This window comes from Tamandua tetradactyla, chromosome 2 (genome assembly GCF_023851605.1).
Source record: "Tamandua tetradactyla isolate mTamTet1 chromosome 2, mTamTet1.pri, whole genome shotgun sequence".
Lineage (NCBI taxonomy): Eukaryota > Metazoa > Chordata > Mammalia > Pilosa > Myrmecophagidae > Tamandua > Tamandua tetradactyla.
In genome coordinates, this window is record NC_135328.1 from 131083857 (window position 1) to 131205752 (window position 121896).

The 121896-nt window shown below is 46.8% G+C and overlaps 3 protein-coding genes and 1 long non-coding RNA gene across 11 annotated transcripts; 2 read left to right on the forward strand and 2 right to left on the reverse strand.

The window, feature by feature from the left end:
• Positions 1–34445: 34445 nt before the first annotated feature.
• C8G (complement C8 gamma chain) lies at positions 34446–37607 on the reverse strand. Of its 2 annotated transcripts, none has more exons than XM_077148991.1 (8): positions 37206–37607; positions 35934–36132; positions 35714–35850; positions 35511–35581; positions 35320–35427; positions 35023–35124; positions 34833–34871; positions 34446–34655 (listed from the first exon to the last, which is right to left on the reverse strand). In XM_077148991.1, the coding sequence occupies exons 2-8, from the start codon at positions 36069–36071 to the stop codon at positions 34642–34644; spliced, it is 609 nt and encodes a 202-aa protein (XP_077005106.1). In that variant the 5' UTR covers positions 36072–36132; positions 37206–37607; the 3' UTR covers positions 34446–34641. The 2 variants fall into 2 exon arrangements, with proteins under 2 accessions (XP_077005106.1, XP_077005105.1); XM_077148990.1 differs by lacking the exon at positions 37206–37607 and adding an exon at positions 36512–36609.
• Positions 34837–44216, forward strand: FBXW5 (F-box and WD repeat domain containing 5). 5 transcript variants are annotated; one of them, XM_077148988.1, is made up of 9 exons: positions 34837–34899; positions 37636–37850; positions 37999–38156; positions 38464–38638; positions 38721–38869; positions 38948–39368; positions 39710–39857; positions 39932–40144; positions 40225–44216. In XM_077148988.1, the coding sequence occupies exons 2-9, from the start codon at positions 37658–37660 to the stop codon at positions 40466–40468; spliced, it is 1701 nt and encodes a 566-aa protein (XP_077005103.1). In that variant the 5' UTR covers positions 34837–34899; positions 37636–37657; the 3' UTR covers positions 40469–44216. The 5 variants fall into 5 exon arrangements, with proteins under 5 accessions (XP_077005103.1, XP_077005099.1, XP_077005100.1 ...); XM_077148984.1 differs by lacking the exon at positions 34837–34899 and adding an exon at positions 36760–36859; XM_077148985.1 differs by lacking the exon at positions 34837–34899 and adding an exon at positions 36760–36859 and having other exon boundaries at positions 39950–40144.
• Positions 44217–75169: 30953 nt separating this feature from the next.
• TRAF2 (TNF receptor associated factor 2) lies at positions 75170–106226 on the reverse strand. Of its 3 annotated transcripts, none has more exons than XM_077148993.1 (11): positions 106171–106226; positions 99360–99562; positions 97980–98058; positions 97576–97674; positions 91682–91843; positions 89564–89638; positions 81310–81384; positions 79135–79548; positions 78394–78571; positions 76578–76726; positions 75170–75843 (listed from the first exon to the last, which is right to left on the reverse strand). In XM_077148993.1, the coding sequence occupies exons 2-11, from the start codon at positions 99545–99547 to the stop codon at positions 75625–75627; spliced, it is 1638 nt and encodes a 545-aa protein (XP_077005108.1). In that variant the 5' UTR covers positions 99548–99562; positions 106171–106226; the 3' UTR covers positions 75170–75624. The 3 variants fall into 3 exon arrangements, with proteins under 3 accessions (XP_077005108.1, XP_077005107.1, XP_077005109.1); XM_077148992.1 differs by lacking the exon at positions 106171–106226 and adding an exon at positions 105454–105606; XM_077148994.1 differs by lacking the exon at positions 106171–106226 and adding an exon at positions 105454–105604 and having other exon boundaries at positions 79225–79548.
• A 221-nt stretch (positions 106227–106447) lies between these two features.
• On the forward strand, positions 106448–111335 carry LOC143662181 (uncharacterized). Its single transcript, XR_013165211.1, has 3 exons — positions 106448–106915; positions 110625–110814; positions 111234–111335. It is a non-coding gene; the product is annotated as an uncharacterized LOC143662181 (long non-coding RNA).
• Positions 111336–121896: the final 10561 nt, after the last annotated feature.

A 121896-nucleotide genomic window follows, 5' to 3' on the forward strand; every position in this document is an offset into this window, starting at 1 on the left:
GTTTGAATCTTGTACAAAGAATGAATAATTGAGGGGTTAACAGCACCACAGAATCTTATACAAAGAATGAATAATTGAGGGGTAACAGCACCACAGCATTACCAGGGGTAAATAGTTGGTGGGGGTTGTGGGGGAAGAAGAGTTAAGAAGAGTTTTGGAGTTCCTCTTTGGTGAGGGTGTTTATCTGTTGTTTTTCTCTTTGGACCAGTGAAAAGTGTCTAAAATTGAGAGTGATGATGATTATACAACTCAATGAGGATACTGGGATACATGGATTGTTTATTTTGGACATTATCCATGATGACCACTGGATGGAGGTGGCCGAAGGGTACAACAACTGAGAATCATAAAGGTGAACTGTGGTGTGCACATCCAATTGTGTGGCCATAGAAAGGAACGAAGTTGTGAGGCCGGCAATGAAGTGAATGAATCTTGAGGACATTATGTTGTGCAAAATAAGTCAGAAACAAAAGGACAAATATTGTATGGTTTGTTTTGGGAATACTTATACAAAAATTGTAAGCTCTAAAAGCAGTCAAATTTATTCCTGAGCTTTAACTGTTATTTCTAGATTCTGGGATGCTGTGCTATTCTGTATAACCTGATATTTCCCTAGAACTTTGGGTATGTGTGTCTTGGTCAGGTTCATGTGTCAACTTGGCCAGCTGATGGTGCCCAGTCATCTGGTTTGGCAAGTGCTGGCCTGTCTGTTGCTATGAGGACATTTCATGGACTTTAATCATGATTACGTCAGCTGCATCCACTACTGATTGCATTTGAGATCAGCTAAAGGGAGTATCTTCTGCAATGAGTGACACTTAATCTAATCACCAAAAGACTTTTAAGGAAGATTCAGAAGAGACAGTCCTTCCTTCCTTCTTCAGCCAGCAAGCCTCTTCAGTGGAGTTCGTCCAGACCCTTTGTAAGGGTCCAATGACCCTTACATTCCTATGGTTGCCCAGCCAGTCTCTCCTGAAAGTTTGTTGAGGACTTTCATCAGTTGCCAGCTTGCAGCCAGTCCTACAGACCTACAGATGGTTATGTGAGATTCTTTTATAAATTTTGTGTCTATGGATATCTCCTACTGACTCTGTTTCTCTAGAGAACCCTAAATAATACAGCTTGATACCAGGAGTGGTTATTAGAAACAGAATCTTAAAAATGGGTTTTTATGAATGGTTTTCTACTATGACTGGACTCAAAGGCACTAAGGACTCTGTTTCCCATAATCAGAATGACACTGCCAATCCATGGGGTGAACTGGCAAAAGAGATTGTCAAAATATCGGCATTGGATTCTTCTAATGCTTTGCTTGCATGAAGCCAGGCTCTGGGGGATAATGTTTTTTTATTGCTTTATGGAGATTTATGGAAATAGGAGGTATAGAGATGTTGGCTGGTTGTTGTTAGATACACTATATATGTTAATGAGGGAAACAAATGAGCTGAAAGCTTCAGATGAGAAGCTTATGTGCCTTATGACAGATGCAAATGTTTCTATGAGTGTCCTAAGGAAGATCTTATTTCCTGCAGACTTGAGATCTGTGAAAATCAGACTCAGAATCTCATTGTTAGAGTAGCAACTTTGCAATGTAAACTGAAATCTCAATCTTACATGGTGCCTGCTGTTAAAGTGAGGACATTGATTGGAAAGGAGTGGGACCCTGAAAAATGAGATGGCAACATATGGATTGATAATGATGTCAGGGGTAAGGTTGAAACCCTGGTCAAGCTGTCTTTTCTAGATAACCCTGTAATAGTCCACCCCAAGGATATATCTGCCCCACCTCCAGCCTGTCTGGGGGACTTGGCCATCCAACCTCCACCTGAAGGGATTAACCCTAGAGTGATTAATTGTGTTTCACCAGAGAAACTGAATGAATGCCCTGAAGCAATGACTTGGAAGATCCTTCTAATTCTTTTCATGGCCCATCTCCACCACCCCTCATTTCTTCCAGACCTATAACTGGACTAAAGGCCCCAAAAAGTGAGGTACAAAGTGTCATCCATGAGGAGGTATGTTATACTCCCAAAGAACTGCATGGGTTTTCCAATTTATATAGACAGAAATTAGGGGAATATGTGTGGCAATGGATTTTAAGGGTGTGGGGGTAATGGTGGGAGGACAATAAAGCTGGATCTGGCTAGATTTATTGATATAGGCCAACTAAGCAGAGATTCTGCATTCAATGTTATAGCTCAAGGGGTTGGAAAAGGCATTAACAGAATGTTTGGATGGGTTGGCTGAAACATGGATCAAAAGGTGGTTGACATTACTTGAGGTTGAAATGCCAGAACTGCCCTGGTATAATGTAGATGAGGGATCCAGAGGCTTGGAGAGATTGGAATGTTAGAGTGGATTTATCAGGCAAAGCCTGCTCTACACCCCAGGAATGTCGGGAGGATGCAACTTTTACCAGAACAGCGAGAAAAAATTTTTTGTGAGACTAGCACAATCATCCCTGAAGAGCTCTGTAGTTGCCCCTTCTCTATAGGTCAGATATTACTGTGGGAACTGCTGTCACTGAGCTGGAATCCTTAAACACAATGGGGATGATTAGATCCGGAGTTGGCAGAAGCCAGGTGGCAGCATTTAATTGCCAAAGACAAGATGGATGTGGCTATCATAATGAACAGCAGACTCAAAGCAGTAGTCAAATAATCTGACTTTCAGAGACTTGTGGTATTGGCTAGTAGATCAGGAGGAACCTAGAAGGTCAATAGAAGGGCAGTCTACTACATTCTTGTTGGAGCTGTATAAGCAAAAGAGTTCTAAGTCAAGTGGACAGAAGTCTAACATGAATTACAAAAACAGAAAGTCAAGAGTAGTTCAAGACTAGCTCTGCTGCATGGAAAAGTTAGAGAAAGGACAGGAGGGCATGTGAGGTGTGGCTGACCTGGGAGAGCCTTCTGCACCACATGTGGCAACCCTGGTTGCAGAGGCCGAGGAGCTGATTGGCAGAAATCTGGACCCTGGTGCGGAGGCATGGAGCCATGGAGCCCATGAGAGTACATGGATGGGAACATGGGACTAGGAAGTAAGCCAGGTCACATTCCTTAGGCACACTACCCTCACCAGCATAGCCCGGTGACTAGGGACTCATCCCACATCTCACACACCTGAACCCCATCACCCACTCCAATTCCCCAAGCTCCAGGCACCTCCACCCCACCAGCCCCCAGTGCAAGTGCCTGCCCCACACCCCCACCCCAAGTGCAGCCCAGCCTACCTCTCCTGCAACCCTCCCAAGCACTACCTCCCCCTCCCTGTTCCCTGCAGGCTGTTACCATCGCGTAAAGATTGCAGGCACTAACCTCCATACCAAGGCTACCCCCGCCCCCTGCCCATACTGTCGCACAGCCTCACCACATCCTCCCTGAGCTCAGCGCATCTGTTTATGGCACTCCCAGGCCCGTGCATGGGCCCCCAATCATGTCACTCAACTCTGGGAACCTCACTGTACATTAGTCCTAGAACCGTGCATGCACACAGCCCTCAGCCTCACTTCCCAGCTCTGAGGAAGTGCCAACATGCGCAGCCCAGTTACTTCTGCCCCCAATCCACAAAGTCATAATGCCGACCTGCTGTCACAGCTCTACACAGGCGCACAAAGGGCCCCATGCCTTAGACCAGCACACACCAGGGTTATGTCCTCCAGACCAGTGCACCTGCTCAGCTACATCCTCCCTGGCCACTGGGTGCCACATTCACAAGCATCAGCATAACATCCCCAACCTGCACCCATACCTGACCTGAAACAAACCACCATACTGAGTGATCCACCTGGTGCCCTGCTCCCTGCTGTGCAATCATCCCACAAACACAAGGCCTTGGACTATTGAAAGAAATCAGCTCCCAAAGTAAATCAATCAAGATATCTACATGCCACAAAGACAGCAGAAGATCACTAAGCATATCACGATGAAGACAGATATAGCCCTGCCTAATGACCAAATTAAAACACGTGAGGAGACACAGACATTGGAACAACTAATCAAAGATGTTCATACAACTCCACTTAATAAAATAAGTGGGATGGCAAATGACTTGAAGGATATCAAGAAGACAGTAGAAGAGCACAAAGAGGAATTTGAAAGAATAAATAGAAAAATAATGGATATCACAGTGATTGAAGACTCTGATCAATTAAAAAACATATGAGAGGCACACAACACCAAATTTGAAGAGACAGAAGAAAGAATAATTGATATAGAGGACAGGGTAATTGACTTTGAAGACTCAAAACAGCAAATGGCAAAAAAGATGGAAAAAAATGAATGGGAACTCAGGGAAAAGACTGACAAAATAAAGTGCACAAATATAAGAATCATTGGTGTCCCAGAAGGAGAAGAGAGGAGTAAAGGCTACAAAGAGTAGTTGAGGATATAATGGGAGAAAACTTTCCAACCCTCATAAAGGACATAAATATACAAGTCAAAGAAGCCCAAAGAACTTCAAACAGAATAAATCCAAATAGGCCTTCCCAAAGGCACATACTAATCAGTCTGTCAAATGTTGATAAGAAGCAGAGAATCCTGAAAGCAGGAAGAGAAAAACAATCTACTACATACATGGGAAATCAAATAAGACTGAGTTCAGACTACTCAACTAGCACCCTGGAGGTGACAAGACAGTGATAAGATATATTCAAGATCCTGTAAGAGAAAGACTTCCAATCAAGAATTCTGTATGCAGCCAAATTGTTCTTCAAAACTGATGGAGAAGATATATACATATAGGTTCTGGGCCAAGATAGCAGCTTAGCAATGTGCGCATTTTAGTTCATCCTCCAGAACAACTAGTAAATAACCAGAAACAATACAGAACAGCTCCTGGGGCCACATCAGTGACTGGACACACAGAGTACCCCAGTCTGGACCAGCTGGACCAGCTGCAAGCCCCCCAGAACCGTGAGTTCCCTAAGCTGCGGTGGCCGGCGCCCCTCCCCCACGGCTGCTTCCCAGAGGGAAAAGGAAAGAGACTTTACCAGCAGCAGGGGCTGAGCCCAACCAAATGCCAATTGTGGAATTAATTAACAAATTCTGACTACTAAAAATAGGCCCCCAGCTCAGGTGAACCTGGTAAAAGTGGAGGTCTCTCATTTTTGCCCTGGTGCCAAGGGGGCAGGGCTGACAGAAAAAGGAAAAAAAAAAGAAGGAAACAGAGGGTTTTGTGGCTGTGTTTCTACAAAGGCTTGACTGCCTTTGGATACAGCGGCAGGGCTCCTCAGCAACTGCCCCAGCCATAGGCAGAAACAAACTCGTTTTGAGGGCTTGTCTGGAACCTGTGCCTTCCCCAGGGAGGGGTGAAGCCCAACTCAGGTGGAATCCCTCTCTCAAGGAATTCAGACCCCAGGGTTTGGTAATTTGAAGCCATTAAAACCAGCCTACAACCTCTCCTCTGTCTCCACCACACCCCCAGCCAAAGTTAAAAGTACTGTATCATCTTATGCTGGTGGGACCTGCAGGCAGACAAGTACCACATACTGGGCAGGATAAAACAAACAGAGCCCAGAGACTTCACAGGAAAGTCTGTCAATCTGCTGGGTCTAACCCTCAGGGAAAACTGACACAGGTGACTCTTTCCTTCTGATAGGAGGCCAGTTTGGTCTGGGAAAATCCAGCTGGGGTCTATAATACCTACGTAGACCGTCCTGGGGGGGGAGGGAAGGCACCATACAAGCAGGGCAAGAAACAAAACAAGAACGGAAAAATTCTCCTCTGTTAAACAAAACCTAAGCTAAAGGTCCAGAAAAAGCTGAACTGAATGTCAAAGAACAGAGAGACAACAAATCCATCCAGCAAGAAAACCCTAGGTAAAAGAAGTGAAAGCAATCTACAGAATAAACTAATTAAGGTAATTAAATGCCTAGAGGCCAGCAAAAAAAATAACAAATCACACGAGGAATTTTGAAGATATGGCCCAAAGGAACAAACCAACAATTCAAATGAGATATAGGAACTGAAACAATTAATTCAGAATATACGAAGAGACATGGAAAACCTCATCAAAAACCAAATCAACTGATTATATATATTGTTTTATTTTGTTTCTTATTTTTTAAATTAATAAATAATTAAAAAACAAATCAATGAATTGAGGGAGGATATAAAGAAGGCAAGGAATGAGCAAAAAGAAGAAATCGAAAGTCTGAAAAAACAAATCAGAACTTATGGGAATGAAAGTCATGGTAGAAGAGATGAAAAAAACAATGGAAACCTACAGGGTACATTTCGAGAAGCAGAACATAGGATTAATGAACTGGAGGACGGAATATCTGAAATCCGACAAGAAAAAGAAAATATAGGGAAAAAATGGAAAAATACGAGCAGGGACTCAGGGAATTGAAGGACAATATGAAGCCTACAGATACATGTGTTGTGGGTTTCCCAGAAGGAGAAGAGAAGGGGAAAGGAGGAGAAAAACTAATGGAGGAAATTATCACTGAAAATTTCCCAACTCTTATGAAGGACTTAAAATTGCAGATCCAAGAAGTGCAGCATACCCCAAAGAGAATAGATCCAAATAGACATACTCCAAGACATTTACTAATCAAAATGTCAGAGGTCAAAGAGAAAGAGAGAATCTTGAAAGCAGGAAGAGAAAAGCAATCCATCACATACAAGGGAAACCCAATAAGACTATGCATATAGTCTTATTGCATATAGTCTTTGGATTAGTGCATTTCCTAATATAACTTACGTAGATAGCTTGGTTGAACAATATAAGTACATGGAAACTTGGGTAGGACATGAGATTTTGTTGGTTTGTCCAGAGTGATGCCCCAATGAATCCCGGAGTGATTTGATCAGTGAGCAGAAAAGTATTTGCAAATCATGAAGGCAAGAAGACAGTGAGATGATATATTTAAATTATTAAAAGAGAAAAACTTCCAACCAAGAATTCTATATCCAGCAAAATTGTCCTTCAAAAATGAGGGAGAAATTAAAACATTTTCAGACAAAAAATCACTGAGAGAATTCGTGACCAGGAGACCAGCTCTGCAAGAAATACTAAAGGGAGCACTAGAGACAGATACAAAAAAATAGAAGAGAGAGGTGTGGAGAAGAGTGTAGAAAGGAAGGCCATGAGTAAAGGTAAAAGAAGAAAAATTAGAAGGACATATAAAAGGCAAAATGGTAGAGGAGGGTACTGCCTGGGCAGTAATAACACTGATGTTGATTGATTAAGCTTCCCAATCAGGGAACATGGACTGGCAGAATGGATTAGGGAATGGGACCCATCTATATGCTGTCTCTACTCAAAGGACATGAGGGCAAAGACACAAATGGGCATTTGCACAGCAATGTTTATAGCAGCATTATTTACAATTACCAAGTCCAATTAATTACCAATTAACAGTTAACATGTCCATCAACAGATGGGTGGCTAAACAAACTGTGGTATATACATACGATGGAATATTATGCAGCTGTAAGACAGCATAAAGTTACAAAGTATGTAACAACATGAATGGACCTTAAGGACATTATGCTGAGTGAGATTAGCCAGAAACAAAAGGACAAATACTGTATGGTCTCACTGATATGAACTGACATTAATGAATAAACTTGGAGAATTTCTTTGGTAACAGAGACCATCAGGAGATAGAAATAGGGGAAGATATTGGGTAATTGGAGGTGAAGGGATACAAATTGTGCAACAGGACTGAATATGAAAACTCAGAAATGCATAGCACAATACTACCTAACTGTAATACAATTATGTTAAAACACTGAATGAAGCTGAATGTGAGAATGATAGAGGGAGAAGGGCTGGGGGCACAAATGAAATAAGAAAAATTGATGATAAAGATTGAGATGGTATAATCTAGGATTGCCTAGAGTGTATAATGACAGTGACTAAATGTACAAATTTAAAAAATGTTTTTGCATGAGGAAGAACAAAGGATTCTTCCTTTGTTACTGCAGGGTGCTGAAAATAGATGGTAATTAATATTTTAAAATTTCAACTTATGTGTGAGACTAAAGCAAAAAATGTTTATTTGGTACAAAACTTATATTTGGATTAGTACATTTCCTAATATAACTTACGTAGATAGCTTGGTTGAACAATATAAGTACATGGAAACTTGGGTAGGACATGAGATTTTGTTGGTTTGTCCAGAGTGATGCCCCAATGAATCCCGGAGTGATTTGATCAGCGAGCAGAAAAGTATTTGCAAAGTCCTCTTTGGGGGATGGTGAGAACGGGGGAAAATTCAACCTCCCCAAGCTGAATTCTTGATATTCTCACAAGCAGTGTGGACAATCAAAGCTATAGGCTGAGCCCCCAGTCTTAGGTTTGTTCATACGAAACTTAACCCTACAAGGGATAGGTCAAGCCTACTTAAAATTAGACCTAAGAGTCACCCCCAAGAGAACCTCTTTTGTTGCTCAGATGTGGCCCCTCTCTCCAGCCAACACAACAAGCAAACTCACCACCCTCCCCCTGTCTACGTGGGACATGAGTCCCAGGGGTGTGGACCTTCCTGGAAACGTGGGACAAAAATCCGAGAATGAACTGGGACTCAGCATCAAGGGATTGAGAAAAACCCTAGAATGAGCTGAGACCCAGCATCAAGGGATTGAGAAAATCCTCTCGACCAAAAGGGGGAAGAGTGTGAGACAAAGTGTCAATGGCTGGGAGATTCCAAAAAGATTGGAGAGGTTATCCTGGAGGTTATTCTTATGCATTAAGTAGATATCACCTTGTTATCCAAGATGTAGTGGAGAGGCTGGAGGGAACTGCCTGAAAATGTAGAGCTGTGTTCCAGTAACCATGTTTCTTGATGATGATTGTATAATGGTGTAGGGTGTAGCTTTCACAGTGAGATTGTGTGATTGTGAAAACCTTGTGTCTTATGCTCCTTTTATCTAACTTGTCAACAGATGAGTAAAACATATGGAATAAATATAAATAATGGGGGAACAAATGTTAAAATAAATTTAGTTTGAAATGCTAGTGATCAATGAAAGGGAGGAGTTAGGGATATGGTGTGTATGGTTTTTTTTTCTGTTTTTGTTTTATTTTTCTGTTGTCTTTTTTCTTTTTCTGAATTGATGCAAATGTTCTAAGAAATTATGATGATGAATATGCAACTATGTGATGATATTGTGAATTACTGATTATATATGTAGAATGGAATGATCACATATTAAGAATGTTTGTATTTCCTTTCTGTAATTTTTTTTAATTAATAAAAAAAAATTTTTAAAATTGATGGAGAGACTAAAGTTTTCACGGACAAAGAAGTCCTGAAAGAATTTGTCAACAAGAGATCAACTCCACAAGAAATACTAAAAGGAGTTCTGCCAGTTGAGAAAAAGACAGGAGAAAGAGGTCTGGAGGAGGGCACAGAATTGAAGAGTATCACTAAGGGTAAATTAAAGAATACAAAGAGAAAGAGGGAAAAGAATATATAGATCTGACAGATAAAATAAAAAAGATAAGATCGTGGAATCAAGAAATGCATTTTCAGTAATAATTTTGAATATTAATGGACTAAATTTACCAATTAAAAGATACAGATTGGGGCGGGCCACAGTGGCTCAGCAGGTAAGAGTGCTTGCCTGCCATGCCTGAGGACCCAGGTTCGATTCCCAGTGCCTGCCCATGTTAAAAAAAAATAAAAAAGATACAGATTGGCAGAATGGGTTAAGAAACATAATCCAGCTATATGCTGCTTACAAGAGACTCATTTAGACACAAGGATACAAATAGATTGAAAGTGAAAGGATGAAAAAAAGATTTTCCAAGCAAGTTGTAACCAAAAGAAAGCAGGAGTAGCTATACTAATATTAGACAAAATAGATTTTAAATGTAAAGAGACATAAGAGACAAAGAAGGACACTATATACTAATTAAGGTTTAATTCACCAAGAATATATAACAATCATAAATGTTTATGCTCACAATCAAGGAGCTCCAAAGTACATGAGACAGACATTGGAAGAACTGAAGGGAATGATAGATGCTTCAATATTAAGAGCAGGAGACTTCAATACACCACTCTCCTCTATAGCTAGAACAACCAGAAATAAGACCAACAAGGAAATAGAGAAGTTAAATAACTTGATAAATGAATTGGACCTAACAGACATATACAGGTCATTGCACCCCAAAGCACAAGGTTATACATTTTTCTCTTGCGCTCATGGAACATTCTCCAGGATAGATCATATACTAGGGCACAAAACAGGTCTTTACAAATTTAAAAACATTGAAATTATTCAGAGCACTTTCTCTGATCGCAATGGGATGAAGGTGGATCTCAATAACCACCAAAGAATGAGAACATTCACAAATATATGGAGTATAAATAACACACTCTTAAACAACCAGTGGTTCAAAGAAGAAATTGCTAGAGAAATCAGCAACTATATGGAGATGAATGAAAATGAGAATACAACTTACCAGAACTTATGGGATGTGTCAAAGGCTGTGCTGAGAGGGAAATTTATTGCCTTAAATGCCTGTATTAAAAAACAAGAAAGAGGCATTCCTGCTTTGGCTGGTGAGCCTCTCCTGTGGAGTTCATCCAGGCCATCCATAGGAGTCATCGGCTTCGCAGCCTGCCCTGTGGATTTTGGACTCTGCATTCCTACAGTCACAACAGCTACTGGGGGAGTGGAGATAATACAGAGCAGCTCCCGGAGCCACGAGGGAGATCAAAGGGACGGTGTACCCCATCCTGGAACGGCTGACTATCTGGGAAAACCAGCTCCGGTGAGATCACCAAGGGGCACGGGCTTTCCTGGGTGGGACGGCAAGCGACCGGAGTCCCTCCCTTCCACCTTCCCAGGCCAGCTGGTAGAATTGGACAGGCGGTCCCCTTAGGCCGCGGCGGCTGGTGCCCCCACCACGTGAGGCCCCCCGGGCCAACTGAGAGAGTTGGGTCGGAAATCCCCAGACTGTGGAGAACAGTGACCGGGGGATCCCTTCCAAACACGTGACTCCCCCGTCCGGCTGGGAACAGTGCACTCTCCCGGGCTGCGACAGCTGGCGCCCTCCCGCCACGCTTGGCGCCCCGGGCCGACTAGCTAATTCGGCCGGATGCTATCCCGTGCTGCGGCGGCCAGCGACCCTCCCCGCATTCGGAACCCCAGGACGGCTGGCACTCTTCCAAGACACTTCGGCTGCCGAACCTCCTCTACGGTGAGAATTTTCCAGAGTTAAAGGACCCACAGCAACTTTCACTGGTGGAACCCGTAGACAAACGTGTGCCACGAACGCCACCTACTGGGCAGGATAAGAAAAACAGAACCCAGAGATTGCACAGAAAAATCTTTCAACCTGTGGGGTCGAACACCCAGGGAAATCTGACTAAATGCCCAGACGCCAGCAGAAGATAACGGATCATGCTCAGAAAATTGAACATATGGCCCAGTCAAACGAACAAACCAATAGTTCAAATGAGATACAGGAGATGAAACAACTAATGCTGAATATACGAACAGAAATGGAAAACCTCTTCAAAAACGAAATCGATAAATTGAGGGAGGACATGAAGAAGACATGGGCTGAACATAAAGAAGAAATAGAAAAACTGAAAAAACAAATCACAGAACTTATGGAAGTGAAAGATAAAGTAGAAAAGATGGAAAAAACAATGGATACCTACAATGACAGATTTAAAGAGACAGAAGATAGAATTAGTGATTTGGAGGATGAAACATCTGAATTCCAAAAAGAAACAGAAACTATCCGGAAAAGAATGGAAAAATTTGAACAAGGTATCAGGGAACTCAAAGACAATGTGAACCGTACAAATATACGTGTAGTGGGTGTCCCAGAAGGAGAAGAGAAGGGAAAAGGAGGAGAAAAACTAATGGAAGGAATTATCACTGAAAATTTCCCAACTCTTATGAAAGACCTAAAATTACAGATCCAAGAAGTGCAGCGCACCCCAAAGAGATTAGACACAAATAGGCGTTCCCCAACGTTCCCCATAGTTAGAATGTCAGAGGTCAAAGAGAAAGAGAGGATCTTGAAAGCAGCAAGAGAGAAGCAATCCATCACATACAAGGGAAACCCAATAAGACTATGTGTAGATTTCTCAGCAGAAACCATGGAAGCTAGAAGACAGTGGGATGATATATTTAAGTTACTAAAAGAGAAAAACTGCCAGCCAAGACTCCTATATCCAGCAAAATTGTCCTTCAAAATTGAGGGAGAAATTAAAACATTCTCAGACAAAAAGTCACTGAGAGAATTTGTGACCAAGAGACCAGCTCTGCAAGAAATACTAAAGGAAGCACTAGAGTCAGATACAAAAAGACAGAAGAGAGAGGCATGGAGAAAACTGTAGAAAGAAGGAAAGTCAGATATGATATATATAATACAAAAGGCAAAATGGTAGAGGAAAATATTATCCAAACAGTAATAACTCTAAATGTTAATGGACTGAATTCCCCAATCAAAAGACATAGACTGGCAGAATGGATTAAAAAACAGGATCCTTCTATATGCTGTCTACAGGAAACACATCTTAGACCCAAAGATAAATATAGGTTGAAAGTGAAAGGTTGGGAAAAGATATTTCATGCAAATAACAACCAGAAAAGAGCAGGAGTGACTATACTAATATCCAACAAATTAGACTTCAAATGTAAAACAGTTAAAAGAGACAAAGAAGGACACTATATACTATTAAAAGGAACAATTAAGCAAGAAGACATAACAATCATAAATATTTACGCACCGAACCAGAATGCCCCAAAATACGTGAGGAATACACTGCAAACACTGAAAAGGGAAATAGACACATATACCATAATAGTTGGAGACTTCAATTCACCACTCTCATCAATGGACAGAACATCTAGACAGAGGATCAATAAAGAAATAGAGAATCTGAATATTACTATAAATGAGCTTGACTTAACAGACATTTATAGGACATTACATCCCACAACAGCAGGATACACCTTTTTTTCAAGTGCTCATGGATCATTCTCAAAGATAGACCATATGCTGGGTCACAAAGCAAGTCTTAACAAATTTAAAAAGATTGAAATCATACACAACACTTTCTCGAATCATAAAGGAATGAAGTTGGAAATCAATAATAGGCGGAGTGCCAGAAAATTCATAAATACATGGAGGCTCAACAACACACTCTTAAACAACAAGTGGGTCAAAGAAGAAATTGCAAGAGAAATTAGTAAATACCTAGAGGCAAATGAAAATGAAGACACAACATATCAAAACTTATGGGATGCAGCAAAGGCAGTGCTAAGAGGGAAATTTATTGCCCTAAATGCCTTTATCAGAAAAGAAGAAAAGGCAAAAATGCAGGAATTAACTGTCCACTTGGAAGAACTGGAGAAAGAACAGCAAACTAATCCCAAAGCAAGCAAAAGGAAAGAAATAACAAAGATTAGAGCAGAAATAAATGAAATTGAAAACATGAACACAATAGAGAAAATCAATAAGACCAGAAGTTGGTTCTATGAGAAAATCAACAAGATTGATGGGCCCTTAGCAAGACTGACAAAAAGAAGAAGAGAGAGGATGCAAATAAATAAGATTAGAAATGGAAGAGGAGACATAACTACTGACCTCACAGAAATAAAGGAGGTAATAACAGGATACTATGAACAACTTTACGCTAATAAATACAACAATTTAGATGAAATGGACGGGTTCCTGGAAAGACATGAACAACCAACTTTGACTCAAGAAGAAATAGACGACCTCAACAAACCAATCACAAGTAAAGAGATTGAATTAGTTATTCAAAAGCTCCCTAAAAAGAAAAGTCCAGGACCAGACAGCTTCACATGTGAATTCTATCAAACATTCCAGAAAGAATTAGTACCTACTCTCCTCAAACTCTTCAACATAATCGAAGTGGAGGGAAAACTACCTAATTCATTCTATGAAGCCAACATCACCCTCATACCAAAACCAGGCAAAGATATTACAAAAAAAGAAAACTAAAGACCAATCTCTCTAATGAATACAGATGCAAAAATCCTCAATAAAATTCTAGCAAATCGTATCCAACAACACATTAAAAGAATTATACATCATGACCAAGTAGGATTCATCCCAGGTATGCAAGGATGGTTCAACATAAGAAAATCAATTAATGTAATACACCATATCAACAAATCAAAGCAGAAAAATCACATGATCATCTCAATTGATGCAGAGAAGGCATTCGACAAGATTCAACATCCTTTCCTGTTGAAAACACTTCAAAAGATAGGAATACAAGGGAACTTCCTTAAAATGATAGAGGGAATATATGAAAAACCCACAGCTAATATCATCCTCAATGGGGAAAAATTGAAAACTTTCCCCCTAAGATCAGGAACAAGACAAGGATGTCCACTATCACCACTATTATTCAACATTGTGTTGGAGGTTCTAGCCAGAGCAATTAGACAAGAAAAAGAAATACAAGGCATCAAAATTGGAAAGGAAGAAGTAAAACTATCACTGTTTGCAGACGATATGATACTATACGTCAAAAACCCGGAAAAATCCACAACAAAACTACTAGAGCTAATAAATGAGTACAGCAAAGTAGCAGGTTACAAGATCAACATTCAAAAATCTGTAGCTTTTCTATACACTAGTAATGAACAAGCTGAGGGGGAAATCAAGAAACGAATTCCATTTACAATTGCAACTAAAAGAATAAAATACCTAGGAATAAATTTAACTAAAGAGACAAAAAACCTATATAAAGAAAACTACAAAAAACTGCTAAAAGAAATCACAGAAGACCTAAATAGATGAAAGGGCATACCGTGTTCATGGATTGGAAGACTAAATATAATTAAGATGTCAATCCTACCTAAATTGATTTACAGATTCAATGCAATACCAATCAAAATCCCAACAACTTATTTTTCAGAAATAGAAAAACCAATAAGCAAATTTATCTGGAAGGGCAGGGTGCCCCGAATTGCTAAAAAACATCTTGAGGAAAAAAAACGAAGCTGGAGGTCTCGCGCTGCCTGACTTTAAGGCATATTATGAAGCCACAGTGGTCAAAACAGCATGGTATTGTCATAAAGATAGATATATCGACCAATGGAATCGAATAGAGTGCTCAGATATAGACCCTCTCATCTATGGACATTTGATCTTTGATAAGGCAGTCAAGCCAACTCACCTGGGACAGAACAGTCTCTTCAATAAATGGTGCCTAGAGAACTGGATATCCATATGCAAAAGAATGAAAGAAGACCCATCTCTCACACCCTATACAAAAGTTAACTCAAAATGGATCAAAGATCTAAACATTAGGTCTAAGACCATAAAACAGTTAGAGGAAAATGTAGGGAGATATCTTACGAATCTTACAACTGGAGGCGGTTTTATGGACCTTAAACCTAAAGCAAGAGCACTGAAGAAGGAAATAAATAAATGGGAACTCCTCAAAATTAAACACTTTTGTGCATCAAAGAACTTCATCAAGACAGTAGAAAGACAGCCTTCACAATGGGAGACAATATTTGGAAACGACATATCAGATAAAGGTCTAGTATCCAGAATTTATAAAGAGATTGTTCATCTCAACAACAAAAAGACAGCCAACCCAATTACAAAATGGGAAAAAGACTTGAACAGACACCTCTCAGAAGAAGAAATACGGATGGCCAAGAGGCACATGAAGAGATGCTCAATGTCCCTGGCCATTAGAGAAATGCAAATCAAAACCACAATGAGATATCATCTCACACCCACCAGAATGGCCATTATCAACAAAACAGAAAATGACAAGTGCTGGAGAGGATGCGGAGAAAGAGGCACACTTATCCACTGTTGGTGGGATTGTCAAAGGGTGCAACCACTGTGGAAGGCAGTTTGGCGGTTCCTCAAAAAGCTGAATATAGAATTGCCATACGACCCAGCAATACCATTGCTAGGTATCTACTCAAAGGACTTAAGGGCAAAGACACAAACGGACATTTGCACACCAATGTTTATAGCAGCATTATTTACAATTGCAAAGAGATGGAAACAGCCAAAATGTCCATCAACAGAAGAGTGGCTAAACAAACTGTGGTATATACATACGATGGAATATTATGCAGCTTTAAGACAAGATAAACTTATGAACCATGTAATAACATGGATGGACCTGGAGAATATTATGCTGAGTGAATCCAGCCAAAAACTAAAGGACAAATACTGTATGGTCCCACTGATGTGAACGGACATTCGAGAATAAACTTGAAATATGTCATTGGTAACAGAGTTTAGCAGGAGTTAGAAACAGGGTAAGACAATGGGTAATTGAAGCTGAAGGGATACAGACTGTGCAACAGGACTAGATACAAAAACTCAAAAATGGACAGCACAATAATACCTAATTGTAAAGTAATCATGTTAAAACACTGAATGAAGCTGCATCTGAGCTATAGGTTTTTGTTTTGTTTTGTTTTGTTTTGTTTTGATTTTACTATTATTACTTTTATTTTTTTCTCTATATTGACATTCTATATCTTTTTCGGTTATGTTGCTAGTTCTTCTAAACCAATGCAAATGTACTAAGAAATGATGATCATGCATCTATGTGATGATGTTAAGAATTAATGATTGCATGTGTAGAATGGTATGATCTCTAAATGTTGGGTTAATTTCTTTTTTTCCGTTAATTAAAAAAAAAAAAAAAGAATTATACATCATGACCAAGTAGGATTCATCCCAGGTATGCAAGGATGGTTCAACATAAGAAAATCAATTAATGTAATACACCATATCAACAAATCAAAGCAGAAAAATCACATGATCATCTCAATTGATGCAGAGAAGGCATTTGACAAGATTCAACATCCTTTCCTGCTGAAAACACTTCAAAAGATAGGAATACAAGGGAACTTCCTTAAAATGATAGAGGGAATATATGAAAAACCCACAGCTAATATCATCCTCAATGGGGAAAAATTGAAAACTTTCCCCCTAAGATCAGGAACAAGACAAGGATGTCCACTATCACCACTATTATTCAACATTGTGTTGGAAGTTCTAGCCAGAGCAATTAGGCAAGAAAAAGAAATACAAGGCATCAAAATTGGAAAGGAAGAAGTAAAACTATCACTGTTTGCAGACGATATGATACTATACATAGAAAACCCAGAAAAATCCACAACAAAATTACTAGAGCTAATAAATGAGTACAGCAAAGTAGCAGGCTACAAGATCAACATTCAAAAATCTGTAGCTTTTCTATACACTAGTAATGAACAAGCTGAGGCGGAAATCAAGAAACGAATCCCATTTACAATTGCAACTAAAAGAATAAAATACCTAGGAATAAATTTAACCAAAGAGACAAAAAACCTATATAAAGAAAACTACAAAAAACTGCTAAAAGAAATCACAGAAGACCTAAATAGATGGAAGGGCATACCGTGTTCATGGATTGGAAGACTAAATATAATTAAGATGTCAATCCTACCTAAACTGATTTACAGATTCAATGCAATACCAATCAAAATCCCAACAACTTATTTTTCAGAATTAGAAAAACCAATAAGCAAATTTATCTGGAAGGGCAGGGTGCCCTGAATTGCTAAAAACATCTTGAGGAAAAGAAACGAAGCTGGAGGTCTAGCGATGCCGGACTTTAAGGCATATTATGAAGCCACAGTGGTCAAAACAGCATGGTATTGGCATAAAGATAGATATATCGACCAATGGAATCGAATAGAGTGCTCAGATATAGACCCTCTCATCTATGGACATTTGATCTTTGATAAGGCAGTCAAGCCAACTCACCTGGGACAGAACAGTCTCTTCAATAAATGGTGCCTAGAGAACTGGATATCCATATGTAAAAGAATGAAAGAAGACCCATATCTCACACCTTATACAAAAATTAACTCAAAATGGATCAAAGATCTAAACATTAGGTCTAAGACCATAAAACAGTTAGAGGAAAATGTAGGGAGATATCTTACGAATCTTACAACTGGAGGCGGTTTTATGGACCTTAAACCTAAAGCAAGAGCACTGAAGAAAGAAATAAATAAATGGGAGCTCCTCAAAATTAAACACTTTTGTGCATCAAAGAACTTCATCAAGAAAGTAGAAAGACAGCCTACACAATGGGAGACAATATTTGGAAACGACATATCAGATAAAGGTCTAGTATCCAGAATGTATAAAGAGATTGTTCAACTCAACAACAAAAAGACAGCCAACCCAATTACAAAATGGGGAAAAGACTTGAACAGACATCTACCAGAAGAAGAAATACGGATGGCCAAGAGGCACATGAAGAGATGCTCAATGTCCCTGGCCATTAGAGAAATGCAAATCAAAACCACAATGAGATATCATCTCACACCCACCAGAATGGCCATTATCAACAAAACAGAAAATGACAAGTGCTGGAGAGGAGGCGGAGAAAGAGGCACACTTATCCACTGTTGGTGGGAATGTCAAAGGGTGCAACCACTGTGGAAGGCAGTTTGGCGGTTCCTCAAAAAGCTGAATATAGAATTGCCATACGACCCAGCAATACCATTGCTAGGTATCTACTCAAAGGACTTAAGGGCAAAGACACAAACGGACATTTGCACAGCAATGTTTATAGCAGCGTTATTTATAATTGCAAAGAGATGGAAACAGCCAAAATGTCCATCAACAGAAGAATGGCTAAACAAACTGTGGTATATACATATGATGGAATATTATGCCGCTTTAAGACAAGATAAACTTATGAACCATGTAATAACATGGATGGACCTGGAGAATATTATGCTGAGTGAATCCAGCCAAAAACTAAAGGACAAATACTGTATGGTCCCACTGATGTGAATGGACATTCGAGAATAAACTTGAAATATGTCATTGGTAACAGAGTCCAGCAGGAGTTAGAAACAGGGTAAGACAATGGGTAATTGAAGCTGAAGGGATACAGACTGTGCAACAGGACTAGATACAAAAACTCAAAAATGGACAGCACAATAATACCTAATTGTAAAGTAATCATGTTAAAACACTGAATGAAGCTGCATCTGAGCTATAGGGTTTTTTTTGTTTTTGTTTGCTTGTTTGTTTGTTTGTTGTTGTTTTTTACTATTATTACTACTTTTATTTCTTTTCTTTATATTAACATTTTATATCTTTTTCTGTTGTGTTGCTAGTTCCTCTAAACCAATGCAAATGTACTAAGAAACGATGATCATGCATCTATGTGATGATGTTAAGAATTACTGAGTGCATATGTAGAACGGTATGATTTCTAAATGTTGTGTTAATTTCTTTTTTTTTCTTTCCGTTAATAAAAAAATAAAAAAAATTAAAAAATAAAAAAAAAAACAAGAAAGAGCAAAAATCGTGGACTTAACAGCAAACCTGGAGGAACTTGAAAAAGAACAGCAAACTAACCCCAAAGCAAATAGGAGAAGAGAAATAACAAAGATTAAAGAGAGATAAATGAATGGGAGAACAAAAGAACAATAGAAAGAATCAATAAAACCAAAAGTTGGTTCTTTGAGAAAATCAATAAAATTGATGGGCCACTAGCAAGACAGACAAAGAAAAAAAAAGAGAGGATGCAAATAAATAAAATCAGAAATGAAAAGGGGTGCGTTACCACAGACCCTGAAGATATAAAATAAATCATAAGAGGAGACTATGAACAGCTATACACCAACAGACTAGACAACTTAGATGAAATGGACAAATTCCTGGAGATGCACAAACAAGCTACACTGTCTCAGGAAGAAACAGAAGATCTCAAAAAACCGATCGCAAGTAAAGAGATTCAATCAGCCATCAAAAATCTTCCTACAAAGAAAAGACCAGGGCCAGGTGGCTTCACAGGGAAGTTTTATCAAACATTCCATAAAGAACTAACACCAATCCCGGTCAAACTTTTCCAAAAAAGTGAGGAAAAAGAACTCTACCTAACTCATTTTTGAAGCTAATATCATTTTAATACCCAAACCAGGTAAAGGTGTTCTAAGAAAGGAAAACTATAGGCCAATCTCCCTGATGAAAATAGATGCAAAAATTCTCAATAAAATATTAGCAAATCGAATCCAACAAAATATTAAAAGAATTATACATCATGACCAAGTGGGGTTTATACCATGAATGCAAGGATGGTTCAATGCAAGAAAATCAATTAATGTAATACAGCACAAAAACAAATAAAAAATGAAAAATCACATGATTATTTCGATTGATGCTGCAAAAGCATTTAACAAAACTCATCATCCTTTTCTGATAAAAACAGTCCAAAAGATAGGAATCAAAGGTATCTATCTCAACCTGATAAAGGGAATATATGAAAAACCAATTGCCAACATTATATTAAATGGAGAGAGAAATCTTTCCCCCTAAGATCAGTACAGGACAAGGATGCCCACTGTCACTACTATTATTCAACATTGTGCTAGAAGTTCTAGCTAGAGCAATTGAGCAGGACAAAGAAATAAAAGACATCCAAATTGGAAAGGAAGAAGTAAAACTCTCATTATTTGCAGATGATATGATATTACACTTGGAAGATCCTGAGAAATCTACAGCAAAGTTACTTGAGCCAATGAACAAATTCAGCAATGTGGCAGGATATAAAATTAATGTGCAAAAATCAGTAAGATTTCTATACATAAGCAATGACCTAACTGATGAGTCAGTTAAGGAAAAATTCCATTCAAAATAGCAACTAAAACAACCAAGTACTTGGGAATGAACTTTAGCAACTAAAACAACCAAGTACTTGGGAATGAACTTAGCTAGGGACGTAAAGGACTTGTACACAGAAAACTATATAACATTGCTAAAAAAAGAATCAAAGGAGATTTAAATAGGTGGAAAGACATTCCCTGCTCATGGATAGGAAGGCTAAATATAGTTAAGATGTCAATTCTCCCCAAATTGATCTACAGATTCAACACAGTACCAATCAAAATTCCAACAACCTACTTTGAAGATTTGGGAAAGCTAACTACCAAATTCATCTGGAAAGGAAAAAGAGACCTTTCCTTTCCTAGCTAAAAGCATCCTAAAAAAGAAAAACAAAGAGGGAGGATTAGCACTCCCTATGTTAAAACCTCTTATAAAGTCACAGTTGTCAAAACAACAGGGTACTGGTACAAAGACAGAAGTTTTGACCAACGGAATCAAATCAAGAGTGCAGAAATAGACCACCAAATCTATGGTCAACTGATTTTTGACAAGCCCCCCAAATCCTCTGAACTGGGAGAAAGTAGTCTTTTCAATAACTGGGCATGGAAGAACTGAACATCAATAGCCAAGAGAATGAAAGAGGACCTTACACAAAGATTAACTCAAAGTGGATCAAACACCTAAATATAAGAACTAGCACCATAAAGCTCCTAGAAGAAAATGTAGGGAAACATTTTCAACACCTAGTAATAGGAGGTAGCTTCCTAAACTTTACACCCAAAGCAAAAGCAACAAAGGAAAAAATAGATAAATGGGAATGCCTCAAAATCAAATGCTTCTGCACCTCAAAAGACTTTGTCAAAAAGAGAAAAAAGTTTTCTCCCAACTCAATGGGAGAAAATATTTGGAATTCGCATATCAGACAAAGGTTTGATTTCCTATATATACAAAGAAATTACACAACTCAACAACAAAAGAACAAACAATCCAATTATAAAATGTTCTAAAGATATGAATAAGCATTTTTCTGAAGAGTATATACAGATGGCTCAAAAGCACATGAAGATATGCTCATTTTCATTGGCTATAAGGGAAATGCAGATCAAGACTACAATGAGATACCACCTCACACCTACCTATAAGAATGGCTGCTAATAAACAAACAGGAAACTATAAATGTTAGAAAGGATGTGGAGAAACTGGGACACTTAGGCACTGCTTGTGGGAATGTATAATGGTGCAGCCACTATGGAAGACTGTTTGGCGGCTCATTAAGAAACTAAATATCGAGTTGCCCTATGACCCAGAAATACCACTACTTGGTATATACCCAGAAGAGATGAAAGCAATGACACAAACAGACATTTGCACATCAATGTTCATAACAGCATTATTCACAATTGCCAAAAGATGGAAACAAACCAAATGCCCATCAACAGACGAGTGGATCAGCAAAATGTGGTATATACATACGATGAAATATTATGCAACAGTAAGACAAAATGACTTCCTGAAGCACATGACAAGATGGATAAGCCTTGATGACATAATGCTGAGCAAAATTAGCCGGACACAAAAGGACAAATACTGTATGATTCCACTTTTATGACCAGTTTAAAGGTATAATCAGAGGCTTATAATACAGAATATAGGGGACATAGAGACACATAGAAGCTAGAGATGGGTGAACCATTAGCTAATGAGGTTGGACTCCAATGTAAGGGAATGGATAGGCATGAAAATGATTCTCTAGTGGGTCTAGAAGTAATATTACCCTATTGAAGATGAACAAGATTGAAAGGGGTTGTATAGACATCTGTGTCCCAATGAGTCACACTAGAAATATGAATGAGTTCTCGTAAGAATTACTTCAAAGACATGATTCTTGTATAAAGAGTGTTTAAGTCCAGAGTCAGGGAGAAAACTGCTATTGCATGCTATGAGCTATGTTCAAAAGTAAACCATCAGCACTACCACAGCAACAGCAGAGTTAAATAATGGGGTGAGGGCAGGAGTTAAGAGAAGGTTTAGATTTCCTATTTGCTGAGAGTGTGTTTACTGGTTTTCTTTTTCTTGGGAACAATGAAATTACCTAAAATTGAGAATGCTGATGGACTATGGACTTTGGGCTCTCTACATGATACCAGATGAATGCAGGTGGCTGAGGGATGCACTGATGGAGAAGTAGATTGGCGAATAATGGTATATACTTATGACCGAAGGTTGTGCTGCTACAAAAAGAAGCAATGTCATGAGGCATGCAATGATGTGAATGAACATTTGGAACATTTGGCAAGGCAAAATAAGCCAGAAACAAACAAACAAAAAACAATGGTAGGGTCACCTTTAGAAAATGCTTATAAGAAAATGAGGACCTAGATTGTAAGCTTTTAGAGGAGAAACAATAAGTTCGGAGTGGTGATTATTATGTCTGGATTTTGAGAGGCTGTTTTATATATATAACCTGATATTTAGAGATCAGAATGAAGCCGAACAGGTTGGGGTTAAAGTAATTCAGAACATAGGGGTAAGGAAGACAGTGTCTATATTTTAGAACCACACATATTCTTTGAGATCAATGGAAGAAAGGTTTATTTGATCTGGAACTGAAATTTTCTGTAGTGCATAATCTAATTCAACCTATCTGTATAGCTCATTTGAACAACTGAAACACAGGAAGCACAGAATAAGAAAGGTCTTTTAATGCTGTATAGATTATTGTAATACCTGGAAACATTCTGCAGTATATTAAGCAGATAATCAAAAAGTATTGGCAAAGTCCCCTGAGGGAGGGGAGAAAGACTATGGAACTATTAAACCTTACCACCAGGGAATCCCCTGATGTTGTGTCAAACCTTAGTGATACCCAAATCCATAGGCCATGCCCTCAATCATGAGACTTACTCTTGTGAAGTTTATGTAGGTAGCAGAGAAGTTTAGCCTACCTATAGGCATGGCTAAGAGTTACTTCTGGAGGACCTCTTTTGTTGCTCAGATGTGGCCTCAGTCTCTCTAAGCCCTACTCTGCAAGTGAAATCATTGCCCTCTTCCCTACATGGGACATGACATCCAGGGGAGAAAGTCTCCCTGGTGACATGGGAGAGGACTCCCAGGGATGAATCCAGACCTGGCACTGTGGATCAACAATTCCATCCTGACCAAAAGGGGGAAAAGAAGTATAATTAATAAACTATCAGTGGCAGAGAGAGTTCAAATAGAGTCAAGAGGCTACTCTGGAGGTGCTCTTATGCAAGCTTCATGTAGACCTTGCTACCTATCATAACCTGCCAACCCCCAACCAGGACCATTCCAGCCAATTCTAAAGAACACCTAGGGTAATATATAAGATTCCACAAGGGTTCCATGCATGAGAGTAACTTTCCAGAAATCTACAACCTCCAGATGGGTCCCTGGTCCAGATAAGTCCTGAAACCTAGCCCAGCCTCTCCAGAACATCAGATAGTTCCATCTCCCTACCCCATATTAGTGACAGACCCTTCCAATATCATATATTTAGAATTTCCATAGCCCAAACAACCCCGAAGAGAAATTTGGAAAGATCAAAAATGATGATGGAATTATACATAGAAGAGAGGACTTAACAAATGAATATGAATGTTGAATCATTAAATTGATACCTCTTTGAGTCCCCAGTGTTTTAGAGCAGTAGCAAAAACCTAAAATTTTGAAATTGTAACCCATGTCAAAGTCTGAAATATGTTCTACAACTAATTATGATGTTGTGCTTTGAAATTTATTGCTTTTATATATATATACGTTATTGTTCACAAAAAAATAAGAAGGAAAAAAATAGTGATGATAAAAAAGTACTTAAGCCCTCTAGCCCCCTATATTCTGGAGCAGCTAGAAGGAATAATATGAGAGGATTGTATGGTAGCCCATGACAAACTCTGGAATCTATCCTGTAATCACTTTTTGAAGAATACTTTGAAAACTTTTGCTTTTTTATTTCTTTGCTTTATATATATGTTATACTATAAAATAAATAAAGTTACAGTTGAAAAAAAGAGAGAGAGAGTCATGGCCCCTTAAGCAATTTTCAGACTTGAGACAGCTTACAGACCCAGAGCCCTTGAATGAAGGGGAGGCCAGGTCCCTTTGGGGGAGGACCCTGTTACACTGCCACAAATTTATACCGTTAATCTTCCTCCAAGCCTTCCCCAAGGAGACTGACGGCCTTTTACAAGGATAACTATGCATTGAGGAAAAGGAAATGATCAGATATTTCTGGGCTTATTAGACACTGGTTCAGAAGTGACATTAATTCCAGGGGACCCAAATGTCACTCTGATCCACCAGTCTTAGGGATGTCAGGTGATCGATGGAGTTTTAGCTCAGGTCCATCTCATAGTGGGTCCAGTAGGCCCCTGGACTCATTCTGTAGTTACTTCCCCAGTTCCAGAATGCATAATTGAAGAAGACCTACTGAGCAACTGGCAGAATCCCCACATTGGCTCTCTGACTCATGGAGTGAGGTCTATTATGGTAGGAAAGGCCAAGTGGAAGCCACTGGAAATGCCCCAACCTAGCAAAACTGTAAATAAGAAGCAATACTGGATTCCTGGAGGGATTGCTGAGATTACTGCCACTTTTAAGGACTTGAAGGATGCAGGGGTGGTGATTCCCACCACATCCCTATTCAACTCTCCTATTTGGCCTGTGCAGAAAGCAGATGGGTCTTGGAGGATGACAGTGGATTATCATAAGCTCAACTAGGTGATAACTCCAATTGCAGCTTCTGTTCCAGATATGGTATCTTTGTTTGAGCAATCAGCACATTGCCTGGTACCTGGTATGCAGCTATTGATATAGCAAACTCTTTTTTCTCAGTAGCTGTTAGTAAGGACCACCAGAAACAGTTTGCTTTCATCTGGCAAGGCCAGCAATATACTTTCACTGTCCTACCTCAGGGTATATGTCATAATCTTGTCCACAGGGACCTTGATCATTTCTCCCCACCCACCCACAGGACATCACACTGATCCATTATATTGATATCATGTTGGTTGGACCTAAGAGCAAGAAGTAGCAACTACTCTAGTCTTATTGGTAAGGCATTTGTGTGTCAGAGGATGGGAGATAAATCCAACAAAAATACAGGGCCTTCCACCTCAGTGGAATTTTTGTGTCCAATGGTGTGGGGCATGTCAAGATATCTGTTCTAAGGTGAAGGATAAGTTGCTGCATCTGACCCCTCCTATGACCAAAAAAGAGGCACAATACCTAGTTGGTCTCTTTGGACAATATATTCCTCATTTGGGTGTACTACTCTGGCTGATTTATTGAGTGACCAGAAAAGCAGCCAATTTTGAGTGGGGACCCAAACAAGAGGAGGCTTTTAGCTGCTGTACATTCTGCTCTGCCCCTTGGGCCGTATGATCCAGCAGATCCAATGGTGCTAGAAGTGTCCGTGGCAAATAAAGATGCTTTCTGGAGGCTTTAGCAGGTCCCTATAGGGGAATCACAATGTAGACCCTTAGGATTTTGGAGCAACGCCTTACCATGTGCTGCAGATAACTACTCTCCTTTTGAGAAACAGCTTTTGGCCTGCTACTGGGCTTTAGTTGAAACTGAACGCTTAACCATGGGCCACCAAGTTACCATGAGACCTGAGTTTCTTATCATGAGCTGGGTGTTGTCTGACCCACCAAGCCATAAAGTTGGGCATGCACAGCAGCACTCCATCATAAAATGGAAATGGTATATACGAGATAGGGTCAGAGCAGGTCCTGAAGGCACAAGTAAGTTACATGAGGAAGTGGCCCAAATGCCCATGGCCTGCATTCCTTCCATATTCCCTTTTCTTTCTCATACCAAAGCTATGGCCTCTTGGGGAGTCCCTTACAGTGAAATGATTGAGGAAGAGAAAACTTGGGCCTGGTTTACAGATAGTTCTGCACAGCATGTACATACCACCCGAAAGTGGACAGTGCAGCACTACAACCCCCTTCTGGGATGTCCCTGAAGGACAGTGGTGAGGGGAAATTCTCCCAGAGGGCAGAACTTTGAGCAGTGCACCTGGTTGTTCATTTTTCTTGGAAGGAGACCTGGCCAAGGGTGCATTTGTATACTGACTCATGGGCTGTTGCTAATGGTTTGGCTGGATGATCAGAGACTTGGAAAGGGCATGATTGGAAAATTGGTGACAAAGAAGTCTGGGGAAGAGGTATGTGGATAGACCTTTTTGAGTGGGCTAAAAACATGAAGATATTTGTGTCCCATGTGAATGTGCACTAGAGGGTGACTTCAGCAGAAGGTTTTAATAACCAAGTGGATAAGATGACCTGTTCTATGGATACTAGTCAGCCCCTTTCCCCAGCAACTCCTATCATTGCCCAATGGGAATAATGAACAAAGTGGTAGGGATGGAGGTTATGCATGGACTCAGCAACCTGGACTTCATGTTGGTCAAGGCTGACCTGGCTACAGCCACTGCTGAGTGCCCAATCTGCCAGTAGCAGAGACCCACACTCAGCCCCCGATATGGCACCATTCCCTGAGGTGATCAGCCGGTGACATGGTAGCAAGTTGATTATATTGGACCACTCCCATCATAGAAGAGGCAGTGATTTGTTCTAACTGGAATAGACACACAATCTGGATATGGGTTTGCTTTCCCTGCACACGATACTTTTTGTCAAAACTACCATCCATGGACTTAAAGGAATGCCTTATCCATCATCATGGTTTTCCACACAGTATTGCTTCTGATCAAGGAACCCACTTCACAGCAAATGAAGTGTGGGAATGGGCACATGCTCATGGAATTCTCTGATCTTACCATGTTCCCCATAATCCAGAAGCAGCTGGATTGATAGAATGGTGGAATAGCCTTTTGAAAACTCAATTATGGTGCCAACTAGGTGGCACTACATTGCAGGGATGGAGTGATGTTCTCCAGGAGGCTGTGTGTGCTCTGAATCAGCGCCCACTATGTGGTGCTGTTTCTCTCATAGCCAGGATCCATGGGTCCAGGAACAAAGGGGTGGAAATGGGAGTGGCACCACTCACTATTACCCCTAGTGATACAATAGGAAACTTTTTGCTTCCTGTCCCAAGAGGTTGAACACTGCTGGTCTGCAGGTTTTAGTTCCAGAAGGGGAAGTGCTTCCACCAGGAGAAACAACAATGATTCCATTGAACTAGAATCTAAGACTGCTACCTGGTCACTTTGGGCTACTCATGCTCCTGGATCAACAAGCCAAGAAGGGGGCTACATTACCAGTTGGGGTGACTGACACTGACTATGAGGGAGAAATAGGACTGCAACTATGCAATGGAGATAAAGAAGAGTTTTCCTGGAATATGGGAGATCCTCTAGGGCATCTATTAGTACTACCATGCGCTGTGATTAAAATCAATGAAAAACTGCAACAACTCAATCCCGGCAGGACTACTCATGACTCTCAAACTTCAGGAATGAAGGTTTGGGTCACCCCACCAGGCAAAGAACCACAGCCACCTGAAGTGCTTACTAAAGGAAATGGGAACATGGAATGGATAGTGGAAGCAGGTAGTGATAAATATGAACTTCGACTACACGTTCAGTTACAGAAATGAGGACTATAATGCTGTTTTGTTCATGTTATGGTATTTAAGTTGTAAGATATCAAGTTTAAGAGTGAATATTACCCAAAGACTTGTACCCTATTCTGGGGAGATTTAATGCATTTCCAGTTTTACGCAAGAGAGTTGAGTGTTGTTAGGTGAGGACATGTCTGTTATTGTTTTCTATTTAGAGATTAAGTATGGTTTAAGGTGATGTGTATAGCTGCCAAGTTGATAAGGGGTGGACTGTCATGGTCAGGTTCATGTGTCTACTTGGCCAGGTGGTGGCGCACGGTCATCTGGTCGGGCAAGCAATGGCCTGTCTGTTGCTATGAGGACATTTCATGGACTTAAATCATGATTATGTCAGCTGCATCCACAGCTGATTGTGTGTAATCAGGTAAGGGGAATGTCTTCTGCAATGAGTGATATTTAATCTAATCACCAAAAAGCTTTTAAGGAAGATTCAGAAGAAACAGTCCTTCCTTCCTGCTTCAGCTGGTGAGCCTGTCCTGTGGAGCTCGTCCAGACCCACAGCTTCACAGCCTGCCCTACAGACCTTGGACCCTTACATTCCCACGGTTGCCCAGCCAGCCTCTCCTGGCCTTCGTTGAGGACCTTCATCAGTTGCCAGCTTGCAGCCTGCTCTACAGAGACCCTGGGATCTGCATTCCCATGGTTACATGAGACATTTTTATAAATTTTGCATCTACAGATCTCTCCTGTTGATTCTGTTTCTCTAGAGAACCCTATCTAATATACTGTGTGACAGCTAAAGCTCAGAGTAGTTGGCATTGCTACATGCAATAACTGTCAAAGAAACCAAAAAAGAGATAAGGTGTCATTTAGAGATAAGAATTAAGCTGATCTGGAAGGGACTAAGGTAAATCAAAATACTGGGGTAAGGAGGACATTGTATTTTCAAACTTCATCTGCTCTATGAGACCAAAGGAAGGGAGGTTTATTTTGTCCAAAACTTAAATGTTCTGTCACACATAATCTAACTCAACCTGTCCCATAGATCTTTTAAACAAAACTAAATACAGGGAGGCCAGAACGGGAATGAGGCCTGGTAATTCTGTATAGTTTCACGGATGCCTGGGTACATCCCAGAATATTTTGGGCAGATAATTTAAAAGTACTTTGGGGAAAATACATGAAACTATTAAACTTTACCACCAGGGAAACCCTGACACTGTTTCAAAAATTAGGGACTCCTGTGTCAGTAGGCCAAGCCCTTGATCTTGAGGCTTGCTCTTACGAAGCTTATGTATGTAGCAGAGAAGCTTAGACTACCCATAGGTGTGCCTAAGCGTTACTTCTGGAGGACCTCTCTTATTTCTCAGATGTGGCCTCTCTCTCTCTCTAAGCCCAATTTTGCAAGGAAAATCATTATATTCCCCACTACATGGGACAGGGCATCCAGGTGTGATAGTCTCCCTGGTGACGTGGGACATGACTCCCAGGGATGAAACTGGCCCTGGCACCATGGGATCAACAATGCCTTCCTGATCAAAAGGATGGAAAGAATTATAACAAAATAAGGTATTAGTGGCTAAGAGAGTTCAAGTAAGTCAAGAGGCTACTCTGGAGGCTACTCTTATGCTAACTTTACTTATATATTGCTATTTACCATGGTTTTCCAAACCCCAACCAAAACCATTCCTGCCAACCCTAAAGAACACCTAGGGTTTTATCTGAGAATCTACAAACGTTTCATGCAATAAGTTTATTTTACAGAAACCTACAACTAGGCCAGATAAGTCCTGAAACCCAGAGGAGCCAGCCTCTCTAGAACATCAACTATTTCCAACCCCCATCCCCTATCGATAGCCTTTTCCAACATGAAAAATGTTAGAATGGGCATAGCCCCCAAACCCCTTAAGAGTAGGAGAGAGATCAAAGGTGATTGTGGAGTTATACAGAGAAGGTCAGGTTTAACAAATGAGTATGAGTGCTGAATCATTATATTGATATTTCCTCCAGTCTCCAGTGTCTTGGAGCAGCTAGAAGGAAAAAACTAAAATTGTGGGATTGTAACCAATACCAAAGTCTGAAATCTGTTCTATAACTAATTGTTAAAATATATTTTGAAATTTATCGCTTTTTTGTACATATATTTCACAATTAAAAAAAACCCTAAAATAGCCATCCTAGTGGGTGTGAGGTGACATCTCGTTGTGGTTTTAATTTGCATTTCTCTAACAGTTAATGATGTGAAGTATCCTTTTGCATCCTTATAGGCCATTTAAATTTTTTCTTTGGAGAAATGTCTTTTCAAATCCTGTGCCCATTTTTAATTGGGTTGTTAGTGTTTTTGTCTTTGAGTTGTAGGAATTCTTTTTAAATTTTCTGCATCTTAAACTCTTATGAGACTGAAATTTTCTGTAGTGCATAATCTAACTCAACCTATGTGTATAGCTCATTTGAACAATTGAAACACTGGGAGCACAGAATAAGAAAGAGGTCCTTTAATCCTGTATAGAGTATTGTAATGCCTGAATACATCCTAGAATATATTAAGCAGATAATCAAAAAGTATTGGCAAAGTCCCTTAAGAGATGGGGAAAAGAATATGGAACTATTAAACTTTACCATCAGGGAATCCCTTGACACTGTGTCAAACTTTAGGGACACCCAAATAGGCCATGCCCTCGATCATGAGGTTTACTCTTGTGAAGTTAAATAGGTAGTGGAGAAGCTTAGACTACTTAAATGTATGCCTAAGAGTTACTCCTGGAGGACCTCTTTTGTTACTCAGATGTGGCCTCAGTCTTTCTAAGCCCAACTCTGTAGTGAAATCATTGCCCTCCCTGCTACATGGGACATGACATCCAGGTGTGAAAGTCTCCCTGGTGATGTGGGAGATGACTCCCAGGGATGAATCTGGCCCTGGCACTATGGGATCAACAATGCCATCCTGACCCAAAGGGGGGAAAAAGTGTAACTAATATAAGTATCAGTGGCAGAAAGAGTTCAAATAGAGTCGAGAGGCTACTCTGGAGGTGCTCTTATGCAAGCTTCAGTTAGACCTTGCTACCTATAACCTGCCAAACCCCAACCAGGACCATTCCAGCCAATTCTAAAGAACACCGAGGGCAATATATAAGATTCCACGCATGAGAGTAACTTTCCAGAAACCTACAACCTCCAGATGGGTCCCTGGTCCAGATAAGTTCTGAAACCTAGAGGGCCCAGCCTCTCTAGAACATCAGCTAGTTCCATCTCCCTACCCAATATTACTAACAGCCCCTTCCAACATGAAAAAGTTAGAATGGCCATAGCCCAAACACCCCTAAAGAGAGGGATGGACAGATAAAAGGTGATGGTAGAGTTATACAGTGAAGATAGGATTTAACAAATGAATATGAATGCTGAATCATTAAATTGATCTCTTTTAGTCTCCAGTATCTTAGGGCAGCTAGAAGTAAAAACCTAAAATTGTGGAATAGTAACCCATGTTAAACTCTGAAATCTGTTTTACAACTAATTGTGGTGCTGTGCTTTGAAATTTATTGCTTTTTTGTATATATGTCATTTTTCACAAAAAGTAAAAAGTTGATTGTGATGTCAAAAACATATTAAACCTTCTAGATTCCTATATTCTGGAGCAGCTAGAAGGAAAAATCTGAGAGCATTGTATGGAAGCCCTTGACAAACTGCAGGCACTGTCCTGTAACTACTTGTTGAAGAGTGCTTTAAAAACAATTGCTTTTTTATTTCTTTGTTTCGTATATATGTTATACTGTACAATAAAAAAGTTAAAAAAACACAAAAACCTCTTATCAGATATGTGCTTTCCAAATTATTTTCTCCTATTTTGTAGTTTTCACTTTCTTGAATATTATTTTTAAATACAACTATTCAAGTAGAACTAGATTGTTTTATCTAATTTTTGAATGTTTAAGTAGAGATTATTAAATATTTTTATAAAAATCAAACACATTGCAGTCCCAGCACTATCTCACCTGGTCCGGGTGAGAATAGCTGACTGATGGCCTGACTCACCCGCATTTCTCCAGAGTAATGCGTCAGAATCTGGCTTATTCCTGCAGCTGCACCTCGGAATTTTCCCTAGGCCCCGCCCTCCCCCAGCCCTGCCACGCACCTCCCCACAGCACTTTCCTCCCACTTCCCACTCCCAAACTCAGGGATCTCGGGGCTCTCTCCTACAGACCACGCCCCGCCTCCTGTCCTTGGGGACATCGGAACTTTCTTTGAGGTCTCAGGTCCCACATGAAGAAGGGCTTCTCCTGGGGACAGGGGTGCTGGCCACAAAGACTGCCTTGGTCTGGGTTGGCCTGTTCCAGCTCCGAGTGCCAAGCCCCCCGCCTTGAACCCAGGGGCCTGCGGGGTGCCATCGACGGTATTTTGCGGGTCCGAGGTTGCAGACCCCAGGGAAGGCTGCTCTTGCCTGGCTGAGGTTTCCAGCCCCACTTCTCCCCCCAGCCCAGCTGCTGGTCCCTCCTGGCAACTGCTCACCCCCAGTAGGTGAGCCCCTCCTGTTCCCTTTGCGGGAGAGGTGGGTGGGGCGGTGGCACAGGGAGTGGTCAGGACCGAGCCAGCTTGGCCTGCGGCTCCTCGGACTTTCTATGTCCTCCCTGCAGTCCAAGAAGGACCCACCAGAGGGGAAGAAATGGAGGCGGGGAAGGGGAGCTGCTTCTAGGGAAGCTCCCAGCCTCAACTTTGGCCCCCAGCAGTGCTTCCTGCCTCCACCCCACGGCCACAGGGCCCCACCCATCCATCCATCAGTGGCTGGGGCCTGGACGCTGAGCTTCAGGGGCTGGCACCTATCCACCATTTCTGCAGGACTCAGTAGGTGGTCGGCATTTGAGTAGCGCTTACCCTATGCGCGTGCACAGAACCGCAGCGGAGCCCAGGATAGGGGGCAGCTGCCTCCACCCCCAACCTGTCCCTGACCCCAAGTCCTCCTGCGGGGTCCACCCTCCTCTGGCTCCCGTGAGCCCGGGCAACTCCCCGGGCAGGACAGTGCCACCTGCAGCACCCTTGGGCCAGCGGCGCGTCTCAGGCTCACACCAGGCGGGGCCCCGCACAGCCTCGGAGAGGGACAACTCCTGGGAAGATGGGGAGGCGGCGCTGCAGCCCTATTGGGGGACTGGGGGGGCTCCGAGAGGTGCCAGACCCTCCTCACTTTGGCTGCGCCCCCACCCCCCTGTCCCGGGGGTGTCTGTCAGTCGGTCAGGCCTCTGTGAGAGACCCCGGCCCTCGGAAGGGGACTGAGTCCCAGATCAGTTTTCACGACATCACTTTCGTGTTTTCCTCTCTGTGCTTTTAAGCTCCCTTCTTTGGTCCCTGAACTGCTGCTAGCGGCTCCATTTGCCCAAGGAACCCCAGGGTCCCGGACTTGGGGCCGGGAGTGGGAGTTGGGGGGAAGGCAGGCAGTGAAAGGACCGGGCCCGGAAGAGTGCTGGGGAGGGGTGTGCTGGGTCGCAGTGAACCCGGGTCTCCATCCCCACGCTCCGGCTCGCGCCCCCGTTTCCTATTCCTTCCCTGCTCTTCGCCACGGCCTGCCCTCACCGGACACCTGAGGGGCGGCCCAGACGGGTCAGGGGTCCCTGCTGTGGGTGCCCGGCAGCCCGGAGCTCACCCCAGTCTTGGCACCTGGCACCTACTCCTTTTGTTCTAACTACTTAACACATCCCCATCATCCACCCGGGCCAAGGGCCCAATGCCGGCGGCCAGGAGCGGGCTCACCCTGCACCTCAGTTCTGCATGCAGGCCTGGATCGCACCCCGAAAGCCCCCATGGGCAGCACGTTCTCCTGGGGTGGACACCGGGACAGGACCCCACTCCACTCTAGGGACCCAGAAGGCGGGCCGTCCACTCCCACCCCCTCCCCCACCTTCCCTGGGACCGCCTGTCCCTGGGCAGTGGCCCATACTGCCTCAGGCCCCAGGAGTAGCTAGGGTGTGGGGTCCCTGTCAGCTGCCCCAGGGCAGGTCCGAGGCCATGTGTGACCTGATGGGGAAGGAGAGCTGTCCCCCGGGGCAGGTAAGCCCAGCGAGGCCACCAGGGAGAGCTTAGAGACAGAGTGCTGCGGGAGCAAGGAGAGGAGAAACTGAGGCCCAGGGAGAGCAGGGCGCCCCACTCTTCACACCCCCTCGCTGGGGAGCGGGACACACATGACCAGGGGACACGCGCGTCCCCTCCTGTCTCGGTGGCCCAGCAGCTCTGCCCCAAGCGTCCGCAGAGTGACCAGGGCTCCCTGGGAGGGCGCGGTCCCGGCGGCCAGGAGGAAAAGGCAAGAGTCCAGACTCCTGAATGAGTTTTAATGCAAGGCGCCGCTTCCTGGAAACTCCTTGGAAGACGGACAGCTGGGGGGCCGCGGGCGGGGCAGAGCGCTCCCCACTGGAAGAGGGGGCAGGGCCCGGGATGACGGGACTCACGGAGGGTCTTCTCTCCAGGTGACGCCCGCACAGCCGCCTCCTTCCCCCCGCAGGGGCCTCATTGCTTCACCTCTGCAGCACAGAGACCCCCACTCACCAGACCCGCTGGGCCGGCCCCGCCCCCGAAGGCCCCGCCCCGAAGGCCCCGCCCTCACCAGGCTCCGCTCGCAGGTCCCGCCCCGCAAGCTCCGCCCCGCTGGCCTCGCCTTCCCGCCCCTCGCGCCCGCCCCACACGCCCCGTCCACTCGCCGTCCAGGACGTGGAACTGGTCCGCGGATTCGCAGAAGCCTGCAGGCGCAAGGCAGGGGTCAGGAAGGTGGGGGCGTCGGCCCTGCGTGAGAGCCACAGCCCAGGGAGGGGCCGGGACACTGGGGGCGCGGTGGGGAGAGGAGGGGGCCCGGCTGGAGCTCCAGGAATGCCAAACCTGGGGCGCACTTACCGTACTTGGGGAAGAACAAGATGTGCTCTGCGGTCAGGTTGGCGCCCTGTACCCGTCGCTCAAAGGCGCTCAGGGCCGCGTCCGGCACCGGGAGCGCGCGGACTGCAGGAGGCAAGCAGGCGTGGTAGGCGGGAGCCGGCTGCCTGCCCTGCACCCGCCCCGACGCGGATCCGGGAACGGAGGGGCGAGTGCGGCTGCCCACCTGAGACCGCCGGGCCGCCAGGCGCGTGGACAACGCGGCCTTCCTGCCCCCACCCGGTCCCCTGGGCACGCAGGCTCGGCCCCGCGTGGACTCACCATACAGCTTCAGCGACAACTGCCGCGCTCTCTCCAAGTACAGGATGGCGAAGCCCTGGTAGTCCGTCTCGCCCACCACCATGTCCACGGCCCCTTGGACCCCGCGGGCTGGGAGTGGGTGGGGTGGGAGAGCCGTGTCAGCACCGCCTGCCGCTGGGCCTTAGACCCCTGCCCTGCCGACCTCACCTCACCCTGGAGCAGGAACCGGCCAGGGACCCTGGTGTCTTTGTAGAGTTGCCGCACCTGCCAACAGATCCCATCCCTGCAGGGGCTGGGAGTGAGGGAGGGCAAGCAAGCCGGACCCCAGCCCCTGCGGGTGGGGGTCGGGAGGATGGGGAGAGGGCCAGGAGGTAAGGGAGGAGGGCGGGAGGTTGGGGAGGGGGTCGGAGCTCACAGCTTCCTGAAGGTGCTGACAGTCATGGCCGTGCCCTTGGGGACCACATGCAGCGTGGTGGCCTCTGCCCTGTGGCCCTGCTCGTGCAGGAAGCGGCACTTGGAGGCCACGGCCACGAGGAGCCACGTCCCTGCAAACTAATGGCCACCCCGTGAGGGACTGTGGGGGTCCCCGAGGCAGATGAGGCAGACGTGGGCCCAAGCCCAGCTGTCCCTGCTACCTGCTCAGCGTCGAAGTTGGCCTTGGGGTGGATGGTGCTGATGGGGGACGGCGGCCGAGGCAGCTTCCGTGCCCTCTGGCCCAGCGAGCTAGGGACCAGGAGCAGCGTCAGGAGGAGGGCAGTCTGGGGTGGCAGCATGGTGGCGGCAGCAGCAGCTGTGACCCGACCGAGGGAGACCGAGGGCCAGGATGGCCCAGACCTAGGTCAGAGTCCATTGTCCAGCACTGCCCCAGAGCCCGGTCTGGTGGCGGGCGGGGACAGACACCCTGGAAGTCCAGATCCGCCCTCCCACTGCCCAATGTCTGTCCTGGCCTTGCCCTGGACATCTGATCTCAACCCTGCACTTCCAGGCAGGGCCAGGCACCCATTTTCTGTGTACAAAGTCCAAGGTGACCTCTGGCCCTTTGTCCGTGCCTGGCCTCCTCCACTTTGCACCTGGGGCCAGTGCTCAGCCCTTTGCACATTTGTTTCCCATAAACTCCAAACAGCTCCGTAAGGTAGGAAATGCTCTTTCCCCCACCGCCACACTGGGCTAGTGAAGCTCCGGTGCCCAGGGCCCGACAGCGGTTTGTGCACACCAGAGCCAAGTCTCGAACTCGATAGCAGCGCCCACGCCACGCTCACAACCCGGCTCAAGCCACCCCACCTCCTGGCCGCAAGGGGCCGCTGTTCAAAAGAGGCCTGGCCACGCGCAGGCGCACAAAAAAGCACGGCCCGGGGCTTGAGGCGCAGGCGCATAAACAGCAGGTGCGACAGCGAGGCGCTCGGCCTTTCGCGGCCATCGATGCCTCGGGACTCGTGGCATCGCGTCTGGCGGGCTCACCCGGCCTCTGGGCGGAAATGGGTCGCGGGACGGAAGTGGGTCGGCAGGGCGGAAGTGTGTCCGCGGGGCAGCGGGGGCAGCGCAAAGGGCGGAGGCGGCCTCGGTGAGTGAGTGTGAATCGCCCCTTGTTCCGCCCCGCTGCCTCTCTAACCCCAGCCTTCGTCTGCGGGGGCTACGGCCCTGGAGGAGATGCCGGGTCGGGGCCGCACACGGGCCGAGGCCGCTACACAATGAGCGGCCTGTGCCCCCCTGGCCCCGAGGCCCACCGCACTCGCTTCGTCAAAGGGACCCTGCCCCATCTTGACTCTGTCTGAAGGATAGTAGCGCTGTGTCACAGCGCTCCATTCTCTGCCCCGGAGCGGCCAGCTTTGACTGGACTCATCAACCTTGGCACTCAGATCTCCCTGGGCCCGCGTAGGGTAGGGCAAGTCAGAGAGCTGCGGCCGCACCTGCAAAGGGTGTCCTGGAGGCCGAGATCTTTCGGGGTGAGGAAGGGTCGCGGTCTCCCTCAGGCAGCTGTCTGTACTTGGGTGGCAGTATCGTGAGGGCTGTGCCCTATGGGGAACTCCCTGCATTGCCAGTCCTTGCTGAGTCACTGGGACCGTGCAAGGAGAGTCCTCTGGACAGCGGGTCAGAAGAGGTGGGCCGACCATCAGTGGGTTTATGAAGCCAGAGACCCTTGGCCAGTGACTGCCAGGCTCTTCCCATACTCAGTCCGTTGGAATCCGAAGCAGGAGCAGTTGGTGGTGCTGGAGGGATGGCCAGGCTGCCCTGGCTGCCCTGGCTTGGAGCCCCAGGCCTCTCACCCCTGCATTGCAGGCTTGGGGGCAGGTGGGGGTGACATGCTCTCTGGCTGAGAGGGATATGTATGTGTTCCAGGGCCGCCTGGGACAATGTCACAATGGACGAGGGGGGCATGCTCCTGCTCCCGGACAGCCTCATCTACCAGATCTTCCTGAGCCTGGGCCCAGCGGACGTGCTGGCTGCTGGGCTGGTGTGCCGCCAGTGGCAGGCTGTGTCCCGAGATGAGTTTCTATGGAAGGAGCAGTTCTACCGCTACTACCAGGTGGCCCGCGACGTGCCCCGGCACCCAGGTCAGCACAGCCTGGGGCCAGCCTCGTGGGTGGGTGTCTGTCCTACACATTGACTGCAGACCTGCCAGTGGGGGGGCTTCACAGAGGGGTTCTGGGCCACGGGGGCTCTGCAGGCCCTGTGGTGACACTGCTCCTTCCCACCCTGAAGCTGCCACCTCGTGGTATGAGGAGTTCCGGCGGCTCTACGACTCAGTGCCCTGTGTGGAGGTGCAGACTCTGAGGGAACACACAGACCAAGTCCTGCACCTCAGTTTTGCCCACTCAGGCTACCAGTTTGCTTCCTGCTCAAAGGACTGCACAGTGAAGGTGAGTACAGGCTGGCCCTGCCCAGGATGAGGCCTGTGACCAGTGCCGCCCAGAGGCAAGAGATGGCCCTGTGGGGAGAGTCCCAGTCAGGGAAGGGGCAGTCTAGCCTGCACAGAACTGGGGGTGGGGGCCTGGGGGTGTGGGGACCCCGACAACAAGGAGAACAGAGGTCCCTGTACAAAGCCACTTACACTGTGAAGTGAGACCCCACCCCATGATGGGTTCTGGGGTCTGGCCTCAGCAGAGGAAGCCAGGAGAGGGCCAGGCCTTCCCGCTATAGCCCTGGTGACCCAGCCCGGTCACACAGATCTGGAACAATGACTTGGCTGTGTCGCTGCTGCACAGTGCTGACATGCGGCCCTACAACTGGAGTTACACCCAGTTCTCCCAGTTCAACCCCGACGACTCCCTGCTGCTGGTGTCAGGGGTCTTCCTGGGACCCCACAACTCCTCATCAGGCGAGATTGCCGTCATCAACCTAGGTGAGCATGGGCTGCTCACCCCCACCCACTGGCAGCCTGCCCAGATCCCTCTAGTAGCGGTCCCAGCCCCCCTTTTCCCTAGACAACTTCGTGCTCCTCTCTCGTGTGCGGAACAAGCCCTACGACGTGTTTGGCTGCTGGCTCACTGAAACCAGTCTGATCTCAGGGAACTTGCACCGCATCGGGGACATCACCTCCTGCTCCGTGCTCTGGCTCAACAACGCCTTCCAGGTGGGGCGGGGGGCGCCCACGTCTGTCCTGCCCCCTGGTCTGGGGCTGGGTGCCCACCACATTCCCTGCCCTCCCCAGGACGTGGAGTCCGAGAATGTAAACGTGGTGAAGCGGCTCTTCAAGATCCAGAACCTCAACGCTAGCACCATTCGCACAGTGATGGTGGCTGACTGCAGCCGCTTTGACAGCCCAGATCTCGTGCTGGACACCGGTGGCCCCGTCCCACCCCCCTGCCGTGTCTTTGACCTGGGCAGTAACCGAGAGGATGATGAGGCTAGCCCGGCACCAGTCCGGGCCAAAGAGGGCCTGCGACACTTCCTGGACAGCATCCTGGAGGGGCGGGTGCCAGGCCAGCTGTCTGAGAATGTGCTGGAGACCAAAGTGGCTGAGCTGCTGGCCCAGGGCCACACGCGGCCCCCCGAGCGCAGCGAGGCGGGTGCCAGGAAGAAGTACCTCATCTTCACCACGGGCTGCCTCACCTACTCGCCCCACCAGATCGGTAATGGGAGGCCTGGGGGCTCCTGCTGCTGCCACGTGGCCTGGGAGCCTGGCAGGCGCACCAACGCTCCCCAACCCCTCTGCGGCCCCCACAACCTCAGGCATTCCTGGGGGGTAGTGGTGGGGGGGCCCTGGCAGCGAGTCCCAGAGCAGTGCCTTGGATCACCTGTTTGTTCCTGGGGCAAGTGTTGAGGGTAAACAGCAAGCTGACGAACAGGATGTGTTGAGGGCACTCGCCCAGACAGGAGGCTGAGCGGGTCTGGGTGGGCCTTTTGGGGTGGGAACTGTGGAGGTGAGGGCAACTGGCTGTCCTCGCTGCCCTCAGTACCCTCACTCTTTCAGGCATCAAGCAGGTCCTGCCACACCAGATGACCACAGCAGGCCCCGTGCTGGGTGAGGAGCGGGGCTCGGATGAGTTCTTCGACTCACTGGACCACGTCATCGACATTCATGGCCACATCATTGGGATGGGCCTGTCACCAGACAACAGGTGAGCCCCTCAGGCAGCACCCGCAAGCTTGGTCCCCCGGCAGCGGCCCTGCTAGCCAGTGCTCCCTGGGGCAGGTACCTGTATGTCAACAGCCGTGCATGGCCCAGTGGCTCGGTGGTGGCCGACCCGATGCAGCCGCCGCCCATCGCCGAGGAGATTGACCTGCATGTGTTCGACCTTAAGACCATGCGGGAGGTGAAGCGGGCCCTGCGTGCCCACCGTGCCTACACGCCCAACGATGAGTGCTTCTTCATCTTCCTGGACGTCAGCAGGGACTTCGTGGCCAGGTACGGCTCGGGAGGGGCTGGGAACAGCTGGCTGGGACAAGGGGGCCAGTGGGGGCCTCACTTCATACCGCACCCCGCAGCGGAGCTGAGGACCGCCACGGCTACATCTGGGACCGCCACTACAACATCTGCCTGGCTAAGCTGCGGCACGAGGATGTAGTCAACTCCGTGGTCTTCAGCCCCCTGGAGCAGGAGCTGCTCCTGACGGCCAGCGATGACGCCACCATCAAAGCCTGGCGCTCGCCCCGCACAGCGCGTATCCACCAGGCCCCACACCCATGCTCGCGCCCCTTCTTCTCCTGGTTTACAGGACAGAGGCGCTGAGGAGTGCTTTTGGTCTTGGTCTCAGTCCCTCCAGACTGGGGCAGCGTGCACTTTCAGGGTCCTTGAGCCACGTGGATTACACGGAGGACACCACAGGCCTGGGCTATTCCCTCGGGCTGTGTCTCTGCCCAGGTCCCCGGCATGGAGACAACCTGTAGCAGCCAGATCTTAGAGGGGCAGTCTCTACAGGGGCTGCAGGGGGGGCACAGTATGACCCCTACCACACTTGCACCCATGCACAGTGCCTCACCGCCACAATACTCAGCATGGGGGGTTGATGTGGACTGGGCAGGAGCCCCTACATCACCAATGCCCCTTCTGGCCCTAGATGCACAGCTACTGGAGGCCCCACTCCCACCCACCCACCCACCCACCCCCTGCCCAGTCCCTCCTCCTGGGCCCAGGTCTTGGAGGGGCCACAGGTTTCACAGCCCTAAACAGGTGTGCCCTTGGCCTAGGGCTCAAGACTGCTCCACGCCATGATTTGTGCACCAGCACAGCCTGTAGGAGTGGCACAGGCTCCTCCGCACACTAGGCTCCACTGCGTGTCGCTGTCATCTGTGCAGGGCTCTGAATAAACAGTTGACAGCAGCCCTGTCCCGTTTCTAGAGTCTGTAGGGAGTGGGAGAGGTATCTAGGATAGCCTGTGTCGGGCCCACCCTGGCCCTCAGTCACCCACAGGTGAAGGGGTAGCCTGAGGCTATGGTGGGAGCTGTGTGTGGCCCAAGCAGCCCGGTGGGGTTTGTGTGCCTAAGGTCTGCACACACTGCCCATCCAGTGCCCTGGGAGGCACTGGTCCTGGACACATCTGCCACCCTGCAGCACAGGTCCACCCTCAGGGCAGCATGGGGGAGTGGACCAGACCAGGCAGTGTTGGGGCCTGTGTGGAGTACAGAGCTTCATGGCTGCAGGGGTCCCGCCAGGACCGCCAGCATGGAAGGAGCTCCTGCTGTGGGGGCGAGTCCAGGGCCCAGGAAAGCCTACCACCATGGGCTGTGCAGCCCAGAGGGCTGGTGCCCCACACCCTGGTGCGTACCTGGGGAGCCCTGGGGCCAGCTGGAGTTCATGAAACTAGCAGATGTGGGTGAGAGCAAGTAGAAAGAGAGCAGCAAAAACCCTGAAAAGGCCAGGTGAGCCTGCAGAGGCCTGGGCCCAAAACTGGCAGCTGACGAACTAAGCGGAGGGGAACATGCTCTTGAGAATCCCCCCACTGAGTGATTTTCTCAAGATTTCACAAGCATGGGAATAGGACTCAAGAGCACGTAAGAAGGTAAAGTAAGGAAGCCAATTAGAAGGTAAAAAATAACACACAGGTGGTTGACATTAAAAACCCAATGCATGAAAAAATGTTGGGCCAGGCACAGCTGATGTGAGAATTAGGAAACAACAGACAGAATGGAAGCGACAAACCTGGGTGTAATGCAGGAAAAAACTCAGTGAAGAAAGAAGAGGTGACGGTAAGATGAGATGCTCCATCTTTAGGGTTCCAGGCGAGAACAAGGATGGTGGTGGGAACTGTGTGTAGAAAGACAATGGCTGAATTGAAGAATGAAGTTCTAAGAAAATACATGCTGATGTCTGACCGAGAAAGATAAATCCAAACCTGGCTGCATCGTCATGAAACCACAGACTACCAGGGATACAAAAAAACATGGATGCTGGCAGCCACAGTTCTGGGTCTGGGTAGAGGGCCCCGGCCTCCCACTGATGCAGCTGTAAATTGGACAGGGCGTGGAGCTGCTATGGGAGAACTCTGAAGAGCCTTAGCTGAATCCAGGTATTGTGGGATCAGTGGCATCTCTGCTCTACCCCGCTAGGGCCCCCAGGCTGACCTCAGTGCAACTGTCAACCAGGAAATGAGCTGTGCTGGTGGCTGTCGGAACCCATAGGAGCCAGAACTGAGGGAGGGAACCTTGGTCATTGTTCAAAGCTGTGGTATCAAGAGGTGAGACCGAGTCTCGTGCCTTCCAACCATGTGGGACCAGATGTTGGCTAATCAATGAAGGACATTCTGGAGTAAGGTAACCAGAAGGAAGCCTGAAGGAACAAGAAGGAATGCCCAGGAGATCACGGAGAGAGAGGAGATAGTTTCTGAACTCTAGGGCTCATCCTCAGACTGCCTGGATTAAACCCAAAACAGGACTGACGGGGACCCAAATCCCACTGATGATGCAGAGCCAACCAAGAGCCTGAGCTGTGAAAACTGAACTGATGCAGGCATCGTGGTCCACAAAGGGCAGGCAGGTGGGGGTGCTGAACATGGCGAGACCAAGTGCTTGCTTTAAGAAAAATAACATTATCCATAGGATTTGAACAGCACCAAAGTCTCATAAAGTAATATTCAAAATATCTAGGAAATAATTTAAAATTATACGGAACATGAAAACTTTAACTTCCAAGAAGAAAGACAATTAACAGACACCAAGGATAAGAAAACACATGTCGAAATCCCCAAGGGCTTTGAAGTAGCTATTATAATAATACTTGAACTAGCTATCACAAAATTTTGCAATGGAGGCAAAATATGAAAGACTCAGCAAAGAAACAGAAGCTATAAAAAGAATCATAGAAATATTAGAACTGAAAAGTACAACACCTGAAATGTTAACACTCATGGGATGGACCAAATAGCAGAATGAAGGTCAGTGGACAGGGAGAATGGACTTGATTGAAAATAGATCAACTGAAATTATTGAATCTGAATAACCAGATAGAGAAAAAATGGAAAAATAAAAACAAAATCTCAGGGATCTGTGGGATAACATCAAGAGGTCTTTTACTGGTGTCATTTGAACCTCCAAAGGAAAAGCGTGATTTGAAGGAATAATGGCTAAGAACTTCCCAAATACAGTGGGAGAGAGATTCAAAAGGAAACCCAAACCAAAGGGTACCCTCAGAGAAATTCACACCCCAACACACTGTAATCAACCTGCTAGAAATGAAAGAATGTCTTGAAGGAACTGTTGGGAAATTACTACCTACAAGGGAGCAGTGACCAGCACACTTGCAAGATTCCTGCTCAGAGCAATAGGAAATGGCACAGAATCAACCCAGAATTCTATGTCAAATGAAAACCTTCATTAATGAAGGTGAAATGAATTACCAGACGAAGGAAAAGTAAGAGAATGTACAGTCAGCCCACCTGCTCTAAAAAAACTGCTAAAGGAGTTTCATCAGACAAAAAGAAAATGCCAGAAAGAAACTTGGAGCATAAGGAGTGAAGGGAGAGCAATGGAAACAGGAATACATCCTGAGTTCTTTGAAATATATCTGACTGTTGAAGGAAAAAGTATAACGTTACCTGATAGGGTTTTCAGTTTATAAAGATGTAATAAGGGAGCATGATGAGGCATGTAAGGTGGTGAGGTTTCTATATGCCAACTAAAGTACAAAATATTGATTCTAATAAGATGGTGTTCTAGTTTGCTGGCTGCCGGAATGCAACCACCAGCAATGGACTGACTTTTTTATTTTTATTTTTTATTAACGGAAAGAAAGACAAAAAGAAAAAAAAAAAAAGAAATTAACACAACATTTAGAAATCATACCGTTCTACATATGCACTCAGTAATTCTTAACATCATCACATAGATGCATGATCATCGTTTCTTAGTACATTTGCATCGGTTTAGAGGAACTAGCAACACAACAGAAAAAGATATAAAATGTTAATGTAGAGAAAAGAAATAAAAGTAGTAATAATAGTAAAAAACAACAACAAAAAAACCCTATAGCTCAGATGCAGCTTCACTCAGTGTTTTTTTTTTTTTTTTTTTTTTTCTAAGAGAGAGGGAGGAAGGGAAGGAAAGACAGAGAGAAGGAAGGAAGGATAGAAGGAAGGAAAGGAAACATCTTTAAACATTTTCTTGTTTTATTGTATTTTGTTTGTTTGTTTGTTTTTTACATGGGCTGGGGCCGGGAATCGAACCGAGGTCCTCCGGCATGGCAGGCAAGCACTTTGCCCGCTGAGCCACCGCGGCCCGCCATTCACTCAGTGTTTTAACATGATTACTTTACAATTAGGTATTATTGTGAGGTCCATTTTTGAGTTTTTGTATCTAGTCCTGTTGCACAGTCTGTATCCCTTCCGCTCCAATTACCCATTATCTTACCCTGTTTCTAACTCCTGCTGGACTCTGTTACCAATGACATATTTCAAGTTTATTCTCGAATGTCCGTTCACATCAGTGGGACCATACAGTATTTGTCCTTTAGTTTTTGGCTGGACTCACTCAGCATAATATTCTCTAGGTCCATCCATGTTATTACATGCTTCATAAGTTTATCTTGTCTTAAAGCTGCATAATATTCCATCGTATGTATATACCACAGTTTATTTAGCCATTCTTCTGTTGATGGACATTTTGGCTGTTTCCATCTCTTTGCAATTGTAAATAACGCTGCTATAAACATTGGTGTGCAAATGTCCGTTTGTGTCTTTGCCCTTAAGTCCTTTGAGTAGATACCTAGCAATGGTATTGCTGGGTCGTATGGCAATTCTATATTCAGCTTTTTGAGGAACCGCCAAACTGCCTTCCACAGTGGTTGCACCATTTGACATTCCCACCAACAGTGGATAAGTGTGCAAATCTTTCCCCGCATCCTCTCCAGCACTTGTCATTTTCTGTTTTGTTGATAGTGACCATTCTGGTGGGTGTGAGATGATATCTCATTGTGGTTTTGATTTGCATTTCTCTAATGGCCAGGGACATTGAGCATTTCTTCATGTGCCTCTTGGCCATCCGTATTTCCTCTTCTGAGAGGTGTCTGTTCAAGTCTTTTTCCCATTTTGTAATTGGGTTGGCTGTCTTTTTGTTGTTGAGTTGAACAATCTCTTTATATATTCTGGATACTAGACCTTTATCTGATATGTCATTTTCAAATATTATCTCCCATTGTGTAGGCTGTCTTTCTACTTTCTTGATGAAGTTCTTTGATGCACAAAAGTGTTTAATTTTGAGGAGCTCCCATTTATTTATTTCTTTCTTCAGTGCTCTTGCTTTAGGTTTTAGGTCCATAAAACCACCTCCAGTTGTAAGATTCATAAGATATCTCCCTACATTTTCCTTTAACTGTTTTATGGTCTTAGACCTAATGTTTAGATCTTTGATCCATTTTGAGTTAACTTTTGTATAAGGTGTGAGATGCGGGTCTTCTTTCATTCTTTTACATATGGATATCCAGTTCTCTAGGCACCATTTATTGAAGAGACTGTTCTGTCCCAGGTGAGTTGGCTTGACTGCCTTATCAAAGATCAAATGTCCATAGATGAGAGGGTCTATATCTGAGCACTCTATTCAATTCCATTGGTCGATATATCTATCTTTATGCCAATACCGTGCTGTTTTGACCACTGTGGCTTCATAATATGCCTTAAAGTCCGGCATCGTGAGACCTCCAGCTTCGTTTTTTTCCCTCAAGATGTTTTTAGCAATTCGGGGCAACCTGCCCTTCCAGATAAATTTGCTTATTGGTTTTTCTAATTCTGAAAAATAAGTTGTTGGGATTTTGATTGGTATTGTATTGAATCTGTAGATCAGTTTAGGTAGGATTGACATCTTAATTATATTTAGTCTTCCAATCCATGAACACGGTATGCCCTTCCATCTATTTAGGTCTTTGACAAGATTTGACAAGATTTGACAAGATTTGACAAGATTCAACATCCTTTCCTGTTGAAAACACTTCAAAAGATAGGAATACAAGGGAACTTCCTTAAAATGATAGAGGAAATATATGAAAAACCCACAGCTAATATCATCCTCAATGGGGAAAAATTGAAAACTTTCCCCCTAAGATCAGGAACAAGACAAGGATGTCCACTATCACCACTATTATTCAACATTGTGTTAGAAGTTCTAGCCAAAGCAATTAGACAAGAAAAAGAAATACAAGGCATCAAAATTGGAAAGGAAGAAGTCTGTGATTTCTTTTAACAGTTTTTTGTAGTTTTCTTTATATAGGTTTTTTGTCTCTTTAGTTAAATTTATTCCTAGGTATTTTATTCTTTTAGTTGCGATTGTAAATGGGATTCGTTTCTTGATTTCCCCCTCAGCTTGTTCATTACTAGTGTATAGAAAAGCTACAGATTTTTGAATGTTGATCTTGTAGCCTGCTACTTTGCTGTACTCATTTATTAGCTCTAGTAGTTTTGTTGTGGATTTTTCCGGGTTTTCGACATATAGTATCATATCGTCTGCAAACAGTGATAGTTTTACTTCTTCCTTTCCAATTTTGATGCCTTGTATTTCTTTTTCTTGTCTAATTGCTCTGGCTAGAACCTCCAACACAATGTTGAATAATAGTGGTGATAGTGGACATCCTTGTCTTGTTCCTGATCTTAGGGGGAAAGTTTTCAATTTTTCCCCATTGAGGATGATATTAGCTGTGGGTTTTTCATATATTCCCTCTATCATTTTAAGGAAGTTCCCTTGTATTCCTATCTTTTGAAGTGTTTTCAACAGGAAAGGATGTTGAATCTTGTCAAATGCCTTCTCTGCATCAATTGAGATGATCATGTGATTTTTCTGCTTTGATTTGTTGATGTGGTGTATTACATTAATTGATTTTCTTATGTTGAACCATCCTTGCATACCTGGGATGAATCCTACTTGGTCATGATGTATAATTCTTTTAATGTGTTGTTGGATACGATTTGCTAGAATTTTATTGAGGATTTTTGCATCTATATTCATTAGAGAGATTGGTCTGTAGTTTTCTTTTTTTGTAATATCTTTGCCTGGTTTTGGTATGAGGGTGATGTTGGCTTCATAGAATGAATTAGGTAGTTTTCCCTCCACTTTGATTATTTTGAAGAGTTTGAGGAGAGTAGGTACTAATTCTTTCTGGAATGTTTGATAGAATTCACATGTGAAGCCGTCTGGTCCTGGAGTTTTCTTTTTAGGGAGCTTTTGAATGACTAATTCAATCTCTTTACTTGTAATTGGTTTGTTGAGGTCATCTATTTCTTCTTGAGTCAAAGTTGGTTGTTCATGTCTTTCCAGGAACCCGTCCATTTCATCTAAATTGTTGTATTTATTAGCATAAAGTTGTTCATAGTATCCTGTTATTACCTCCTTTATTTCTGTGAGGTCAGTAGTTATGTCTCCTCTTCCATTTCTGATCTTATTTATTTGCATCCTCTCTCTTCTTCTTTTTGTCAATCTTGCTAAGGGCCCATCAATCTTATTGATTTTCTCATACAACCAACTTCTGGTCTTATTGATTTTCTCTATTGTTTTCATGTTTTCAATTTCATTTATTTGTGCTCTAATCTTTGTTATTTCTTTCCTTTTGCTTGCTTTGGGATTAGTTTGCTGTTCTTTCTCCAGTTCTTCCAAGTAGACAGTTAATTCCTGCATTTTTGCCTTTTCTTCTTTTCTGATAAAGGCATTTAGGGCAATAAATTTCCCTCTTAGCACTGCCTTTGCTGCATCCCATAAGTTTTGATATGTTGTGTCTTCATTTTCATTCGCCTCTAGGTATTTACTAATTTCTCTTGCAATTTCTTCTTTGACCCACTTGTTGTTTAAGAGTGTGTTGTTGAGCCTCCATGTATTTGTGAATTTTCTGGCACTCCGCCTATTATTGATTTCCAACTTCATTCCTTTATGATCCGAGAAAGTGTTGTGTATGATTTCAATCTTTTTAAATTTGTTAAGACTTGCTTTGTGACCCAGCATATGGTCTATCTTTGAGAATGATCCATGAGCACTTGAAAAAAAGGTGTATCCTGTTGTTGTGGGATGTAATGTCCTATAGATGTCTGTTAAGTCTAGCTCATTTATAGTAATATTCAGATTCTCTATTTCTTTATTGATCCTCTGTCTAGATGTTCTGTCCATTGATGAGAGTGGTGAATTGAAGTCTCCAACTATTATGGTATATGTGTCTATTTCCCTTTTCAGTGTTTGCAGTGTATTCCTCACGTATTTTGGGGCATTCTGGTTCGGTGCATAAATATTTATGATTGTTATGTCTTCTTGTTTAATTGTTCCTTTTATTAGTATATAGTGTCCTTCTTTGTCTCTTTTAACTGTTTTACATTTGAAGTCTAATTTGTTGGATATTAGTATAGCCACTCCTGCTCTTTTCTGGTTGTTATTTGCATGAAATATCTTTTCTCAACCTCTCACTTTCAACCTATATTTATCTTTGGGTCTAAGATGCGTTTCCTGTAGACAGCATATAGAAGGATCCTGTTTTTTAATCCATTCTGCCAGTCTATGTCTTTTGATTGGGGGATTCAGTCCATTAACATTTAGAGTTATTACTGTTTGGGTAATTGTCATGGTTAGGGACAGGTGTCAACTTGGCCAAGTTGTGGTACCTGTTCATCTGATTGGGCAAGCGCTGTCCTGTCTGTTGCAATGAGGACATTTCATAGGATTAGGTCATGATCACGTCAGCTACATCCACAGCTGATTCCATTTGTAACCAGCCAAAGGGGAGTGTCCTCTGCAATTAGTGATGCTAAATCCAGTCATGGGAAGCCTTTTAAGGAGGACTCAGAGGAGACAGGTTCCATTCCTGCTTTGGCTGGTGAGCCTCTCCTGTGGAGTTCATCCAGGCCATCCATTGGAGTCATCAGCTTTGCATCCTGCCCTGTGGATTTTGGACTCTGCATTCCTACGGTCACGTGAGACACTTTCATAAATTTTATATTTGCAAGTGTTCCCTTTTGATTCTGTTTCTCTAGAGAACCCTAATACATCTTGGTACCAGGAGTGGTTCTTAAGGAACAGAATCTTAAAAATGGATTTTTATGAATGGTTTTCTACTCTGACTGGGCTCAGAGACACTAAGGACTCTGATTCCCATAATCAGAATGACACTCCCAATCCATGGACTGAGTTGGCAAAGGAGATAGTCAAAATATCATCATTCGATTCTCCTAATGCTTCTCCTAATGCTTGTACGAAGCCAGACTCTGGGGGATAATTTTACTCTACCATTTTGTCTTTTGTATTATATATATCATATCTGACTTTCCTTCTTTCTACACTCTTCTCCATATCTCTCTCTTCTGTCTTTTTGTATCTGACTCTAGTGCTCCCTTTAGTATTTCTTGCAGAGCTGGTCTCTTGGTCACAAATTCTCTCAGTGACTTTTTGTCTATAAATGTTTTAATTTCTCCCTCATTTTTGAAGGACGATTTTGCTGGATATAGGAGTCTTGGCTGGCAGTTTTTCTCTTTTAGTAACTTAAATATATCATCCCACTGTCTTCTAGCTTCCATGGTTTCTGCTGAGAAATCTACACATAGTCTTATTGGGTTTCCCTTGTATGTGATGGATTGCTTCTCTCTCACTGATTTCAAGATCCTCTCTTTCTCTTTGACCTCTGACATTCTAACTAGTAAGTGTCTTGGGGAATGCCTATTTGGGTCTAATCTCTTTGGGGTGTGCTGCACTTCTTGGATCTGTAATTTTAGGTCTTTCATAAGAGTTGGGAAATTTTTAGTGATAATTTCTTCCATTAGTTTTTCTCCTCCTTTTCCCTTCTCTTCTCCTTCTGGGACACCCACAACACGTATATTTGTGCACTTCATATTGTCCTTGAGTTCCCTGATACCCTGTTCGAATTTTTCCATTCTTTTCCGGATAGTTTCTGTTTCTTTTTGGAATTCAGATGTTGTATCCTCCAAATCACTAATTCTATCTTCTGTCTCTTTAAATCTATCATTGTAGGTATCCATTGTTTTTTCCATCTTTTCTACTTTATCCTTCACTTCCATAAGCTCTGTGATTTGTTTTTTCAGTTTTTCTATTTCTTCTTTATGTTCAGCCCATGTCTTCTTCATGTCCTCCCTCAATTTATCAATTTCGTTTTTGAAGAGGTTTTCCATTTCTGTTCGTATATTCAGCATTAGTTGTTTCAGCTCCTGTATCTCATTTGAACTATTGGTTTGTTCCTTTGACTGGGCCATATTTTCAATTTTCTGAGCGTGATCCGTTATCTTCTGCTGGCGTCTGGGCATTTAGTCAGATTTCCCTGAGTGTTGGACCCCAGAGGTTGTAACATTTTTCTGTGAAATCTCTGGGTTCTGTTTTTCTTATCCTGCCCAGTAGGTGGCGCTCGTGGCACACGCTTGTCTACGGGATCCACCAGTAAAAGTTCCTGTGGGTCCTTTAACTCTGAAAAACTCTCGCCGTAGGGGAGGTTTCTCAGCCAAAGCATCTTGGAAGAGTGCCAGCCTGCCCGGGGGTCCGAACGCGGGGAGGGTTGCCAGCCGCCGCAGCACGTGAGAGCGCCCGACCAAATTTCCTAGTCGGCCCAGGGCGCCAAGCGTGGTGGAAGGGCGCCAGCTGTCGCAGCCCGGGAGAGTCCAGGCGGACCGGGGAGCCACGTATTTGGAAGGGACCCCCTGGTCACCGTTCTCCGCAGTCTGGGGATTTCTGACCCAACTCTTTCAGTTGGTCCGGGGGGCCTCGCGTGGTGGAGACGCCAGCCGCCACGGCCTGAGGGGACCATCTGCCCAATTCTGCCAGCTGGCCTGGGAAGGAGGAAGGGAGGGACTCCGGCCACTTGCCGTCCCGCCCAGGAAAGCCCGCGTCCCTCGGTGTTCTCACCGGAGCTGTTTCTCCCAGACAGTCAGCCGTTCCAGGATGGGGTACGCTGTCCCTTTGATCTCCGTTGTGGCTCCGGGAGCTGCTCTGTATTGTCTCCACTCCCCCAGTAGCTGTTCTGGAGGAGGAAAGGTGAAGGTGGCAAGGCTGTCGAGGCTGGTGGCGGAGGAGCCGGTGAAGGCGGAAGAGGGCACCGTGGTGGTTGGAGAGCCACCGGAGCACGAGGGGGAAGAGGGGAGAAGGAGGGCGGGCGGGTCGGCTGCTGCGGGGTGTGGGCGCCTCGTGGCAGGCCGGTGGAGAAAGAGAGGGGAGAAGGAGGGTGGGCGGGTTGGCTGCTGCGGGACGTGGGCGCCGCACGGTGGGCCGGCGGAGAAAGAGAGGGGAGAAGGAGGGCAGGCGGGTCGGCTGCTGATGGACTGACTTTTAATAAAAGGGGATTTATTTCGTTAGTTCTTCAGAGGAAAGGCAGCTAACTTTCATCTGAGGTTCTTTCTTACGTGGAAAGGCTCAGGGTGATCTCTGTTGGCCTTCTCTCCAAGGCCTCTGGGTTCCCACAACTTTCCCCGGGGTGATTCCTTTGCATCTCCAAAGGCCTGGGCAGAGCTGTGACTGCTGAGATGAGGTCTGCTGAGCTGCTTGGGCTTGGGCTGTGCTACGTTGTGCTCTCTCATTTAAGCACCAGCCAGTTAAATCAAACATCATTCATTGCAGCAGGCATGCCTCCCAGGCCAACTGCAGATTTAATCAGCAACAGATGAGGTTCACAGGCCATTGGCTCATGTCCACAGCAATAGAACTAGGCACCTTCACCTGGCCAAGTTGACACCTGAATCTAACTACCACAGATGGTGAAAAGTTAAATATGTAATTTGTAATACTTAAAACAACCACTAAAAACACTATACAAAGAGACAGTCAAAATCACATGAGAGAAACTAAAATGGAATCCTAAACTATGTTCAAATAACTTTATTTCATTAAAGATTGGAGACAGGAAACCAAGGAACAAAAAACAGTTCTAACAGAAAACAAGATGGTGAACATAAACCTAAACATATCACCAAAATTGTGCTATTTTCAGAATGGATTTTTAAAAACAACCCAACCGTATGCCATCTATAAGAAACTACAAATATAACATAGATAGGTTAAAATTATAAGGAGGGGGAAAGATATAAACACACTGATCAAAACAAAACAGGAATGGCTATATTAATATCAAAATATAGTAGACTTCAGGACAAAAATATTACTGTTCTAGTTTGCTAGCTACTGGAATGCAATACACCAGAAATGGAATGGCTTTTTAAAATGGGAATTTAATAAGTTAGAAGTTTACACTTCTAAGGCCGAGGAAATATCCCAATTAAAACAAGTCTATAGAAATGTCCGATCAAAAGCATCCAGGGAAAGATAACCTTGGTTCAAGAAGGCTGATGACATTCAGGGCTTCTCTCTCAAGTGAGAAGGCACATGGTGAACACAGTCAGGGTTTCTCTCAGCTGTAAGGACAAATGGTGAGCATGGCATCATCAGCTAGCTTTCTCTACTGGCTTCCTGCTTCATGAAGCTCCCCGGGAGGCATTTTCCTTCTTCATCTCCAAAGGTCGCTGGCTGGCAGACTCTGCTTCTTGTGGCCATGCCATTCTCTGCTCTCTCAGAGATCGCTCATTCTCCAAAATGTTTCTCTTTTATAGGACTTCAGAAACTAATAAAGACCCATCTAATGGGTGGAGATACGTCTCCTCTAATCCAGTTTAACAACCACTTCTTGATTAAACCACATCTCCAGGGAGATGACCTAATTACAGTTTCAAGCATACAATGCTGAATAGGAATGAAAAGAAATGGCTGCCTTCACAAAAAGGGATTAGGATTAAAACATGGCTTTTGTAGGGTCCATACATCATTTCAAACCAGCACAATTACCATGGATAAAGAGGGGCCTTTCATAGTGGTAAAAGGATAAACTCACCAGTAAGACACAGCCATCCTAAATGTATGCATCTTACAATGAAGCCAAAAAATAGAGGAGGCAAAAAGTAGCTGGACTGAGAAGGGAAACAGACAAATCCACAATTATAATTGGAGACTTTTGGTAACAGACAAATGTGGTCGGCAAGATGTCAGCAAGGACTTAGAGCACAGCAACAGCAATAAACTGCATCCAACTGATAGGTATAGGAAATTCCACCCAATGATAGTAAAATGCACTTTCTTTTCAAGTGCACATTGAACATCCGCCAACAGAGGCCACATCCTGGGCCATAAACTTGAACAAATTTAAAATAACTGAAATGTTTTGCAGAGGCCAAGGAACTGAGAAGCAGAGACCTGGAGCCTGGTGCAGAGGCATGGAGCTGTGGAGCTCCTGGGGAGTGCACAGACAGGAGCCCAGGATGAGGAAGTAAGCCAGGTTGCATTCCTTGAGTGCGCTACCCTCACCAGTGCAGCCCCATGACTTACCCCACACACCACACACCCAAACCCCATCGCCAGCTTGCATTCCCCACGCTCCAGGTGCCACCACCCCACCAGCCCTCACCACACATACCTGCCCTCAGCCCCACCCCAAGTGCAGCCCAACCCAACTCTCCTGCCACACCTCTCAAGGACTACCTCCCCCTCGCTGTTCCCTGCAGGCTGTTGCAAGCGCATAAAGGCTGCAGGCACTAACCTCCATATCTAGCCTACCACTGCCCCCTACCCCCAATACTGTAGCCCAGCCTCACTTTGCCCTGCCTGAGCTCTGCGGCATTCCCAGGCTCACGCATGCCCACCGGCCCCCAATCACAGCATTCAGCTCTGGGAACCACACTTTTCAGCAGTCCCAGAACCTCACATGTGCACGGCCCTCAGCCACACATCCCAGCTCTGAGAAAGTGCTGACCTGCAAAGCCAGGTCACATCTGCCCCAAATCTGTGAAGGCATAACTCTGATGTGCTGCGACACCTCTATGCATGTGCACAAACGGCCCCATGCCTGAGACAAGCACACACCAGGGTTATGCCCCCCAGATCAGCACACCTGCACACCTACATCCTCTCTGGCCGCTGGGCACCCATGTTCACAAGCATCAGTGTAACATCCCCAACCTGTATCAATACCAGCCCTGAAACATCACTGCACTAACTGCCCCACCTGGTGCCCTGCTCCCTGCTGTGCAACCATCCCACAAACACAAGGCCTTAGACTATTGAAAGAAATCAGCTCCTAAAGTAAATCAATCAAGATATCTACATGCCACAAAGACAGCAGGAGATCACTAAGCATATCACAATGCAGACAGATATAGCCCTGCCTAATGACCAGATTTAAAACACCTGAGGAGACAGACATTGGAACAACTAATCAAAGACGTTCAGACAACTCTACTTAATAAAATAAGTGGGATAGCAAATGACTTGAAGGAGATCAATAAGACAGTAGAAGAGCATAAACAGGAATTTGAAAGAATAAATAGAAAAATAACGGATATCACAGAGATTAAAGACTCTGTTGATCAAATAAAAAACATACGACAGGCACACAGAAGAAGAGACAGAAGAAAGAATAACTGATATAGAGGACAGGATAATTGACTTCGAAGACTCAAAACAGCAAATGGCAAAAAAGATGGAAAAAATTGAATGGGAACTCAGGGAAATGATAGACAAAACAAAGCATGCAAATATAAGAATCACGGGTGTTCCAGAAGGAGAGAAGGGGAGTAAAGGCTAGGAAGAGTAGTTGAGGATATAATGGGCGAAAACTTTCCAACCCTCATAAAGGACATAAATATACAAGTCAAAGAAGCCCAAAGAACTTCAAACAGAATAAATCCAAATAGGCCTTCCCCAAGGCACATACTAATCAGTCTGTCAAATATTGAAGAGAAAGCAGCAAGAGAAAAACAATCTACTACATACACGGGAAATCAAATAAGACTGAGTTCAGACTACTCAACTAGCACCCTGGAGGCAGAAGGCAGTGGTATGATATACTCAAGATCCTGAAAGAGAAAGACTTCCAGCCAAGAATCCTGTACCCAGCCAAATTGTTCTTCAAAACTGATGGAGAGACTAAAGTTTCCACAGACAAAGAAGTCCTAAAATAATTTGTCAACAAGAGACCAGCCCTGCAAGAAATACTAAAGGAGTTCTTCTGGCTGAAAAAAAAAAAAAAAGACAGGAGAGGGAGGTCTGGAGGAGGGCAGAGAATTGAAGAGTACCACTAAGGGTAATTTAAAGAATACAAAGAGAAAGAAGGAAAATAATATATATATAAAAAGGATAAGATGGTGGAATCAAGAAATGCCTTTTCAGTATTAACTTGGGATGTTAACAGACTAAACTTACTGTCATGGTCAGGTTCATGTGTCAACTTAGGCAGGTGGTGGCACCTGTTTGTCTGGTTGGGCAAGTGCTGGTCTGTTTGTTGCTATGAAGACATTTCATAAAGTTAAATCATGATCATGTCAGCTCCATTCACAGCTGATTCCATTTGTAACCAGCCAAGGGAAGTGTCTTCTTTAATGAATGATGCTTAATCTCATCACTGGAAGCCTTTTAAGGAGGGTTCAGAAGAGACAGGCTCTTCCTGCATCAGCCGGCAAGCCTCTCCTGTGGAGTTCGTCCAGACCCTCCATTGAAATTGTCGGCTTCACAGCCTGCCCTACAGATTTTAGACTCTGTGTCCCACGGTTACTTGAGACACTTATAAATTTTACATTTATGAATATTTCCTGTTGATTTTGTTTCTCTAGAGAACCCTAATACAACTTGGTACCAGGAGTGTTTCTTAAGAAACAGAATCTTAAAAATGGGTTTTTACGAATGGTGTTCTACTCTGACTGGACTCAGAGGCACTAAGGACTCTGATTCCCATGATCAGAATGACACTGCCAATCCATGAGTGAGCTGGCAAAAGAGATAGTCAAAATATCACCATTCAATTCTCCTAATGCTTCGCTTGTGCAAAGCCAGGCTTAGGGGGGTAATATTTTTGACACATTTAAGGAGTTTTTTGGAAATAGGAGGTATACAAATGTTGGCTAGTTGTTGTTAGAGTGAAAAGGATGGGTTTAAGGCTTCAAACCAGAAGCTTAAGCGCCATCTGACAGATGAAGAAGTTTCTGAGTATCCTGAAGTAAAATCTTATTTCCTATAGCCATAGATTTGAGATCTCTGAAAATCAGTACTCAGAATCTCATTGTTAGAGTAGCAACTTTACAACATAAACTGAAATCTCAATGTTTGCATGGTGGCTGCCATTAAAGTGAGGGCATTGATTGGAAAGTAGTGGGACCCTGAAAAATGGGATGGTGACATATTGATTGACAGTGATATTGGGGGCAAGCTTGAAACCCTGGGTCATGCTGAGTCTTTTCTAGATAACCCTGTAATAGTCTGCCCTGAGGACATAGCCGCCCCACCTCCAGCCTGCCTTGAGGAGTTGGCCACCCAACCTCTTCCTGAAGGGACTAGCCTAGACTGATTAACCCTCTTTCACCAGATAAAACTGCAAATGAATGGCCTGAAGCAAATAGCTTGAAAGATATTTCTAATTCTTTTCATGACCCACCCCCACCACCCCTCATTCTTCCAGGTCTATAACTAGACTAAAATCCCAAAAGGCCCCTAAAGGTGAGGTACAAAGTATCACACATAAGGAGGTACGTTATACTCCAAATGAACCGTATGAGTTTTCCAAGTTATATAGACAGAAATCAGAATATGTGTGGCAATGGATTTTAAGGGTGTGGGATAATGGTGGGAGGAATATAAGGCTGGATCAGGCTGAATTTATTAATGGGCTCACTAAGCAGAGATTCTGCATTCAATGTGATAGCTCGAGGGATTAGAAAAGGCATTAACAGTTTGTTTGGATGATTGGTTGAAACATGGATTAAAAGGTGGCTGACGTTACCTCAGGTTGAAATGCCAGAACTGCCCTGGAATAATGTAGATAAGGGGATCCAGAGGCTTAGAGAGATTGGAATGTTAGAGTGGATTTAACAGGAAAAGCCTGCTCTTCTACCTCAGGAATGTCCGGAGGATGCACCTTTTACCAGAACAGTAAGAAATAAATTTGTGAGACTAGCACCATCATCCCTGAAGAGCTCTGTAGTTGTACTTCTCTGTGGGTCAGCTATTACTGTGGGAACTGCTGTCACTGAGCTGGAATCCTTAAACACAATGGGGATGATGGGATCCCGAGTTGGCAGAAGCCAGGTGGCAACACTTAATCACCAAAGGCAGGGTGGATGTGTCTATTATAATAGACAGCAAACTCAAGCAGGAGTAAAAATAATCTGACTCAGAAAGATTTGTGACATTGGCTAACAAATCATGGGATACCTAGAAATATAATAGATGGACAGTCAAATTCTTGTTTGAGCTGTAGAAACAAAAGAGTTCTAGGCCAAGTGAATAGAAGTCTAACCTGAATTACAAAAACACAGAGTCACGGCCCCTTAATCAATTTCCAGACTTGAGACAGTTTACAGACCCAGAGCCCCTTGAATGAAGGGGAGACCAGGTCCGTTTGGGGGAGGTTCCTGTTACACTGACACAAATTTACACTGTTAATCTTCCTCAAAGCCTTCACCAAGGAGACTGATGGCCTTTTACCAGGATAACTGTGCACTGGAGAAAAGGAAATGATCAGATATTTGGGGGATTATTAGACACTGGTTCAGAAGTGACACTAATTCCAGGGGACCCAACCCATCACTCTGGTCCACTAGTCAGAGTGGGGGCTTATGGAGGCCAGATGATCAATGGAGTCTTACCTCAGGTCCATCTCACAGTGGGTCCAGTGGGCCCCTGACCCCATTCTGCAGTTATTTCCCCAGTTCCAGAATGTATAATTGGTATAGACACACTGAGCAACTGACAGAATCTCCACATTGGCTAACTCATGCAGTGAGGGCTATTATGGTGGGAAAGGCCAAGTGGAAGCCACTAGAACTGCCTCTACTGAGCAAAACAGTAAATCAGAAGCAATACCAGATTCCTGGAGGGATTGCAGAGATTACTGCCACTCTTAAGGACTTGAAGGATGCAGGGGTGGTGATTCCCACCACATCCCCATTCAACTCTCCTATTTGGCCTGTGCAGAAAACAGATGGGTCTTGGAGGATGACAGTGGATTATCATAAGCTCAACCAGGTGGTAACTCCAATTGCAGCTGCTGCTCATTGCTTGAGCAAATCAATACATCCACTGGTACCTGGTATGAAGCTATTGACCTGGCAAATGCTTTTTTCTCAATAGCTGTTAGTAATGACCACCAGAAACAGTTTGCTTTCAGCTGGCAAGGTCAGCAATATACTTTTACTGTCCTACCTCAGGAGTATAACAGCTCTCCAGCCCTATGTCATAATCTTGTCTGCAGGGACCGTGATCGTTTCTCCCTCCCACAAGACATCACACTGGTCCAGTATATTGATGATATCTTGTTGATTGGACCTGGTGAGCAAGAAGTAGCAACTACTCTAGACTTACTGGTAAGACATTTGCATGTCAGAGGATGGGAGGGGCCTTCCACCTCAGTGAAATTTCTATATCTCCAGTGGTGTGGGGTATGTCAAGATATCCCCTCTAAGGGGAAGGGTACGTTGCTGCATCTGGCCCCTCCTACAACCAAAAAAGAAGCACAATGCCTAGTTGGTCTCTTTGGATTTTGGCGACAACATATTCCTCATTTGGGTGCGCTACTCTGGCCCATTTATTGAGTGAATAGAAAAGCTGCTAATTTTGAGTGGGGACCTGAACTAGAGGAGGCTCTGTGACAGGTCCAGGCTGCTGTACAAGCTGCTCTTCCATTTGGACTGTATGATCTAGCAGATCCAATGGTGCTGGAAGTGTCAGTGGCAAATAGAGACTCTGTCTGGAGCCTATGGCAGGCCCCTATAGGAGAATCACAATGCAGACCCTTAGCATTTTGGAGCAAATCCTTACCAGCTGTTGCAGATAACTACTCTTCTTTTGAGAAACAGCTCTTGGCCTGCTACTGGGCCTTAGTAGAGACTGAACCCTTAACCTTGAGCCACCAAGTGACCATAAGACCTGAGTGGCCTATCATGAGTTAAGTGTTACCTGAGTCACCAAGCCATAAAGTTGGGCGTGGGCAGCAGCACTCTATCGTAAAATGGAAATGGTACATACGAGATAGGGTCAGAGCAGGTCCTGAAGGCACAAGTAAGTTACATGAAGAAGTGGTGCCAATGCCCATGATCTGCACTCCTTCCACATTACCTTTTCTTTCCAAGACCAGAGTTATGGCCTCTTGGGGAGTTCCTTACAGTGAACTGATGGAGGAAGAGAAAACTCGGGCCTGGTTTACAGATGGTTCTGCACAACATGCAGGTACCACCCAAAAAATGGACAGCTGCAGCACTACAACCCTCTTCTGGGATGTCTCTGAAGGACAGTGGTGAGGGGAAGTCCTCCCAGAGGGCAGAACTTAGAGCAGTGCACCTGGTTGTTTATTTTGCTTGGGAGAACTGGCCAGAGGTGCATTTGTATACTGATTCATGGGCTGTTGCTAATGGTTTGGCTTGATGATCAGGGACTTGGAAAGAGCATGATTGGAAAATTGGTGACAAAGAGGTCTGGGGAAGAGGTACGTGGATAGACCTTTCGGAGTGGGCTAAAAACATGAAGATATTTGTGTCCCATGTGAATGTGCACCAGAGGGTGACTTCAGCAGAGGAATATTTTAATAATCAAGTGGATAAGATGACCTGTTCTGTGGATATCAATCAGCCCCTTTCCCCCAGCAACTCCTGTCATTGTCCAATGGGCTCATGAACAAAGTGGTCATAGTGGTAGGGATGGAGGTTATGCATGGGATCAGCAATATGGACTTCCAATCATCAAGGCTGACCTGGATACAGCCACAGTTGAGTGCCAAATTTGCCAGCAGCAGAGAGCCACACCCAGCCCCCGCTATGGCACCATTCTCTGAGGTGACCAGCCGGCTACACAGTGGCAGGTTGATTACATTGGATCACTCCCTTCATGGAAAGGGCAGCAATTTGTTCTAACTGGAATAGACACATACTCTGGATATGGGTTTGCTTTCCCTGCACACAATGCTTCTGCAAAACTACCATCCGTGGGCTTACAGAATGCCTTACCCATCATCATGGTATTCCACATAGCATTACTTCTGATCAAGGAACACTTCACAGGAAATGAAGGGTAGGAATGGGCATATGGTCATGGAATTCTCTGGTCTTACCATATTCCCCATCATCCATAAGCCACTGGATTGACAGAATGGTGGAATGGCCTTTTGAAAACTCAATTACAGTGCCAACTAGGTGGCAATACCTTGAAAGGCCGGGGTAATGTTCTCCATGAAGTTGTGTATGCTCTGAATCAGCATCCACTGTATGGTGCGGTTTCTCCAATAGCCAGGATCCATGGGTCCAGGAACCAAGGGGTGGAAATGGGAGTGGCACCACTCACTATTACCCCTAGTGATCCAATAGGAAATTTTTTTGCTTCCTGTCCCTGGAACCTTGAGCTCTGCTGGTCTACAGGTCTTAGTTCCAAAACGGGGAGTGCCTCCACCAGAAGAAACAAAAATGATTCCATTGAACTGAAATCCAAGACTGCCACCTGGTCACTTTGGGCTACTCATGCCCTTGTATCAGCAAGCCAAGAAGAGGATTACATTACTGGCTGGGGTGACTGGCCCTGACTATCAGGGGAAATAGGACTGCAACTACACAATGGAAGTAAAGAAGAGTTTTCCTGGAATATAGGCGATTCCCTAGGGCATCTTTTAGTACTACCATGCCCTGTTATTAAAACCAATGGAAAACTACAGCAACCCAATCCAGGCAGGACTACCAATGGCTCTGAAACTTCAGGAATGACGGTTTGGGTCACCCCAGCAGGCAAAGAACCATGGCCAGCTGTAGTGCTTGCTGAGGGTAAAGGGAAAACATGGAATGGGTAGTGGAAGAAGGTAGTGATAAATATGACCTATGACCACGTTATCAGTTACAGAAACGAGGGCTATAATGCTGTTTTGTTCATCTTATGATATTTAAGTTGTAAATACCATAAGTATTTACATTAAGAGTGAATATTACCCAAGGACATGCACCCTATCCTGGAAAGATTTAATGTGTTTCTGGTTATATGCAGTACAGTTGAGTATTGTTAGGAGAAAAACAAATATGCCTTTTATTGTTTTCTATTTAGAAATTAGGTATGGTTTAAGGTGATGAATATAGTTGCCTAGTTGACAAGGGGTGGACTGTCATGGTCAGGTTCATGTGACAACTTGGCCAGGTGGTGGTACCTGTTTGTCTGGTTGAACATGTGCTGGCCTGTCTGTTGCTATGAGGACATTTCTTAAAATTAAATCATGATCACACTAGCTACATCCACAGCTGATTTCATTTGTAACCAGCCAAGAGGAGTGTCTTCTTAAATGAGTGATGCTTAATCTAATCACTGGAGACCTTTTAAGGAAGATTCAGAAGAGACAGGCTCTCTTCCTGCTTCAGCCAGCAAGCCTCTTCTGTGGAGTTCATCTAGACCCTCCATCAGAATCGTCAGCTTCACAGCCTGACCTACAGATTTTGGACTCTGCATTCCCATAGTTACATGAGACACTATTATGAATTTTATATTTATGAATATTTCCAGTTGATGCTGTTTCTCTAGAGAACCCTAATACACTTACCAATTAAAAGATATAGATTGGCAGAATGGATTAAGAAACATAATTCAGCTATATGCTGCTTACAAGAGAGTCATCTTAAACACAATACAAGTAGATTGAAAGTGAAAGGATGAAATAAGATTTTCCACATAAGTTATAACTAAAAGAAAGCAAGGGTAGTTATACTAATATTAGACAAAATAGACTTCAAATGTAAAGACATCATAAGAGACAAAGAAGGACACTATATACTAATTAAGGTTTAATTCACCAAGAATATATAACAATCATAAATGTTTATGCTCACAGTTGGAGCTCCAAGGTACATGAGACAGGCACTGGCAAAACTGAAGGGAGTGATAGATGTTTCAACAATAATAGTAGGAGACTTCAATACACCACTCTCCTCTATAGCTAGAACAACCAAACAGAAGATCAACAAAGAAATAGATAAGGTAAATAACTTGATAAATGAATGAGACCTAACAGACATATATATGTCACTGCATCCCAAAGCACAATGTTATACATTCTTCTCTAGTGCTCATGGAACATTCTCCAGGATAGATCATTTGCTGGGGCACAAAACAGGTCTTTATAAATTTTAAAACACTGAAATTATTCAAAGCACTTTATCTGATCACAATAGGATGAAACTGATCTCAATAACCACCAAAGAAAAGAACATTCACAAATATAAGGAGATTAAATAACACACTCTTAATCAACCAGTGGGTCAAAGAAGAAATTGCTAGAGAAATCAGTAGCTCCCTGGAGATGAATGAAAATGAGAATACAACTTATCAGAACTTATGGGATGTGGCAAAGACTGTGCCAAGAGGGAAATTTATTGCCCTAAATGTATTAAAAAATAAGGAAGAGCAAAAATCAAGGACTTAACAGCACACCTGCAGGAACTTGCGAAAGAATAGCAAACTAACCCCAAAGCATAGAGGAGAAGAGAAATAACAAAGATTAAAGGAGAAATAAATGAATGGGAGAACAAAAGAAGAACAGAAACAATCAATAAAACCAAAGTTGGTTCTTTGAGAAAATCAATAAAATTGATGGGCCACTAGCAAGACTGACTAAGAGAAAAAGAGAGATGCAGATAAACAAAATCAGAAGTGAGAAGGGATGTGTTACCACAGACCCTGGAGAAATAAAAGAAATCATAAGAGGAGACAATGAATAACTATATACTAACAAACCAGACAACTTAGATGAAATGGACAAATTCCTGGAGATGCACAAACAAGCTACACTGACTCAGGAAGAAATAGAAGATCCCAACAAACCAATCACAAGTAAAGAGATTCAATCAGCCATCAATAATCTTCCTACAAAGAAAAGCCCAGGATCAGGTGGCTTCACAGGAAAATTTTATCAAACATTCTGGAAAGAACTAACACCAATCCTGCTCAAACTTTTCCAAAAAATTGAGGAAAAGGAACTCAACTTAACTCGTTTTATGAAGCTAATATCATTTTAATACCAAAACCGGTTAAAGATGCTGTAAGAAATGAAAACTATAGGCTAATCTCACTAATGAACATAGACACAAAAATTCTCAATAAAATATTAGCAAACCGAATGCAACAGCACATTAAAAAAATTATACATCATGACCAGATGAATGCAAGGATGGTCCAACGCAAGAAAATCAATTAATGTAATACAGCACATTATCAAATCAAAAACGAAAAATCACATGATCATTTTGATTGATGCTGAAAAAAACATTTGACAAAATTCAGCATCCTTTTCCGATAAAAACACTCCAAAAGATAGGAATCAAAGGTAACTACCTCAACATGATAAAGGGAATATATGAAAAACTGATAGCCAGCATCGTACTCAATGAAGAGTGACTAAAAGCTTTTCCCCTAAGATCAGGCACAAGGCAAGGATGCCCACTGTCACCACTATTATTCAACATTGTGCTAGAAGTTCTAGCTAGAGCAATCAGGCAGGACAAAGAAATAAAATGCATCCTAATTGGAAAGGAAGAAGTAAATCTCTCATTATTTACAGATGATATGATACTATACTTGGAAGATCCTAAGAAACAGCAAAATTACTTGAGCTAATAAATTCAGCAAGCTGTGGGATATAAAATTAATGTGCAAAAATCAGTAGCATTTCTATACACAAGCAATGACCTAGCTGAGGAATCAGTAAAGAAAAAAATTCCATTCAAAATAGCAACTGAGAGAATCAAATACTTAGGAATGAACTTCACTAGAGACGTAAAGGATATGTACACAGAAAACTACATAACATTACTAAAAGAAATCAAAGGAGATCTAAATAGGTGGAAAGACTTTCCCTGCTCATGATAGGGAGGCTAAATATAGTTAAGATGTCAGTTCTCCCCAAACTGATCTACAGATTCAACACAGTACCAATCAAAATTCCAACAACCTACTTTGAAGATTTGAAAAAGCTAAACTACCAAATTCATCTAGACAGAAGGAGACCCCAAATAGCTAAAAGCAACCTAAAAAAGAAAAATGAAGTGGTAGGATTAACACTCCCTGACTTTAAAGCCTATTCTAAAGCCACAGTGGTCAAAACATCATGGTACTGGTACAAAGATAGAAGTATTGACCAATGGAATAAAATTCAGAAATAGACCACCAAATCTACAGTCAACTGATTTTTGACAGGGCCCCCAAACCCTCTGAACTGGGACAAAATAGTCTTTTCAATAATTGGGCATGGAAGTACTGGATAATCAATAAGAATGAAAGAGGACCCCTCTCTTACACCCTACACAAAAATTAACTCAAAGTGGGTCAAACACCTAGATATAAGAACTAGCAGTATAAAGTTTCTAGAAGAAAAGGTAGAGAAACATCTTCAAGACCTAGTAATAGGAGGTAACTTCTTAAACTTTACACCCAAAGCAAAAGCAACAGCAGAAAAGGTAGATAAATGGGAACTCCTCAAAATCAAATCCTTCTGCACCTCAAAAGACTGTCAAAAGGTGAAGAGGCAGCCAACTCAATGGGAGAAGATATTTGGAAATCACATGTTGAACAAAGGTTTAATTTCCTGTATATACAAAGAAATCATGCAACTCACCAACAAAAGAACAAACAATCCAATTATAAAATGGGATAATATGAACAGGCATTTTCTGAAGAGCAAATACAGATGGTTCAAAAGCACATGAAGAGATGCTCATTTTCATTGGCTGTAAGGGAAATGCAGATCAAGACTACAGTGAGAGAATGCCAAGATGGCGGCCCAGCAAGGTGTGAAATTTAGTTCGTCCTCCAGAATAGCTACTAAATAGCCAGGAATAGTACAGAACAACTGTTGGGACCACATCAGTGACTAGACACACAGCATATCCCAGTCTAGACCAGCTGGATGAGCTGGGAGCCCCCCCAGAACTGTGAGTGCCCCAAGCTGCGGTGGCCAGCCCTGCTCTCCTATAGGCTGTTTCCCAGAGGGGAAAGGAAAGGGATTTCACCAGCAGCAGAGGCTGAGCACAACTAAGCTTCAAGTGTGGGATTAATTCACAAATTCTGAGTACTAAAAAATAGGCCCCCAGCTCAGGTGAACCCGGTCAAAACAGAGGTTGCTGATTTTTGCCCCAGCACCCAGGGGCCAAGGCTGATGGAAAAAGAAAAAAAAAAAGAAACAGAGGTTTTTTGGATCAGATAGCACATAATAGTTGAAAGGCCCTGAAGGAAAGGAGGGGGCACATGGGATCTGAAGGTACACAAAACAACACACCAACTTACACTCTTGATTGGCAAACCAGAGGAATGGGGATCCTGCTCTGAGAAGGATTTTTCTCTTTCTTTTTTATGGCTGTGTCTCTACAAAAGGCTTGACTGCCTTTGGATACAGTGGCAGGGCTTCTCAGGCTGCAACTGCCGCAAGCATAGGCAGAAACAAGCTTGTCCGAGAGCTTGTCTGGAGCCTGTGACTTCCCCAGGGAAGAGGTGGGGCCCAGCTCAGGTGGATTCCTTCCCTCAAGGAATTCAGACTCCAGGGCTTGGTAATTTGAAGCCATTAAAACCAGCCTACAAACCTCATCAAAAATCAAAATAATGAATTGAGGGAGGAAAAGGCAAGGAAGAAACAAAAAGAAGAAACTGAAAGTCTGAAAAAACAAATCACAGAACTTATGGGAATGAAAGACACAGTAGAAGAGATGAAAAAAACAATGGAAACCTACAGTGGTAGATTTTAAGAGGCAGAAGATAGGCTTAGTGAACTGGAGGATGGAACATCTGAAATCCGACAAGCAAAAGAAAATATAGGGAAAAGAATGAAAAATATGAACAGGGACTCAAGGAACTGAATGACAATATGAAGCCTACAGATACACGTGTTGTGGGTTTCCCAGAAGGAGAAGAGAAGGGAAAAGGAGGAGAAAAACTAACGGAGGAAATTATCACTGAAAACTTCCCAACTCTTATGAAAGACTTAAAATTACAGATTCAAGAAGTGCAGTGCACCCCAAAGAGAATAGATCCAAATAGAACTACTCCAAGACACTTACTAATCAGAATGTCAGAGGTCAAAGAGTAAGAGAGAATCTTGAAAGCAGTAAGAGAAAAGCAATCCATCACGTACAAGGGAAACCCAATAAAACTATGCGTAGGTTTCTCAACAGAAACCATGGAGGCGAGAAGACAGTGGGATGATATATGTAAATTACTAAAAGAGAAAAACTGCCAAGAATTCTATATCCAGAAAAATTGTCCTTCAAAAATGAGGGAGAAATTAAAACATTTTCAGACAAAACATCACTGAGAGAATTTGTGACCAAGAGACCAGCTCTGCAAGAAATACTAAAAGGAGAACTAGAGGCAGATATGAAAAGATAGGAGAGAGAGGTGTGGAAAAGGGTATAGAAATGAAGACTATCAGTAAAGGCAAAAAGAAGAAAAATTAGATATGACATACAAAATCCAAAAGGCAAAATGTTAGAAGAAAGTACTACCCATACAGTAATAACACTAAATGTTAATGGATTGAACTCCCCAATCAAAAGACATAGACTGGCAGAATGGATTAAAAAACAGGACCCAACCCTATGCTGTCTACAGGAAACACATCTTAGACAAATGGATACACATAGGTTGAAAGTGAAAGGTTGGGAAAAGATATTTCATGCAAATAACAATCAGAAAAGAGCAGGAGTAGGTATACTAATATCCAACAAATTAGACTTCAAATGTAAAACAGTTAAAAGAGACAAAGAAGGACACTATGTATTAATAAAAGCAATAATTCCACAAGATGTAACAATCATAAATATTTATGGACCAAGCCGGAATGCTCTAAATTACATGAGGCAAACACTGAAAACACTGAAAAGAGAAATATACACATCTACCATAATAGTTGGAGACTCCAATTCCACACTCTCATTAATGCACAGAACATCTAGACAGAGGATCAATAAAGAAACGGAGAATTTGATTAATAGAATAAATGAGCTAGACTTAACAGACATTTATAGAACCTTACACCCCACAGCAGCAGGATACACCTTTTTCTCAAGTGCTCATGGATCATTCTCAAGGATAGACCATACACTGGGTCACAAAGCAAGTTTCAATAAATTTGTATGATTTAAACTGAAATCATACAAAACACTTTCTCAGATCATAAAGGAATGAAGTTGGAAATCAATAATAGGCAGAGTGCCAGAAAATTCACAAACATGTGGAGGCTCAACAACACACTCGTAAACAACCAGTGGGTCAAGGGAGAAATTACAAGAGAAATCGTAAATATCTCGAGGTAAATGAAAATGAAAACACAACATATCAAAATTTACGGGATGCAGCAGCAAAGGCAGAGCTAAGTGGGAAATTTATTGCCCTAAATGCCTACATTAAAAAAGAAGAAAGAGTGAAAATCAAGGAATTAACTGTCCACTTGGAAGAAGTAGAGAAAGAACAGCAGACTAACCCCAAAGCAAGCAAAAGGGAGAAAGTAATGAAGATTAGAGCAGAAATAAATGAAATTGAGAACATGAAAACACTTGAGAAAATCAACAAAATCAGAAGTTTGTTCTATGAGAAAATCAATAACATTGATGGAACCTTAGCGAGGTTGATGAAAAGAAGAAGAGAGAGGCTGCAAATAAATAAAATCAGAAATGGGAGAGGAGACATAACTACTGACACCACAGAAATAAAGGAAGTAATGAGAGGATACTATGAACAATTTCATGCTAATAAATACAACAATGTAGAGGAAATGAACAACTTTCTAGAAAGGCATGAACAACCAACATTGACTCGAGAAGAAATAGACAACCTCAACAAACAAATCACAACTAGAGAAATTGAATCAGTCATTGAGAAGCTCCCCAAAAAGAAAAGTCCAGGACCAGATGGCTTCACATGTGAATTCTACCTAATAGTCAACAAAGAATTAGTACCAATCTTGCTCAAACTATTCCAAAAAATTGAAGAGAAGGGAAAGCTACCTAACTCATTCTACAAAGCCAAAATCACCCTCATATGAAAGCCAGACAAAGATATTACAAAAAAAAGAAAACTACAGACCAATCTCTCTAAGAAATATAGACGCAAAAATCAGCAACAAAATTCTAGTAAATCGAATCCAGCAGCACATTAAAAGAATTATACAACATGACCAAGGAGAATTTATCCCAGGTATGCAAGGATGGTTCAACATAAGAAAATGAATTAATGTAATACACCATATCAACAAATCAAAGCAGAAAAACCACATGATCATCTCGATTGAGGCAGAAAAGGCATTTGACAAAATTTAACATCCTTTCCTGTTGAAAACACTTCAAAGGATAGGAATACAAGGGAACTTCCTCAACATGATAAAGGGAATATATGAAAAACCCACAGCTAACATCATTTTCAATGGGGAAAAACTGAAAACTTTCTCCCTAAGATCAAGAACAAGACAAGGATGTCCACTATCACCACTGTTATGCAACATTGTGTTGGAAGTTCTAGCCAGGGCAATTACTCAAGAAAAAGAAATACAAGGCACCAAAATTGGAAAGGAAGAAGAAAACTCTCACTGTTTGCAGATGACACGATACTATAAGTTGAAAACTCTGAAAAATCCACAACAAAACTACTAGAGCTAATAAATGAGTACAACAAAGTGGCAGGTTATAAGATCAACACTCAAAAATCTGTAGTGTTTCTATACACTAGTAATGAACAATCTGAAGGGGGAATCAAGAAAAAAATTCCATTTGCAATTGCAACCAAAAGGATAAAATGTTTAGGAATAAAATTAACTAAAGAGACAAAAGATCTATATAAAGAAAACTACAAGAAATTGTTAAAAGAAATCACAGAAGACCTAAATAGGTTGAAGGGCATACTGTGTTCATGGACTGGAAGACTAAATATAGTTAAGATGTCAATTCTACGTTAACTGATTTACAATTCAATGCAATACCAATTAAAATCCAAAAAACTTACTTTTCAGAAATAGAAAAACCAATAAGCAAATTTATCTGGAAGGGCAGGGTGCCCCAAAAAGCTAAACGTATCCTGAGGAAAAAAAATGAAGTCGGAGGTCTCATGCTACCTGACTTTAAGGCATATTATGAAGCTACAGTGGTCAAAACAGCATGGTACTGGCATAAAGACAAATATACCGACCAATGGAATAGAACAGCGTGTTCAGATATAGACCTGCTCATCAATGGACAACTGATCTTGATAAGGCAGTCAAGCCAACTCACCTGGGGACAGAACAGTCTCTTCAATAAATGGTGCCTGGAGAACTGGATATCCACATGCAAAAGAATGAAAGAGGATCCATACCTCACACCCTATACATACAAAAATGAATTCAAAATGGATCAAAGATCTAAACATTAGATCTAAGACCATAACACTGTTAGAAGAAAATGTAGGGAAATATCTTATAAAGCTTATACAAGCAGGAGGTTTCCTAGACCTTACACCCAAAGCAAGAGCACTGAAGAAATAAAGAAATAAATGGGAACTCCTCAAAATTAAACACTTTTGTCCATCAAAGAACTTCATCAAGAAAGTAGAAAGACAGCCTACACAATGGGAGACAATATTTGGAAATGATATATCAGATAAAGGTCTAGTATCCAGAATATTTAAAGAGATTGTTCAACTCAACAACAAAAAGACAAACAACCCAATTACAAAATGGGCAAAAGACTTGGACGCTTATCAGAAGAGGAAATACAAATGGCCAAAACGCACATGAAAAGATGCTCAACTTCCCTGGCTATTAGGGAAATGCAAATCCAAACCACAATGAGATATCATCTCACATCCACAAGAACGGCCATTATCAATAAAACAGAAAATGACAAGTACTGGAGAGAATGTGTAGCAAGAGGCACACTTATCCACTGTTGGTGGGAATGTCAACTGGTACAACCACTCTGGAAGGCAGTTTGGCGGTTCCTCAGAAAGCTAAGTATAGACTTACCATATGACCCGGCAATACTATTGTTAGGTATCTACTCAGAGGACATGAGGGCAAGGACACAAACGGACATTTGTACACCAATGTTTATAGCAGCTTTATAACTGTGAAGAGATGGAAACAGCCAAAACGTCCATCAACAGACGAGTGGCTAAACAAACTGTGGTATATACATATGATGGAATATTATGCAGCTGTAAGACAGAATAAAGTTATGAAGTATTTAACAGCATGAATGGACCTTAAGGACATTATGCTGAGTGAAATTAGACAGAAACAAAAGGACAAATACTGTTATGATCTCACTGATATGTACTGACACTAGTGAATAAACTTGGAGAATTTCATCGGTAACAGAGACCATCAGGGGATAGAAATAGGGTAAGATATTAGGTAATTGGAGCTGAAGGGATACAGATTGTGCAACAGGACTGATTGTAAAAACTCAGAAGTGGATAGCACAATACTACCTAGCTGTAACACAATTATGTTAAATTGAACATAATACAATTATGTTAAATGAATGAAGATGAATGTGAGAATGATAAAGGGAAGAGGGCTGGGGGCACAAATGAAATCAGAAACAAAGACGATAAAGACTGAGATGGTATAATCTAGGAATGCCTTGAGTGTATACTGATATTGACTAAATTTAGAAATTTTAAAAATGTTTTTGCATAAGGAAGAACAAAGGAATCACATTACTGCAGGGTGCTGAAAATACATGGTAATTAATATTTTAAAATTTCAACTTATGCATGAGACTAAAGCAAAAAATATTTATTTGGTAAATATGTATATTTTGACTTGTGCACTTCCTAATATAACTTTTGGAGACAGCTTAATTGAACACCATAAGTACATGGAACCTTAAGTAGGACATTACATTTTGTTGGTTTGTCCAGAGTGATGCCCCGGTGGATCCCAGAGTGATTTGAACTGTGAATAGAAAAGCATTTGCAAAGTCCCCTTCGGGGAATGGTGAGAACAGGGGAAAATTCAACTTCCCCAAGTTGAATTCTTGATATTCTCACAAGCAATGTGGACAACCAAAGCAATAAGCTGAGCCCCCGATCTTGGGGTTTGTTCATATGAATCTTAACCCCACAAAGGATAGGCCAAGCCTACTTAAAATTTGGCCTAAGAGTCACCTCCAAGAGAACCTCTTTTGTTGCTCAGATGTGGCCTCTCTCTCCTGCCAACACAACAAGCAAACCCACTGCCCTCCCCCTGTCTACGTGGGACATGACTCCCAGGGGTGTGGACCTTCCTGGCAACGTGGGACAGAAATCCTAGAATGAGCTGAGACTCAGCACCAAGGGATTGAAAAAACCTTCTCGTCCAAAATGGGGAAGAGTGAAAAGACACATAATAAAGTGTCAATGGCTGAGAGATTCCAGAGTTGAGAGGTTATCCTGGAGGTTATTCCTACGCATTAAATAGATATCACCTTGTTAGTCCAGGTGTAATGGACAGGCTGGAGGGAATTGCCTGAAAATGTAGAGCTGTGTTCCAGTAGCCATGTTTCTTGACGATGATTGTATAATGACATAGCTTTCACAATGTGACTGTAATTGTGAAAACCTTGTGTTTGATGCTCCTTTTATCTACCTTATCAATAGATGAGTAAAACATGGAATAAAAATAAATAATAGGGGGAACAAATGTTAAAATAAATTTAGATTGAAATGCTAGTGATCAATGAAAGGGAGGGGTAAGGGGTATGGTATGTATGAATTTTTTTTGTTTTCTTTTTATTTTTTTCTGAATAGATGCAAATGTTCCAAGAAATGATCATTATGATGAATATGCAACTATGTGATGTTATTGTGAATTACTGACTATATGTGTAGAACAGAATGATCAAAAGTTAAGAATGTTTGTGTTTGGTGTTTTTAAAAAAAATTAAAAAATTAATTTAAAAAAAGAAAATGTGGAATATTATTTAGCTGTGAAAAGGAATATTGGATCTCCTAGACTTTTCTCATCTACATCCCATTTTTTCATGTTTGTGCTTCATTTTCATAGTGCTTTCTTCAACTTGCATTTAACTCTTCAACTTTTTTTTTTCCTGCCACCATACTTGCTAAGAGCCCCCACCAGCCTCTCGATGCTCCACCCTCATTTACTGCATTCTGTTGTTATTTTCGGGGTGTAGTGACTGATTGCTCTGAAGATAAGGATTCTTGACCATTGTCTTTTTTCTCAAGTTGACGACTTTAGCTAAACGTCAGGGTTGGTTGCTCTTGGCGGTCTGGGTTTTGATACTCTCAAGTAGTAACTTGGACATAGGGGTGCATACAGAGGGCTTCCCCAGGGCCTCCTGGGGGGTGGCAAGGGGGCCATGCAGGACTGCTCCTGGGGTTCTTCTCTAGAGTACTTGGTTTCTGAAGAGGAACTTGGCACCTCTCTGGTGTCTCTTCACCTGACTGTGGTCCCAAACACAGCCTTCTCCCCACTCCTTCAGCTGGGAGTCCTGTCCTTCGCTGCTTCTGCCCAGTGTCTGCAGGTCAACGGCCTCTGGCCCTGCAAGGGTGAGGGAGGGAGGAGGGTCCTTGCTGGGCTAACAACTTTCATCTTAATGTTTTCGTTTGAGGGGAAAGGAAGTAAAACTCAAGGATCTACCTGGTTTCACCTGAACTCACCTACTCTGGGAGGGGATACACACACATATCCCATATATAAACAAATTCTAAATGTAGAAACCTATGTTAAAAACAAAACTTTAAAAAATTAAAGTATCTTTCGACTTTGCGGAAAATGAGAATTTCTTGAATAAGTGATAAAACAGCACAGTCCACAAAGGAAAAGACTGTTCAGCCCACTGTAAAAAAAAACTTTAAAATTCTATACAAGATGCCACATAAACAGAGTTCAAAGAGAAGCAGCAGGGCAGAGGTGCAGCAGCAGAGGCGCACAGCATGTGGGCAGGACACCCACTACCCATCAATTCCCTGTGACTACCACAGCAAAGTCCCACCAAACCGGGTGGCATAAATCCCTGCAACATGACCCCTCAGGTTCCAGAAGTGGGCCAGGGGGCCATTTCTCTTGAAGGCTCCACCTGCTTCCTGCCCTCCCAGCAGCCCTGGAGCTCCTCGAGGTGGGATGCTTCCGTGTGCCAGTGCCTGTGTGTCTCTTCTTGTAAGGACCCCAAGTACTGGGTCAGGGGCCCACCCCAGCCCAGGAAAGCTCCAAATTAACTAGCTCCACTCATAGTGACCCTATTTCCAAATAAGGCCACTCTCATAGCACTGGGGATTAGGGCTGGAATATGTCCTCTGGGAACACAGCTGTATTAGTTAGGGTTCTCTAGAGAAACAGAATCAACAGGGAACACCAGTAAATATAAAATTTGTTAAAGTGTCTCACATGATTGTGGGAATGCAGAGTCCAAAATCCACAGGGCAGGCTGTGAAGCCAACGATTCCGATGGAAGGTCTGGATGAACAACACAGGAGAGGCTCACCAGCCAAAGCAGGAATGGAATCTGTCTCTTCTGAATCCTCCTTAAAAGCTTCCCGTGATTAGATTAAGCATCCCTCCCTTTAGAAGAGGCTCCCCTTGGCTGATTACAAATGGAATCAGCTGTGGATGCAGCTGATGTGATCATGATCTAATTCTATGAAATGTTCTCATTGCAACAGACCAGCACCTGCCCAACCAGACAAATAGGCACCACAACTTGGCCAAGTTGACACATGTCCCTAACCATGACAACAGCTCAATTTGGAGCACCCCAACTTAGAGGGTCTCTGAATGGGCCACAGGGGTAGCCACAATGCACTTGGAATGAAAGCCATCTTGTATATGGCCCCATGGCCGAGGCAGGCAAGTCTCAAAGTCTGGGCTGAAAGCGTGGACAGAGATCCAGGGCAGTGGGGCCCAGGCCCCCAGCTGTCAAGGGGGCATCCTGACCCGCTGATTCTCCTTCTGTCAACCACAGGCAAATGCAAGGGAACTGCTGCACTGTTATAAGTGCCCACATGGGAGACACGGAGATCGGGGGAGACTGCTGGTTTACCTCTGCAGCCTGAGGACCAGATGGGTGGGCAGGATGCCACCCAGAAGGCCAGCCTGTGGCTTGGAACCTGACTTGTGTAAGTCTTTCAAAGGCTACGCCCTTGGTTGTGGATCCGGAACTATACACAGATTCTAGAACAATGCAGGTAGGCAAAGACATCACTGGTGGCAGCTGCTTTGGAGAGGAAGAGAGGAGGTGATGGGGCTGGGAAAGAGAACAAAAGGGGACTCTGACTTTTCTGCCATGTTTTATCTTTTTAATTAAAAAAATATATAAATAATATAAAATGTGAACACGTGAACTCTGGGGGGACACACAGGGTCTGCTTCACTGTGTTTTGTGCAATGCATAGATTTTTCAAAACACTGGACAGACAACTGGGCATGGGAAAGGCAAAAACTCACCCCAGGAGTGGGGCTGCCAATGTCCAAGCCCTGAGACTGGGGCCTCCTCCCCATGACCTGCACTGCTTCACCACCCTGGCCTGCTGGAGCCACCTGGTACATCACAAGCCCAAGAGGAGTCAGCCAGACACGCGGCTTGCATCCCTGTGTGGCCCACAGGTCTGACGAGGATTAGACCGGGCAAAGCACTACTCCCTCTGCATCAGGATGACTGGAGCAGCCACAGAGGGACCCTGGGGCAAGGAGCAGCCCAACTGTTGGGGAAACACATCACCTGTTAGAGCCTCAAAGTCAGATGAAACAGTTTCCCGCTCTCCTGTGCTGTGCTGCCTGTATCCCCTTGAATGCCTGCAGGGAGCATGGGCTGAGCGGGGGCTCTCTGCTCACTCCACAGATACGAGCTGCATCACGTAAACCAGGCCAGGACACTCTGGGCCCTGCTCTCAAGGAGGCCTGCAGGTTGAGGGCGAGAAGCCTGCAGGGGACACAGTGCGGGGGCACAGGGAGGGGGAGCAGGGGGCCCTCCAGAGGTCACCACTGCCAAGGCAGAAAGCCACTCAGAGCCAAATGCACACCACTCACCACAAAGGTTCCCAAGGTTTAATAAGTTTCTCCTTAGCCTGCTGGTGCAGCCGACTGCCCTTTCCTATCTGCCCCCTTTCTGAGGGACGCAGCACATACGAGTCCTACAAGCTGCCTCCACCCTGCCAGCCAGCAGGCAAAGGCTCCACCCGTGGGTTGAGCAGGACCCTTCTCTGCCCTGAACCACCGAGGCACCTGTGTTTGACCAGAGGCCACTCAGCTCAGGGGCTGGGCAGCTACTTTTCCAGACCTAAAGGCCTGTGCCCGAGAATGGGGAGCACAGTGTGGAGCTACCCTTTCCCCAGACCCCGCGGCGAGAGGGCCCCATGACTACTGACAGCCATGGCCTGCAACCTCTGTTGGAAGGGGTGGCCTGCCCCCTACTCTGGCTGCCCTCGCGGCTGGGTGCCCTCAAAGTCACCTCTGGCCCGTCCGGACCCAATGGCCCAGGGGCAGCCTTAAAGCCCAGTCAGGTCCACAATGGCTTTGATGAAGATGGCATCATCACGTACATAAGAGTTCTTTGCCTCCATTTTGGAGACAGGGCAGAAGAGGGGGCAGCCGCTGGCGATGTTCATTTCACTGACAGGCCTCTGGAAGGAGGATGAGGTCACATCGGGCCTAAAGGCGTCGATGACATGCTCCCGGTTGTTCTGGTCCAGCAGCATCAGTGTGACCTGGGAGGGCAGCCCGGGGGTGGGTAAGTCAGTCCCGCCCGACAGGCAAGCTCCACAGTGAGCCTATCCACCTGCTGTGGACAGGCTCAGCCGACCTATCCACCACCTCCCGGAGCCTTGTGCTACAGCCCAGTGCCAGGGAACCCCTAGAAGCTCCTGTCGTTTCTACACAACATCCACCTGATAAGGACAGTTTCTCACCAAAGAAAGCACAGCGCACTCACTAATGGGCCCTGTGGAAAGGCACTTCTCGAGCCCATCAAGACAGCCTTCCCCAGCCGCAGAGAGGGCTGACTGGGCCCCTGAGCCACCCTGGACAGCACCAGGCCCTCCCTCCTCCTCCCTGTGAGAGGCACTAGACAGCTGGGCAGCAGAAGCACAGGGCACCTGGGCACTGGGCAGGTGGGACCGTCCTCTCACCCAGCTGCTCCCTGGGCCGTTGATTCCTCACCCAAAGCTGATTCTGGTTTTTAAAATATTCAATAGTGCCCTGAACCAGAAGGGCTCGCAGGCACTAAGTGCTGGACTTTGCAGCAGAGTGGCCTGTGCAGTTGGAAACAGCAACTGATGAGAGCCCACTGCAGAGTGCCGCCAAGCCACCCGGGGCACGCCACAGCCTGCAGATGCATGACCCGCGGGGTAACCTCCTTGAGTGGCAGCAGGGGCCCAAGGTGCTGCCCTGCTGCCTTCAGGAGCTCCCAGGCACCCCCAGAAGCCCTGTGGTAGAGTCCCACCTTCTGGTTGAAGGGCCAGCGCAGCAAGGCATCGTTGGGACCTCTCATCACCACGAAGAAGAGGGACAGGTGGGTGCCCCGCCCAGTGCCATCACCATTCAGGTAAATGCGCAGACACATCTTGTAGCCGTACCTGCTCGTGTAGAAGGCTGGAGAGGAGGAGAGACCTACAGTGAGGGCCTGGCCAGCCCTGGGGCACAGGTGGCCCCCATGATGTCGAGGGCAGGGGCTTCCCTTTCCCCAGACCCAAGCCTGGCCCGTGAAGAAAAGGGGGTGGGGGGCGCGGGCGCAGGGGGGCGGGAAGGGGACCTACAACAATCGAGAACTGACTTCTCTTAAATCCAACAAGATTCACAGGTGGTAATGTGATCTAGTGACGTCTGCTCTGAAAACCTGGCATGAAAGCTCTCTCACTCTGGGCTGTGGCCTAGCGTCTGGAGGAGGGGCTCAGGTTTGCACCCCCAACCTCTCTGGCTCCAACTGGCAAACCTGCTTGAGCACTGCAGCTACTCTGCTGCTTCACCTAAAGCGCCTGACCACACAGAAGCCCTCACCAGAGCACAAGCTCTAGCCAAGTACTCGGGCTGCATGCAGCAGTTTGGGCTGGGGCAGCCAGGGGATCTGAGACCCATGAAGGCCAAGGCACCAGACTTCATTGAACCACAGCTTCCCCTCAGATGCCCACAACAGGGGCAGGCACCAACGGCCTCTTTAGGCCAATTTCTTTCCAGGTGGGTCAGAGCCAGACTACAGGGCTCATGAGCAATCTGAGCCCTGGCAGACACTGCTCAGGTGTGCTAGCCTCTCCTACAGAAGTCAGCAGAACCACCCTGCTCTTTCTGGAGCCAACCCCTCCCCGAGATAACCCTCCTGTGCTAACCTCTCCTTCCCTCCCAGAGTTTGGAGAAAATGCAGTGACCACCTCTTTGAGGCAGTGCTGAGCATGCAGCACGGTCAGCCCTGTGTGCTGGGAAGTCCCTGAGGGTGCACACGTGGGTGGCATTGCCAAGCAGACGCAGCAGCTCTCCCACCATGACGGACCGGGGCTTGGCCACAGCCTGGAAGGGGAGCCTAGGGTCATGCTGACTAGCTGCGCCACATTAATCCATCCCAACAGAAAAGAACTTGCATGTGTGGACTCAAGCAGACAGCACTCTGCAGCAGTCAGCTGGGGCTCACTGGACAGAGGGTGGGGCTACCCTGGAAAGGGGGTACCACTTGTCTGCGGCCCAGTCAAGGCCTGGAGGAGCAAGAGAGCCATCACAAGATGAAGAAGATTGAGGCTGTGACCCCACCCTTGCCCACTCACGCCTCCCGAGGAGAGTCTACTGTCAACACCCTTAGAAAGAGCCAGTGGTTGCAGTGACTCCAGGGGAAGCTTAGAATCTACCACAGGTGCTCCTGGTTTGCAAGAGACGCCAGGAACTGCCTGTGCTGGTCAGGCCTGGCCTCACCCAGCACCCAAAGAATAAAGGCTCACAGATGGGAGTACAGAACTCTGCCTTCACCAACTGAGAGCCTCCCTGGGCCCTGCCCTACCCTCTGGCCATTTCCCAGTACTCCTGCCCTGAGCAGTAGTGGCTCCCTCACAAGTCTTGGGTGTCCATTGCAAAAGCTGCCGGCCTCCAGCTGGGCAACCAGATGCAGGTGGCCCCTTCTCCAAGGCCAAGTCTGCAGGAGGGGCTGCACAGCGACTGGTTCTGCCCATGCGCCTTTGGATCGAAAGTTGACCCTCCAGCCCCACCCTTGGCCACCCCTCAAGTTGCTCAGAGCACCCAGGAGCAGTGGCTCCTGAAGAACAGTGCTAGCGCAACACCTGGGGAGAAGATGGCAGGGGCGCGGCCAGCCACGGCTTCCTGGCGCTTGCGGGCAAAGTCCGTGATCTTCCAGATGAAGATGCCGTCATAGGTGGATGCCTCCATGTCACGCATTTTCTGCTCTAGGTCAGCCATTGCCAGGTCTTTGAGCCCGAGGCCCCGCTCCAGCTGCTGCACCTGTGGGCACATGCAGTCCTGTCACAGCTCCCACTAGCCTGCAGCACCAGGGGTCCCAGCACCCAGCTGACTCTGCTGGGGCGCCGTCCATCAAGCCTGTACAATCTGAGCACCCTCAGAGCCCCCCCACTCTTCTGAAGGGCAGTGTTTCTGGGGTGCTGCTGAAGCTTCACAGGTCTGTTTCTCGGCTCCGCTTCTAGGAGCCTCCCCCTTCCCCAGGCCTGAGCCCTAAAGCTCCAAAGCCACGTGGAAGAGCACTGTGCCAGAGAGAATGGGCACTGGCCTGGCAACACAGCTCAAAGAGTGCTAGGCATGTTCTTGGGACGGACCCTGAAGGCAGGATGGAAATGACTCTGGCCTCGAAATTGCTGGAGCCTAGACTTTCAGCGGATGAGACAGTAGGACAGGCTTTTGTTCAGAGATGCAGGGACACCACCAGAAAGGGGCCATGTGCTGGACCAACACCTGATGTCTGAGTTTCCAGGCTGGCAGGGCCCACTGGTACACTTGTGGAAAGCCAAGGGGCTACCTCAGAGACTGACTCTAAAACTCCCACGACCCACCTGAAACCCAGACAAGTCCCAGGAGCTGAGTAGGAGTGCACACCCACGCCCACGCCATCCATGTGCCGGCCTGCCTGCCAGGCCACACACCTTGCTGCCCAGGGCTTCGATCTTCTCCTGGTCGAGCCGGTGCTGCCGGCCGCAGGCCTCTGCAGTCATGGCCACCCTCTCCACCTCACGGTTCAGGACACAAACAATGTTCTCAAATGTGGCGATCTTCCTCTCTAGGCTCTCGCACCTGTCTAGGAGCTCGGCGGTGCGTAAGGACCCTGGCCCCGAGGCCAGCACACGGGTCCCCAAGTCTCCGGCCTCGCCCAGGCAGTGGCCACCGTCCTCTTGAAGGAAGCCGAGCAGCATGCACAAGTGCTCCCGCAGGTGCTGGGCCTCGTGCTCCTGCTGCCGTTCGCTCTCCACCTGTAGGGATGAGGTGGGAGGCCACAAACACGCATGTGCACATGAACACACGTGCACACACACGCATGTGCTTTTAAAGGAAGATGGTGCCATTGAAAAATCACTCAGGAATGGGAGGGGGAAGGTGAGGGACAGGTTCAGGCTTCTTCATGTGTGCTTTCCTTTATGAACTGGTCTTTAAAACAAAATTGCTTTAAAAAAATGTAAGATGGGAGAAACTTAAAGGTACTCTAACAAAAAAATAGAAAGAACCAACAAGGGTCCTGCTAGAGGTGGGCCCTGCAGAGGTAGGCACCACACCCCCAAGCAGACGCAGGGCAGGGTGGCACCAGGCACACCAAATGCCCCCCCACGGTTTCTGGTGTGTGTAGCTGGAGACAGCAATACATTCTTACTGTGGGGCTGCTCTGTACATGTGGGGAAAGCAGAATGCCAGCCTGGCGAGGCCAGGGTACCAGTGTTGGAGAAAGTATGTCCACATTAGACCCCCTGGGCCCCGAACCAATCCTGCGGCCCCAAACGCGGTGTGAAGTAGCTCAGCTCAGGGCACTTTTCATCTTGTGTTTTCCCGGCTCCAACCACTACAAAGCAAAGTGTACAGCAGGGAGCACAATAACCCCAGGCCCAGCCTGGGTCTTGAAACACCGGTTTCTACTAACAAACTGGGGCTCCTGAGAGCAGTTGGCTCCAGCCTGCAGGGGAAACCTGAAGGAGCCCCGGCTGTTCACTGCCAGCAAAACACAAGATAAAAAGCCAAAGGTACCACAGCCAAGTCAGCAGGCTCCCAGAAACGGTGTGCAGGAGATGCCGAGCACAGTGGGGGTGGTACTGCCCGCCGACCCCCACGGGAAAGAGCCCCCAACCCTCTGTCCAGTGGTTCACACAAAAGAGCCTCCTCCCAATCTAGCACCACTCAAGGGACCAAAACAGAGCCCCTGCCCTTCAGGAGTGCTACTCAGCAGGGCAGGGAGCTTAGCAGGTGAGGACAGAGCATGGAACAGTACTAATGTATCAGAGAGCGGTGTGGGGCCCCAGGAAGGGGGATGAGCAGGCCAGCACCTGGGCACTGATGCCCCCCAGAGAGACAACATGAACAGCACAGGGCGAACAGGGAGATAGCAAAAGGCCAGGACAGGGGCCACTGGAACAGAGGGCCAAGGCCTCACGGACCCCAAAGAGCCTCTGAACTGCAACACAGGTGGTCACCAGGCGCTCTGGGGGGTATCAAGCCCCCATGTGCAACAGCCTGACTTCCACTCTGAGTGCCTTGCCTGGCTGCCCAGTTGCCATGGGCAGAATAAGGGTGGCACAACGCTGGGGGCGGGGTCCACTGGAAGTCAGGAAAGGTCTTGCTGTCAGGTTGATGTGGTGTGCAAAATGAGGGGGCAGGACATGCAGGCTTTGGGGCCAAGCAAGGGGGAGACACAGGGGCCAGCGGGCCAAGGGGGAATCAGGAGGGTCCAAGACCCAGGAACCCAAGACTTCTAGGAGGCCAATGGTGGACGCTGCCTGTGGGTGCTTTCCATGTAGGGGGGTCTTCATGAATTCCCCAGGAGGACGGGAGATGGCAGAGGAGAAAGGGGGACTGAGCCCAAGCTCCCTGAAATCCAATGAGGGAAGCAGGGGGCTCAGCAAGGAGCCTGGGAAGACAGCTGGGGGAGTGTGGGGAGGGGCCATTTCAAACATCTCAGCTCTTAAGGTGGGGATACCCTGAGGAGCAGACCCGGGTGCTCTCCCAACTCACACAACACACGGACTCACCATCTCAGCACAGCCAATGACATGGAACTTGCAAGGGACTCTGCATTTGCCACAGGTCTTCACGTGGTCCTGAAACTGGAGGGAGGGGTGACTTCACAAATGCCATCCCTTCTCTGTCACTGGCCCATTTTGCTGTTTCCATGCTAGAGTGGACCAGTATTTACACCAAGGGCTCTCAGGCCCACCCAACCAGCTTCTTCCTGTTGACATCATCTCAACCACCTATTTCCAGAACACTGTGCAGGTGTGTACACTCATGCACACCCACCCAGACATGAGTGCACTTGTGCACACACACTTGCACGCTCATGCACACATATATGCTCACACGTCTTCACAGGCACCCATATTCACTCACAGGTGCACACTCACAGGTACATACACATGTGAACACTTCCGAAGGACTCACATGCTCATACGCACACACTCACTTGGAGGCTTGTGCACACTCACAGGCACTCACTAACATGCGTATACTCATAAGCACACATTCATGCACTCACTCATGGGCACACACGTGTGCACACCCCTGGGGACTCACAGCTGAGACGGCAGGGCAAAATCACACATGTGGATTGCTTGGAACTCAGTGTGGAGAGATGGCTGTCCTCACGGCCATCCTAGTCCCCTCTCTAGTCTAAGAGACACAGGGTCTCGGCAGTCAGGCACCAGCTTCTAAACTGCGACCTGACCGTGGGGCCACCCTCCTTCAGTCCACTACTAATGGTGCCCTCAGGTGGTGCTGGGGGCCCCATGGTGCCACCTGCCCTGGGCCAGGCCCAAGTGCACCCCGCTCTGTCTGCGGCAGAGGCAGCCCTCAGAGAGGACAGACAGCCTTTCAGTAAGGGTGGGAGGGCAGGGGTCACTGTCAAACCAGGCCTGGTACCCTGGCCCCAGCAAGCCTTCAACGTGACATGCAGGGCACCCAATGCCAGAGATCTCTTGTGCATACAGGACAGAGACAGTCCTACCACGAACACGATCTCAGAGCACAGTCGTTCAGCACAAGGACACATGCCGCTACTCCCATGCTGTCCCTCACGCACAGAGCCCCAAGGATGGACAGGGAAAGAGCAACAACCCCTCAGAGGACACAAGCCACAAGCAGACACTTCCAAGGAAGAGAGAAGCTGAGTCGGGCTGCCCCGAAGCACTGCTGCTCACCTACCATCCTATGAGCGCTAAGTCCAGGCTGCTGCGCTAGCAGGGCCGGGGGAACTTGCACCTGGGTTGGGAGTGGGTGCCTCTCTGCCACACACAGCACCTCTCACCATTCAACAAAACAATACTTTCCCCCTGGCTTTTCCAAAGGCACCTTTCTGTAGATTCACTCTGGAACCACCTCAACCATTTTACAAAACTACAAAACAAGCTTTTCTAAAGAGCAATCTTTAAAACTCAACAGCAAAATGAACATGCAAGCCCCAATTAGACACTGGCCTAGCAGATTCTGGCCTTGCAGCTCAGGGTAAGCATTCTAAGGACTCTGAAACCCCACAACTTGACAGTACCTACTCTGAGAGCAAGGACTCAAAAGGAAACGCCAAAGCCCTCTCAACTACCAGCCACTCAGTAGGTGAGGACCGGGCACTGCCATGGCAAGATAGCTGCAAGCAGCAGGGCAGGGTAACAGGCCACCACGTGACGGCATGGGGACTAATGCTTCCTGCAGAAGATACAGAAAGAGGTAATCCTGCAGACCAGAATCTGAAATGGAAATAGTCTGAGTCCAAGACGTATTTCTCATAGCAAAAGAAAAAGAAAGGGCTTCTTAAGGCTGATAAGGAGAGCAGGTTGGCCTCGAGAGTCTGCTCCAGTGGGGATGAAGGCTGACCTCCAGAGAATCCAATGACCTTGGCCTGTGGTTATGTCACCATCATCACGGGGCTGCACAGGGGGATACTATGGGGGGGGAGGGGGGCATTGGGGGAGGAAGATCATTCATCCCTTACCAGGTTCCTTCAGCCGCCAGGCCGCTCCAGCCTCCATGGCAGCCCACAGATCAGGGGCTCATGGGAGCCAGTTCCCTACACACTAAATCCCCCTGTGCTAGTATGAAAATATTATGCACCCCAGAAAACCCATGTTTTAATCCTGATTCAATATTATGGAGGTAGCTGTTTCTTTTCTTTCTTTTTTTTCTAAATACCAAAAAAACCCAAACGCAAACATTCTTAACATATGATCATTCTGTTCTACATACATAATCAGTAATTCACAATATCATCACATAGTTGCATGTTCATCATCATGATCATTTCTTGGAACATTTGCATCTATTCAGAAAAAGAAATAAAAAGAAAGCGGAAAAAAATTCATACATACCATTACCCCTATCTCTACCCCTCACCAATCACCAGCATTTCACTCTAAATGTATTTTAACATTTGTTCCCCCTATTATTCATCTTTATTCCATATGTTTTCTCATCTGTTGATAAGGTAGATAAAAGGAGCATCAGACACAAGCTTTTCACAATCACACAGTCACACTGTGAAAGCTATATCAGTATACAATCATCTTCAAAAAACGTGGCTACTGGAACACGGCAGCCGTTTCTTTTAATCTTGATTCAATACTATAGGTTGGAAACTTTTGATTAGATTATCTCTGTGAAGGCACAGCACACCTACTTATGCGTGTGGTCTTTTGATTAGATGGAGATGTGACTTTGCCCATTCCGGTTGGGTCTTGATTAGTTTACTGGAATCCTTTAAGACCGGAAACATTTTGGAGAGAGTTAGAAATGACAGAGCCAACAGAAACTTCCCAGCAGAGCTGACACAGATGCCTTATACTTGAGGAACAGAGACATGGATGTTTCAAAATGCTTCGAGACCAGCAGATGCTGCCATGAGATGTTAAGCAAGCCAGAACCTGGAGAGAGCCAAGGGAAGCCAAGAGATGAAAGCCAGCCCCAGAGAAGAAAACTGAGGAATCACCACAGAACAGAGGCTGAAAACAATGGAGCCCAGTAGCAAGGAACCACCAGATGCTAATCACGTGACTGCCTGGCTGACAGAGGTGTTCCTAACCCATGGACCTTTCTTGAATTAAGGTATCTTTTCCTGAATGTATATGGACATTTTTATAGACTTAGAACTGTAAACTTGTAACGTATTAAATTCCTCATTTTAAAAGCTGTTCCAGTTCTGGCATATCGCATTCTGGCAGCTTTCAAACTAACACCCCCTCTTAGCTTTACCCTGCCTGCTTACAAGGACCCAGTGCTGTGAGAGGGGAGAGCAGGTCCCTTCCCAGGAAAGTCTAGTTCTAGGAAAGGGTTGTCCACGAACTCATCCAGACAGGCGAGGGGGACAGAAAGAAGGGACAGGAACAGAAGTAAGGCTTCCCTCATTCAGAATCCCTTCCGGAATCGTGCAGACATCTGATAGAAGGAACAAAAATAAATAAAACGTAGCAAACAATCACTAAGCTTTCAGAATAAACTGAAGAGCAATGGACATAAGATGGAGAGGGTGTCTACAGATTCAGAAGCCAGGAACTCCTATGTCTTGACCCAGTGACAGGAGAAATCTCTGAATATTTCTCTTTGGAGTGCATTTCATGTTCCTGTTGATTTGACTGGATTTCCTCCCAGGTGAAGGGTTTGAGACAGGAGTTAATGACCTTCAAAGATGTAGCTGTAGACCTCACCCAGGAAGAATGGGCATTAATAGACACAACCCAGAGAAAGATGTTCAGAAAAGTAATACTGGTGAATATCAATCATCTGGTCTCAGTGGGATGTCAGGTCAGCAAATCAGATGTATTTCCCCAGTTGACACAAGGAGAGACAATATGGAGAGAAAGAATGGAATTTCTCCAAAACCACAGTGCAGGCAGAAAAACTGTCTTTAAAAAGCAAGAAATTATGTTAATGCAACATGTCTGTAGGAAATAAAATTCTGACATATCTTTGCAGATATATCATACAAAAAAGAACTTCTTTCAATGTTTCAATATTCGTAAGAAGATTCCACTCTCAGATCCAAACTGACTCAACATGCATTAATCCCCATGATAAAGAAACCATATCAAAGCAAACTGCTTGGAAAAGTTCTCAGTGACTAGTCATCTTTCAATCAACATAAGCAGATTCACACTACAAGTAAATAATACAAATGCCATCAAAGTGCTAAAGCCCTTATTTCAAGCTTTTACCACAAACAACATAATGGAACTCACATTGGCCACAAGCTCTATGAATACCATATATGTGGAAAAGACTTCATTTATTCTTCTCCGCTCAGACAACATGAGAAGACTCTTACTAGAGAGAAACCTTATGAATGTCATCAATGTGGGAAAGCCTTCAGTCAACATTCTCATCTTCAATGACATAAGAGAAGACACACTAGTGAGAAACCCTATGAGTGCAACACATGTGGGAAAGTCTTCAGTCTTGCTTCTAACCTCAGACGACATGAGATAACTCACATTAGAGAGCAATCCTATGAATGTCATCAATGTGGGAACGCTTCACTCGATATGCTCATCTTCAAGAACATGGGAGAAGTCACACTGGTGAGAAACCCTACGAGTGTAATACATGTGCGAAAACCTTCACTGCTTATTCTGCCTTCAGATGATATGAGAGAACTCACACTGGAGAAAAACCCTATAAATGCCAAACATACTAAAACCTTTACTCAATGTAATAATCTTAGGTGACACAAGAGAACACACACTAGAGAGCAACCATATGTTAATGGTTTGGGAAAGCTTTTGTTGATCTGCCTTCAGAAAACATGAGAGAACTCAAATTGGAGAAAAGCCATATGAATGTCATCTTATGCAGGAAAAAGTGTCCTTCATTTTAGACAACATGAGAGAAAACACACCTGCACCTGGAGAGAAACCCTAAGAATGCCATACATACGGGAAGGCATTCGGTCATAGTTCTACCCTCAGATAACATGAGAGAAGAAAGAATCAAGAGAAATCCCACTAATGTCATCTATGTGATGAAGCTTTCATTCATATTTCTCCCCTTAGACAAAATGAGAATGCATATTGGAGAGAAGACCTAAGAATGTCATCTCTGTGGGAACTCCTTAATTTTTCTAACCTTAGACAACATTATTCATTCAAATTTGACAGGAAACCGATGAATGCCATCAATGGGGAGAACACTCAGTCAATATTCTTACTGCGGATGGAGTAAGAGAACTCACACTACATTTGGAATATGGATGAAATTTCAACCATAGCTTTGACTTTTAAACATATGGAGAATTCACATACTGAAGAGATCTCGTCTGTAATCAATGCTGCAGACTTCAGCAATCAGTACTAATGTAGTTCATTTAAGAAAACTTATACAGAAAGAATCCATATGAATGTCATCTTTGTAGCAAAGTCCTCAGTAGTTGGTCTGACGATATACCATATGAAAGAGCTCACAATATAAATCTAATGGAGGTGGAAAGGCTCATCTACTATTCTGATAAGCCAATAAACAAATTGAGCTAATAAATTTATTGATCAAAGTGGTGGGATACAAGGTTAATGCACAGAAATGATTAGTGTATACTGTTTCTTTACACTAGTTATGACCTAACCAAGGACGCAATTAATTAAAAAATTCCATTCTCAACAGTAACTAAAGGAATCAAGAGTATCTAGGAATAAATTTAACCTAGGATGTAAATGGCCTGTATAAAGAAAACTACAAAACATTGCTAAATGATATGAAAGACCTACATCAAACTCTATACAAAAGTTAACTCAAAATAAATCAAATAGGTATATATAACAGTGGGTACCATAAGAAACCTAGAAATAAATACAGGGAAACATTTTCAAGACTTAGTGATAGGAGGTAGCTTCTTAGACCTTACACCAACAGCACAAGCAATGAAAGAAAAATTAGATACAGGGGGACTTCCCCAAGATTGAACACTGCTGTGCTTCAAAGGAGTTTGTCAAAAACATGAAGAGGCATCCAATTGCCTTTTGAATTTTGAATACATACATGTGATAAGGGTTTGTTATCTAGTATATATAAAGAAATCCTACAACTCAACAAGAAAAGGACAAACAGCCCAATTATAAAAAGGGCAAAGAAATATGAACATTTTTTCCAAAGAAGAAATGCAAAATGGTGGAAAACACATGAAAAGATTATCATCTTCATAGCTATTAGGGAAATGTAAATTAAATCACAATGACATATCTCATACCTATAGGAATGGCCACTACTAAACAACCAGGAAAGTACAAATGTTGTAAACTATGTGGAGAAATAGGAGCACTTATTGCTGGTGGGAATGTAAAGTGGTACAGCTGCTGTGGAAGAGTTTCATGGTTCCTCAGAAAACTACTGAGTTGCCATAATACCCAGCAATTCTGCTACTCAGTCTATACCCAGAAGTTCTGAAAGGAGAGGAACGGACATTTGTTTATAGCAGCATTATTCGTAATTGCCGAAAGATGGAAACAGTCTAAGATTCCATGAAGAGATGAGTGCATAAACAAAACATGGTACATACACAAAATAGAACATTATGTAGGAGTCAGAAAGAATGAGGTCTTGAAGCACTGTGACAACTTGGATGAACCTTAAGGCCATAATGCTGAATGAATTGAGCCAGACAAGAAAGGGCAGATGTTATATCATTTTAATAACACGAACTAATTAGAACATGTAAATTCAGATTCTTAAAATGTAAAATATATGGTACCTGGAGAAAGAAGCTGGAGAAGGGGGAGTGGTTACCAAATACTACAGAATTGTTAATGAGGTTTAAAGGTTAAACTTAAATGTTCTGGAAGGGACAGAAGTGATGTAAATTCAATATTGGGATTACAGTTAACAGTAACATGGGTAAATTTGATTGAAAGTGGTTATTTAAAGACAAGTATATAAGTAAGTTCTTGCATGAACCAGTACAAATGTACAGAAAAAAATAGTGACACATATGGGAAATAACAGCTATTGCAAACTATGGACTATAGTTAACACTAATGTTCTACTATTCTTTCATCAACAGGAATGATATTACTACATCAATATTATGAGTCAACAATGGGGTGGATAATGTGTATGGGAGGATATGGGTTTCATTTTTATTATTTCTATTTTGGAGTGAGGAAAAAGTCCTAAAATCAATCATGGGGATGTATGCACAATGAGGTGATGATAATTTGAGCCAGTGACTGTACACTTCCCATGATCTGTGTGGGGTGTGAATGTATCTCAATAAAATTGAAAAAATACCATTGGAGAGAAGAAAAAAAAGAAACTGAAACAAATGAATTAACTATGTATCTAGTTAGTATCATAACCACACAAAATAAAAATATGCCAACCGACCTCAGGACAGAATTTGTCCCGTACTTCTATAAACATGCTTCTAAGGACAAAAGGAACTTCCAAGCTGCCCTGAATTTTGTTCAGTGCATTCGCCTCAGAAGTAAGACGGCTGCTACCAGGGGTCCATTAGGAGGAGCACACCAGGAGCAGAGCCTATCAGCCTAGCGTTCACAGGCACCCAGCTTGGGGGGCACCGTGGATGAGTGCTTGGCCAAGCCCAGTACAGCACCTCCTCCAGGACAACCAGCCCCCCTTCAACAAGGGGATGGGTCTTGGATGGAAAGATTCCTCCCAGCCACAACTTGGGCTTTAGAAGCCAAGAAGCCCCTATCCTTAGCGGATAGCCCAGAGAGTCCTGACCAGGGACTGCACCCATCCAGCGAAGGGTCCTACCGCCCAGAATCAAATTGCCACTGCTGGCCATAGTGCCACTGCGTAGATTTAAGTCCACCACGTCTCACAACTGAAGTCTCTCCCCTCACTCCAGCCAACAGAAAGTCCGAGGGGTACACAAAGTTTTGGCTACGTTGAATTCCGGACTTCTTCCCTGACAGGGGCATGGAGTTTGTGTGGGACTGAGGGTGAGGAAACAGCTGCCCCTGGCTCCCTAAGCACTGGCCGGTCCATGAAGCATGGCCACAGGGCACACCACCCAGACCCAGGCACCACCCAGAGATGCCACGCACCATTAACACCAGGAGGTAAGGGTTACCTCAGTGATGAATTTCAGAATAATCACTGATCCCAAGTAACAAACGCACATCAGGAGACTGAGAGTCCCAAACCTCAGGGGCCTGGTTCTCAGCACCCCTGCCCACCAGGCCAGCACTGAAGAGCCTGGCATTACCGCTCCTATGGCACCGGGGTACAGCTCTGCCAGCCGCCAATATCTGACCTCTGATTTTGTCAGTCGTAAGAGTACCTAGACCAACTCACCTTCTCTCGTGGGATCTTCTTCTTGCCGCAGCCTTCACAAGTCAAGGGAGCCTTTGGGCAGACTTCGCAGTGTGCCTGAGAGAGAAGCAGGGGATATGTGAACTGCCAGTGCCCAGGTGGGGGTGGGTTCGGGGGCGGCTCCAGCACAGACAGAGTAAGCTCGATGGCCCGTGCAGGCCAGCTCCAGGCACTTGGCTGCAACCTGCTCAGGCCCAGTCACCCACTGCTGCACGGGTACCTATCCTCAACAACTCAGGGGGTCTCTCTGGGAACCTGGCCCTCTGTGGGAGACAGAGTTCAAAACTGAGTCAAAGCAGGAGGCCTCCACATGGGGGTTTCAGAGAAAAATGTAAACGTTTCTTCTTCATCCTGAGCCTCCAGAGCAAAGTAAGGTAAAAAGCCAGTAAAAACCTCTTTTGTTACTTAGATGTGGCCTCTCTCTTCCTCTGAGCCCAACTCTGCAAATAAACTCAGTACCCTCCCCACTATGTGGGACATGACTCCCAGGGATGAGCTTGGCCCTGGCACTGTGGGATCAACAACACCTTCTTAACCAAAAAAGGGGAAAAGAAAAACAATAAAATAAGGTTTCAGTGGCTAAGACATCTCAAACCAAGTTGAGAGACTACTGTGAAGGTTATTCTTATGCAAACTTCAGCTAGATATTTCTAATTGCCATGGTATGCCAAGCCCCAACCAACACTATTCCTGAAAACCCTTAAGAATTCCCAGGGCTCTGAGACTCTGTAACAGTTTCACTCAGTTTATTTCTCTGAAACCTAAAACCTTCAGATGGTTCCTATGTCGGATAAGCCCCGAAACCCAGTGGCAACAGTCTTTCCAAGAGCATTAACCAGATGCATCCCCCCACCCCAAATTGTCAACACACCTTCCTAACCTGAGTAAGTTAGAATGGGCATAACCCAAATATCCCTATAGATTGGGAGAAGAATCAAATGAGAGGGAGGAGTCATAACAGGGATGATAGGATTTAACAAATGACTATGACTGCTAAATCATTATACTGATATGTCTTTTAGTCTCCACTATCTTGGAGTGGAGACTAAAAGAAGGAAAAATCTGTAATTGTAGAACTGTACCCCATACCATACTTTGAAGTTTGTTTTATGACCACTTGTTAAAATGCTTACTTTTTTGCATATATTTTTACAATAAAAACTGTTAAAAGAAAAAAAAAAACACTACAGCCAATCTTGAGGGAGGCCAAGGGGCTAGAGGGATGGAGGCCAGTGGCCCCAGTAGGGAGGCTGGGGGAGCTTGGCCGCAGGGGGTCACAGCTCCCAGTCAACCATAATGCCCCCAGAGAGCCCTGTGGTGGCACAGGGCACAGTCCTACCACATGGCTCTGGGGCAAGTGACTCTCTGGGGTCTGACCTGGCCCCAGTCCCAACAGTCTGCGGGCCCCAGAGCAGACAGATGGGCATGCTGGGGCACCACAGGATGCACACAGCAGAACCCCAAAAGGCAAGAACTCTGAAGGGCAGAGGCCTGGCTTCTCAAACTGAGGGCAGGAGAAAGGACAGATGCCCACAGGGCCCTGCTCAAGCTCAGATACAAGATGAACAGCCAAAGCAGTGTGTGGCTGCCCTGACCCCAGGAGGTGAGGCAGCGGCGAAGGGTACTTAGAGCATGGGGGTCTGGGCACAAAGGCACTTCTGGTGCCGAGGAGCTGCTAAGAGTTCAGGTTCTAAAGAGGAAGGGGACCCCTGCCTCTTAACAGACACTCTGAGGAGTTCCCCACCGCAATGCCACATGGCCTGGATATGTGGAGCCTGCAGACACACAAGACAGCCACAGGCCTCCTCTTATCACTTCCCCACATTAGTGCCTGAAACTGGCTAAAACAAAAATGTGTTTTAAAAACTGACTCAGCAGTGGCTTCGTGCCTAAACCTGCTTTCCTACCAGGACCCTTTCCTCCCCATGGCTGCATGGGAAAAGCTGTGGCCCCAGCTTAGGGCAAACCAACTCTCTGTGCTTGCATCCTGTCCTCCTGGCGGTCCCAAATCAGCTGGCCTTTAGCCCCTGACCAGGCCCAGCATGTGCTCTGCAGTAACACTGTAAGGCACCCCCCACCCGCCCTCAGCTGTGGCCTCACCTGAATGTCTGCCCAGCCGCAGGGTGCCTTACAGTGTCTGCAGCTGAGGCTCCTCTCCGGGCACTCACGCTCAGCGTGCTGCTCCTTCTCGCCCAGACGTACCATGCCCTTGCAGGCGGGACATTCGGTCAGTGTGAATGGGCACCGTCCCTCGTGGCAGCTCTGTGGCGACAGGAGGAATGTAGTGTCAAGCGGGAACCTAGGCAGGACAGCCTGGCAGCCAGTACCCCCACCAATGGGTGCCTGCGTGCCTCTCAGCCTGGGGTCTACTGTCGTACCCTGGCCTCCAGCAGGGCCCTGGAAGGTCAGAGAGTAGATGGGTAAGGGCAGCTCTCTCTCTCTCTCTGGGTGTGAACATCCTGGCGAGGCCCCTTTCCCCAGGTCAGGGAACACAGGCCCCTTCTGGCCCCCAGATGAAGCTGCAGGAACAGTCCCTTTGCTTGTTTCAGAAGCCACGCCCTCGCTAGTGGCCCTTCCTGATGAGGCCTTCCCTGACCAGTAGCACAAGCCCAGCTGAGTGTGCATGTGGACGGAGGCCAGGAATTCCCCTTTCACCTGCGGATCTGCCACCCCGTCTGACAGCAGCATGGCTTCCTTGGACAGCACAGAAACACCTACCCAGGCCAGGCCCGGGCTGGTTTTCAGGGTCAAAGCTCTGGAGAGCCTGCTCAGTTCTTCAATGCAGGGTGCTGAGTCCACTCTAGGTCAGGGGCTACAAGTCCCAATTCAGGCTGGCTGACTTGCAGATGTGATCCCAAGAGACACTGTGAATGACCCAGTGCAGACCGAGTCCCAGGGAGCAGGAGTGGATGTCAGGCAGTCCCCACAGCCAAGTCCCTCCTACACCCACCAGTATCCATCAATAAGTCCGACTGTTGGAAAGGCCTCTGTTATAGGCGTGGGGGCAACTGCTCCCAGGGGCCAACATTCAGGGCATGATGAAGACCAGAACAGGGAGCCAGGAAAGGCTTCTAGGGGCGCCTGGCTGAGGCCTCGAGAGTGGGTGGGGCCTGGGGCCAAGAGGTGACAGGCAGGCCTGAGCCTGGGGCAGAAGCGAGCACCATGGGGGTTGGCTGGGTACAGCTGAGGTCACAGGCCACTGTACAGGCTGCATTCTAGGTGGACAGAGAAGAGGTGTGAGTGGACTGGGGCATCCGAAAGGTTCAGCCCAGGGCTGCATGGGAGTGGGCCTAGACTGAGCAGAGAAATCACACAGGAGACTGTCTGTTTGAACCTGCATGCCAAGAGGTGAGCCAGAACAAAGTCCCTGTTGGCTCTAGGAGAGCAAGGACAGGACACAACAGACAAATGAGTGCCCTGGTGCCCGGGGTGGACACAGCCAGTCAACGAGCAACACGTGTACTGGCAAATGGGCAAGGCAATGGGAGGCAAGGCGAGGCCTACCAGGGCCAGTGGGAGAAGAGCCTGCAGGAAGACAGGGCAGGGTGGCAGCCCCGGAGCAGGCGTGAGCGAAACTAGCTGAGGCCAGAGGAACACCCCAAGCATGCTGGGCCACGGGAAGAGGAGGACTTGGGGGGGCCACTTCTGCCAAGCTGTCCCTCTTCACGAGTGAAAGGACACCAAAGTGCAATGGGACAGGCCAGCGAGCCTCGCAGATTGTCCTGAGGACTCTGACCCTACCTGGGGCAGGGAGACTGAATGCTCTGGAGAGAAAAGGGACAGGGGCAGAATGAGTCTTTCTGGGATGAACTGCCCAGCAGCTACCTGGTGAGCAGAGCGGGAGGAAGGCACTGAAATACAGGTGGGGGGATGGTGGGTACACTGGGTTGGGGGTGGAGTGGCGAAGAGGACTGGGCTCTGATTGCGCTTGTAGAGGTGTTGATGCAGCTGTAAAGAGAAGCCAGAGAGGACCCCAAGGGGATCTAGCCAAGTCACAGGAAGAGGGAACCCCTGGAGGGGCCTAAGGAGCAGGAGATGTAGCCAGAGATAGGAAGGGATGGGCTGGGGGAGAGGGGGAGTGCAGCAGAGGCACATGGAGTTAAAGAGGCTCCGCCTGCTCCTGGGTGTCCTGAAGGGAGATTGTGGGGTGTGTACCCACATGCCAAAGGGGACCATCCGGTAGGAAGGGGAAGTGCCTGAAATGCCAGGAGGGTCAGAGCCAGGTGGAGGGTAGACTTGCCTGGAGGATGCCCTGCACCCTTGGGAGGGCACCTCCAGGAGACTTGGGGCTGGCAGCTCCACTGGGTGTGAGGGACCCCCTACAAGCTCTGGAAAGTAGGCAGGTCTCTAGAGAAGGTGGCATCAGAGTCTGTGAGGGCAGTACCATAGGGCTCAGTACACTGTTTCTTGCCACACCTGCAGCCTGCACCCAACATGGAAGGGCACAGCCAGCAGAGGGCAGGCCAAGCGCCTGGGCCCTTCCCCGTCACCAAGGTGGACAGCAAAGACCAGGACGACCACATGAAACATCAGAGCTTAGGGTCTGGAGTTTCAGGGCTTCTCTACAAGGATTAGCCTGAGTGAGCACGACTTGCTTTCCTCCATGGTGCCGGAAGCTCCAGGGCTTGCAACCTTGCTGCAGAGCCTAAGTGTCCTGGGGGGCAGCTGCCCAGTGCTGTGGCACCGGGGGGGTGGGGGGGTGGGCAACAATGCTCCTGGAAAGGTTCCACTTACAAACTCCCAGGGACACCATCTGTCTCCCAGCCTGTCATGTGGGACCAGAGGCAGCTCCGACAACTGGTTGGTGGCCCAAAGGGGCAGTGCCCTTGCCAGGCCAGGATGCCCACATTCCCCCAACCCCCTTTGCAGTTCCTACAGGAGCAACCCAGAATGCTGAGGCCACCCCTTGCCCAGCTTTCGGCACATTCCTGGCCTCAGAAGGCAGCATTTCAGACCATTTGCATGGCAGGACGAGAACGAGTTCCAGCTGCAATGAACTGAGCAGCCTGGGACTGCCACAAAGGCAATGGGGGGACCCTTTGCCCACCATCCTGAGGGCTAGGTGGACCTCCTGAGCACCTGCCCTGGAGTGAGCTCCCCAAGACCCTCGCACCCCCCAGAACAAGGCACCGCCCTCTTTCCAGCCCTCCTGGCCTTGCCTGGCCCCCTGCACTCTGTACCCACCATGCAGTCCTGAGCTCCTGGAGCTAGCACATGCTGGGTCACACCTGGAGCAACCCCCCAACGGTCAACAAGACCTTCTAAAGAGACTGACTTCCTGAACACCTAGGCACCTCAGAACCCCACTGCCACACCACTCCCCTGGTTTCAGCAATGCTGCCTCAGGACCCATCTCCCTGCCAGGCTGAAGGCCATAAACACAGGACTGAACGCTGAGCTAGGCCAGATGCACAGTTTAGGATACAGTTACCTGACAGACCAAAGAGGAGCCTTAGGAACAACCGTGGCTCGATAAAGATAAAAAGAAGCCCAAGTAGTTAAGGTGCTTTGATCTAATCAAGATGTTTTCACAGCACAATAAAATATTTTTGGGTGAAATGATATGCCTTGCGGCTGCTTTAGTCCAGACAACAAAAAACATGGGGGGCAGAAGGTGGGGGCCACACTAGTCTCTGCTCAAACCTCAGAGGAGGTCTGAAACTGGTGACACCCAGCTGGCTGAGCCCTCACACACACAACCTGAGGGCAAGGGTGACCTCGCTGGTGACTGGGGCCCCGCCAGCCTCCTGGTCACCCCTTGCCCAGCCACTTGAACAGAAGCACCATTGGAAAACAAAATTTACTGTTAGAACCAGAACTAACTGCTCTAAGCAAACACCATCACAACTCTAGCCCCTGGGTCATGGGCTGAGACCAAGTTGAGCACCTGTGGTTGTCCACGGCCCCTTAAAACAGTGGAATCTCAGTTTCTACTGGGCACACTTCTGCCTCTTACGCCTCCTTCTTGGGACCAGCCCCCCCAAACCATTGCTTACGACTGGGCTCTGCTTTGCCAGGCTGGCCCTCACTGCCCACCTGTGGGGAAAGGTGGCTAGGTCAGCTCCACTATCAGCACTTAACTGGCCCTGGGCAAACGTCTTAGGGTTGTACTGCAGTTTTAAAAACACCAGAATCTTACGGGAGACACAGGTTCGATTCCTGGACTATGCACCCCCCCCCAAAACAAACAAACAAACAAACAAACAAAATCCCACTGGAATCTTAAAAAAAAACAAGACTAACGAGGATTTCTCCCCATCCTTCCACTCTTCAACATAACTCGGACTACCAAGGAATCATAATGTTTGATCCTCAGTACAACACTCAAAATTCCCACCTCAACAAGCAGCTGCTTTGAGCAGCCTGGAAAGAGCAGAGACAGGCTCGGTGGGATAGAAGGCTGCCCAGTGGCAGTGCAGAGGTGGGCTCTCCATGGCATGAAGACTTGCCTTTGATCCGGGGCCTGGGACTCCCAAAGCCAGGGGAGTTTCTGTCACTAAACTCAGAGGCTGGCCGGCCGCCCGGAGGAGCACCGCCCTCCCACACAGCCAGGGTGACACCCCTTGGGGACTTTCCAGCCTGTCTGATGGCACAGCCAGGGACTTTCCACTCTGAATGCCCTCCCATGGCCCTGGAGGCCCTAGCCGCCTGCTAAGTCATCTAGGACAGGAGGCAGCAGCTCCAGAGAAACACCAGGCTAGTGCCGAGCTGGACCACTGTTCCTTCCACCTCTTTCCCGCAAGGTCTCTCCGTCTCCTCTCACCACCCCTGACTCCTCGCTCCTATACTGGGCTCTCCATCCATCTGGGAGACCCTGCACCACGCCCAGCAGTGTCTCCCCAACAAACGGCCTGGCTGACCCCTTCACAGGCTTGTGCAACACCCAGCCCCAGGGCTCTCCTATGGGCACGTATGTCAGCACTGCCCAAATCCTCAGGGTCTTGGAGGGCAGGCTCTGGGCACTGGCTACCGCCAAACAGGGCTCTGGCCTCAGGATGCAGAAAGGGCATAGGGTTCAAGCTGGGCTCCCCTGCACACTCCCGGGAGTTCTGCTGGGAAGGAAACCACATCTGCACACCCACTGCACCAGAGGGTCCCCAGACACAGCCAAAGCTGCTCTTAAAAAAACCCACTTAGAGCCCAGAAAGCAAATCAGAGTCTGCCAGGATGAGAGGGATATGTGGCAGCCGGCAGGTGACCAGGGAGAGAGACTAGACAGTAGCCCCACACTCTAACAGGTCAAATCTGTTGTCGTCCTCAGGACACCCTCAGCTGTCTCCCATGCGGGAAGCCCCCTCCCTGCACTCTCAGCTCAGCTCAGCTCAGGCATCTAGGGCCGGAGCTCCTACCTGAAAGAAAAGCCAGAATTACCAGCAAACCATTCTTCCCACTTTCCCCTACACATGGGCTGGGCCAGACAGCATTGAGGTCCCTGCCCACCCCACTCTGTGATTCAGCCTCTTACAGATTTTTAAAAGAGCAGCCCACTGCTGCTACCTGACACCAGCAAGAAGGCCTCCCTGGGACCACAGGACGAGCATGTGGCCACGTCTCCAAAGTCAAATGTCAGTGTAACACAAAACAAGCACCATCCCTGTTGGGAGCACAACACAAGCGATGTGGTGAAAACGCCAGTTTCCAGCGAAGAACTGTTCTTTCCTGTGCAAGGGTGACATGGCTGACACAGGTGGAAGGATGAGAAACCCCGGCACACGCCAACGCACTCTGTCCTCCCTGTCCAGCGACAGGCCCACCACTGTCCCCATCTCACAACATGAAGCTCACATGGAGGGGCTGGGGACTCACGCGAGGCCATGTAATTGCACTGACCACACCGGGCCCGACCCAAGGCACTGGTTGGTGTCTGCATGCCTTGTGGTTTAGGAGGCTAATTGGGTGTAGGAAGGCATCAGAAACCACACAGCTTGTCACCCTGTAAGCACGAAGCATAGGGCCTGCTTGCACACCCATAGGCAGCCCAGATCCGGCCATACCTCATAGTCCTTTATGGTGCCCTTCCAGGTGCAGCCGTCGCTGGGGCAGACAGCAGGCAGGCCCTCCACCTCTCTCCGAGCAGCATTGTCTGGGAAAGCCTTGGGAGAGAAACAGCCCCTGGTTAAAGTGCCTCCTCCTGCTCCTGACACAACACAAGCAAAGAGCATGACCGGCAGACACAGCTGCCTCATCGTCTGCTCCATGATGCAACAGCCCACCCAAGACAGGAGACGGCACACACTCAGTCGGCTTTGATGCCACCCTCTGTAGACACAAGCCTAAGCTGCAGCAGTGAAAGGGGAGTTCCAGCGTCTGAAGTTGCATTACCACCCGTGCTGCTAAGAGAGTTCAAAACATTTTCTAGTCCGCTTCGACATACTCAGCTTAGAGACATTCCACTCACCGAGCTGCTTTCTAAAATAGAAACGCCTTCTTCGTATATGCCCTCGTGAACGCAGGCAGCACAGTTCTGTGGCCCAGAGCTAACAGGGCAAAAAGAAAAAAAGGAAATCCCACTGAGAAGTCGATTTCGAGGAATAAATGGGCACCATCTTCCTTAGTCCAAAAACAACCTACACAAAATGTCTTCAAGTTGTCTCAATTTTAGTTTAACTCAAATACAAATACATATTAATTGTACCAATTTTTTAAGATTTAAAATAGATAAAACACTGATTTGAATTCTGAGATGGGTTCCTTAAGCAGAGGCATCAAACTGCCTGATCAATCAGTCTTCCAGGGGTAAAGAGAGAGCCAGGTAGTTCCATCTCCCTACCCCATATTACTGACAGCTCCTTTCAACACAAAAAAGTTAGAATGTCCATAGCCCAAATTCCCTAAAGAGTGGGATAGAAAGATCAAAGGTAATGGTGGAGTTACACAAAGAAGGTAGGGTTTAACAAATGAATGTGATTGCTAAATCATCAAATTGATATTTGTTAGTTTCCAGTAACTTAGAACAGCTAGAAGTAAAAACCTAAAATTGTGGAATTGTAACCCATACCAAACTCTGAAATCTGTTCTACAACTAACTGTTATGGTGCGCTTTGAAATTTATTGCTCTTTTATATAGATGTTATTTATCACAGGAAAAAAAAAAGTCAATCGCAATGATGATGAAATATTTATCCCTTCTAGCCTCCTATGTTCTGGAGCAGCTAGGAGAAAAAATCTGAGAGAATGGTATGGTTGTCCATGACAAACTATGGGATCTGTCCTATAACTAACTGTTGAAGAGTGCTCTGAAAACTACTGCCTTTGTCTTTCTTTGCTTTGTATATAATACATAATTTAAAAAGTTAAAAAAAAAAAAGAGAGAGAGAGAGAAGACAGTGCCAGGGCCTGCCGTCTACCACAGAGCTCTCCACGAAAGCCTGGCACCCACAGCCAGCCCACCCCAGGGACCTGCAAGGCTCTCAGGGGGCCCTACCTCCCAGACCAGCACCTGCGGCCCCTTCGCTAGTGCCTGGGCAACACCATCCAATACAGACAGGAGGTGAGCCACAAGTGTCATTCTGAATTCTCTAGAACCCACATTAAAAACCATGAAAGCAACAAGCAAAACTAATTTTAATAAAACATATTATATTAAACTGAGTATATCCAAAACATTACCATTTCAGCCTGTAACCTGTATTTACACTCCTTTCTCTTTATAAAAACCCAGCAGGTGTACATAGTTTTCAAACCCCTTTCAAATTGGACTCCCAAATTCCAAGGGTTGCAAGTCCCTTTCCTGAACCCCTCATTCCCCCCACCCTTGAGCCCTCACCGGCCACCGAACCTCAGGATGCTGGTAAGGCAGGAGGAGCAGTAGCGGTGCCCGCACTGTGCCTGGAAGGGCCTCCGCAGGACGTTCCTACAGGCAGAACACAGGTACTTGTCCTCTAACTTGGTCCCCAGGAGTGTCCTGGAGAAGCCAGGCTGCAGCAGATCAAGCGAGCAGGGAGGGGTCAGACCAGCAGCTGCCATGGGAGCCGCAGAGCCCTGAAAGGAAGATCAGAAAGAGTCAAGGCCATTCCTGGGATCCGGCTTCACCCCAAGGACCGCTGCAACAAGTGGCAACAGGTGAAGGTCCAGGCCACTGAACCGACCAGTAAGGAGGTATCTGGGAATCCAAGCTGCCCAAGACCCTGCCAGGGCAAAGGCTTGCCTGTGCCCCAGGGCTGGGGCTGTGTGTCGCCCACTTCCCTGGCCACCCCACCCACCCAGCAGAGGCCTGGGCCACCTGCCCAAGCCAGTGGGCACCTGTCAGGCCAGGCCAAGCCCACAAAGTCACCCCTCATCTCATTCCCCCCACCTCAGCTCTGAAACCTGGCACCAGACAACACTGCTGCCACCTCTGGAGTCAGGTGGGCGCAGCCTACCCACATGAAGCCATGGCTCCCTCCACACGGCCTGCAGCCCAAGGGGCGCCCACACACAGGCATGGCTGTGAGCACAGGTGTAAAGCCCTTGCCCGGATGGGGATGGCTTCCAGGCTCCCAGGAGCCCGGAGTCACTCTCCAGTGGGCGTGCACTGTGCCAGCTACGGGGCATGGCAGTACAGCCTGGGATGCCTGGCTCTGCTATGCATGCGAGGAGGACCGTCAACGGGGTGAGGTCTTTGTGCTTTTGGGTAGCCCCACAGTTTCCACACTGTTTTCAGAACGGTGACGGCTTTTTGCACAGACCTTGACAAACCAGCCAGGGCAAGAGACGCCAGCTTCAAGCCCCTGGACCACAGAGAGTGGGCAGCTGTGCCTGGAAGCCAGGCTCTTGCCCTTCAGCTTCTGGGCTCTGGGGCTTTTCTGTGGACCCCTGGGGCAGTCTGCAGGGCAGTCCCATTTCCCATCACGTGGAATGAGCACAGAGCTGGTCCCTCCAAGCCCCAGAGCCAGCACTGCAACTCCACCACCCACGGGCCAGAGCGAACCCAGCCAATGCCCTCTGCTCCAGCTGAAACAGTCCACCCCTGGCCTGTGGCCATTGCCCAGCCACACCTGTGGAGAGACGCCCTCCCCCTCAACTCCAGGCCTCATCCTCCCTCCAACATGGGCAAGAACCAGAGAAAGAAAGTGTGGCCTTCTTCTGCCAGGGCTGATGCCGACAAGAGGGAGAGGACAAGGGAGGCGGCAGCCATCACCCAACACCCGACCAGACACACCACCCTGGCTCCACAGAGATCACAACAATGCCTGAACTCCTTTCAGCAGGAAAAGAAGAAAAGGATGAGAGGTGAAGAGTAGTCCATTACAACCTCCAGACCGTGCCCAACCTCTTTCCTGCCAGCCTCTACAGGAGACAAGGAGAGGGGTGACACTCAACAATACCAGCCCTGAGCCCCCTGTGCTGTAAGGAGTTTGGAACAGTTTGAGTGGAAGGCTTTCAAAATTCCTACCTGAGGTGTGGATTGGGCAGTGTCCCCTTTGAGCTTGGCCTCTAACCTCACAAGTCTGCTTAAACCAAAATCAGCAGATACAACTGGACAGACCCGTGCTGGGACGTGAATATACCCACTGTTTCAGCCAGACCTCCAGCCACTTTCCACACTTTCCCAAAGGGGCCCTGAAGGCGAGGTGGTCTCTAACTAGGCCTCATCTCCCCCGCCCAGGGTTCGACCAGTGCATGTTGAAGCAGTAGGTGGGAATCAGAAACCTGGCTGTAGCCTGACAGGGGGCTTCAGGACAAGGAGACAGCAGGAGGGAGGGGATCACTTTCAGGCAGGTGAGCAGACACTCTGGGAGATGTGCTGCCCTTGGGGACAGTGACCCGGCCAGGAAAGAAGAGGCCTAGCATCTGGCAGAATGGCCCTGGGCATTCTAGAAGAGATGTGCCCAGCAAGGCTGGGAGCCAGGTGCCTCTGAGCTCAGCTGGCTGTAGACTATTGTCCTCTATGCCCACCGTCCTTGTGTGGCCTGAGGACCAGGCACTGAGGCCGGGCCAGCAGAGGCTGGGGACCACAGGCAGCTAGGGACATGGGCCAGCTGGTTCGCAGGTCTGGAGACCCCACTAGAGCAGGCCAGCCGGAGCTGGTCAATACCACAGGGGCCTTCCCTGCTCCCCATTTCAGCAGATCCCACTCCTGGGGGCCGAAGCCAAACTCAGGAGGCTTTCTCGATCCCTCTCCCCATGCAGCCAGGGTAACCACAGCTACACTGCAATGCACCTCTAGGACCCTATCCCTTCTGGCCTCTCCACGTGAATCCAACTGGTGACCTCTGCCTGGCCTTCTGACTACTTCTGAAACCCACATCTGACCCCAGGCCCCCAAACAGCTTCCACACATCAAAATAAAACAGAGACCATGAGATCTACCTCCACTCCAGGCCTGGGGGTCTCTAGCCCTGCCACCTGCTTGGTCTGGCCTGCAATGTTTCCTGCCTATGACTGGTGTGCCTGTTCCCCTCTATCCCCCACCCGGCGGCCCCAGACCCCCTGCTCATATGGCACCCCCTCCCAGAAGAGTTCTGTTCAATGTCTGCCTCTTGCATCCACCCAGAAGGCAGCACGGGTCAGTATTCACTGAATGACACATCCAGTCAGGCACAGAGGCTTTCCGAACAAGCCAACTGGTGGATCCTAAAAATGGCTATTTGAATTATAAACAGCTTCACAAGCACCCCATACTCTGGGCTGGCTCCCCAGAAACCTGCTGGGGATGCCAGGTTCTGTGGGGAACGGCCTGTGGTGCCAAGGTCACTTGATGGGGGCAACTGCTCTCTCCCCCAGGTGGACACACTCTCCCTACTATAGTGGTGGAGCGCGTGGCTGGAAGGTCTACTCATCCATCCACTCAACTCAGCCTCGTAGCAGACACTTCTGAGCAAGTAAGCACTGCTGACTAAGACCTACTGGAGCCGAGCTGGATGTCCAACAGAAGCACCTCACAGGAGCTTGGTGCCAGCACTGGCTAGAGGGGACACACCCCTGGCCAGCAATTTCAACTCCAAGGAGACGTGCTACAATGGACCAGAAGTTCACGAGGCAAGACTCCCCCACCCAAGGCTCTGTGGCTCAGAAAGTACAGCACCAAATGTCTTAGATGAAGCAGGTTCTCCTCCCACACAGCACAGGGGAAAGCAGGATGTGTTCTTCAGTTTCCTACCCTACTGTGCTTATTAGAAGATGCTGTAAAGCAGGTAAGACACAAGGGGAGGCAGGCACATAGAGGGTGAGGGGGCAAAACAAACGAATAGCATGCAGGCAGGAAGGGCAGTGGTGACCTGCCTGTCTTCAGAGCTTCATGGGGTCACACTCCCTGTGGCCCCTTGACGGAGGCACTATTCCATCTCACAGTGACATCTTCCTGTTAGGGCAGGGCTTGATGAATAAGCTCCAGGCCCAACTGACCACATCTTCTGGGGTGGACTGAGCCTTTTTTATGAATTCACCATTCCTCCTCTCAGGCAGAAAAGAACCACAAGAATGGCCTCTGTTGTTTTTGTTTGTTTGTTTGTTTGTTTGTTTTTGTGAGTGATAAAAGAGGGAAAAAGTCACAAAACCAAGCAACGTGCTGACCTTTGGTGGCCATCCCTCTGCGTCCCTGCTTTCAAGTGACTGCCCACACATGGCCTCATCTCAGGTCACGAGACCTTACGAGCTGTCCTGCCTTGAACAAGGAGGATGAACTAGATGGCCAGGGCAGAACGCCCCGTGCCCACGTCACCCAGCCAGGGCGGCACTCCTGTGGGGCTGTGTTTACAGGACCCCTCAAACATATGAGACAAGTCTCATTTGTAAACATACTTGAACTGTAAGAATTGTAAGAAATAAAAAATATCACAAGACTGCTCCCTTGCACCTGTGATACTTCCCCTCTCCCTGTGACAGTGCTCTGGTCAGGTGGGGCTCCCTCGGGGCTCCCTCACATGTACTCCTTTTCAGCAGGCTCCCCAACACCCCTCAGGCCCTGCCCCTGCCTTGCCCTCCTCCATGGCACTCGCCATCACCAGACAGACAGCACATTTTATTTGTTTTCTAGATGTGGCCTGCCCACACCCTCTAGAATACAGGCGTGGGAGGAACGGCTCCCAGTTGTACCTCAGTGCCACCAGCTCAGGACACTCCACTGAAGGATGAGTAGAGGCTTCGGCCCTCCCAGGCTCCCCATCCGTCCAGCAGATTCACCCTGAACCCCTGCCCTGAACCTGGGACAGTCCCAGAGCCGATGCTGCTCTGCCACCCTAGCCTCTCGGTCTCTTCTCATCAATCCATGGGCACCTCAGCACAGCACCTGCTGCTCGTGGGCCACACCCAGCCTGGAATTTCCTTCCACCTAAATCACTTTGTCTAACCCACCCTGCTACATTCCTAACTCACAAGTCCCCAGACCATCTACTCCAAATGCCACCCCACCGCCTGCTCTGGGCCTCGGTGGATGAGGGCTCATTCCTGCTCACAGCCACACTGGCTCCTGTCTTTTAGGGACAGCCCTGCCCTGCCTCTTCCACTCCCCTCCAAGGATGAGCCCTGGGTTGGGATGGAGCCCTCCCAGCTGACATTCCCAGGCCCTCTAAGGAGAGGGTCTAGCAGGGAGCACAGGCTTTACACTCAAGGACCTACAGATGCTGCGATGGACAGACAATGCATTCTGGATAAAACAGCATTCCCGGGGCTTCCCTCGCATGCCTTCTGGACCCAGGCCTGTGGGTGCAGGGTGCCAGGCCCCAGCCTGGAGTCGGTATGGCCATGGCGCTGCCATCAGGAAGGGAGCTGACTCCCTAAACACAAAAGGGCACTCGATGGGCTGGTACTCCTTTACCTCCTGGAGAAAATGCTTTCTCCAATAGTACATTCCCACTATACTGTGATTCAGCAGGAAACCAGATATTACCGGAACAACATAATACTTGGGGTCCCAAGAGGAATGACTGAGTTTGTTTCCACAAGAGGAGATGCCTCCAGCTAAAAGCCTGCCTCCTCTACATCCCACAGAGCTCCCAGGCCCCCGCCTGATCGCAGGGGCTAGCACAGGCCTCCACCCTAGGCATGGTCAGTCTACCCCTGGAGTAACCCTGGAGCTGGCCAGGCAGAGAGTGGGACACAGCGGGACACAAGGCCCTGAACCAGATGGGGTACAGCCAGTAGAAAACACCCCCAGGCAGCCTGAGGACATGAGTGTCCTAGGCAAAAGGCATGGGAGCCCATGGCCAACAGGTCAGAGCTGTGCCCTCAGGGCTGAAGGCCTGCCAGGGGCCTGGGCTTTATTCCAGGGCCACGCACGCCACCTCAGTAGGGGAGGGGGGTGAGCTGGGAGGTGCTGGGAGCCACTCACCTCTGACCTACCCAAGGGCTCCAGCTTACACACATTAGATTGGACACTTGCAGAAGACCCATTTCCACTGCTTAGAAAAAGTTGTTAAAAAAGCCATGCTCAGGCTTCTTTTTGTTCAGAAATCAAGCAATAGTGAAATAACAATGTGTAAGTCAGGCCTCACGGGTTTCAGGCTCCAGCTGAAAGCAGCGAACCCCAGGCCCAAAACACAGTCCTGGCTGAGACATGGCACTATGCCTGCTGCAAACAGGATCTCCGGGGACTGCCCCAGCCCGCCTCTGCCTCATGTGGGCTGGGAAAGTCAGAAAGAGCCCCCACCACCCCTTCACTCTTCATCAGCAGCCATCCTAGACCCAGGAGGACAAGCCTCGCGCTGCCCCAGCTTCCGAACACACCCCCAACCCCCATCCCCCAAGCAAACAAGCGTGCCGAGGTGGCGATTTTCCCACAGCCCCGTTTCTCACCACCTACCCCGGGCTTGGCTTCTGCCTCCTGAACATGTATCTGTCTTAAACAGACCCTATCAAAGACCAGAGCTCCCCCGGTACAGGGACACCGCTTCCCAAAGGGCGAGAATGGGCTGGAAGGACCAGCTACGGAGAGCCTCTGCAATTAGGCGCACCTTCATTTACTCAAACTTTTAGGGAACAGCTGGAGGCAAGTCACGGAGGCGACAGCTTCAAGGATGATGGGACAAAACGCACCTCCCTTGGGTGGTGCCTGCCCTGCACCAGGCAGGTGGAAGCAGAGCAGGAGGCCAGGGCGGGTGGCAGGAAAGCCCCGGGAGCTGCGGCCCGGGGGGAGAGGCTGGGCGGGGGAGGGGGGGGGGAAAGAGGCTGGGCGGGGGAGGGAACAGGCAGGTGAACACCAAGGACCGGGCAGGGGAGGAGACACTCACGGATCACACCTGCGGTGCAGAGGGGGTCCAAGAGGAGCTCAGGACGCGAGGGGAGGGGCTTGGGGTGCGCGAAGAGGGACTGCGGGGGACCAGACAGGGGCTGTGAGAGGGTGCGAATGGGTACTCGAGGAGGAGCGGAGAAAGACGGGGGGTCGCGGGGAAGGGCCGGTGGGGCGCGAGGAGGGGAAGAGGGAACATGCGGAAGGGGGCACAAGCCGGACCGGGAGGCCCCGCCGCCCCCGCGGGCGTTCGCGAACTTTCCCGGCCGGCGCGCGCAGTTTCAGTTTCCGGCTGCGTCCCGAGAAATCCCCTCAGGCCCGCCGGGCGGACAGGCCCTCCTCCCCGCCCTGCCCCGTGCTCCCGGCCCCGCGCCCCGCGCCCGGCCCTGGCCCCGCGCGTCCCCTATCCCCGCCACCCGAGGCCGGGGCGCGAACGACTCACCCCAACGGTCCCCGCGCGCCCGGAACTGAGCGCCCGCCCGGCCGCCGCCGCCACCGCCCCCGCCGTTCCAAGGGCCCGCCCCTCCCTCCGGAACCAGCCTGACGGACAGCCGCCGCAGCCCATCGCAAGCGCGCAGGGAAGCGCAGCGGGCACCCTTTGGCCAGACCCGCGAGGTTCGTTTGACTGACAACTCCTGCGGCCATCCGGGAGCGCGCAAGGAGCCGCAGCGGGTGCCGATTGGCCAGACCCGCCCCACCCCAAGCCCGCCGGACGCAATTTAAGCTGCCTTCGGGCGGTTTCTGAGGAGAGGGCTCTGTGGTGCGGGGCGGGCATTGTCACTCTTATGGTGGCGTTCCCGAGGGTAGCTGGGGGACGGCTAGCCTCGGAGCGCTGACGCTCGCTCCTCTGCTCCCGCCCCAGAACTAAGAAACCGGGCCCGTCCGACCTGGGCCTCCCGGGTGCTCACGGAGGCGCGGCGGGGCAGGGACGTGGCCCGTGGTCTCCGGCGGCCCTGGAGCTTGCGTGACCCGAGGCCCGAACCTCGCCGGCCGGCGGCCTGCCGAGCCAGAAGGAGCGGTAGCCTGCAGCCGGGGGCAACAAAGGAGGGATCCGGCTCGGGCTACATTTGTGAAGAAAAGAACAACAACAACAAAAAAAGCAATCCGCACTCGAAGAGGTTGCTCTCGGGGCGATGGCAGCGTCCTGGACCCCCGCCCCGCGGTGGTGCTGCACGAGATGCCACTGGGTACACTTTAAAGCCGGGGTTGGGGGAGGGCTTGCATGTGATGTGAATTTTACCGCGAGGTTTTTTAAAAACAAGGCTCAAATGTTCAACAAAATGATCGTGTAGTGATGAATACACAACTGTGTGATGATATCGTGAGCCATTGACTGTACACCTTGTTTAGAATGTTTGTATGTCAAGGATGTATATTTGTTTGTTGTGTACAGTAAAAAAAAAAAAATTCTAAAAAACAAGGCTCAGCCTATGGCCTCCAGAGACAGGGAAATAGGGAGTAAAGGCACAGAGTCCTCTGGAGAGAGGCGATGGCTGTGGCGGGGGAACGGGGCAGTTCTTTCCTGTGCCCCACGTCTCAAGCACGTGTGGCCGCAGGCAGTGTCTTAGTCTCCGGAGGAGGGCACAATCAGAACAGCCTGGCAAGGGAGCAGGCTGTAGTGCCAGGCACCCGGCTAAATCATGACAGGTATTCTCTCCTTTCACACAAGCCTCTGGGAGATGGGATCCCTCGCTGCCATTTTGCAGAGAGCCAAGCTGAGGTTCCGGGTCTTCCCCAGGGTGGCACCTGAGACCCTGCACCCTAGGCGGGCGCCTGACATGAAAATTTCCCTAACCGACTCGCCGGGTCTGGGACATGCCAGCCTACCTCCCATAGAACTCAGGCAACGAGTGCATGCAGTCACTCCATCGTAGCCTGAGTTCACTTGGAGTCTGGCACTGTGCTTTGGGGGAATGGGGTTGGGAGGGTGCTAGAGCTGGTCTGCCTATGGCCACCCAGCAGCAGAGCCACGTGAAGGAGAGGGCAACCTCCAGGAGGCCCCAGATGATGGGGACAGGCCACTCCCACCCACCTGGGGCCACTGAGGACTGACCCAAGCTGCCTTGGGCCACCCACACCGAGACTGACGTTCTGAGAGGAGGCTGTGCCCCCACCCTGCCTGGAGCCGTCCCTGGGCCAGCCCACCACTCTCCAAGGGACGCCTCCCAGACCGCCTTCTTCCATTTAGACTTTCCTGTCTGCGGAGGATTTTCATGCACACATTATTTTTAAATTTTGAATCTTACGGCGGCCAAGAGGCTGCAGGCTGAGGACGCTGAGGGAGATGAGGCTGTGGCACCCATGAGCTCTATGGGGAAGGAATGATGGCCCTGGCTGCCCCCAGAGCCTGATCACCATGGCTCACCCGAGACTCCGCGGTTGTGCCTGCAGGTGGGGCCAGCAGCCTGGGGTCAGACTGCTTCACTCTGGTAAAGGCTGTCAGGTGATGCTGCCCCCGTCTGTGGGCCCCAGAGAACTTTCTGGCATCCAGATGTGGGCCGCCTGGTGAGTGGTGGTCTCAGGACTTGCCCAGTGGGCTGCTAGGAGGGGCAAACGGACCTCAGCCGGGAGTGCTCAGAATCTCCAGACACAGAGAGAAGGGCATGCTAAGGAAATGAAGGTGAGAGGCTCCAGTGGGGTCAGCAGAAGCAGGGCAGGGGGATAAAAACCCTTGAAAGGGCCTGAGGGACAGCACCAAACCACTGTCAGCCTGGACGGCTGAGCACAAGCATTCCTGCCCCTCCCCCTACTCACCAGAGCACCAACTGGGGTGAGGGGGTGGAGCATTCAGGGACACGGGGGTCAGGGACAATCTTGGGGGTTAGGGACAACCTTGAGGGTTGGGAACAACCTCGGGAATCAGGGAAACCTCAGGGATCAGGGACAATCTTGGGAGCTGGGAACAGCCTCAGGGGTCAGGGCTAGCCTCAGGGGTCACGAATGACCTCAGGGGTCAGGGACAACCTTGGGGGCTGTGAACAACCTCAGGGGGTCAGGGACTTCAGAGACAGCCACGGGTGTCAGGGGGAGCCCTGGGGGTTGGGGGGGGAAGAAGGGGAGACACGCACCACCACGTCTGTCCCTGGCTGCATCCAACCAAGGGGAGATGCCCACCCTAAGTCAGCCAGTGCTTATGCGGTTAGTGAATGGGCCTGAGCCTTAAAGTCCCCAACCAAAGGTGACCCAGAAGGCGGGCGGAACCTGTTTTCACAGGCCCCAGGGGGCCACCTCCTGATGGCGCCACCGGCCCCCTACCTGAGCAATGCCCGCCTGCATCCTGGCAGTCCATGCAAACATCCAGGCATCCCCCCAGGACAGCAACTCGCACCGAGCTCCCAAGCCCTGATGCGATGGGGACCGTGGGGTCCTCCGTGAGCTGCCTGTGTGTGCCCCCTCAACCCCGCCAGCTGTGCCCCCCACCGCAGCCCCTGCTGTCACCCTCTCTGCCCCTATCCCAGCCTTCCCTCACCTTTCCCAGGACACATGTCCTTTCCAAAGCCCCCCTTCTCCTCTGGCCTCTCAAGCAACATCCCCCCACAAACACATACCACCCTCGCCTGTGGTCAGGGAGAAGCAGCTCCGCAAAGGGACGATAGAACATGCCAGAAACCTGTGTTTCTGTGGCCAATCTTGGGCCAAGGCCAGGTCACTGCTGGCCTACTAAGCCCCCCTCTCCCTTCACCCATTCACTGCAGGGTGGATTAAATAATCTTTTATTTAAAAGTTCCGCAAAAATTAAATCACGTGGGAGGCCAGTGGCAGTGGGGGGAAGCCTCCAAGATACGGCTCCATACAGCTGAGGTCCCCAGCCCCACAGCCGGTGGGACCTGGTGGGCACTGGGCCGTGGTGGCAGGTGGCAGGTGCCAGGGGCTGTCCCTCCGAGTCCCTTGAGGGTGGAGGGCACCAGGTCCTGCAGAGCAGATTGCTGCAGCCTGGCCACAGAGGCCCCCCAGGGGGGTGCCAGCTTCTCCATTGCTCCTGGGGGACCGAGCTCCAGTCTGGTGATGTCAGCCTCAGGAGAGCACACCCCATTGACCAGCTCAAAAAGGGCTGGCCCCCCCATCCCGGAGCCCCCACCCTGCTTGCTGGCTGGGAAAGGGGTGACTCATTCTGGGCTGTGGCCGCTCAGGGGTTCCCGTGCGGGCTCCTTCCTGCCACAAAGAAAAAGAAGGCAAAGCTGGGGTGGCCCCAGCGGCACCCCGGGCTTCCACCCCCACACTAAGCAGACCCAGGTGCACCCTGGAGGGCCTGAGCAGACCTGGGGGTGTAACTGGGCCTCATGGCTCTTTTCAGGGAACCCCAGAGGGGCCCCACGTCACTTGCCCTCTCCCCACGGGGGTCTGGCTTGAATCAGAACCCCTGTGTGCAGTTCCCATCTTCCCCGGGCCTCACCTTCCCCGACCTGATGGTGCTGTAGGAGCTGTCTTGTGGCCCAGACTGGGGGCCAAGGTGGGCACAGCTGCCCACATCTTGGCTGGGCAGGAGATGCCCCATCAGCTGGCAGAGCACCAGGGGAGGGGGAGCAGCACCCTGCCACTCTCTCTCTGCCTGAAGACTCCTGACAGCTCGGCCCCCTGTCCAGCCGCCGTCGCTTTGCTTTCTTTCTTTTCTCATGTCCATTCAGCTGTGCCCCACAGAGCCCCATGGACATTGAATCCTGGTGACAGCTCAGCCTCCAGCAGGCATGGCTGGCCCTTTGGTCGCTCAGTCCTTGGGAACCACAGGGAGCAGCTTGCAGAGAGGCCAGGGAGTGGGAAGGTGGGCCCGGCTGTCCCTTGGCCCAGTGCTAGGGCCTGGTGGGGGGGGTGTCAGGCCCTCCAGAAGTGGGTCCAGTCTTGCATGTCTGCACATCCAGCTGTTCACCCTGAGAGGCTCGTCCTCTCTCCCCTTTCCAGGTTCTGGAGGCTGCCTGGGTGCTGCAGCTTCTGAAAGAGGCTGGTTGCAGTCTCTGTGTGCAAGCAGCTGATGGGAGTGTTTCCAGAAGGACCACCCGTCCCCGGCCAGAGATGCCCTGTTCACACCAGCCCTGCACACAGCCCACCTTCAGGCTCAGGACTGGTCTGGCTGCTGGGGTCCCTCCCCAGGGTAAGTCTCAGTTCCCAGGGTCTGCTGCCACAGCGTACCCCAGACACGCGTCCACTGCGGGGTGTGTGACTTTAGGTCCCAGCGCTGAGGCCTGGAGTCAGGGCACCGGCAGGGCAGACCCCTCTCAGAGAGAGACCCTGCCCCTGCCTCTCCCCGGCTTCTATGGGTGTTGGGCATGCAGGTGTCTGCTGGCATCCACGCAGTCTCTGCCTCTGTCACATGGTCCTCTCTCTCTATCCCCACCTCTGGTGACCACATTTCCTCCACTGACAAGGATACATGTCATATAGGATTGGAGTCACCAGATCCTGGCTGGGCCTCACCTTACCTGATCACATTTTCAAAGACCCTATTTCCAAATTCGGCCACATTTGTGGTGAGGGCTGGAATTGGGGGACCCAATTCAATCCATAACACAGGTTCCAGTGCCACTTCAGCCATCCTAATGAGGGCGGGAGGCCCGTGCTGCAGGGACAAGACAGGCACGACCCTTCCCCTGCAGATGCAACCCCCACCCCAGCTGGATCACAGAACTACTGCCAGGAGGAGTGTGGGTCCCATGGGTGAGCCCCTCTGCCTGGGCATAGCTCCTGGCTCCTTCCTTCCTTTTTCCTGGAAGGGGGGGGGGAGGCTGGATGGGTGCGTTGGGCGCCTCCAACGTGTGCATGGGCATGTGGGGCTCCTTGAGGGGCGGAGGAGGGAAGGGGTGGCTTGCCCCAGTCCCCGCAGCTCCGAGCCCAGGCCCTGGGGCCGCTCTGGAGCAGTGTGGGGACCGGGCATCTCCTCCCGGCCGGGCTCGCGTTCGCGCGCGCCACCTGCCGGCCGGGCCCGGCCTAGACTTGCGGGTCCTCGAAAACCGGCCGGACTCTCCAGGTGGACACGCCGAGTCTCCCCGGGCCACCGAGACCCTCCACCCCTGCTCTTGTTCTCTGGGCCGGGAACTCCCACCATCCGCCAGCCGGCAATGACCGGAAAAGAAATGCAGACAGTGAAAAGATGCTTGAGTTTCATAGCTAGAACCATGTCACTGAAGGAAAATGAAAGAAAAAGTAAATTGCATCAACGTTACACTACCGAAAGGAAAGCAGTGGTGGCTGTAAACTTTAATTACATGACGCATTTCTTCAGAAAAGGGAGGGGACTTATACCAACGTCTTGTTTTTTTTTTCTGCAGAAATGAATAAATAACATAATGGTCTTGTTTCTGTTTTGAGTCGTAGCATCTGCCAGAATGAACCTGCGTCTCACTGTCTGTTGGCTCAGCAGCCTAACTAACTGGTCCATCTATTTTTTTTTTATTTTTTTATTTTTTTATTTTTTTTTATTTTAGAGAGAGGAAGGAAGGGAAGGAAAGACAGAGAGAAAGAAGGAAGGATGGAAGGAAGGGAGGAAGAAAGGGAAACATCTTTAAACATTTTCTTGTTTTATTGTATTTTGTTTGTTTGTTTGTTTTTTACATGGGCTGGGGCCGGGAATCGAACCGAGGTCCTCCGGCATGGCAGGCAAGCACTTTGCCCGCTGAGCCACCGCGGCCCGCCCTGGTCCATCTATTTTTGCTGAAGACCACTGGTCAGAGAAAACATTCTATCTATTGTAATTTTGAAAATTTCATTTTGCCTGAAGCAACAGGCCTACAAGCAGTTAGGAGGAGACTAAATCTAGAATAATTGATGGGCATTTATATAAACCTCCACTTCGCAAGGCCAATTCTGGTGGCCTCAGGTGTCTCTGCAGTTGAGGCTTTTTTTTTTTTTTTTTTTTCCAGCATGGGCAGGCACTGGGGATTGAACCTGGGCCTCAGGCATGGCAGGTGAGAATTCTGACACTGAGCCACCGTTGCACCGCCCAAGGCATTTTTAGTTGAAGGAAAACTCCAAGGGGCCTCGGAGGATCAGAGAATTTGAAAAACTAGGGCCTGGAACTCTACATCCTCAACCACAGTGCCACTGTTTACCTGCTGTGCAAAATGCAGGGATAAGGCACAGAGTGATTTGATTAGTGAGTGGAAAAGTATTTGCAAATTCCCCTTCAGGGAATGGTGAGAAAGGGGGAAAATTCAACTTCCCCAAGTGGAGAATTCTTGATATTCTCACGAGCAGTAGGGACAACCAAAGCAATAGGCTGAGCCCCCAATCTTGGGTTTGTTCATATGAAACTTATCCCCACAAAGGATAGGTCAAGCCTACTTAAAATTAGGCCTAGGGGTATAATACGTATAGTTTTTTTTCTCTATTATCATTTTATTTCTTTTTCTGTTGTCTTTTTATTTCTTTTTCTAAATCCATGCAAATGTACTAAGAAATGATGAATATGCAACTATGTGATGATATTAAGAATTACTGATTGTATATGTAGAATGGGATGATATCTAAATGTTTTGTTTGTTAATTTTTTTAATTAATAAAAAAAAAGTTTAAAAAAAAATTAAGCCCAAGAGTCACCCCCAAGAGAGCCTCTTTTGTTGCTCAGATGTGGCCTCTCTCTCCAGCCAACACAACAACCAATCTCACCTCCCTCCCCCCGTCTACATGGGATATGACTCCCAGGGGTGTGGATCTTCCTGGCAACGTGGGACAGAAATCCTAGAATGAGCTGAGACTTAGCACTAAGGGATTGAGAAAACCTTCTCGACCAAAAGGGGGAAGAGTGAAATGAGACAAAGTGTCAATGGCTGGGAGATTCCAAACAGAGTCAAGAGGTTATCCTGGAGGTTATTCTTAACGCATTAAGTAGATATCACCTTGTTATTTAAGATGTAATGGAGAGGCTGGAGGGAAGTGCCTGAAAATGTAGAGCTGTGTCCCAGTAGCCATGTTTCTTGATGATGATTGAATAATGATACAGCTTTCACAATGTGATTGTGTGATTGTGAAAAAAAAAATGCAGGGGCAAGGGCTTCCCTTGCCTCAGATGCATCCCTGGGGTCCTGGAGCGACTCCAAGCTCCATTAACTTGCTCTAAAAACAAAGTATTTGGCTGACTTCACTCAGAAGACAATGCTGATGAAAGGATGTGCTACTGTGAAGCTTGCACATCCAGTGAATTCAGTCATCATTTACAATGTAGCCAAAAAAGATATTTTCAAGGAGGGGTATTTTATCCCCGGCCTTGCTCAGAACTAGTAGTGGGGTAGCAATAGAAGGCAAACCCAAGATCAGTGCCTTGGACAGCTGTAACATGCCCTCTGGGCATGCTACCCTGCCCCGGGCAGGGTCCCCAGCAAAGGGTCCCTCATGGGAGAGAGCCTCCTCCGGCCGGGCCGCCACCCTCCTGGCTGCCTCACCCATGTCTGGACACAGGGACCCATCTCCCCTGTCGGCTGTAAGGTGACCTGATCCCTCCAAGGCCACCTGTGGCAGATTGAATTCTGGACCCCAGAAAAACCATGTTCTTAATCTCAGCCCTGTCCCTGGGGGGTGAGCCCACCATACACAGGACTGTTTCGAGGTGGTAGTTTTGGTTCAAGTGTGGGCACAGAACAAGGACAGGTCTTCATTCCAGGGCTGGAGACCGAGGAGCCCCTTGCCACATGATGGAAAAGCTGGGGGACCCAAGGACTGCTGCCAGCCAGAAGGAAGCCGCCTGCCAGTGCCCAAAACCCGAGCCAAATAATTTCTGTAGTGAAGCCACTCCACTGTGCTTGTCACGGCAGCTGGGAAATGGGACCCCAGTCCCCCCACCCCGACAAAGTCCCGGACCCCAGGCCTCCTTCAGCCTCCTCAGAGCCCCACCCCTCCTCCTGAGCATCTTTCCCGCCGCTATTGGACCACTCCCAGCACGTGAACTTTTGGACCACATTCCTCCAGTTCAAAAAGAAACCTCAATCACTCTCTCCAAGCCAACTTGGCAGGTGAACCCACTGCCCTCCCCCACGATATGAGACATGACTCCCAGGAGTATAAATCTCCCTGGCAACATGGGGCCTGATCTTCGGAGATGAGCCAGGACCTGGCATCTTGGGATTGAGAAAGACTTCTTGACCAAAAGGGGGAAAAGAGAAATGAGACAAAATAAAGTGTCAGTGGCTGAGATTTTCAAACAGTCGAGAGGTTATCCTGAAGGTTATTCTTATGCATTATATAGATATCACCATTTTATTTTATGGTGTATTGGAGTGGCTGGAGGGAAGTACCTGAAACTGCAGAGCTGTGTTCCAGTAACCTTGATTCTTTTTTTTTTTAATTTATTTATTAATTAAAAAAATAAGAAACAAAATAAAACATACATAATTAGTAATTCACAATATCATCACCTAGCTGCATATTCATCATTTCTTAGAACATTTGCATTAATTTAGAGAAAGAAACAAAGAAAACAGAAAAAGAAATAAAACGAACACAGGAAAGAAGAAAAAAAAGATTATACTTATCGTACCCCTTACCCCTTGTCTTCATTGACCACTAGCATTTCAAACTGAATCTATTTTAACATTTGTTCCCCCTATTATTTATTTTTATTCCATATGTTCTACTCGTCTGTTGACAAGGTAGATAAAAAGCCTTGATCCTTGAAGATGATCGTATGATTTTTTACATACAACTTTTACAATGTGACTGTGTGATTGTAAAAAACCTGTGTATGATGCTCCTTTTTTCCAGGGTACGGACAGATGATTAAAAAAATATGGTTGGGGCAGCCCATGGTGGCTCAGAAGGTAGAGTTCTCACCTGCCATGCCGGAGACCTGGGTTCAATTCCTGGTGCCTGCCCATGCAAAAACTTATATATACATATATGTGTATATATATATTTTATCCATATATATATAGATACATAGATAAAAAATAAATAATAGGAAGAATAAGGAGTAAAATAAATTGGGTAGATGAAAATACTAGTGGTCAATGAGGAGTAAAAGGTATGGGATATATGAGTTTTTTCTTTTTATTTCTTTTTCTGGAGTGGTGCAAATGTTCTAAAAATGATCATGGTGATGAATACACAACTGTGTGATGATATTGTGAGCCATTGTTTGTATAGCATGTACATGTGTGAAGATTTGTCATTAAAAATATTTTTAAAAGAAGAAAAGAAACCATAAGCTCCCCCACAGTCAGAATTCTTCATAGTCTCCTCCCAACAGCCCCCTGCGCCCCTACCCACTCCGCTGTAGCCACCGTTACCAAGTGGCCCCCACACTCAGGCTGCACATCACTGGACCCAAGAGAACACTCCCTTCCCTGGGGACGCACGGCCTTCCCTGGCCTTCCCCTCAGGGCCCTCCTTGTCCCTTCTTCCGCCTACGGATCTCTGGCTATGGAGGGCCCAGGGCTGACCTCACTCCACCTCCCGGCCACAGGCCTTCTGGGTGTGGCCCCCCCCTTCTCTAAGCCCCGACCACCCACGCCCAGTGACAGCCCACCTGACCTCTGCAAAACACCCAGCTCCTCAACCCCCCACCCCAAACCTGCCCCTTCCAGGCCCTCCCCTCTCAGGGCAAGCCCCCGGCCCCCCACCCTTCCCGATGCTCAGGTCAACCCCTCGCAGGTGCTGCAAACCCCACGCCTCCCAGCACCTCCACGGCCTGCTGTCAGCCTCCGCCACTGCTGGCCTGGGTTGGCATTATAATCTCTTATAATCAATAAAGGCATATCATTTACGTACCCCAAATTCACCCTTTAGAAGTGCACAATTCAGTGGTTTTCCTACGTTCTCAGAGATGCGACATCTCTTCTACCGAATTTTAGAAATTACCACGAACCCGAGATGAAACCTGTGCCCTCAGTAAGGTCCCCAGGCACACCCATCCCGCTCCCCCCACCCCCCAGAGATCACCAGTCTCTTTCTTTCTCCGTGGATTTAACTATTCTGGACATCTTATTTAAGTGGAATGATAGAAAATGTGGCCTTTTGTGTCTGGCAGAAATATTTTCCAAAGTGGTTATACTCTTTTACAACCCCTCATAGTGCACTAGAGTGCCAGTTTCCCACTAACACTTGTTACAGTCTTTTTTTAATTGATTTATTAATTAAAAAATTAAGAAACAAAATAAAACGTCAACATACATTATCAGTAATTCACAATATCATCATTTAGTTGCATAGTCATCATTTCTTAGAACACTTGCATTAATTCAGAAAAAGAAATAAAAAGACAATAGAAAAAGAAATAAAATGAACACAGGAAAGCAAAAAAAAGATTATACCTACCATACCCCTTACCCCTTGCTTTCATTGATCACTAGCATTTCAAACTAAATTTATTTTAACATTTGTTCCCCCTATTATTTATTTTTATTCCATATGTTCTACTCATTTGTTGACAAGGTAGATAAAAGGAGCATCAGACACAAGGTTTTCGCAATCACACAGTCACATTGTGAAAGCTATATCATTATACAATCATCCTCAAGAAGCATGGCCACTGTAACACAGCTCTACATTTTCAGACAGTTCCCTCCAGCCTCTCCATTACATCTTGAATAACAAGATGATATCTACTTGATGCATAAGAATACGCAGTCTTCTTTTAGTCACCCTTGTAGGTGTGAAGTGGGAACTTATTGTAGCTTTTCTTTGCATTTCTCTAATGAGTAATGACGCTGAGCAGCTTTTCATGCGCTAACTGGTCATTTGTATATCTTCTCTGGAAAAATGTCTATGCAAATTTAGGACTTGAAAAACATGTGGAAATTCAACAACATACTCCTAAATAACCAATTGGTCAAAGAAGAAAGTACAAGGGAAATGAGAAAATATTTGAAATGAGCAAAATTAAAAACAAAACACGCAAACCTTATGGGAATTAGTGAAAGCAGGATTCCAAGGGAAATTTATAAATGCAAATGCTTATGAAGAAAAAGGTTACAAATCAATAACCTAACTGGTATTAGGAAGAGTTTTTTTGTTTTTTGTTTTTTTTTTAGGAATTAGAAAAAGAAGAGCAAACTCCACTCAAAGCTAGTAGAAGGAAGGAAATGGCAACCATTTGAGCAAATGTAAACAGAGGATAGAAAAACAATAAATAATCAAACAGAATTTTGTTCTTTGAAAAGATCAACAAAATTGACAAACTTAGCTAGACTAATTTAAAAAGAAGAGAAGACCCAAATTCCTAAAATCAGAAATGAAAGAGAGGACATTACTAACAATTTTATAGAAATAAAAAAAAAAGATTATAAGAGACTACTGAGAACAACTGTACACTGACAAATAGGATAACCTAAATTAACTGGACAAATTCCTACCAATACTGACCAAGAAGAAATAAAACCTGCATAGACCCATAAGAAGTAAGGAGACTTGTGCTGGTTTGAAAGGATGCATGGACCCTAGAAAAGCCACGTTTTAATCAAAATCCCATTTCATAAAGGCTGAATAATCCCTATTCAGTACTGTATGTTTGAAATTGTAATCAGATCATCTCCCTGGAGATGTGATTTGGTCAAGAGTGGTTGTTAAACTGGATTAGGTGATGACATGTCTCCACCCATTTGGGTGGGTCTTGATAAGTTTCTGGAGTCCTATAAAAGAGGAACATTTCGGAGAATGAAGGAGATTCGGAGAGAACAGAGAATGCTGCAGCACCACAAAGCAGAGTCCATGAGCCAGCAACTTTTGGAGATGAAGAAGGAAAATGCCTCCCAAGGAGCTTCATGAAACCAGAAGCCAGGAGAGGAAGCTAGCAGATGACACCATGTTCGCCATGTGCCCTTCCAGCTGAGAGAGAAACCCTGACTGTGTTCCCCATGTGCCTTCTCACTTGAGAGAGAAACCCTTAACTTCATCGGCCTTCTTGAACCAAGGTGTCTTTCTCTGGATGCCTTTGATTGGACATTTCTATAGACTTGTTTTAATTGGGACATTTTCTCAGTCTTAGAACTGTACGCTAGCAACTTATTAAAATTCCCCTTTTTAAAAGCCATTCATTTCTGGTACATTGCATTCTGGCAGCTAGCAAACTAGAACAAGATTGGTTCAGTAATAAAAAATCTCGCAACAACAAGCAAAAAATCCCAGAATCAGAAGGACTCACTGGTGAATTCTACCAAGCATTTAAAAAAGAATTAACACCACTCCTCCTCACACTCTTTTTTTAAAAAAGGAAGAACAGGGAATACTTCTTAAGTCTTTCTGTGAGGCCAGTCCTACCCAGATGCCAAAGCCAGAAAAAGGCTCTGCGAGAAAAGAAAACCACCGGCCAATATCCTTTGAGAATACGAGGCAAAATTCCCAACAAGATACTAGCAAAACACATGCAGCAACATATTAAAAGGATGAGACCCTTCCCAGAATGTAAGGGTGGTTCCATGTAGGAAATCTCAGTGTAATACACCACATTATTAGAATAAAGGGAAAAAACAACATGGTCATCCAGATTGATCCAGAAAAAAAATCTGACAAAATCCAACAGCCTATTTTGATAAACAATGCTCAATAAACTAATAAGTGAAGGGAATTTCTTCAACACGCTAAAGGTCATATGAGAGAAACCCACAATTAACATTGTAAGGTCAGAGACTGAAAACTTCTTTCCTAAAGTCAGGAACAAGTCCAGGATGCCTGCTCTCATCACTTCTCTCCAGAACGGTGCTGGGAGTTCTGCCAGAAGCATCAGGAGAGTAGAATAAATGACAGTCATCCACATTGGAAAGGAAAAAGCATGACTACCTGTTTGCAGATAACATGATCTTAAGTGAAGAAAACCCTAAAGAATCCACAAAAAAACTGCTATAGCTAATAAGTGATTGCAGGAAAGTTGGAAGATACTCACCAACACTCAAAATACTGGTGATACTCACCAACACTCAAAAAAATATTTTTTTCAATTTTAAAATTAAAAAAATATATTTTTATTGGCAAATCTTCACACACATACAGTCCATACGTGCTGTACAATCAATGGCTCCCTGTATCATCACATAGTTGTGTTTTCATCACCATGATCATTTTTTAGAACATTTGCATCACTCCAGAAAATGAAATAAAAAGAAAAAAAGAAAAAACCCATACATCCCATACCCTTACCCCTCCCTCTCATTAACCACATGTATTTCCATCTAGCTGTATGTTTATACAGTAACCATGAACAATCCAAAAAGAAAATTAAGAAAAGAATTCCATTTACAACAGCATCAAAAAGAATAAAATACTTAGGAATAAATTTAACCAAAGAAGTAAAAGACTTGTACACTGAAAATTACAAAATATTGTTAAAAGAAATTAAAGAAGACCCAAATAAATAAAGACATCCCATGTTCATGGATTGAAAGACTTAATATTAAGGTGACAATACTATCCAAATGGGATATAGATTTAATACAATCCCTATCGAAAGCCCAGTGACATTTTTTGTAGAAATAGAAAAACCTGCCCTAAAATTCCTATGGAATATTAAAGGACCCAGAATAGCCAAAACCATCTTGAAAAAGAAGAACAAAGGTGGAGGTCTCACTTCTTGATTTCAAAACTTACTGCAGACTTCGGAGAAGATGGCGGCTTAGTAAGACGCGCGGGTCTTAGTTCCTCCTCCAGAACAGCTACTAAAGAAATAGAAACAGTACAGAACAGCCCCCGGAGCCACAACAGAGACCAAAAAGACAGCGTACCCCATTCTGGAACGGCTGACCGGCTGGGAGAATCCGCTGTGGTGATATCACCGAGGGGCATGCGCTTCCCCGGGCCAGGGCGGCTGGTGGCCGGAGTCCCTCCCTCCTTTCTTCCCGGGCCGGCTGGGAGAATTGGACAGGCAGGCTCCTCAAGCCGCGGCGGCCAGCGCCCCCCGGCCACGCACGGCCCTCCTGACCGGCTGGGAGAATTGGATCGGAGGTCTCCCAAGCAGCGGAGACCAGCGACCGGGGTCCCTTCCACACACGTGGCTTCCCGGTCTGGCTGGGAATGTTGGATAGGCACTCCCCCAAGCCGCGGCGGCCAGCGCCCCCCCCCCCACGCTTGGCTTCCCGGGCCGGCTGGGAGATTTGGACCGGCACTCCCCCAAGCCGCTTCGGCTGACGACCCTCCCCCACAGCGAGAGTTTTCCAAAGTTAAAGGAGCCACAGCATCTTTTACTGGTGGGTCCCGCAGACAAACGAGCGCCACGAGCGCCACATAGTGGGCAGGATAAGAAAAACAGAGCCCAGAGATTTCACAGAAAAACCTTTCAACCAGCCGGGTCCCACACCCAGGGAAATCTGATTAAATGCCCAGACGCCAGCAGAAAATGACAGATCACGTTAGGAAAATTGAAGATATGGCCCAGTCAAAGGAACAAACCAATAGTTCAAATGAGATACAGGAGCTGAGACAACTAATTCTGAATATACGAACAGAAATGGAAAACCTCTTCAAAAACCAAATCGATAAACTGAGGGAGGACATGAAGAAGAAATGGGCTGAACAAAAAGAAGAAACAGAAAATCTGAAAAAACACAGAACTTATGGGAGTGAAGGACAAAGTAGAAAAGATGGGAAAAAACAATGGATACCTATAATGGTAGATTTAAAGAAACAGAAGCTAGAATTAGTGAACTGGAGGATGGAACATCTGAATTCCAAAAAGAAACAGAAACTATAGGGAAAAGAATGGAAAAATTTGAGCAGGGGATCAGGGAATTGAATGATAATATGAAGCGCACAAATATATGTGTTGTGGGTGTCCCAGAAGGAGAAGAGAAGGGAAAAGCAGGAGAAAAACTAATGGAAGAAATTATCACTGAAAATTTCCCAACTCTTATGAAAGACCTAAAATTACAGATCCAAGAAGTGCAGCGCACCCCAAAGAGAATAGACCCAAATAGGCGTTCTCCAAGACACTTACTAGTTAGAATGTCAGAGGTCAAAGAGAAAGAGAGGATCTTGAAAGCAGCAAGAGAAAAACAATCTGTCACATACAAGGGAAACCCAATAAGACTATGTGTAGATTTCTCAGCAGAAACCATGGAAGCTAGAAGACAGTGGGATGATATATTTAAATTACTAAAAGAGAAAAACTGCCAACCAAGACTTCTATATCCAGCAAAATTGTCCTTCAAAAATGAGGGAGAAATTAAAACATTTTCAGACAAAAAGTCACTGAGAGAATTTGTGACCAAGAGACCAACTCTGCAAGAAATACTAAAGGGAGCACTAGAGTCAGATACAAAAA

Excerpts from the sequence above, each read along its gene's own strand:
- FBXW5 (XM_077148984.1), top strand. The coding sequence starts at position 36,774 with ATGGGTCGCGGGACGGAAGTGGGTCGGCAGGGCGGAAGTGTGTCCGCG. Across the intron at positions 37,851-37,998 it reads CGACGTGCCCCGGCACCCAG|CTGCCACCTCGTGGTATGAG; the intron begins GTCAGCACAGCC and ends CCCACCCTGAAG. Across the intron at positions 38,157-38,463 it reads CAAAGGACTGCACAGTGAAG|ATCTGGAACAATGACTTGGC; the intron begins GTGAGTACAGGC and ends CCGGTCACACAG.
- TRAF2 (XM_077148992.1), bottom strand. Across the intron at positions 91,844-97,575 it reads GCACCATAAAGGACTATGAG|AGCTGCCACGAGGGACGGTG; the intron begins GTATGGCCGGAT and ends CTGTCGCCACAG. Across the intron at positions 89,639-91,681 it reads GCGGCTGGGCAGACATTCAG|GCACACTGCGAAGTCTGCCC; the intron begins GTGAGGCCACAG and ends CTTCTCTCTCAG.
- C8G (XM_077148991.1), bottom strand. The coding sequence starts at position 36,071 with ATGCTGCCACCCCAGACTGCCCTCCTCCTGACGCTGCTCCTGGTCCCT. Across the intron at positions 35,582-35,713 it reads GTCAGCACCTTCAGGAAGCT|GGATGGGATCTGTTGGCAGG; the intron begins GTGAGCTCCGAC and ends CAGCCCCTGCAG. Across the intron at positions 35,125-35,319 it reads GTTGTCGCTGAAGCTGTATG|TCCGCGCGCTCCCGGTGCCG; the intron begins GTGAGTCCACGC and ends TGCCTCCTGCAG.